Source organism: Molothrus ater, chromosome 3 (genome assembly GCF_012460135.2).
Source record: "Molothrus ater isolate BHLD 08-10-18 breed brown headed cowbird chromosome 3, BPBGC_Mater_1.1, whole genome shotgun sequence".
Lineage (NCBI taxonomy): Eukaryota > Metazoa > Chordata > Aves > Passeriformes > Icteridae > Molothrus > Molothrus ater.
In genome coordinates, this window is record NC_050480.2 from 63,346,474 (window position 1) to 63,490,652 (window position 144,179).

The following is a 144,179-nucleotide window of genomic DNA, read 5'->3' on the forward strand; positions in this document are numbered from 1 at the left end:
GGGGAGAGATCGCTTGTGGCAGCAACAAATCTGCTCAGCCCGGCGCTCACAACTTCGCCGCAGTTCCTCCTTCGGCCGAACAAGGTTACAAGTTGTAAAAGTGTAGCACTTCTAGAAATGTATAGAAATGTGACAAAAGAAAGCAAAGCATTCCTCCAAGCTGGAACTGAGCGCTTAAAGAGAATCTATGCTGTTTAGAGATGTGTGTTTTTAAACAAGTTCAACCCTCAACGCAATAACACAGAGTTCTTAGTGTGCAGGGGAAAAAAAGAAGAAAAAAGAAAAGAAGTGTTTTCAGAAAAAAAAAAAAAGGATACACAAAATGATGAAAAAGTGAAAGAGGAAAACTTTCAACTTACCCTTGCTGATCAGCAGTGAAAATGGATCAGAGCACTTCTTTGGAGGGTTAAACTAAAATGGAAGAGCACGTTCAGGCACTCAGACCTGTCTATTTAAACTTTAAAAGTCTACTGCTGTTTTGTATTTTTCATCCTTCCTTCCCCACTAATGAAAGAAAAGTGCTGATACCTCGTAAAAGTTTTTTCTAACTTGGAACACTGGGAGAGCTTTTAACAAGTTTTCAAGCCTCTGACTGTGCGAGAGGAGGGGAGAGGGAGGGGAGGCAGCCCAGGAGGAGGGGCGCTCTGCGGGCGGAGAGCTCGGAGCTGGGGGAGGAGGAGGGAGAGGATTGAAGGCACAGCAAAAAAACAGCCCGCGGAAAGCCTGAGAGCATGGCAGTCCACTCTTGCTGATGTAACAAAACAAATACACGGGCAGTCAGCAGCCGCCCCACAGCCCCCGGTCACTGGGGCACCTGGTTGGCGCGGTGACCGCATCTGGGCTCGCCGGACACAGATGCCACAAGCTGGCTCTCTGGTGTGTGCCAGGAGTTTCACTGCAGGGAAAGGCAGAAATGCAGGGAAAGGCATTCATAGTAACCAGCGTGGACATTCTGGATGTGGGGGCTGCATACCCTAGCCACCACTCAGGAGAGGAAGCCCTCCTAAGCCCTCTCTGCTTTTTTGTTGCGAACACAGCCTTGTTTACCGAGGTCAATTTCCTTTACGTGCACACATGAAAGTACACACCAAGAGCAGCGTGTTTGTTTCCACGGAAGATACACATCGCATATTTTTTTACGATTATTTGTATGTGCATGTGTGCGTGTGTCTGTCCCACGGGAGAAATGAAGAAATGATCTCACATTCCAGGATACTCTTTCCAGGAAACTTCAGAATCAGGCTTCAATAGTGAGAAATGTTCTTGATAATTTTTGAACACATTTTACAGAATAAGAGCATGCTTCAAGACTGATCTACACAATTGGAGCAAAACTAATTTGGCTTTGCTCCTGCCTAGACCCTGGTTAAATGCTCTTTGAAAAATGCCTTGTCTGTAGAACAGAGATTAATTTGTTTCTTTATTTTAAGCTGCTCACACGTGGAGTTCAAAAGTCATTAGGAATTGGTCTTGTACTTGTTCATGTCCTGGAGCTGCTCCATGGGACTTAAGAGCTTCTCTAGAAGTGTCCTGGTCAGATAGTTCTCTGTGAAGTTTCACAGAGAAACCAGAAATCGTGATCTGAAACCAGATCATGATTGTACCAGGCTCACTTGGGTTTCAACTCATGTTATTCTCAAGAGCTATTTCTGGGCTCAGTAGCATGGATAAACATTTTTTGCTCTTTGAAGGGGAGAAGTTAAGTAATGGGTATGGAGCTATTCCTAGATAAATGTCCTCTTTACAGTTTCTTTTTGAAATAATGAGTTACATTCTGCAACACAACCTAGATATTACTTCTTATTTTTCACAGCTCTTCCCTACTGTTTTTCACCCAGATCTCTCCAGAGAAGGGAAGATCTTTGTAGAAATAGACTCATCAGGGAGCTTCGAAGCGAGGAGCTAAACACACCCATCATGGTTCTTGCTCTGGAGCAGTTAATAGCAGCCTACAGTGCCTCCTGTTTGACAAAAAGAGATAGTACACTACAGTGCATACCTTCCATTCCCCTTCTCCCAGCTGCAGACAAAGACAGGTTTGCTCAGTTTCCTCTCTTTCCTTTGATAGTGGCTGCTAGTTTGTTAGTTTTGACTTCTTTTTTTCCCCCTCCTCTTGTTTTACAGTTGTCCAAGCCATATGGCAGAAAGAAACTTCATGTTTTCTGAGGGTAATTTTCAGGTTGCCTTTTCTCATCACATAAAGAATTGGAGCTTTGTGCCTCACAGACTGTGGGCCCTTCTTCTTGAGAATAGATAAACTGAAATATATAAACCACAGCGTTTCACTGTCTTCATGACTGTGGTATAGACAGTGAGCAGAGTACATGTAGGGATCCTGCTACTGTCTGTAAAACACTGGTTATTCTGGAGCAAAGTATAAAACTCTGTCAGTGTGACTATGTGTGTCAATGTTGAGATATTGAGGACATTTTAGATGTTGTGTATGTTGATCCTGAAAAAAATTGCCCCTTAGGAAAGCAGAATTATGCCAGGAATAAACCCTTGAATTATAACATGCAAAAATACAAACCTATCATTCCCTGTTGAAGCTGGCAAGATCACAAGATCACAGGGTCTAGCTTGCCTGAGCTTGCATTTTCCCATTATCTTCCAGGACAGGCTTTGCAATTTCTCAAACATTGTGGTTTTGAAGGAAGGAAGAAGAACTATTCCTCCACTTAAATTAAAACTCCCAGCATTTGTGAGAAGCGCAGCAATCTTAAAACCCAGTTTGGAAAACTAAAATGTGTACATTAGTAACAAGGGAAGAATGGTTTTGTGGCCATATTAAGCATAGGACTTGGCTTTGCTCTGGCATTATCTACATACAAAAGGGAAAGTTTACAAGTCTCCACTGTTGTACTGTTTAGAATTAGGAAGGACTATTATCTGTCCTGATAAGTATTACTTGGAAATGTCTCTTAGAGTTTGGAAATATGTCTTCATGATCACATTTTAAAGCCTATTACTAGAACATATCCAGCTTCAGGTGATGCCATGATCTACCATTTCACGAGGTTTCAAGAAATTCTCACATTCATTTGCTTGCAAGGAGAACAATTGTTTCAGATGGAACAAATGTCCTCACACACAACCTTTCTTCAGCTGAGACTGTGTTCAGCTGGAAAGCAGAGGCATGTCAGATCTGAGATATTTTCAAATCTCTCCATAATTATGGATTAACAGAGGGGTAAGAAGATCACAGTTAGGTTTGAAGCCTTGCATTGTAGAAGACAGATTCTTTTCACATTAAAAAAAGAAACATTTTGGGGCATTGAACTGTCTGGGAACTCTCTTGCCATCCATTGATGCTTTGCCTTTTGGAGCAAAGAGCACTGTCTTGGCAGTGCAAGGACCCCAGAACCTGTTTGCCTTTGTTTTGGCAGGCTGCTGCACAATCTGTAAGGGCACAGTTGCACCTCAACCCAGGTGCAGTGCTGGAGAGCAGGCTCTGCCAAGTGCACCTCTGAGGCTGAACCTCAGGACGACTTCCACAATGCTTCTGTCCACTCTCTGCTGAATCATCAGCTAAATCAGTGAAATAGTTCAGAGCCCATACTGCCCACTGCTGCTGCTTTTCTATGCAGACTTACCAAAGGGAACCAAAATTTGGATTATTTAGTATTTCCAGCTTTTGGCACATATTCATGGTTAATACAGAACTCACTCCACTGTTTTCTTTGTAATTATTACCTTAACACAAGTGAAACATTTCATTAAAAAAAACTTTTTTCCTCGTATTTCTTCCAAATAATCCCTCAATAATTTTTGAGCAACCTGATTCACTAGAAAAGCCTGACTGAATGTTTCATTTGGAAGGCTCTATCCAGTCCTCTGACCATCACCAAACCCCCCAGGGATACCAGTGGGGTTCATGGTCTACTTCCAATTAAGCATGTCTGTACTTTGTGGAACTCTTAAAATGAATTACATGGCTTCACTGGTTTTCAATTTGCTTGCAAAATTCACTTCCCAGTACTTCCATGCATGGCACTGTCCTCATCCTGTGCATTTTGGGAGAGGAATCCACAGACCAAGTAACATGAGCTGAATATACAGTAAATTAAGAGATTAATATACACAGGCAGTTCAGATTTTCTTGCTTTCAAGGTAGCTATGTGGTCCCCCACATCCCCAGATGGAGCAAAAGCTTTGGCAGGTTTTCACTGATATCCTCTCTCACACATTTGGCTTTGAAGACAAACTTGTGAATAATGCGTGGCCCTGTTTCATGCCCTATGGAGGTAAAGCTTTTCAGAACATCCAAGGAACAATAATGTGGTATTTCGTGATTACCTAAGCACATAAATGTGCAGACTAATGCTTTTTTTTTTTTTTTTTTTTGCACCCAGTGGGGTTTTTTTGCTTGTTTAAGGAATTTACATCACGTAGAAATACAACTCAGCTTTGAAGTAGCTGGCCACAGTGCTTGCACGTTCTTTCAGCTGGGGTGACTGGGTTGGAGCCCACTGATGCACTCAGCATGTCCTTGAGTCTGCAAAGCACAGCCATATCCACTCCCTCTCCCACGTTTCAAAGGGTCAATGCTTGTTCAAAACAGATAGTTAAAGGCAATTGTCATCCTTCAGGGCAGTATCTGGTCCCACTTGGGTGGCACAGCATATAGCCTATAACAATATTTTCTTATAATAATTTTAAGGATAGTAATAGTAAAAGCAGGATAATCACAAGACTGCCTGTTAGTGAATTCGCCTTCCATTCCTTGTTGAAACTGGTCTCTCAGATTAATTTAATTCAAAGCTAGATATTCCCCAAGGGAAAAGGAGTCTTAGTCAGCATAAGAGAGATTCTGCTCTTACTGCCTGCAAAAGAAAATAATTGCTATTGGAAAAGAGACCCTTCTGGAAAAAACAGCAGACTGAAGCAACTAAAATGGAAGTGGGAAGCTCTCTATGACAGATGCCATTGCATCAGAGCCCACCCTAGAGAACCATCACCATTCTCTGGAAATACATTGCACTGTTGTACAGTCATCTGTCTACAATCTCTGAGTGTTTTATAAATATTGTCAAAGAATAAGTTACGTTACAGTAGCTTCTTTTATGGACTTGGAAAGTTTGTCATGGAGAATATCAGCAACTCTTCTGAGTCACAGACAGCTCAGTCACAACCAGAATGAGAAGCAAAATTTCTTAAGGTCAGGGTCCATCCTTTAAGACCCAAACTATTCTGATTTGTTCTCTAGTTGTATTTTGGAATATCAGCTAGCAGGACAAACTACTAAGTGCGAGTTTCTTTTTAAAATTTATGAGGACCACAGAGAAGGAGAAGAAAGTGCTCAAAACTTGGGGTAATTGTTTCCTTTCTGTTCTTTGTGCTTGCCACTTCCTGCCACTAAGTCTCACCACAACTTCATGAAAATACTCAGCTTGCTCACTTTTGCATGCTACATTTAGAAATATGAATTCACTTCTGTGTCACTGACAAAAAAGGGGAGAAGGACAATACACGAAGGTTCAGATGCTCTTCAGTTGTGCCAAGAAACTTCTAAATCTTATAAAAGACAGCTTAAACACCAGAAAATTTGGTCTGAAAAGGATTTATCCCAAGATTGTTACTGATTCCAATCAATACATTCTCTGAACGAGGTGCCCCTCCAGAAAGACATTAGAAAAGTATTCAAACAAAGATTGAAGTATGAGTTCACAGATCCTTATGAATTTGGCTCCACCTTCTGTACACAGTGAAAATAAACATGAATTATATTGGATCTTGAATGCCAGGTAATATCTTTCTGTTCATTTTATTTTTCATTTCACATTAAAAAATCCAGCAGTGAGATGGTTTTTCAGTATTTTGTGAGCTTTTGTTTCTCTCTGTTGATGGTGGTGAGGATTCCAATGCCTTTGGTCCCAAAGGATGGGAGATTTTAAAAACAAATATGGCCATTTCACGTGTTCAAACCATAGAGTAACAGTATGAAAGTAACATTGTCTTTCACAAAACTGTCTTTAAATTCTTCAGGAGGTCTGGAAATGATGGAATTTATTAACAATTAAATAAAAGAAAATTTCAGGATATGTTTTGACATTGTCTGCTACTTAGTCTAATGGGTAATCTCACAGAAGACAATAAATTTGCACACATAAAGTAATATCCAGCAATATAAATAAAGGTTGTACAACCAAATTACAAAATAACAATCTTCACAAATGAAAGAAAACCAGAGTAGGTAAGTTCCCAAAATTACTACCCAGCTGAAAATATTTCTGTAACTTTATTGATGAAAAAATTCATTATTATTAAAAAAAAAATATGTGCAATAATCATTGGGCTTTGGATGTTTAGAATAAGTGAGCTTATTAAGTTATTGGATGTTTAGAATAAGTGAGCTTATAAGCTTGTTAAACTTATAAGTTTTGACATAATTCTAAAACTTTTTATCCAGGATTTACAAACACCAACTGCTTTCCTGTGGAAGTCTTAGAAATCTTGGAGAGATTGATGAGTTTTCCACATGTGGCTGAACTGAGGGACAAAATGTTTGGCTACTTTCAGAGGAGCAAAGAGGAAATGGGTGAGCTCCCTTCCCCTCAAGAAATCATGCCTTTTAAATCTTGTTCTCAGAACATCCTTGAGTTTTATTTAATTTTGATTTTTGGTCCTATTTAAATAATTCTAGATTCACTCACCATTTGAGTGAATTTATTAGTGTGAGGCACTGTGTTTTAGTAAGAGAACAATATTGTTACATTTATCTAGGCAATATCATTGGTTACAGCGAATTAAACTGAGCTGCTTCAATATTTAAATGAGCATTGAAATCTAACTAAATGGACTTTTTATCTAGAATATCAAAATAAACATTTTTTATTGCTAGTTTACACATTGATATTTAGGAAAAAAAAAGTCCCCTTTTAATCAATTCCTACATAGAAAGAAACTAGAATCAAAATTTTATAGGCTCTCCTATTATGTCATGCATTACAATAAAGTATGTTAATTATAATTGTAATGTAGATTATAATTTTAACTGTTTGGCGTTTTTTTAATTCTTCACAAGATTCAAGAATGCTTTTGGGAAGCCTTTTCCTGTAGAAACAATTATGTTTAGATTGACATGTGGCTTCCTTCACATTTCACTGAGTGACTCTGCCCATTCACCTGCAGACTGACCATGCTGGTCATTTATTTTAAAGTTTTCTCCCCACATGACTGCCAAGGAAATAAAGAGGTTTATATTTCCCCTCATTTTAAGAGAGTTTTTGCTTGCAGAAAAGAGAAATTTAATATCATCTGGGAGAATGGGCCTGAAGAACACTATTTCAAAAAATTCTGAAAATCAGAGGCAGAGGGAGTGAGATGTTCCTGGCTGAAAGGGAAAAGTGCACTCACTGGGCTTATTGATAGCACCACAGGGGTGTTTGAGGACATGAACATTTCAAGGTTTCCCACTCATTTCCCCTACACCACTCTGTTGCCATTTGCTGTTCAGCTGCTTATATGTTGGACAGAATCACTTGAGGAGCATAATTGCCTCTTTCTTTTGGCAGCCTGCAGGATTAATGCTGTTGGGGACATGAAAGGGTCTGCAAAGAACTAAATGTCAAGAAATTCTACATAAAAGCAAAGTAAAAATTATGAATAGGGTTTACTGCTGGTAAAAAAAATAAATTGATTTAAAATATACTACTAATTAAGAGGTTCCCATAAGAACAGCTTTGGGAAAACAACTGGAAAATTAATCTACTGGAATTAGCAGTTTCTGTTATAGATTTTCCCAGAAGGAGATGTTCCAGTATAATCCATGAGTCATTTTTTAATGGCAGTAAAGAACATCAGGCCCAGAAATCTGATTTGAATTTAAATGTGTGTACATTCATTAATTTAATTTCTCAGAGATTTTTAGATTTACTGAACTGAAAAAGAAATGTAGTCAAGTTACACAGTATATCAGTAATTTAATGACATACACAAATGATGCGTAAAGAACATAAAACATCCTGACTTCCCAGTTTAGGCTGGGAATTGCTCATTAGTTATTGCCAGCACTGTTCAGCAGACATGAACATAGGTGCAAAAGGGAAAGCATCACATAAAAGATAACAATAGCTTTCAGCTGTTAAACTTTAAGAAAGTACATTGTATCAAAAGAATGCTAAAAGCATGTTCAATAATGGGAGAAAAATTAGTTGTAATGTACTGAGCATTAAACTAAAGGTTTCCTTTTACATGTCAAATTAGAATAGTAAAACCCAGCAGCTTTACAACTTTCTGAGGCTGTATTCGAAATAAATACCTGCCTTAAAAGCTGACACCGGTGTATTATCCAAAAATATAGTTCTTGCACACTTGATCACAATAAAATTCTAAATGGGTACTAATAGTCTCAGACTTTTCCATATGTACAGAATATTTTCAGAGGATGAAAGGTACGAATTAAATCTGTATTCTCACAACCAAGGTTATATCTGGCAAATTCTGTCTAAAATCTAAGTAAAAAATGGTAGACAATAGCTGTAAGATGTTATCTTGTATGGAAAAAAAAGTCTTTATATAATAGTGCATTAATGGTGACCTAGTGCTGTCAGCAGTGAGGATGAGAATGAATACAGAATTTAGGTCCTAGCACAGACATGGAGAGCTGAGGCACACAAGTCTTAATTTCTGGTTCTGCTGCCTTTCTGCAGTAATTACAAAGCTCTGGAAAAGCACAGATACCTGCAAAGCTCAGGAAGCATGCGTGGTGCTCAACAGGCCCAGAACCACCCCACATTGTGCTGCCCAGAGCCCCCTCCCATCCTTGTTCTGACCAGAAACCCCAAAACACCAAAGGTGCTCCCACCTCCCTGCCCAGAAAGGGCCTGTTTTACCTCGTTTTATCTGAAACAGCCCAGGATGAGCTGCCATGTGGGGCTCCTGACACCATCCTGTTCTTCCTGGATGAGGCTGCTTGGGATTCTGCTTCTGCCGCAGCTGAGATTTTTGCTAATCATTGAGTGATCAGAACACTTGCTCCCAAAGTGGTAAACCTACTTGCAAGCCCTGCTGAGACTGTAAAGTTCAAAACAGTATCTTTAGCTTTCAAAGCCACTGCTCTAATTATAAAAACTGAGGACAACTGAAGGAAAACTAATGCATCCTTTATTGCTGTTGAGAAAGCTGCACTATTTTGCAAAAATATGGCACTAGGGCTGTGGTTTAGCTTGCCTGTGCTGGATTTATGGCTGAACTCCAAAAAGGTGTGTTCCAACCTTAATAATTCTATGAAGTTGGAACTAGATGATTTTTATGGTCCCTTCCAACCCAAACCATTCTATGATTATATGAAAAATAATTGAAAAGTGTAATAATATGAGAAATAATTGAGAAAAAAATATGGTTTTTTTTTTCTTAGCATCTTTTTCAAAAATAGTCCCAAAAATGGGATAAGATTTCATCAAGTGTTAAAGAAAATAAATTTATTTCTGTCAATTTCAGATGATCACAGCACAAGTGGATACAATCTACATGAGCTTGAGAGCCCCTTGGGCCACCCACTGCACACAATTTGGTGGAAATTGTGAGTGACTACTACTTTTTGGATTAACTTCTTTATTTGGAAAGAAACTTCTACATTTTGGATGAACTGCTTTACTCACTTGTTTATATTCCTCTGAGTAAATTCTTTCTCTTGAAACTGGAAAGCAGTCATGGGTATGAAGCCAGTTAAGCTGATATCTGTAGAAGATACTGCTGAAAATGTTTACTGATAAAGGAAGATCCTGCTGATTATCCAAGTGAGCCAGAAAATAAGGGCTACTCTTGGGTACGGGACAGGGAAACACACTATAAACTACAAGTTAAATGCTAAACCAGAAGTAAAATCTCTTTGGATTACTTCATGAATGACTATATAAAACACAGATCCTTTTATGAATTCTTGTAGAGTCAAGTGATACTGATGCACTTGCACAAATTTTTTGCTTTTCCATGGCACATAAATAGCTCTTTGTTACTTATTCAGCCTTTGTTCCCTGCTCTCAATACCATTTGATTTCAAGAAGGAATTCTACATCAAGAACAAACAGGGTCTCTACCAGCCTTTGAAATGGAAATGTAGAAGTCTCAGTGTGAAATTGTAAAAGTCCTTGATATGCAATCTGCTTGACCCACAGACTGCATCTGAGAAGTGCCTGTGCTGGGAACCCTGGTGCCATATACACTGCCATAAAACAGCTCACTTCTACCACTGGTCTCTGCTGTAACAACTCACCATGTAAAAACTCACCATGAGTTTTATAATAAGTGTTTTGCTCTGATGGCAAAGGTATGTGTAGATTTATTGTAAGACAGCCATCTGGAAATTAAGTATTTATTGCATGTAATTATTCTGAATATTCATGAAATCTAGGTAAACACATTAAGGCAATAATATGCGCTTAAAAATTTGTGAAACTTGTGTAAAAATTTTTTGGCCCCTCTATGAACTTCCAAGAGCAGGAATGATAGGAAAAGCATATTACTTCTTTTGTCCTATAAATTGTCCTAAAGAAGGTTTATTCTCATATAACTGTGGGTGCTTGCCAGTGTTTTCAACTTAGGGATGAAAAATTTTTTTTTTTCATCCCTAAGTTGAAAACAAAAGTATGAAAAAAAAGTATGAAACAAAAGTATGAAAAAAATTATAACATCATTGCCTTATTTTTTCCTTGAAGATACTAAGGATATTCAGGAAAGAAGTATAGTGAGGATCTTTGCAGATCAAATCCATAAAAGGGATCCTTACACCACAGGACTGGTCAGCATGGCCACGTTGGTGACCACCACAAACACAACTTATTCAGAGTCCTGGTTTAGCTTAGAAAGGTGCTTTCCTTCCACAGACTGAGGCACCCAGCAACTTCATGCTCTCCAGGACCAGCATGCCCCTCAGCAGTCACAGCAGGAAGCAATTAATGACTTCTCAGTAAATGAGGTGCCTCCAGAGATGGCAGTTGCTGCCCTCCAGGCTATTACAGCTGGAGAGAAAGGCCTAAAACATAATTCAGCACTAGAAACGGTGTGTGTCTTTAAACCAGAAATCTTTTGACTCAATTCCAAATGTTACACTGAGACGTAATCTTTCTTTCTGTCCCTGTTAATTACCGCTTTTACGATAAGCTCACATTTCCAAGCAGCTCTGCAGACCAAGGTTGCAGACACACAATTAGACACATTAGACACAATTTTCACATTGTGCCAAGAAGAATAACTGCTGCTGGGCAAAAAGCCCGAAGGACTCTTGACAACCCAATTCTAACCAGGGTTTGAAGTTTCAGTGGCTAGAAAGAAGTATAATCTGCCAATATAGCAAATTAGCCCCGAAGACATTGGAGGAAGTAACATATGAATTTTTACATAGTCCTTATTCATATTTGCCCTATATTAAATATAAAAGAAGGGAAAAATATATATATACTTAGGAAAAAATATGCATAAAACAATGAAACGATCAAATAAAGATTTTTTTTCCTAATTTTTTTAAAATTTCTATATTATGATACGAAATAGTTTAAAGATGGAAATTTTGATTTATGCAAGACTAAGGTTTTGAGCGAGAAGGAGGCAGGGGTTTGGCCGGGGGCACCCGGGGCCAGGCAGGACGTCCGCGATTCCAGCAGGTCCCGCCAGGGGGCGGTGCGAGACAGGGGAGCCCTCCGGGCCCGCGGCGCGGCGGGAACGCGGCTGGCAGAGGATGGCCGGGAACGGGGCAGGTTAGGGGCCAAAGGAAGGCTGTGCACCAATGGGTTGTCGTGGTTTTCGGTGGGTTTTTTTGGGGATTGGTTTGGTTGATTTTTGTTTGGTTTTGTTTTTGTTTTTTGCTTTTTTTTGTTTTTTTTTTTTGGTTCAGTTCAGGACGGCCAGAATAGACTAAATGTTAAAGAAAGCTTCACTCAGACATCAGGAGCCTCGGTTCATTGTAACCATTCTCTTCTTCACTCAGGGGTGAATGTCTGAGAATGAGAAACTAGTGAGTTCTGAAGGGTTCCCACCTGAAAGTAATGATTGAAATACATTTTAAAGTCTTTTATATAATGGTCTATATGATAAACTTGTCGTAACATTTTCAGACTTTGACAGACTGATCAACAATATTTTGTTTGGTTGTGTTTTTCCCATAAAAGCCAAGATAAGTTGACAGAATGCTTGATTGGCTATCTATCAGCTTGGGTTATCTGCAAAATCAATCCTCTTTCAACAGAGAGAGTACATCTCAGAAAGGTAGTCCTTTTTTTAACTCCTGTATCAGGATTAATGCATGTCACAGAATCACAGAATTATTCAGCCAAGTTGGAAGGGACCCTCAAGGATCATCAAGTCCAACTCCTGGCCCTGCACAGGACACCCCAACAGTCACACCACGTGCCCGAGAGCATTGCTCAAATCACACCAAGCACTCTGTCAGGCTTGGTGCTGTGACCACTTCCCCGGGGAGCCTGTTCCAGTGCCCAACCATCTTCTAGGTAAAGAATCATTTTCTAATATTCAACCTATACCTTCCCTGACACAACTTGAATCCATTCTCTTCTGTCCTGTCACCACAGACAAGAGACCAGTGCCTGCCCTTCCTCTTTCCCTCATGAGGAAGTTGTAGCTGCAGTGAGGTCTCCCTTCAGCCTCCTCCAGGCTGATCAGACCAAGTGACCTCGGCTGCTCCTCATACAACTTCCCCTCAAGGATGCTATCTAATGGTTTCATCTTTTTTTTTATATTATGGCACCCAAAACTGCCCCCAGCACTCAAGGTGAGGCTGCCCCAATGCAGAGCAAAGTGTGACAATCCCCTGCCTTGCCTGGCTGGTGATGCTGTGCCTGATGCCCCCAGGACACATTTATCATTTACATGGTGTAGTGATTTGGCTAGTACCCCAGGGTTTTTAAGGTCTATTTGTGCAACTAATTAATTGTCATTAATTGTTTTCTTGGTTCTTTTCTGTCATTCATATTACTCTATTTAAATTTTCTGGTTCTTCTGGGAACAGCATGTTGCATACTTTTGTCAATAAACCTACAACACAGACATTTTTCATTAAAAGTGTCAGTCAGTTGCACAGAAAGTGAGTGATTACTTGTAATTGATTTGGTCAATTCCTTCTGGGAAATATGACAGAGCAATGGTTTTAACAATTTCAATTTTAGAGACTGTATATCAAGCCTTAGTGTTTTCCTCTGGAGACTACATTTACCTGCAGAAAAAAAGAGTACTTAGATCACTTGAGATCTAATTATCTCTAGAAGCATTGAAATTTCTTTACAGTAAGTTAATAGAGAAAAAAGTCAACTGGTAATGATACTTGAGGATATGTTCCCATCTGATGTCACTTCTAGAAAGGGCACTGAATGCATTTGGGAGAAAAAAAACCCAAACAAGTTACTCATAGGTAATACATGGAGTCACTGGTGGATGCAAGCAGCAGGAGTTTAAACGTCTTCTTATTGCTCTTTAAAGGATAATCAAAGCACAGGAGGTCCTCTACTTGTACTGTAGATACAGTACAAGTTAATGTTGCAGTAAATAAATTAACAAAAAGTCAAGAATTGCATAAAAAAGTTAAGACTTCCATCAGTCTTAAGTTGTAGCAACAGTAAGTTATAACAGTAGTAAACAGAATATCTAATTAATTTAGAAAATTCATTTAGATATTTACATGATATTTCCAGGCATGATTTGATAATTACAAAAGTATCCAGTGCTCAACACTATCTATTTAAATATTTACATTAATGTATTTTAGGAATGTCTTGGGAATGCTCCTGTAACACATAATTCTAACTCTTTATTTCCAGCATGGCTTATTTGTAAACTACAGTTTGTGGCTGCTATATCAATTGAACTTCTTAAACCTATAAAAGACCTTCCAGAATGTGTACTCCCCTCGTTCACCCCTACAAAAAAGGCATGTACACACCCAAAATAATTTGTTTCTAATATGTGATTTTCAGAAAATAATTTTCACTGATATTAAGACTTATCCTGAATGACTGTCTTGAAGGAAATGTAGAATACAGCATAAGATAGTAGACAAAACAGTGCAATCTAAACTCCAAGCTAGTAATACAAACAGAAATGAAGGATAGTGGTAAAGTTTGGGCTTTTCTTGTTTGCCTGATTATTTGGTTTTGTGCAGGAAAGGTGAGAAAATACAGTAATTGAAACTAAAAGGTAGAAATATGCTCTTCAATGAAGGAAAATATTTTCCAGCTGCCAGGGAATAGAAACTTCCTTTTGTTCTCAGTCCTTGTATGGCCTGAGTTGTTTATACCTAACTTGGACACGAACACTCAAAAGAAAGCAATTTTGAAACAGCAAAACCATAGGTGAGAGGACAAAATGAAAGCTATTTCCAGCTCTAAATCTTCTGATTTTGCATTTCAACAATTGGGGTCTTCTCCTTTATTGAGCTGGGGAGGCCCAATATATAGTCATAGGAAAATAAACGATGTCCTCTTCTTGTGTCCTCTTTGAAGGCTTTGAAGATCAGTCTCAATGAAGTGAACAGTATAAAGAGATATCAACAAAAGCGTAGGTGATTTCTAAACATCAAATCATAGAAGATGAAACTATCTGAAAAAGAAACATAGCACAGAGATGAAAACTCCTTATTGAAAGTCATGCAGTGCATGATGGATATGCACAAACTTATCCAACATTGCTATAGACATTTCTAGCAAACTGCTATCTCTTTAGAAAACATATTTTAGAATTTCCAGTAGCTCGAAGGAACCCTCAACATGGAGTTGCTCTTAACAGTGGTGCATCCTTCAGAAGTGTAAGGGTTTTTTATGCAAGAAAAATGCACATAGGTCTGTACAAATTATTAATGGTACAAAAGAGATAGCGATGTGATTAATGCTTTAACATGGGCTATACTTCCATAAATGTAATCTGATTTGTTCTTGAAACAACTATATTGAGGCATTTGTTTTAATGTGATCATTACACTGACATAGATTTTCAGTTCATCTTTTCAGTTTGGATATTTGTTTGCTTGTCTTTTTACCTTGTTTTCTATTTGCTCTCATATTAAGGAGTGTGCCCTGCTCAGTATTAAAAAAATTTCTGTATCAACGAAGTTAATTAAGTCTAAAGTAGATTTAGTACTGAAATGACCTTGACTTTAAATCATGGCTCAAGGTGGAGCAAGTAATGGATAAATGTAGGAAACGGGAATTATCTCAGTTATAAGGGCTTCATTTGGAAGATAATCTCTAGAAGCATCTCATTTATATGAGATTTAATGTTTGGATAGACTCAATAAGAAGTGTATGTCCGTTATGAATTTTGTGCAAAGTTTAGGAGTGTACAAATGCCATGCTGCATCATTAGTGGTTTTGCTAGATTATTTGTTTGCCTTTTTCACCAGTTTTTCAAAACGATTCTCTTTTTATCAAGCAGTGTTACATTTGACACATACCACCTCTGGCAATCTATTGAAGGAAGACATGGCTACAAAAGAGGCTGTATTAAAAGACACATTCAGCTTTTCTCAATGTAAAACTTCGGTGGTAGCCATTGTATTTACTGTGTCTGGGACGGATAGCCAGCCTTAAAACTCACAATTAGCAAAATCAAAATAATTGACATCTTGTAAACAGGTGTAAACTTTTATTTGGAGGTGAAAGGCAAATAAGATAACCATTTGGGGACTGTGAATACTAAATAGGGAATGATATTCCAGTCTGTAAGTCTCATTGCCTCCTCCCAAAGCTGAAGGTCCACAAGTCCTCCAGTTACCCCTGATCTAATTTCTTCTGTAGGCTAGCGCTTCCCGTGCTCCAGATTGTGAACCAGTAATTGCTTCCAAGGCTGAGCTTTTGTACAGGTGAGTGCACTAGTGTGATTTGCCAAACGATCAACAGGTTCATATCTTATTCTCTTATCTTAGTAGCAACAGTTCAAAAAATTTTTTTCCACTTTCTGAGATCAAAACTCCCAATTTTGTGGAGACAGGGTTTTTCCTAGCAGTGATTCTCTATGTGGTTCTAGGATCTGGTTTCCTTACCCTCAACTTTTCCTCCAGGCATATGAATTCCTGTCACATGGTTTTCAAAGTTGCTTGGCTATTGAAGGATTAGCATTCAATATCTGTTACAGAGTGTTCTTCCATCTGAAGCAAAATTTGGCAAAAGACTTGAATTTTCTTTCTGTCTTGGATTGGCTGGTTTATGTATGTTTTTAATTTTGAAGTTTAATTACTAAAATTCTCAAGATTTGAATTTGCTGAATTATTAAATAATACTGCAGGGCAAGGTAGTTTTTTCATGGTCTGTCCATTTAAAGACATGATGGCAGTTTAATCAATGTTTTAAATAATTTTTCATACTGAGACCCAAATAGCTAGCTATTAATGTGAACAATTCTGTCATACAGAAGCAAGGATATTGATGGCTGTGTATTTGTTGGAATGCAGAACAAAATTTTATGGAACCATTTTTATACAAGGCACTTTCCCCTTCAGCAGGATTTTAGCTGGAGTTTTGTTCTATTATTTATTTGCATAATGTAATAATCTGTTGCAGTGCAATTAAAAAGACAGATTGGACTGAACCTATGTTTGGAAGAATAGGATATATCACTTTCTGCTACTGTAAAAATTCTATTTAATTAGCACTGAAATTGGCAGCACTTATCTTTCTACCTAAATTACTGTAGCCAACTAAAATGCAATATTTCCATACCTGTAAAACGTTCCATATAATCAGGAAGAGCAAGCTGTGCTTTAAGGTTTTCAGACTCTCCTACAGATGTGGCTGAATGCACTCACAAATAAAATCTTTACCAGCATCAAAGTAGCAGATTACAGAACTGGAAACAGTTTCAGATTTGTTAAAAGACAACACAGCTATTCAATAATTAAGAGTTAAATCCATTACTTTCTTGTTCTGAAAACAAACCTGTTATTTTAATGTTTGATGTGCTCAGCAGAGGCAGGCTGTGGTCTGCGTGTGTTTACATAAGAGAAAGCAAGAGGAAGACTCACTAAGCACAGAAACATTAAAGACCACATGTTCTCAACAGCTGCACAAGCTGGAAAATTGTCAGAAGCTGGGCAATATCAGTCTAGCAATGTCACCTGCCTAAGAGCCCAGGGTGCATGGTTTTAATGTCACAGTCAAATTGCTGCATATGCTGCTGTCTCAATGATTGTTGTGGAGATACAGCCTGTTCCACAAGCACCCTTCATCTTTGAAATTATTTTAATGAAATGAATAAGAACTCTCTGCTCAGGAACTCCCTACAGAGTTTCAGTGGGATGACTTCCAAGATAAGAGACTGCTTTGTTGAGAAAGGCTGGCAATCGTTGTGATAGAGAATGAATTAGGTGCAAAAAGGTGGGTAAAGCTGAGGGATAGGATAATATTTCTTTACAAAAAATAGTTTCTTTACTTTTTGATAATTTGCTGTCATCAAGAGTATAAACTTCTATCTGGACACGATAGATAGGAATATTTGTAAGAGAGAGCTGCACTGAAGGGGTTTGCCACCAAAGCACGATGATTTTGTATTGCAGATATCCATCTGCTTGTCTGATCCTTCCAGTCACCACTAACCCTTCCTGCTGATCCTATCTCTCCCAGAAGCTGCAGGGTATGGATTTATTCCTATGGAATACCTCTTGTGGACCACCCCTGACACAGCTCAGGGACCTCAATGGAAGCAGTGTGGTGCATAACTATCAAGCACGAGTAGCTCATTGGTCCATAGTAACAATTAAATTTACCTCAGTAGAACACGGAATGAAATCTGTTTCTACCTTGTCTCTACAGTACTATAATATAGTTTCTATTGACACATTATAAAGCTCTGTCTTCATTTGTCTTTAAAGGCTCGGAATTAAGTTCTGTGTTCCTGCTATGAAACTCATACCTTTTGATGGGCTCTGAACTGGAGGACTGCCTGGGGCTGGCTAGAGAATTCTTCAAGATGACTTGAACTGTGCAGCTTTGAAAAATGTTTTTATAGCTGGAACCTGACAAGTATCACATTTCTACCTTGTGCATTTTTATTTTAAAATATAACTACAGTCAGATGCTAATATGCCAAACATCCATGCCTCTTTCCCTTGTCACCTATGAAGAAGTATTTTCCTGATAAAGAAAACTAGATTTTTTTTCTTTATTCCTGGAAAACAAAACTATGGATTCTAACTTGAGCTTACCTGGGAAAATTAAATTTTTTTTATAAGAATAGCAGATTCTAACAGAGATGTTACTTGGAGGAAAAAAACTTGTATGACAACAGGGGTCTTTTTCTTTATTAAAAACCTTGTTAAAATAAGACACTGCCAGGGCTAAATTGATCTTCCCATCAGAAATCATAAGCTATAATCTGTATTTTATTTATAAAATAAAGAGAAGGAATTAATTGTATTAATTTTCATTTGTTTAATTTGTGTTTTTCACCACTTTGATTCCACATGCATCAAGTGCCTCAGAGTTAAGGGGGATGAGTGTACTAGTGAAAAGCAAATAGACTGAACTAACATGGTAAATTTCAGCGACAGGTATGCTTTCATACACAGGATGTAGGAGCCTAAACAGAAATTAAGTAGATATTAAGGATAAAATCTAGTTGCATGAATTGCACATGGTGAGACTGACTATATTTACAGGTGACTAGGGCCATTTGGTGCATTTAGGATATTCATGGGACTGTGAGAAAGAATAGAAATATAGGAGATGCTCAGCTCCTTGACAAGATTTCCCTTAAGTTCAACTAAAGTTTGTTCCTATGTTAGTTGGCTTAAATCCACCTGGAAGTGAGCTTAAACTGAAGGATTGATTCAGCAGTCTCAAACAGACACCTACAGCCATTTGGGATGCCTTAGGGCATTTCAGACATGTGCATGTGTCTGGCAGATGTGACACAGGACAAACAGGATGTCGACACTGTTCTGGAGCATCTGGATACCACACACACTGGCCCAAGAATATCCCAAACTAAAAGCCATTTACAGATATCTGAATTTGATGCTTATTGTCCCACAAAAGCTTTCAAAACAATTACCCACAGTATTGTAATATAGAAAAAGAAGGCCACACTTAACCCAGGAATTTTCATGTGAATTGCTCTACAATAAAACTGGATTTTGTTAACAGATGGATCATTTTCCCATTGTTATTTTTACATTGTTCCAAATCATGTTCCCTTCAATTGCAGGGTACTTTTCAGTTCTCATTGCCAATGAAAACTCACAAATATCAAGTAAGATGGTTTTGCACTGCCCAGTTCTGCACAGCAGGGTGCTTCACATAGCCAACAGATCAACACTTGCCCACATGCCACTAATATTCTGCCAGATAGGGACAGAAACAACTTTATGAGGTTCCTTTGAGTTCACTAAACACAATGTTTTAATCAACTGACATTTGTACTTTCATTCTCAGCACTGATGATGTGGAAATTAATGACCCGTATGCAGACAGAGCTGAAGCAAAGGCTGGTGGTTGCTGCAAGAGCCCCTGAACCCTGGAGCACTTCTGTCACTTGCAGTCTGTGAGGGAAAAGGGGTGAACAGTTACATTCCAAAGAAGGCCTGGCAGAAAAGAAGTTTAGCATGAAGTCTATGACTCCATGTCTTAACATGGACTTCACCTTGGCTAATTCAGTTTGTGTTTCCTTTGGGCTCCTGTTTACATGATTGGTACTTACAGAGATTTTGAATGTAATTTTAGCCAGATTCTCTCATCACTTAGAATATTATAAATGGAGCAGGACTTCCAATGGACTAACTTGGTGGTGTAAAATAAGCAGAAACACGGAGAGAAATCAAATAATTCTAGATTGCCTGCATGCGTCTTATCCATTTACTACTATGCCATTAAATGCCTTCTGATTTTGTTTTGTTTATTCTTCTAGTTAGCATCCTCTCAGTTAAAGAATTCATTTTTGCCTTGTTTGTTATTCTTAGGCTCTTGGAATAATCTAAAATAACTGACTTTGGTATTGTATAAACTAACTGGTTTATAATCCAGTTCCACTGAATAATTTTCATTAATGTAAATACTTTAAAAAAATTAAGTGTTCTTCCCTTATAAGATTTGAGATTTACAGTGCTAAATTACTTCAGATTTACACAGCAGGATACTTAATAATAATACAATACAAGAAGAATGCAAATCAGTGAGTTTTCAGAGTTAAAATAGGTAAATTAAAGAACTTTGAAGGTTGAGAAAGTCATGGGAAAATATTAAATTGAAAAAAATCAATACGAACAGTGTGACACTTTTGAAGAGAGGTGCTAAGTGTACGCAACCATTTACAGGGCAAAATATCTACTATGAAGAAAGCTTTATAACAGCGCCAAGCTGAAAAGCACAGGACAAAGTTTGTGAGTGTATGGAGGCAAAGAAGTCCTTACTGAAGGAATCCAGTTATGCTGAAAGAAAAAAAAATAGAAAATATTAGAATCTCATTTTTTTTGGAAACACAGCAAAACCTGAAACAGAAAAGATTCCATGTTTCATCTAAGAATCACAATGTTTTGTACTAAGAAATATTAGGGTTGCCACCCCCAACCTATATTACAGGAATCTGAAGAAAACAGTAAACCAAATCAAAAGAATCTCAGAAGTTAAAAATCACACAGACTCAAAAAGAAAGATGCCAAAGAAAATAAAATGCCAGGGACTCTGTATTCCTTCAGGAATGTCTTTGCTGTTTTTTTTTTTAATCTGAAAGATAACCATACGCTGTGATAATGGAGTATAAAACTATATTGAGAATTATTTTCAAAATAGTAGCAGTGAGACTGGCTAAACAAAATGCAAATCCGATTACCTGAACTCTCACAAAGGTTGCCGTTTCTGCCACATCAAAAAGAAAACAAAACAAGGCAAGCATGCACTAGAAAACTCTCCTGGAATATCTTGTAGGGGAAAATTCCTTGACAGACTTTAGGACAGAGGGTATGACCTTAAGAGCCAACTTTCAAAGGGCTTTCAGCCTTGGCTGTAAATTGAGTATGTTGCCTGCAGGCACAAACAGGATCTATGCTTGCAGATAAGATTTTGCAATGTTCTCAAATCACGGGCTGGATCAGTCACTTGCATGCAATAGATCTGCAAGAGACCATTAAGGACTCTTTTAAAGCTGCTATGACAAGTCATTTCCTTCTCTAATTCAAGCATTTCTGCAACAGACAATGCTAATCTATGAACAGCTTATAGCATTAACATGTTCAGAAATGTTCTACCCTCTACATCCAGCAAGACACCGTTTCCCTCAGCAAGAGCAGATGGCATTAAGCACTGAGTTTATTCCATCAGCAGGCTCACAGTTTTGCACTACTGGGAAAGTAATGTCATTATATATTTCTAATGCCAACTTTAATTTCATTGTGACTTTGACTTCAGCCTACCTCTTTCATTGTAGTTTCCCCAACCCTTTTTCTCTTTTTCTCCTGGTCTTTCATGCTGGTCCTTCTCTCTCTTTCTGCAAAACTCCTAGCTCCTACTCCAGCCAAAAGTATCTGCTCTGGGTCTGCAAGAGGCTGCAGGTTTTACTGTGCTTTCTGGCATCCTTATACTGAGGGCTTATTTTCAAAAGTAGTTGAACTGGAAGAATGCAAACTCTTTATTCAGCTTTCTTATATAGAATTTTCAAATTTAAATTTCCTGCTGTTATAGACAAGCACTACAAGATAAACTGATACACTTACCATTAGCTGGAGAGGAAGGGTGCATGAACAGAAGTTGGAATACTTCACAGAGGATATTCTTTCTTGTGATGCTAAAGTGGCTCCTTTATTTAGTTTTGGGAGGCCTCTCCCATCACCTAGAACTGATGCAAGAAGGCAGCCTGAGATTTTCAGCAGTGGCTGGCAGCAATGTGTGCAAAGGAGACCCAAAGAAGCTGTGCAGAGCATGAACGCACAGCGCTTCCTAAAAAGCATGCTCCACCAAAGTTTCCTGAAATATACTTAAACACCCCAAAAATCAACTATCTTTTGTGAAAACCGTCATCACCACCTTTTAACATCCTCATAGTGTGTAACTCTGAATAAGCACTCAAAGGGAGCGCTGAATGGCCATCCCCTTTCTCCTCCAAGTGGAACCTTCTTCCATAGCCACTGAAGTTAGTCAAGTCACTAGCACAGTGATCAAAATTAACACAAGAACCCCAGTGTGTTTTGTTGCATTAAAGGGGCTGCCACTATCACTTTAAATAATCAAATTCAGGTGGTGTTTTGTTTCAAGCCTCCAGCAGCCACTGCAAAATCCATGTGGTAGAAATAACCTCTCAATTCAAGCACACATCTAGCCTCTCTGCCTTTCCTTTATGCTTGATGCAACCACTTCTTTCCTGCAACTTAACACACAGATTCTGCTTTCTTTGTATTCAGACTTGTATTAAAATGCATTGAGAATTTGCTGTGTAGCTATAATTAATTTTTTTGTTCTCTCACCCTCAAAAGACATGCTCAGAGTGCAGTGAGGGCTGAGTGCTCCTCAAGTGTTATAATTGTACTAAACAATGCCAAAACCTCAGAATTAAGAGGAAATCTTAGCTAGAAGCACAATGCAAAAATGAGGGAAGTGTAGAAAAGATCAAGTATCTGTGTTGGAGCAGACCAAACCATAACTACAGTATCTGTACATTTTTTTTAATTAGCAAAGAAAAAGAATTTTTTCACGTGTCATTTTATTAAACATAACATATCTAAATATGCTAGTATATTTAAAAGCAAACACACACATCAATTTTTTCTCTGATCTGTCAGAGGTTCATATGGCTCACTGGAGCCTGCACAGCTGCTTGCTTGCTTTTTTCAGAGGACTGTGGGTTTCTGTTAGTACTAGTCAGACACAGGCTGAATGGTCAATGGCAGTGAAGGTTATATTGTTTTTCCTTAGTGATGTAAGCATTATTTCTGACACGTATAATGGAAAATTAAAATATAATATAAGCTTCCCTGCCATATGAACATCTGGCAGATCAGAGAGACTCAACGTTTCATGTGGCCATAAAGTTCCCACCTTTTCCACCTAGGAGGACACTGTTTGGCCAGTGCTGCATACTTGTTAAACACTGGCTGTACACCTTGCTATGTGTTCTGTGTCTGTGTAATTTAGTAAAAGTCACAGCAGCCTCCTTTTCTCCTCTGTCTACTGATGATACATTTCTGTCCCATATTACAACTTACATTGTAATGATACAAAAAAAAAACAAAGAAAAAAGAGAAATATGAAAACTTGATGGGACTGTGTGTTTGCTTTAAAAAACACTAGAATATTTGGATATGTTATGTTTAATAAAATTACATGTGAAAAAATTCTTTTTCTTTGCTAATTAAAAAAAATGTACAGATACTGTTGTTATGATTTGGTTTGCTCCAACATAGATAGTTGATGATCTTTTCTATACTTCCCTCATTTTTGAGGTTGTACACTTGTATAGTGTACTAGTGTGACTAGGAATATGAGGCACTATGGTGTTGTGCTCAAGCAAAAGCCTAAAGCAATGGAAACACCTATTTCTTATTAGTATTTCTGCCATCATCATGTCATTATATTATTAGATAGACCCACTGTTGCTCCTGCTGGTAATGTCCTACTCAGTACATGCTTAATCAGTGCTGGTCTAATGACTTCTATCTGTAGCTAGATCAGTGGCCACAGGCACTGGCATACAGACTGATGATATTCCTGTACTGTGCACTTTGTTAGGCAGAGCTTGATACCAAAGGAGAAAAGCTCCAGCCCTGCTAGGTGGGCAGGGATCCTGTTCTGGCTTCCTGGGACCAGCTTCCTATTGCAGACACCTTGCATCTAGAGAGCACACAGGATTTAGATTGTGAATGGCTTAATTTATCCTTTGAGTAAGTAATAAAGTTCCACAGTATAAAACTCACATTGCTGACTCTTGGTTTTTCCCCATTGAAAAAAATAGCAAGGAAAGGAATTCACTATGCTCAGACCCGACTGGACTCAAAAGCAGCTCAGCTAACACTGGAGCACCATCTCCTCAGAGCCATTAGACTTGTTAAGTGCCATCTGAAGGTCTACTCAGGAGCACTGAGAACAGAAGTCTTTACAACTATCTGTTCCCACTGAAAATAACTGAAAAAGATTTTGCAGCCTAGCAGAAAAAAATAAAAGTAGGGATATGAATGAAATTAACTCTGACTTGCCTAGTAGTAATTCAGTAATTCTAAAGAATAAGAATTTCTCTCAAAAATTATTTTCCACTATCCCCCCCCCCCCCCCAAATCTGACTCAAACATTTATTAGCTAAATAACTGCTTCAGATTTAGTGTTTTGTCCTGAAGATCTAGGAAACTTTAGACTTTGTGGTTTTTTTGGCCCCTCCAACTTTGTACAGACTAATTCAGTTGATTAATTTTCAAAATACTTTGAGTAACTCTAATTGACCACATAGTAAGCTATATTTTCATGTAAAATTAGTTTCATTTTCCTGACTGTTAATAAAACCATTTAAAGCAGCCTTCAGTAATGAAGAGAAAGCAGGTCTATTGACTGACTCCCTGTAACACAAGTTATCAACTGTGGAGAGGGAATAACAGTACAGTAAAGAAAAATAAATGATCAGGAGGAATACATCTAAGCAAATCTATCCACAATTCTTCAACTAACTGTAAAGAATTAATAAACTTTTTTTAAATGCAGTTTCAGCCTTTCAATAAGTAATTAGTCAGTGAGGCACCTCTCCACTGTGCTGCAACACTCTTGCTGCTTGTTGCCTGCAGACACATTTTTCTGTCCAATTTCATGCTTTTCTCTTCTCTCCCACTTCAGCAGACCACTAGACCACAATCACAGGCACAATGGGGAAATGTTCCTATGATGTGGTTTCTGAAATTTGTCTCAGTTTTTTTTTTCTTGGAAAAGGTTTATTCATTTCCATGCTCAGCACCAATCTTGTTCCCAGTAAATGATAGCTGTGTGAATACATGTGAGTGCAGAATTTGGCTTTCTGTGTTCAGCTGGTTTCACAATGACTTTTTCTGACACGATGCTCATTCTGGCAAATAAATGCAAATTCTAGGAAGTAGGGCTGCCACTTAGCAAAATCTTTTTTAGTAGTAAATGGATTTTTTCCTGCTACTTTGATTTTGTTTTCTTTTTCTCTGGCATTTAAAATCAAATCCTCATTTTTGAGAACCCTTTAGATTCTACACTAGATTAAAATTTCAGGTGTAAGTAACACATTGTTCAACCTCAACAGAGATCCAGAGATCAGTAAGGCCTACTGTAAGCATTTTAAAGAGTTACTTACAAGATAAGAACAGTCTTTCAAAAGATAAAAAAAAAAAAAAAATTTCAAAACATATCCTTTACAGAATGCAGACACTGACAGTTGTTCAAAGGCTAAATGATAAAAATGCTTGGGAGGTCCTTGCTGCAGCCCTACTACAGAAGACTCAGTGCTGGCGTGGGACTGGGGTGCTCCTGTGATGTCAAGCTGAACAGGTCCCAGGGCAGATGCACTGGTGGCACCCCACTGCCACCAGCCCCCAGATAAACACAATCCTCTAACTACTCTCTGTCCTTTGAGCCCAACCATCCAACTGCTTTTTTTTACCAACTATCTGTCCACCCATTTGCAGTGTAATGTCTCAACTTAGTTCCATGAAGTTTGAAGGAGACTCTGATGGAAGCTTTGCTAAAGTCAAGATAAATGGCACCCACTGCTGTCAGCTTGGTAAGGTATGATTGATCACTCCCTGGAAAATCCATGTCATCTGTTGCCAATCACTTCCTTCTTCACCTGCCCCAAAATGTTCTTTAAGAGGACTTGCTCCATGGAATTCCTTGGGATCAGCATTCTGGAGACTACCCTAACTGGTAGAAATAGTTCCAACTCCCATGTAAGGTAATTTGTATTGCATATCCTTCTTTACTGTTAGACAGATTTGAAATCTTCAAAGTGGATACAACATTTAATTAATCACTGAACTTCATTTTAAGTTGGTGTCTTCAAGAGCCCCATTCATTAAATTCTCCTTCTTTCATAGGATCTTTTGTCCATTGCTTCACAGCAGAATTTAAGGCTTAGTTTATAAAATCCCATCAAAGCTGCTGAAATCTATGAACATAGGTGAAGGAAGATTTTTTCCTCCAGGAGATGAGTGATGACCATAACTAATTCATTTGAATTCAGTATAAAATGATGCCTTTATTTAAATTTATTATTAGTATGATACATTTATTCTCACACTCTTAACTGTCTGTTGTTAAAGAAACCTGAGTTATAGTTTAAAAAGTAAACACAAAAAAAGTTAGAAAATACATTGCTTTGTGTATTAAACCTGTGTTTGGGGTACATGCCCAATCCTAGGATATGAGTACCCACTAAGATGTCCAAAAGCTGGTTTTGCAAGAAAAGTTCACTTGACTTCCAAATTCTGACTCAGAAAATACGTATTCTTTTAGCATATTGCTTCTTGCTTTCTCCTATTATTTTTATTCTGTGATTGTAAACTGACAGGTGCACTGTTCTTTCTGTGTTTAGACAGCACCTAGGGACTGCAGCCCTGGTGAGTGACTGAGGCTCCTGGCAATAGTGAAAGGGAAGGATCTGTAACAGACATCTAGTTGCTATATCCTGAGACACTTCTAGGCTGTGAGTCACTGCCAAAAACAGCTTTACCATAACCTTATTTCTTTCCTTCCCATCTCCATACACATGTAGTTTAATATGATGAAATGGGGATTCCAAGCACCTGGTTTGTCTGGGAGACAATTAACAAGAACCCATCTTTTCTTCTCCCTGTTCCTGCTCTGCATATCATACTTCAGGAAAACACACAAAATTTGGAGGTTCTGCAGCAGATCTTGAGATAGAGCTAATTCCAGTCTTAACTGTCTATTTTGGCATTGCATATTGATTCCATTAGAAAGAACAACTGTTTTTTACCTTGGCTTCTGAATCAGCCCAGCCACAGAGTTTCCCAGTCCTTGAATATTTCAGCTTGCTATTTTCTTGTCTTTCACAGTCTTTCTTGTGGTCCATGAGCTAAAGAAGGCCAATAGCTGTATGAGGCACTTACACCTCAGCAGAAGCTTACCAGAATTTAATAGGACAAAGATGAAATATTTCATCAACTATAAGTACTCCTCCTCTCAAAATCCTCCAGCAAATTATCTATATATATATAAAGAGTCTAGTAGAAAAAATTGCAAGAATGCTATTAATGTAAAGTGTATAAAAGTCAAGATTTAACTGAGTTTCAAGATAGTGAAGGAATGTAATGCTTCATTAAATCTCTGAAGGCTATCTGCAGAGGTATTAGCCAACAAAAATGAGGATGTGCTTTAAGAACTCGTCCAGTTTTCAACTCCGCAACTCAAAAAAAGATATGCACAGACTAGAGAGGATCCAAATGAGGGCCACAAAGATGATTCAGTTGCTGGAGAACCTCACTCACAAGGAAAACTGAAGGAATTAGGCCTTTTCTCTCATGAGAAGACTCATGTGGCCTCATCAAAATTTTCTAGTACTTAAAAGGCAGTTAAAAAGCAGAGAGAAGGTCACTTCACAAGGACACACAGAGAGGACAAGGGACAATGGGCTTAAGATCCATAAGGACAGGTTTCATCTTGATATAAGAAATAATTTGTTCCAACGGCTGATTGTTCTCACTGTGAAATAATCTTCCAGTTATGTGATAGTTTCCATCATTGTAGGTTTTTAAGGTACCACTGGACAAGGCTAGATGTCATCAGGGCTCCCTTTCCCATGAAAGTTTGAATCAAACAAACATTTTATCTTTTCCAACTTAGGCTCTTCTATTATTCTATGACCCATCTACTACTTTTTTTTAGCATTTGGACATGCATTATTAATCAGTTTACTTTTGCTTTTTTCTTTCTTTTTTTTTTTTTGTTTGGTTGCTTTTTGTTTTGGTGGGGGGGGGGGAGGGAGTGTTTTGTTATGATTTTTTTGTTGTGGTTTTCTTTTTTTTTTTTTTTAATTCAGGAATTCCATCCAAGCTTGAAATTTAGAAGCAGATGGGACAATTTACCATTTGCTTGCCTGAACAAGATAACATCAAAGATCTCTCCAAAATGTTTTATTATCTCGTTTGTCTCATCCTCCTTACAATTCTCCTGGATTCTAAATCAGGTTTGATAAATTATTTGAGGATTTGGTTTTGACATGAACAATTGTCTTCTGCCATGGCTCCAATTCACAGTCACCATTGAACAAATGGCATATCTGCCTCACACTGCAATTTTTTGGCTGTCTAAAATAGCAAAATTATCAGTGTTGCAGTGACCTCTTTTTTCCATGATGAAGGATCATGCTGATATTTTTTAATAAACTAAATTACTTTGAACATCTAAGTTGTCAGGGATAAGAAATTGGAAAACAATTCTACAGTTGAGAAATCACAGTAAAATGAGAGGAAAGGATTATAAATATCAACCAACAAAATGTAATTTGTGGATCAGCTTGCATAGATTTTGTACTATCTTCATTTGACGTAACTTTTAAGCACAATTCCAGCACGTAAACCCTAAGGATTTAAAAACACAGGAAATTCTAGTTATCAAAAAAAAAGACAAGACTCCAGAGGATATTCTGATTCTTTCCTAAGGGGCTGGAAAAGTTGCACCCTGAGGTCAGAAGTAACTGTCAAAAAAAAAAAAATTACAGAGAAAAGATCTTGTGTAACTTAAGCCAAGAACTCGTGAATACTTGGGTATGCATAGTTAGGATATATGTGCCAAGAAGAAAATTAGGAGTTCCAAGATATGTGAAATAATTTCTTCAAGAGCTCATTAAAAATATTAATACATCATGCCCACCTTGTTATACAAATTTACCAGTCAAATATTGAAATTTGAATAGGGCAATTTGGCTACTAGGTTGAGAATTTTTAAACTACTTCAAGAAGTAGAAAAACATTACTAAATTATGAACTTCAGTGAAGAGTAACAGAAATTGTCAGAACACTGGGACTAATTATAGGGAGCAATTAAAAGTCTTGAATACCTCAAACTTAGCAAGGGGTTGACTGAAGGGTAACGTGACCAGTCACAGACATTTCTTTAAAAATGTTAACCTCAATATGATATGGTTAAAGTAAAACTGGGGAAAAACTGGGTAATTATCAGTAAAAAATAATAGGCATCTTCTGGTTTTCTTTATGAAAAATTAGGGAAATTGCATACCATAGGAATATTTGGTATGTGAAGCATCATTGTAAAAGTGCAGATGTACTGTATGATTCAGTTGGCCACTTTCTTACTTAAAAAAGGGTTTTTTCTTGTGGAAAGGTAGCAAAAATTCATAATATTGTGATCACTGAAAAAGTAATATTTCCAACAGCTCAAGAAACAAGTCAAGAAAGAGTTTTTCACTGTAGTAACCACTTACTATAACAGTGAACAAGTGTTTTGGAGAATGAGGGTGAGCCATGGCATTCCCCTGGATTCCTGGATAAGGTTGCTAGGGAAAGAAATTCTGACCAACACAGCCACGGTCTCACGGCCAGTACAAAAACAACTTCCCTGAAATTATTAGAGTCTTTCCATGGCCTTAAATAGACTCTGACATTCTGTGAATGAAGTAAAATGAACTTATGGATAGCACTCAAAGTTCAAGAAAGCCCAGAGGACAAGATCCTGGCCCTTCTATGCCTAACAAGGGGAAAGGAAAATAAAAAAAAGAACAGTAAGGGAGGAGGGCAGGTAGGAGAATGTTGGAGGCATAAAGGAGAATAGCAACTCTCTGGGCTATGTACCTCTTGGAGAAACTGATAGGGAAGGGGACAGACATGATCAAAGGAAGGTAGGTCAAGGAAGAGGGAGGAAGATGAACCTGGCACAGCAGAGGGAAATGAATAACACAGTTGGAAGCCCCTTCATGGAGCTCTGATTAAAGCTGCAAGGGTTCAACGTCCTCCAAGTACCTCTCCCACTTTGTTATTCTTATTGCAAATTCCAACAAAACTGAAAGCAAAAAAGCAAAGAAGACAAAGAGGAAAGCTTTTGCATTGGTGGCAAGAAGAAGCAAGTATGCTAGTCATGAGAAAAAGAGAGAATGCAAATAACAGACCAATAAAATACAGTTTCTTGCATTCATAAGTTAACACTGAAGAGAAGGTTTTAGCTCAGAAAAACACTTTGTGGTTCATTCAAGTGAAAGACACATAACCCAAAAAGATCATTATCTACAGGCCTGGTAAAAATGGTCCTCTTTTACTCATGAGCATGCATGAAGCAGAATGGTTGGCCTTAGAAAGGAATTACGAGACAAGATGGGGAAAAAAATGAACACCCACATCAGAAAACTGATGAAATCCATAATAACAATAAGCCTACACTAAAAATATTTTAACCTAAAACTGCACTAAGAGAGCCATGAAATTTTTTATCCTAGGAGATGGTGAGTAGACCAGCTTTGACTATTGATGAAGACACAGTTCCTCACCCAGGCATGGGTCATGGTGCAGATGACAGGTGCTTCTCAGATCTTTCACCAGCAGTGACTTGAGTGAAAGGGTTTTGCCTCTCTTCTCCTGCCAGCAAGTCCAATCACTAATATTTATTCAAATGGGATAAACAGTAGAAACGATTTTTGGAAGAAAAAGAAATTCAGTTCATTAGGACTATGGAAACTCAATGCCAGATATTTAGAAGTATAATCAAGCCACTTAAGTCCAGCCATAACATTTAGATTCTATTTAATCCTAATGCGTTTTTGTAGCTGATTTTTGATAAATCAGCCTTTTAAATTTTTTTACGTAAACTGTTCTTTAGATTTATATGCAAATACTATCCTTTGTAAACTGAAATGTTGGCACATATTCCTACCACAATTTACAAGTAGCTTAACTATTTACCCTTCAGATTGTTCCTAGATTTTTTGATGGTAAATAGCATCCAAAGAAACAAAATTGTTACCTTTTGGTATACCATTACAATAAACTCTTAGAGATCACAAAAATTCCCTATGTTAACATTTTTGCAAGAAGGCTAATCTGAACCTGATGGGTTAGATCAATTTTGTTCTGATTGTTTGCTTAACATATGCAGTAAGAATAGTTTGGGAAATTATCTACATTATATACGAGCTACTTCAAAGACTGCTGGAGTTTGTCAAAAGTCACGTCATCTTGCGATGTTGACCAAAATGGTATTCTTACCTCCAGCTGAAGTGAGACACCTGAATAGCACAAAATTCAAAACAGGCCACAAAGCAATCTCTTAAGGAGCTGCTGATCCCTGTACCAGGTCTCTTCTAGAAAAAGGGAAAGAACCTTTCATTTTCTTATGTGCCCTGCCTGTTACAGCAATGTATGCTTCCCATAGGAGCTTCCACACTTAGATGTTTGCCCTTGTGCTACAGATATTTTCATCCCTGTCCAGTAAAGTGAGTGGTCAGAAAAGTCAGGCTATGGAAGACAAAAGTCACGGTCCTGAGTTAACAGGATAAGCAGTGAGACAATGATTTAGCATAGCTAGGTTTAAATATAGTGAAGGGCCCAAAAATGGCCTGCTAGAGCAAAAAAATCTCTAAGCTCACCATTTAAGAGGAGCAGAGATCCAAACTTTATCTTACCTCAGATTTCCAAGAGATCTTCCCACACTCTACATTGAGGGTGACAGTGAAAGCTGTAATTTCAGTGAAATGTTGATAATGTTCATTCTGAATTTTGGTGCAGTCTATAACTACAAGCTCCTATAGAAGCTTTCAGGTCTACTTAACTTCATTTATGTATTTCTCATAGTAAAGAATCACAAAACACTCCCTCTGAGTAAAACATCCTGCTTAACATACAAAAATACATAAAACCCCTCCAACACATTGCTATATTAGGCAGCAGACTACAGGTCTAACATCATGTCACACCATTTTTGGCTAGTGCATTCTATATGAACACCCTCAAATATCACATTTAAAATGCAAACATAGAGGATAAGGCATAATGAAATATATACTATGCATCTATCTAACATAATATAACATAAAGACAAAGCAATACTTAATTTTGCTCATCAGCCAATTAAATCTTGCTCAAACAGGCACTATATATAGTTAGGATTTAGGGAGTGAGACATTTTGAAGAGTTAAGACAAAGCTGCATACAATACTAAAATTTAGATAACAAATATAACAAGGTTTACCTGGGGACACTTTTAGCTCCTTCCCACATATGTTCTTTAAATGTATTTGGTCCCTTGATGGTGCAGAAGCAAATTAACAACATGGGAAATCTACTAAGGAAAACAGAAGGTGTACATTAATTTCACACCTAATTATTAACTAATTTGCTCAGGGTCTGCCAGAGTAATCAGCACTTGAACAGCTTCACTTGTTCCCAATGAGCCTCTGCAATGCCTGTGTTTAAAATTCCAGGGGGGCACAGTTGTAGCAGGATGAATAGTAATAATTATAGGCAGACTGAGGCTGGCTTGGGCACTCTTTCCATGGGGCCAGCACCGCATTCCTTTATAGTACCGAGAAGTATTTGGACGCTAGTGCTGGGGCAGACAGATGTAATTTCTTTCTGATAGATGTGCTACACTAGCATAAAATTGAAGGGGAGGATGATGCAGGTGAAGTAGCTCTATTGGTTTTGTATTGCTTTAAAATTGTAACAGTATTAAGACAAAGCCTGTGTTATTCACACTGGAAAAATTTTTCAGGACAAATGAATCTGCATGATGTACTAGGAACTAAGGCCTTGGTGCTCTGATACAAACAACATGTAGTGTTGGGAGATGACAGGTTCAACTAACATTAAATATAACACAAATCATCTTTGACAGACAGATGATGTGAAAGGCTGACAGGAATTTTTCTACATGCTGCCTCTTTTGCAGATAAAACTTCTAAACACACAGCACAGTTCCTTATATGTCTGATCCAGATTGTCTTTCACTTCCTTCTGTACCGCATGCAGGTTTTAATTTGATGTAACACCTGTCTGGTAAAGTCTTACATGTATATAAAATAAGTGAAAATTTGAAGAAAAACATTATGCTTATATAAAGATACAAACATCTTCTACATCCTATCCTTATTATGTTATCCTAGGTAACAAAAATTGATATATAACCTGTCATTGACCTAGAAAAAGAGGCACATGTGAAAAATGGAAGACATTTAGGACCAGATTCAGAACGTTTGAAACTGAAAATTAGGGTGCAGGGTACAGCTTCCCACTTGCCTCTGAAGACCCCAAATGCCTACAACACCTCTTTACACTTCAGACTCACAGTGTCCACTGACAGTATCTAAATCAGCTTTAGAAACAGGGAATTCAAAACAAACCTGCTTCCAGGAGAATTTTTTAGTGGCTGAGAAGCAGGCTAGGCTGAGCAGGGCTTTCCTCTTCTGCTGAAGTTTTGTGAAGGTGGTAGCGATTTGCCAAAGAGTGAGGGAAATCCAACAAGTGGAAAATTGACTCTGGAGAGACACTTGGGTAGGAGTGAGTTGTGGGACTGTCTCTATTGTCAGGACTGATCATCCATTTTATATTAAACAGTGACTGGACTTAATAAAAAAGAAAAGTACATACACTCCCATATCAGTACTTAACCACAATGCTGCAGTCAAGCTTCACTGCTGTGTAAGATTTCAAGGAATTTGTAATTCCTTTGGGAAAGTAATGCTTTCCTTCCCTCCCTTTCCCTTCTCAGTGGAGCTCAAAATATGGAAAGCTGAGAGGAAGGTTTGCCTAAAAAAATGCAAATTCAATGGTTCCTTTTGACTCTTAGGTCCCATTCTGGAATTAAATCAACAAAATGAGAACTGCACAGCGTATTTTTGCAGAGGTCAGCTCATCTCATTAAGCTTAGGATCATATCATAGAACCAGAGAAAATTTATTTAGTGTCTAAATTTACTCTCTTAGCTAGGTATCAAGTCTTTAATGGATAGGAATTGGGGCATTGTGGTTAACATGCAAGAAAAATCGGCATGGGGTAAATAACAGAAAGAATAAAAGGTTCTGGTCTGCCAAGTGAGATTCTTGGCATTCGTTGCCTTCAGAAACAATTGAGAATGTGCAGTAACACTCAGGAGTGATCTTCAAGTAACCTTTGAGACGAAGCATTACAAGCATAAACTAATTTTAAAAGACAAGTGTAAAAACCATAAAATCCTAGCAGAGCTTATTTACTCTTTTATACCAAGATCTATGCTTCCATAAAACTTTGTGGAATTGCACCTAATTTACCACGGGTTATATCTTGAATAAAAACTAGGAAGAAAGGGTATAATAATTTCTCTATAATTTTATATTATTTTCATCACAGTAGATAACCTACCTATAATAAAAATCCACCAACTCTCTTTTGTAATACTATGTTTATTGTATTGAGTTATATGCAATATAATACACATCAATACCATAGGGTGCATAAGTAGTAAAATAAATAGTATGAAACACAATGGCATTGCAATTATTTAGTGTCATAAAAACTATAAAGCATTAGTGTAGCTAGCAAAATTATTCTAAAAACAAAGCAGGTATTTTAAAGTGTTCTAAGAGCTTTGCCAAGAACTACTCATCTGTGAGTATGTCCTCCTTCCTCCTTAAAACTGGGGTTGAATCTTCTACTGGTGTATTCTGATAGATCCATCAGTATAAATCAAGTTAATCAATCTACAACAGCCTAGAGTCTACATCCACATGAATTCTTCCCTCCAGCTACTGCATTATTCTTCAATGCAAGCTCAGGAACCTCAGTTTAGCAAAAAAGAGTGCATCAAAAGGAAATCAGACTGTAAAATAGTAAATATCACATTCTTAGCATACTTTTCTTATTATAGGAGTGCTCCAAGGATTCCCAGAGAATAATCAGTTTGCAATCAAATCACAACAAGTTCACAAAACCCATCTGACCTAACAAAGGGATGAAGATTACACTCAGCCTTATCAAAACAGAATATGCTCCCATTTGCTCTGACTGCACAGCCAGTTATGAAGTTCCAACCCGCATCAAGAGTTACTATTACTCCAGAATCACAGCTCTCTCCCTCTCAGTAGCACTGACTTGCACACTGCAGGTCTGGTATGATAAACAAGACCATTCACAAACCTGGGAAAAAGATACCTTCTGAATCAAGAGACCTGAGTGTCATCTTGTGAATTCAAATAAACTTCTAACCCAGGAGAACAGGGACTCTGTGTGTGTTTTTCTGGGAATTGCCCCAGACAGTTGCAGAAAAAAATTGCCTGGCTGAGAAGGTGGTTCTCTGAAAAAAAAAGAATTGAAAAGATGAATTTTCTGAAGAGAAGAGGGATCTGGACAGGCTGGATTGATGGACCAAGGCCAGTTGTCTGAGGTTCAACAAGACCAAGTGCCAAGTTGTGCCCTTGGGTCACAACAACCCAGCACTAGAGGCTGTATGATAAAGCATGCATTACAAAATTTGTGAGCAGGTGTATCAAGATACAGAAGTATTTGTCTTATTCCTCAGTTAAAGGAATTCGACTGACAAAATCGTGTCTCTATTGGAATTTCACTCACATCATGAGTGCACTAAAAAATACCAGTGAAAATATTAAATATTCTTCTTGTTACTTGGAGATTATCTTTCATGTCAGAGAAATGTATTTGCAGATTTACTGAATCAAATTCATCCTTAATATTAAAATTCACGGGAATTACATTGAAATGATGGTGGCATATTAACTTCAATAATGCAAAACTATAACACTTTTTAAAAAAAGAAATTAGATTCTTTATCTTAAGGAATGTGTGTTACTAATAAGATTCCATTGCACAATAGATTCTGTTCCACAACAATCTTAAAATAAATTTTTATTAAAAGACCATATTTTGTGTATAAAGATATTCAGGACTGGTGTTTTTCTTCATCCATTTTTCTTTATTTCAGACACTGTATTTGTTCACAGAATCTCCAAAGAATTTTCTCAGATGTAAAATTCTGTTAGGATCACAGACATTATCTAAGTGAAATAATAGAAAAAAGTAAAAACAAGTGTTTTCTGGAATTTAAATAAACAGTGTTGTTACCAAGCAATGCTTTGACTATCTCTTTAAAACATAACTTTGAGGAGGAGGTCACAGTTTGCTAGGACACAAAACATTTGAAAAACAAAGCACACAGTTCATGTTACTGAAAGTACACAATGGAATAAAGCATGGCAAAGGATGGGCCAAATTCTGTCTTCCTGAGCCTGTCTTAGAAGAGTACAGCTTCAAGCGAGCAGCAAAGAGCACGATTTGCTTACTTTTCAAGCATTTTACAACATTCCAAAAATGAACAGAACAAAGTTATCTGTGCGTCACATCTGGTCAGATTAATCTGTACTTGTAGAAGAGACTCTTACAAGAAGACTATAACTTATATTAACAAGAGAATATAAAACAACAGCTTACACAGCAAATGTCTCCAGTATTTGACTCCCTGCAAATATTAAGATTACAGACAGCACTTGGTTGATGATCCAGGAAGGAAGCTGTATTGTGTTTGATGCTGGGATTCAGAACTATAGCAGGACAAGCCATTGGGTAAGGAGAGCAGTAGTTTATCTGGACTGGTAAAATTTCCAGAAGACAAATGGGAAACAGCAAAGAGAAGGCAGGGTCCTTCAACACAAACCACAAGTAATAAAATCACGTATGCAGGCTTTGTAGTAATAATGGTGTAATAAAGGAAGTGATACCAGTGACACATATTAGAGAAATCTAAGAGGGAGCAGAAATACAAAGAGGAATAGCAGTCAGTGTCTGCAATAGGATCTCACAGTCTCACAGGAGCTGATGACTGAATTCTGAAATGCTACGTGACAAGCTCAGGAATTAATGCTGATCTTGAGAGGAAATCTTAAGGAAGTTACTTTAGCAATACTTTACTAAGGATGAACATAAATTGAGCAATTATAAAAATATTCAACTTCAGGACATCAAAGTACTGTTTTGGGAGGTAGCATAAACAGTCATTGGTAGGGACAAGAAGAAAGATGGACAATTCTAAGGCACAGAAATATTCATATACAACTACTAAAAAGGCCACCAGTTTTGCTGAGCAAACTCCTTAAGAAGCACAGTGTAATGAAGTCTGTCAGTATAATTTAAAATTGTAGCATTTGTGTTCCACGCATATTTAGGAGTGGAGATTACTTTAAAGAAAAAAAAATATTTCTTTTCTCTCAGGATGAAACATTCAGATCTAAAGGTATGCAAAGATTAGGGAGTCCGTTTGGACCAGCAAAAATTCACAAGAAATCCCCTTCTTATGTTTTGCATTTTGTTTAGAAGCATTGCCATTGGCAGCTATGCAACTGAAAGAATCACAGAATAGGTAAGGATAGAAGGAACCACTAGAAGTCATCTAGCCTAACCTCCCTGCTCAAGTCAGGTCATCCTAGAGCACATGGTACAGGATTGTGTCCAGATGGCTCTTGAGCATCACCAGTGGGGGAGACTCCACAACCTCTCTGGACAGCCTGCATGGCCACCTGCACAGTAAAGACGTTCTTCCTCATATTCAGGTGGAACTTCCTGTGCATCAGTTTCTGCCCGCTGCCTCTTGTCCTATTGCTTGGCACAACTGAGTAGAGCCCGGCTCTATCGTCTTGACACTCCCCTTCAGATACTGACAGACATTGATGAGGTCCCCTCTGTCTCTTCTTGAGGCTGAACAGGCCCAGCTCTCTCAGCCTTTCCTCTTAAAAGAGATGCCCCAGTCCCCTCATCATCTTCATAGCCCTCTGCTGGACCTGCTGCAAGAGCTCCATGACTCTCTTGTACTGAGGAACCCTGCATCAAAGTGGCATTTCTGGGACAGCAGTACTGGTCCTTGGGCCCTTGTCCTGGATGCATTGTGAGAGCAGCCCTGGAGCTGACAGAAGACTTGCAGGCAAAAGAATCACCTGGAATAATGCAGTTCTGTTAGAGAAAGACAAAGGGGAGGAAAGCCCTGCTGCAGAGATGTCGTTGTGGGCTTCCATGATCCTCCATTAAAACTGCAGTGGAATCTGCAACTCCCTGACCAGGCAACTGCTAGCAAAATGAAAGGTGACAAAAGTTCCCTAAGTTATTTTGTACTTCTAATGTTGATGGAACTGCCTTGCTTCAGTAGCAGAAGCATTTCACAAAAATGCATTGTACCACATCTGCAGTAAAAGGAGAAATGTTAAAGTTTCTTTTTTTTAATTGAAACCCTGCAATGCTCTGAGATAGTTGGCCTGACCGGCTCTAGCAGTGATTTTAAATGATTAAGATCAAATGGAGGAATGGAACTGAAAGAAACCCTACAATCTTCCTTTAGTGATCACACATGACATTTGTAGTGTTTTGAACTGCTGATGTAGGCCCCACAAAAAAGCTTACAGTTCACTTCAGAAAAAGCATACAATACAGGCTTCAATGAAGACAATGAAATGGATAATTTTAACTACAAGCAATGGTAAATTGCTAATTAGAAATATTTAATACTTTAGGAATGCTCCTTTTGTTTACAATTTTTTATCATACAAAAGAATAAGCAATTCTAACACTCCAGGTCAACATAGTTTCTTCATATTTTCTAATGATATTGTACATACAATGTCTACAATACTGACATCTTCAAATTTTGATTTAAACATATTATTAGTATCCATAAATACAAATACATATACATTGAAAGAAATGCTGAATTACAGGTCAGTAGGTTCAAAAGTCAGACATTCACACAAGTCCTGAATATTGCTGCCACCTTCAGGAAACATATGATAAAAAAGGACCAAAATATTAATTAGAAAAGAAATGGAAAATAAAGTCGAGATCTATGAGGCCACTTGGTTATTATGTCGTGAGATTAATTTTCATAATGGCATATAAAGATAATTTTATTATTCTCAATTTCCAATAAAGACCTAAGTGTGATGCTAAGAGATCTGCCTAAGGCCAGTCAGAGCTAGTAATACATGTCCTTGGCTCCTTGAAGTTCACAAAAAGAAAGTTGTGGATCAGAAAATTGTTTTATTGGCATTTGGATATTTACATTGTCATTGAAGTTTATTTTGTCTTTGATTCTTTGAGGTAGTTACTTAGCATTGCAATATAAATTTTATCACCTCAGTTCCAGTAGTTACTTTTCCAACTGCAAGCAGAGCATCTACTGAAAGTGAATCATAAAATACAGATGGAAAAATCAGTACCTATATATTCACTAAGCTATATTTTTAATCAATAACATTCCTGATTGTTATTGGACAGGCTAGTTCAGAGCTGATGCTTTACAATGTTATGCAAGAGTCCTATCGATTTCCTGACAGTTTCTCACTTTTCAGAAAAAAAGCGATCAGGAACAGCAAAGCAAGATCTTCAGTCTTTTTGAAATGTCAGCATAACTGAAGTTAAATCACCAAAGCAAACTGACCCAATTTAATTTTTTGATTCCTGTAATAGTTTACATGCATCTCATACCAGCTTAGCTCTGAACAGGTACGTACAAAGTCATCTGATGTAACTTTAGACCTGTCAGGACACTTTACATTTTCCCCATTATGGAAGTGATATAAGTTCTCTTTGCATGTGTTTTAACACAAGATTTCTAAGAGCAGCTGATCGCATAAGTGTTGCAGCCTGCAACCCTCGTGACCATTTACCCACCAGTTCCTGAGTGTTTGTTTCAATGGAAACATCTATCCAGGGGTTAGTATTTCCCCAGAGTGCACAGGGAGGAAAGGACAGATAGTCACCAAAACAGAAAATTTCCTTTGGAGATTATTTTAAAAGATTTTCCCATCAGCTGTAATATTTTAAGCAGTTTCCTTTTTTTGATATATATTATTAGATTATGATCTAATGATATCTTAAAACATATTCATTGTTCCTCCAAATTTGGGAAACTGCCATAAGTGTGATGTGAGAGGGCAACAAATGCCACAGCATTCATACAAGGCTGGCGAAGTGTCCTCATCTTTTATTTGGAGTCTCAAGCACTGCTTAAGGGATGTCAGTGTGCAGAAAGGTGGTGAAGACTTCTTGTGCTACCTCCAGAACCAGAATTCACACTTATTTCTGCTTTCCTAACTTATTTCTTCCTTTTCATATCTTAGTCTCAGTTTGGGAAACTCTAAAGTGAGGACACTTTGGCTCCTTCTGATCTTGATTTAGCTCTGAAAAGGGAGTATAGAAAGTTGGTTTTGTTTTGGTTTGGTAGGGTTTGTCTTAGTCAAGTGGAGTTTGCCTTCCCTTTTAGTTCTTTGGTATATAGTCCTTTGAACACTGTATCAGCCAAGGAAAGGCTGATAAACTGAAATTTCAATGGATACTGGCTATGCTAAATTTTTAAATCAGATTCTAAACCCCAGTTTCTTTAGTAGGTGAATAGAGTTGGTGAAAGTCTTAGCTAAAGACTCTTGGAGAAACTAACAGCTCTGCATCAACTATATAAAATCAAAATTTCTCCAAATCTTTGTGTGTCATCCAGAAAAAGAGTGGTCTTGTGGGAAGTTACAGTGAAGGAAAAGAGAAAAGTCAGAAAGAGCAGAAAGAGGGGAGAGAAATTGTGTCCTCGTTGTAATGACATGAGCACCAACACAAGCTGTTTCCACTACTACCACCAGCTGTAAAGAAAATTCTTCTGTTTTTCACAGTTTTCTTTTTTTCTGGTCTGCCACATTGAAGACACTGCAGAAACATTTTAAATTTACAGAAATTTGGCATAAACTGATAATTCAAATTCTGGGACATGTTCAAGATATGTACAGAAAATCATATCAAATTAAACTTCTCTATGATACTTAAATTACATTTCTATACTGTTTCATAGTTTGAAACTCTGCTTACCTTATATGCTACACACTCTAAGAATTTGTGTATTGTTTCCCTCAAGTTTCTAAAATTATAGAAGTCAGCACTGTGACTTTCTAACAATGCTGAGATCTTATGAAGACCGTGCCTTCCTGAACCAGGGTTAGGAGCCAGGCTTTCCTGTTTGTTCAACTGAGGGAGAACATCTGGAATATTTTTATCAAGGAGAAAGAATTCCTAGAGTAAGAGAGAGTGGAATTTCACCAGTGTGAAATCCACACGAACAATTTCACAGTGATTGCAGCCTCTCTCACGTGACAGAGATTCATCCATGTAAACACACTGTACTTCAGAATGGTGTTGCTTACTCTGGAGTATCACCCCCGGAGGGTGTCTGCCTGGATGCATCCCAATAATCATGGCCAACAGCATCTGAGGTCTGCCAGCGTTGCTCACAAGAAAGGGCACCAGGCTCCAGTGGCTGCAAAATGTGGCTAAAGAAGCTGGATGCAATACAGAAGGTGGGAGAGGGTAGAAAGGAATGGAAGGATTTCAGGAACATGGCAGGCATCATGAGGACATCTTTCTGTGATGCCACTACAAGCCCAACTTTTCTTATAAGGTTTTTTTAAGATAGGGAAGGCTTGTTAAAGTGGAGGCTCTTTCAGTAAGGACTATGAATGCTGAACACTGTGTACATTGATTTTTTTTTTCTATTCCTTATCAGCTATGAAACTGAGATGCTGTCACTTGAATCAGTGCTTGTGAAGTGATAAAGGAATTAGAAGTGTTGCACCACTGCACCTTTCAGTGGGTATGAGGACAGAAGAGAAGCAAACTATTCTGTTGCATGTGAAGAAAGAGCCTGGCATGGATGTGGAATAAGCTACTGTAACATGTAGCCCATTCCAAACAATGCACTTAGAAGATGGGGAAGAGTGCATGGCCAAGCTACCAGGACTCTGGTCAGTTTACTGGAGCTCTTTGGCAAGCAGAAGTAAGCAGACAATTTTCCAATTTTATTTTGTGGGTACACTGGCCACATCCAAGCGCTGAAGAGCTCACTGCTAAAGGTATCACAGAAACTTTGTTGCAACTGATCAAAATCCGGTTTCTGAGAACCAGCAGTAAGGGAAGTTTGTGTTGCTCCTGAATAGTCCCTTTGCATTAGAAATATGGGAGTTTACAAGCTTAATTCTACTGTGCAAGTGGATCCCCACAACTAAGTAGAGCTCTGTTAACTGAAGGGGCTACAGGCTCAGTTAAAGGAACAAGTGCTCAGGGAAGATTAGCATTACATGGAAGATTAATATTTAAAGGACACAACATCATGGAAGATTAGCATCACCCAACATCAGAATCATTAGAAAAATGTAGGAGGAAAGGATAATAATGCACTATGTAACACCTCACATGCAAGCACTGAAAAACATCATTACGAGTGCTTATGGTAACTAAATTCTGGTTTATTATAGCTGACCTAATTGAAATTATTTAATATTAAACAGTTTTTGTGTTATGAATTTATTTGAATTTATTTGTTGGAGAGAAAAAAATACTATTTGATATCTTTGTAATAGTTCCTTCACCACAGGAACGGAGAGTCAAAGAGGACTAAAAAATTCCATGCCTTTCATAACTTTATTTACTGAGACAACCTTCTCCCCTGCTGATGTAAATTGGGAATAATGGCATGACTGCATTGCTTTGATTTCAGTGCGAAACCTGAGGGTCACCACCCCGGGCTGAACCGAGAGGAGCCTGAAGCCAGGAAGCGCGGAGTGCTCCTGAGCTGTGCTGGGATTGCCCGTACCGGCAAACACATCCCGGCTGGCAGCGGAGCGGCTCTCGGCGGAGCAGCTGCCCCCGCACCCCTCACGGCGGCCAGCACCGCCATCCCGCGCGGGCGGGGCGCGGGCGCCCCACGCGCCCTCTCGCGATGTTTCCAGGGCCCGGCGAGACTCGGCGGCGGCGGCGCCGCGGTTGCCAAGGGCCGCGGCCGCCCAAGGTGAATCCCGGCGGGCTGCGGGCAAGGACTGGGAATGCGGGGATCCCGGGGCGGGGGGAGCGTGGCGGAGAGGAGTGTGCCCGGGCAGAGCTTGCCCGTGCTGTCAGCGCTGGCTGAGGGAAGCACTTGGACCGACCGGCTGCTCTCCTCTGTGGGTTGTCCCGGGAATCCTCGTTGCTGCCCCGCCCTGGTGCGCAGCCGAAGGACGGGCGGTAAAGCGCCAGAAGGGGCAGGGATTCCCGCACTGCTCGCGTTCTGGGAGCTGCTCTCCTCGGCTCGTTGGTAAAATTGTCTCCCTCCAATTGGTAGAATTGTCTCCCTGCCCAGGCGAATGTTGGTGTAAGGATAAATGCTGGCAACAACAGGCCGCTTCTGAATCGTTGCCCGAGTTGTGGGGCAGGATTTAATTCGCGATAGTGCCGGGACCTTGAAAAGACTGCCCAAACTGGGCTTAGGGTAAAGTTGTAATTTAGAGAGAAAATTACTATTTAAATGTAGCCTGGAAACTGAATGGGGGCTCTGCCTGCTGGGAAATAACCCCCAAAGCAACAACCACCAAAAACCCAAGCGCAACAAACAGCAAACCTTTACAATGAAATATAAGATATGTATTTTTGTTAGTGATTACATGAGTCAGGTAAGGCTTTTCGAGGCAAACTGGAGGTGAAGCTGCAATATTCTCATGATTTCTCTCTATGAATAACCTGGGCACGACTTTGCGCTGACTGCCAATGGGTATCTGGATACCTTGCACTTCTAAAAATGCCTAGTTATACCCAAATACTTGGCAATTTATTTTTTCCCCAGGGGATTAGTATATTGTCTGATGTTTATACAGACCTAAAAGTGTATTGACTTCAACTAAGTATTTTGAGATTCTATAAGAAAAAGAAGGCTGCAAATCAGTGAGTTAAGATTATTGCAAGGGATTTGGGGTATTGTGTTTGTTTGCTATGAGTTTAGTTTAATGAAATTTCTGGTAAGATGATTGAGTTAATATTGAATAATGATAGGTCTAAGTAAAATGTTCAGCAACTGTGCTACTTACCACAGAAGAGCGTTACCTTGATGAACTATTACCTTTCATAAAAGATAACTCTTCCAGCTGGTGCTATATGGCTTTTTTTTTCCCCTGTCGTTGATACTATTTGATACTTAAACAATAATTTGCTATATTGTCTCTTCCAAGTGTGTGTGTGTATTGTTTATTCACAGGTGCTTAGAGAGTCTTTAATTTTTAATTGAGAAAGTCAAATATCTCCAAGTAATTTTTCCTTATATAGGCTAGAAATAGATAAGCTAAAACTGCCATTGAGGTTTGAAAGTCTTCCTTGGCATATAAAGATTTTTAAGCCATTGATTATTAAAGGTCAAAAATGAGCTTGTATTTTTTTTTCTTTTTTTTTTTTTTTGCAGTTCTTGAAAATTTAACTGATTGTCTGTCTTCTGGACTTGGCAGATGTTTCCAGTTTTTCACTGCTTCTTCTCCTCACAGTTTTTCCCAGCAGTTTCCATTTAATTTGACAGGACTCTGTCAGGTCACTGAATTGTGACAAGGGCACAGGGCAGTTAAACTGTTCTGATAATTCCACCTGGCCCTTGCAAAAGCTGACAGCACTCTCAGTCATGGGCACAGCAATAGCTCTGAGTAGAGGGATTCCAAAGTCAGAACTGGGTAGTAATAGTGGATGAGAAGCAGGTGAAAGATTATTTATAAAGTTTTCTTATCAAGAGACAGTCATTACATCTGTTAAACCTTCCCTTCTTTTTATTTTTTTAGCTTACCATGTAGTCTTGTGCCTTTATCATAGGCAAGTACAAATAGGAATATTTAGGCTTTCCTTAATGTAATATGTCCTTTAAGAATATTATGCTAAAAAACCAGGAGTTTTAGTGAAACTGATTTGATTGTTTTGTTTTCAGTTGGTCTTAAGATAAGCTCTGTCAGCTATTTCCTGTCTGTGTTTATGTCTTTTGATGACAATCCTGTTGATAAAGTAAAAAAGTGGCAATTTAAGCGATATGTGCTTTTCTTAGCATCTTGAGGAAAAATAAAACTATGAGAGTTTCTTATTCTTCTGTCTGTTTTCTACAGATGTCTCATTTTACAAGCGAAGATGAAGCAGTATTACAGTCAATGCTTAGACAGTTGCTGCAGAGTGTGAAGGAAAAAATCACTGGAGCTCCATCAGCAGAATGTGCAGAAGAAATTCTCTTGCATTTGGAGGAAACAGATGAGAATTTTCACAAGTAAAATTATCTTTTGCTATTTTTAGTCTTTTGAAGAAGTTGATATGTCTTAAACTGTACTATTCCTGGGAAATGTATACACTTTATATTGCTTTGTAAATATGTGTGTATTTATACATATGTAGATATTCCTGTCGCTAATCAACTCTCAGATTATGCTAATTTAAAGAATAAAATTCCTGTTGCTATTTTCTTGGTTTGCTTTTTTCCCCATGCACTCTTGCTAATATATTTTTGCTGTAGTAGTAATTCATGAGCTGTTAGTGAGAGACGAATTTAGAAAGCTCTGATGCATGTGCACACATAATGTACTAAATGCACATGTGGAGCTAGAAGAAGTAGTCACTGGAGACTCTCAGTATATTTGACACCTGCTAGACACCAAAGTCGTGTTTTTCAAAATAGAGTACTTTTTCAGAGGGCCATTTGGCTTCCATATTTGATTGTTCTCTCTGGCCCATATTACTGAACGTGTCTATCTTATCTATCTGTTCCAATCATTGTTTTCATTTATGCTTTAAGTAAAACAGAAATGTATCCCCATCACACTTCTGATAAATCAGATTTGACAGTGTGACCTCACATGCAATATAAATTTCTAGATCATATGCTGCTCTTTCCTTTCCATGATGTTATAACTTGATTATTTTTTTGCTGCATGGGAGATTTTTAGTACACAGTTTATCACAAGCCAAGACAATATCAGGCTGAAATAACCTGAGGGCATTTTAATAAGAAACAGCTCTGTGACCTGACTTCTGAGAAAGCTGGTTCCCTATCAGTTTTTTCAGAAGTGGCACTATTTACATTCTCTTAAATTTACCTGGGTATTAGCGTTCCTTTGTCAGTGGTAGGAGTTAGGTAAAAGCAAATAAGTGAAGTCAGACTAGGGTTTATCTAAAATTTCACTGTAATTTTAAAATCTTGATGATTTCATGTGTTCTGAAGATTCTTTAAAAGGTATTTTAGTTCAGTTTTAGTTTTTGTTACCAATGTATTGAATTACACTGTTGCTTTTACTCTTGTGAATTTTGAATGATAAGTTGCTGGGTAAGCAAGAGAGTAAAATAATTTGGTTGTAAACATGTCAAAGTTGAAAGACATGTATTTCTGAAAGAAAAAAAAATATTTAGAGAAGATATATACAATAAAGATCAAACAAAAAAAATTATTTCTGTCATTTTTTCTAAGAACCTAATAGAATACCCAGGGTGAGGGAGTAAGGTCTGTAAGTGGTTGAAGCAATGCCTATATAGCTTTTCCTTTTACAGCAGTGAAACCTTGGCATCCATTACTCTTTCTTTTATGTTAGAAAATTGGTGATCCTAAAAATACTTATTTTCATGAGAACACTTTAAATTTACATTTAATGGAAAATCAAGTGATCTTTAAATTCAGAACATGAGGATTACTATCTGATACTGCAATATTTCTGGAGGTATTCTTGTCTTGTTTGTGACCCATGGCAGTATAGACTGGTTTTCATGGAAAGTCAGAGAGGGCATATGGTCATTTATAAGTGAGGCCATTAAGAAACTTTTTCCTTAACCTATCCATCCAGATTGCAAGCTCTGTTATTAGTTGTGGTGGTGTTCACAGGGGTCCCAGGATGAGGGAAGAGATGATAGTCTTGACTCTCATCTCATGTTTCAGAAGGCTGATTTATTATTTATGATATATATTATATAAAAAAAGGTGCACTAAAACTATACTAAAAGAATAGAAGAAAAAGGATTTCATCAGAAGGCTAGCAAAGGAAGGAATGGAATGATAAAATCTTGTGACTGCTCACAGCCTCAACACAGGTGTCTGTCATTGGTCATCAAGTAGAAACAATTTCACATGCTGGGTAAACAATTCTCCAAATCACATTCCAAAGCAGCAAAACATGGGGAAGCTGAAGCTTCTCAGGAGAAAAGATCCTAACAAAAGGATTTTTCATAAAATATGTCTGTGACAATTAGTAGTGTGTGCTTTTGGACTGTCCACTGCTGCTCTCAGCATTTTGAGCTCTACCATTTCTGCCTCATGCCTATTTTGACACAGTAATTTTACCAGATTTTGAGGCCTTCCCCTTTGTTCCCACTTTGGAAAGACAGAAATGCAAGATCCTCAGAAAGCTAACAAAAAGGAAAATTGAATCAAGTACAAAATTTCTGTGCAGTAGTAGACAAAAGGATTTTAAATCACATAAGTAGCATGTTTTCTGTTACATTTAGAGGTATTTTTAACTGCCAAGTGTGATTACTTTGTAAGTCTTACCAGATCAGTCTGAATTGATTCTGCTTGTGAAGAAGTAGTATTGTCATTGCTGAAATGCATAATTGTTACAAAACATGTCTAAGTAGAAGAATAATGCAGAAGATGAAGACTAGAACCTCAGACATAAAAGTAGTGGTGTGAATAGTGATGTGGTTACTGCATATATCAGAGTGAAGGAGTCACTGCAAAAACTGATACCCTGGAAGTGTTGCCCTTATAAAACAAAGGGGAGTCAGTTTCATGAAAGCTTTCATGCAGTGGAGAGTTGTGTGCAATTTCACAAATGAAGACAAAAATAAACATATGTTGCATCTTTCTTGAGATTATATTTCTATTACTTTCACTGAGAACAAGAATGGAAAGGTAGGGAAAAAGAAAAATACTGACATACCTGATGGAACCTGAGGTAGGCAATCCAGTGAGGAAGTATCTATCATGATACAATTTTGTGTGCTTTGTTGTTTGTGTTTTGGGTTTTTTAATCCAAGTTAACATGAAGTAGTCATGCATCTACTTTTGATAAAATGAAAATAAAATTATGCATCTATTTTAACTATGTGATTACTTTTTGTGTGTTTCTGTTTGCCTTGCCGTTTATACAAATCACAGAACTAGCCAAAAAGAAAATTTGATTTATTCGAGCAGTACTTTTTAGCAATTTCTATAGCTAATATGAAGCTGGAGGACCCAGGGAGAGTCTTTAGTTTGAGATCTCCCTCTAAATATTCTATTCTGTTAGCAAGTGTCTGTGGGTGTCTGATCATAAGACTGCAAAGTGGTGAATCCTTGAATTTGATATGTTTGTGTAATCACAGAGATCTGTTTTGTCAGTTTGATTGAGATCTGTGTATTGCCATGACACATAGAATTTCACAGGCCATAGGTGTTCTCATGTGCTCTAATTTATAAACTGTGTTTTCTGTGTATTTTCTAATTTTGTATGTATAATGCATAAAGAATATTACCAGACAGTTTATACTCTAAAAGATGTTTAGAGTGCTACAAGGAATGTTTCTTTTGGAATTTGAAACTTCTTGATATCCATTGTTTTTGGTCTACAAAATCTTTACCTTTTTGTCTGAGTGGATTTTTACTTTTAGAAGGAGCACAAAATGAAAATGTGCATTTTGGTAAACTAACTCTTGGTTTTGTTTCTTCTATTTGGTGTTATTTCTTCCTACAATATGCTGATACTGACTACATTGAAGCAAATCAAACTGTAATGTGTTATTTTACACTCCTGAAGTTTATTTCTTACCTCAGAGTAACAAATCTACTGGGAGAGAAGATAGTGGTTGTTGATATAATTTTGAAAATGTTTCATGGTGAAGTCAAAGAGATATAGCATTTTAATTTTGCATATTTCTTGCAGCTATGAGTTTGTGAAATACCTTAGACAATACATAAAAAATACTGTGGGACCTGTGATTGAAGAAGAAACAGAAAAATGTACCTCTGCCCAAAGTCAGGGTGAAATATCTGGCTATGACACACTTGTTCAACATCTTACTAAGAAGGCCCGTGAATCAAAAGAGTGAGTATATACCTGTAATTCACATCTCTATTTCTTCTTTGTCTTAGTCTTCCTTTTGCTTTTCCATAATGTGTTTTGAAAAAATAAGATCTGAACCAATAACAATTCTGAATCTTTAACCAAAATCATTGCTAAGAAATTCACATATTGCCACTATACATTGCAATTTGTCATGCTTTGTCTCATCCTGGGCTTAAGGTTGAGAATAATTGCATAAAAAAGATAGGTAGAAAATCTGTGAAATTTTTGAGGTATTTAGGATTTGTAGCATCAGTGCTCATTTTTATGTGTTGCAAAATAAGAAAATAGGAAAATAGATGTTAGGGTGACCATTTTTTAGATTATGCTGTTTGTATAATTTTGTTTCAAGGATCAGGACCTTAGGGTTTTGTGTGTATTAAAATTGGTAGGAGAAACTCCAATTAACTAAAAATGTGTCTTATATTTTTAATTTGACATGTAGGAAGATATTAAAGCACAATATGCTAATCTGTCTATTTGATGACTGTAAAATAAATAATTTTAGCATTAAAGTAAAAAATAATTTGAAATAAAGCATCAGCGTTTTACAATGGATGCTTTTCTGAAGCATTTTTTTATTTTGAATTGCTTCCCTGTGGATATTATTTTTCAGTTTATGGAAATTAGAAAAACCTGGGTTTTGTTGAACGAAAAATATTTTGTGTGCATGACCTGTACTCAAGATCTTGAATCAGGGTGATATGTTCACTTCCACTGGTTCTGCTCAAGATTTATAGCAAAAGAAAAATTGGGTGTTGAACTAAAAGAAACAAACAATAACAAGGATGAGAACTGGCCTGTTTTCTCAGGGACAGATCCTCCTTTTTGGTGGACTCGTGTTGTTCTTTCTAAAGAATATCGCAAAATAGAATTATGATAGTGGTATTTAATTGAATGGTTCCGGACGGGAAAAAAAGGAGTTTTGTTGTGATTTTAGAATATCATTAACTGAAACATGTAAGGTGCATATATGTTTCCTTGCTCATTTTAGATCTGGATTTGGTATTCATTAATTTCTGTAAATTCAGTGAGTTCAAGTCCAATTATTTCATATTCAGTTATTCATGATGTAGCGATTTCTTTTTCTTTTTTTTACATAGTTATTTTTTTATGTTCTCATATATTAAAATCATCTTTACTTTGAAGATACAGAGAAATGATACATGCTTTGAAGAATGTCATGATGGTTGTGGTAGAATCTTTGATTAACAAGTTTGAAGAAGATCGGATGCATGATAAGGAGCTGGCCAGTAAAGCAAAGAAAGAACGTCAGAGTGGCTATTACACAGACAACTGTTCTGACAGTGACTCCTCCTTCAACCAAGTACAATGGGTTTTCTCTCTATCTTGTGAAATAAGCATGATACTGCAAAATTGTTAAGTTTCTGTCAATGGAATGGCCCTAGAGAAAGATTAATTTTTCCGATTTTTGTTATATCTTAAACCCAAATTATTTGCTTTTCTTTCAGTTTTAAATACTAAGCTTATACTAGCTAGTTTAGGCATCATGTGCGAGATGAGATCAATATGATGCCCATATGCTCCAAAGTACCTATCCAAGTATGGTATAGAAAGATAAAGATATAATCAGTACATCATCTAACTTTTGTGATTTTACTTTAGAGGCCAAATAACATGCAGTTCATTTCCAGACTACTGTACTAGGCTGCATTTCTTGCTGAATAAATTATTATAAGGGATTTTTTGAACATACAAAAAACTTTGAAGTAAAGCAAACAAAATATGTTATAGTGATTTCATTATTCTAAGTTTAACTTTGGGCAAACAACAGAAAACATTTGGAATGTTGACTTTATGGTAAAATTAGTATAAATGTTGAAGTCCTAATTATTAAAAGTAAATTAGGTATCAGAAAGACTGATGATTTTAATCTTCTGCTGTTCAGTTTAATAAAATATACTAATGATAATTTTATAATGTGCATTGCAGAGTTATGCATTCATGAGTCAAGAACAATTGCAGCTGCTCACAGAAAAGCTTGACCCTAGTCAGCCCAAGGAAGTAAGTTTAAAAACAGAAATGAAATGTTGATACAAATGAATGTTTATTGCATATTGTTGAGTAGGCTGTATGTGCATACAAATTCCTATGTACCTGAGTGGAAACTTGTTTTTGCTGGTTCATTTATTTTACCTTCAGTGCAGAAGCTACTCTGCAATGCAATATTTCATTGTTTGTAACCATCTGGTTCAAAAACTAGTGTTGCTGCAAGTATCTATATTTTTTTAGAGATCTATGTTCTATAGATTGGCATTTTTAGTTAAAAAAAAAAGTTGTTCCATGATAAAGTTACTGAACATTATTTGTCCTCTATCCATGTCCCTTGCCCTTCTTGGTAACTTCTGTGTTGCCCTTTGAGTTACCCCTGTCCAAAGAGAGAGGTGCCTGCTGATTTGCCAACAACCTGCTGCCAAATGGAAAATATAAATCCAAGTTAGGTTTGCTGTTGTGTCAGTGGCAGTACTAATTTGTGTCTCTGACCACTCTGACCAACAACCAGCACCAGCTGCTGGTATTTTTGAAGCTTGGAAAAATACCAGTTTGAGTGTGCTGCCTTGATAAGAATTGTTGGAGCTTGTCTGGCAGCTGAAACAAGCATGGTAGGTAGGAGGTGGTACAAACAATTTTTTTAATTAGAAAACCAGGTAAAAAGTCTGATGCTATTAAATGTTATTAAAATATCTTACAGTTTGTTTCAGTAAGATGAAATAAATTGCTAGAGATAACAGTTTTCTATTAATTGAAAAAAAAGTTAGTTGAAATTACTTAGAATGCTGATGAAAATTCAGCAGTATAAGACAATGTCTAATAACTGTGTCTGCTTCTTCTAGCTGAGAGCTTTAGAGAGCTATATTCCCCAGTTTCAAAATATTTGATTACAGCCAGAAAATAGAACATAAATCTTGCATCCAGTATTGAAAACCCATTTAAAATGGTTTTATTACTTCTTAGAATACACACATTTTCCCCACTCAGTGATGTAGTGTTTTGTCTAAATAGCCATAAAAATATAGCAGAAGATAAGTATTTGTTATTCCTTATCTATTCTACAGCCAGGTTCTGTTCCTTCCTGTCCTCCCTCTCTCCTTCCCTCTGACTTGTAAACTAGGTATTTCAGAGGCTGTTGTGAATGGATTTTTGGTGTTTATCTTTTTGACTGCTCCAGGTTCGCCAAGAAGCTTTGCAGACGCTGTGCTTGGCCCCTGCCTCTGATATCCTGAACTCTGAGAGTTGGCCAAGTCTGAGTAAGCATCTGACAATCTCTCTGGCAGATCCTGATGCAACATTCAGTGTAAGGGAATGTTTTGTATCTAATTACCACATTTGTATCCAAAGAAAGGAACTACCAAAGTGGTGTAAGAAGTTACACCTCTTACATATAAGCAGTCCAGCAGGATTCAAGACATTTTATTATTTGTGTGTGAATCACAAAAACTATTTTTTTAAGTAGCAGAAATACAGGATTCCAGTACATTTTGGTTTAAAGGACTGCAACAGGCTTTCAATAGGATTTTGAGACACCAAAGTAGTCATTTGCGTTTCTTTTAATGGCGGTGGAGACATTTTAATTTCTTTTAGCAGAAACTCATGTAAAAAGAATGGACAAAATTGCTCGGTAAAATAGGTCATGTTAATATTTCCTCTTCAAGTCAGGTTTATGCTTCATGATAGTGAGAAAATGATACATAGTAATAGGACACAGGCAGTGATGAGGAAAAAAAAAGACAGCTGCTTAAATGGCTTTTAGATTATTTATTATGTCAATTAAACTTCTTTGCTTCTTCAAATTTTAAACTGATTACCAAATAAATAGGAAAGTTGGCCCATATGCTGTCATATATTTCTCTTTCACCTGAGTTCTACAATTTCTTTTAAAACAGTGATAATAACAAGTTACTGATTCTGAATGGAAAAGTAATGTTCCTTAGTCTACTTTATAACTCAGTGAGGCTTTACATTGGTGCTGTAGGTCAAGTATTTGAATAAAATTTCCTTTGAACTGGAGATTTCTGTGAGCAGAAACTATATTTTTATGAAACATGCTTAACATCTGCACAGATGTCTGGATGAATAATATATAGTATTAAGAATAAATTATATATTGATTATTTTGCAATTATGATACACAGTTAATGACTATTTAATACATTGCTTGATTTTTTCACCCTTAGGAGAAAATTCTTAGGTTCTATGCAAAAACATTTTCTTCTTCTCCATTTAATATGACAAAAGAAGTCTATACAAGTTTAGGTATGTGCATTTAATTACATTTCAAACTTCATGGGTTATGTACTTTTTGAAAAGTTAAATTTTATAATGAAGATTATATAAGATAGTCTGTTTTGTCACTGTTGTCATGGAGCTGAAGTGATTTTTTGTTGTTTGTTTTCTCTTTATTTTTTTAGCACGACACTTGGAGTTGTACTTTCTTTCTGAAGAATATTCTCTTCATATTTCAGCTGGTCTGGATGTATCTAACTCAGATGTAAATCGTTTACTTAAAAAGGTATAAATGAACTTTCCATACCTTTTCTATCAGTACTGAAACATTATGCATTAATTATTTTCTAATTTTAATAATTATGTTTTCAGGTTCGCCTTTTAAATGAGTACCAAAAAGAAGCACCTTCTTCCTGGATCCGACATCCAGAAAAGTATGTCACCTTCAAAACCCTGTAACTGTTTCTTAATTTAATAGTTATTGACATAAAATAGGATACATGTAACTTTAGCAAAGGCTTGATTATAGGATGCACAGTGGCTGGTCAGTGACAACAGGGGAAATAAAAGTAGAGGATGGGAAAAGTAAAATGGGGAAGTTGCATAGGAGTAGTCATATTTAGCTGCTTACTTAGCTTTTGAGTGGTCTAAGTACTTCTGAACAAAAATAATTTGGATGTAAGTGTAGTAAGGGTAATGCACTTAGAAGTTGTAATAACTTAGGAGAATATAGATGCATATTAGTTTTATTCATGGTATTACAAAGAATTAATGCCCATACAAGAGCAAGTTAAAGATAATGCTGTTGGTATTTATCATTTATCTGAACAAGGTTTTATGAGAAGATTGTTCTTGACTATTACTGGTGGAAGGACTTCAGTGATTTTTTTGTTTCCTGTCCATTTTTTCCTATTTGTGTCATAAGGTATATGGAAGAAGTAGTGGAGAGTACCTTGTCACTTCTGTCATTAAAACACAAGCCTAATCATCCTGCCTCTCCAGATTTCTTGAGTCCAATGCACTTCTTGGCTTTGCTAGATATCAAAGCAGTGTGGTTTAAGAAGTGGACGGTAAGCAAATAACCTGCAACCCAACAACACATAACTTGTTCATGTCAGACATTTATTTTGAAAAGTTATGGTTCTGACATCACTGACCTATTATGTCCTATAACAGCCTATACTGAGAACTGTAATTAAGGAAGTGCAGGTTTTTTTTAGACTTCCATGTCCACTGCTTTTCAGTATTACTCTCCACCTCAATTTCTGTTCAGTTACTTGTTCTCATGAAATTTAGGAGTATTTTCTGTGTTTTGTGTCCTCACTCTCTTTGGAGGAATTGACTGACAGCCACCAAAAGATGCAAGTATTTGTTTGGAAGAAGTGATGAGCATGAAAGACCACATTTATATTACACACTACACACAACTTGCTAATTTCAGTGGACATTAGAACTTTTTCCAGCCTACCATATATAAACTTACAATTTAGGATTTACTTGGCAATTTCAAAATGCATAGTTTAGCATTTGTGTACTTATTGGTTTTCTCTTTTAACTATGCGTTCTGCTACACTTTTTTCTAATGATGTAGGGGGTTTTTGCCATAAATGTACTGCAAACAAATGTCTCTAGTTGAGTATAATACTGGCTTACACGAGCTGGAGTTCATTGAACATGTACTGTATATGGGATCTCTACTAGAACAGAATCAGAGATAATTTCTACTTTTTAGTTAAAAACCAGAACATTTCTTTGTAGTTCACATTACATCTTCTTTGTCATTCAAGCATGCATATTACAGCAGAAGAGTGGTATTTAGGCTTCTGGAAAGGAAATATAAATCCTTGGTAAGTACTTCTATTAATACACTTTATTGATTATATATGCAATAATAGTCTGTAAATAAAATTTATTGATAGAACACAGGGTAATGGCTTGAACCTGAAAGAGGGAAGATTTAGATTAGATATTAGGAGGAACTTCTTTTTCTGTCAGGGTGGTGATACATTGGAAAAGATTGCCCAGAGAAATACAAATAAGCATATATGGCCAGCTCTGTGTAAGGGGAATTCGGATATTTTATTGCAGGTGTTTACTTAGGATTATAATGTATTAATTTGTTATGTTTCATTCATATTTAGAATTATTTCCAAAAAAGCATAAAAATGACAAATGATGTGTGATAAATACTGTAAATACACCGTGCTAAATTTGATTTTTGTTGAAAAGAGGCTAAATAAACTGCCATTGTATTCTCTGAATCATAAAGGATTCAAAGTCAGCAAGATAAATCAAACTGGGAAAATATATTTAGTAATATAGTTGTTAATCCTATCATATATTTTGTATGGGCAGATCTCTTTACTAGGGTAGAATTTTCATTGTTTTTAATAAGACTGCTGTAGATGTGAGATCCATTCATTTAAACCAGGACTTGGCTATGTTTTATAAAATCTTGTCATACAAATGAAATCAAATGTAAAATATATGGGACCAATAAAACCTTAAGATGGAGAAAGGACACAGATGAGAGACCTTTTTCTTTTTTATCTGTGTGCATAGAACAGGACAGAATAAAGCATGATCCATGCAACAGGGTTTATAATAGAAAGTCCATAAGCAGGGTAGTCTAATCTAATTTATAAGGAAGGGTAAGCATCCGATTAAGGTTGGAGGTTTTTTTATTGTGTATGCCTGCATATTTACACTTGTGAATAAATCTTGGCATCTCCAAGCTGTAATAAATCTAATTATTCTTCTCAGATCATAAGAAAATAGAAGAAATAAATTCTACCCCACCTGAAACCAGGACAATGTGCTTTGTGTTTCCTTGCTACAACAAGGCTTATAACTTTTAAACTTTTATATACCTTGATTAGATTATATTGCTATGACAGTGATACACCACCAAGAACAGTAATAGCACTGCAGCATCTGGCAACCAAACCTACAGTTTAGTAAGTGTATTCAAGACAAAGGTTTTCACTTGTGCAAATTTAAAATCTTCCACAGTAATGACAATAGGGCATTCACAGATTGCTGTTGACTTCTCAAAACTCTTCCATGTTCTCTGTACTCTTTTTCATAGACTGTCCTTATGTGTATAGAACTGGTTGTGTGATAATTTATTAATAATGGTGATATATTTTAATAGCCCTGTAAAAGTTTGCCTTCTCTTGGTTAATGCATCCAAAGCACTGAAAAATGAAGTCATTGAAGTGAAGTGGATATTTAAGTTCTTGTGTTAAGGGACAGTACTTGGATGCAAGAGAGAATGAGTTTATTGTGAAATATCAGGTACTTTATTATTTTGTGTTTTTTTCCACAGATTAATGTAGCAGTCCAGCAATGTCTTGATTATTTTGAATTTTGCAAGGCAGCAGTTAATAAAAATTCCAAAGTTGGTGACTTTTCTCAACAGCACTGTAGTGAGTATCTTAGCATGTCTCATATTATATGTGCATACATCCCCATTCTTTAGGCTTTTGAGCATGCTACTTCAAGAGAAAGATGTTCTATCTCTTCCATTCCTCAGATGTTGAATGACTGTCCTTTAAGAGAAAACTAATAGCAGTGGTTAATTTCTTAAGCTGTCTTTATATCCAAAATGACCTGCTTATGTTGCAGGAAGCAGCTAGGTACTGTGAAGTAAACTACAAGAGTAAAGTTCTAATTTTTTTGCTTTATTGTTATAGGTGATACGCAGGATTTTTCTTACACTGGACCAGAATTGCAGTACATCTGTTTTGTTCATTCACTGTGCCTGCTAGGAAGATTGTTGATCTATAAGGAAGGCCAGAATCTCTTTCCAGTACAGCTGAAAAATAAAAAAGGTAGGAGGAGAGTTGAAGAAAATGGAATCTATTCAGAAAAACTGTATCCATTCTTGATATATATTTATATTTTTTCACTGCAATATTGTGGATATTGAAGAACAATACTTTGTTCACCAATTCTGAGCCTGGAAACTTTCATAAAGGTGGTGTATGTGTGTTTATATCTATATATGAGAATTTATACACAGTTTTTTATTCCTTGATGGATGTGGTTAAATGGATTGTTTGTGTGTTTTACTTCTAATACATTAATTTTGTGTTGAAGGACAGTTGGATCAGTGCGTAAGTGATTCATTTTTTCTAGGTGTGAGTAATAGCTTCTGTCAAACCATTTGATGTAATTGGTTGGATGAGAGATATGTCCAGGGGCCAAAACTGGTTTTCAGGTGTGAGAGAAAAATCAGTATTTCAAGCTAATTGCAAATTGAAAACAAGTGCTCTGAGTTTAATCTGTTAATTAAGATAAAAAAAAGTAGAAGAAAAGTTTCATACCTGTGGAACAGAGATGTTAATAGGAACACAAGAAGTGAGATGGAAAAGCTCTTCAACAGACAGAGAAGTCTACATGGGGCAGGGCTGGCAAACAGAAATGTGTGAGGGCAATTGTAGCATTCCATTGCTTTAGTGTCTCTATTAATTCAACATATAATTCCAAACATTACTGGACACTCATTCTGTGACTTGCCTTTTGTCCCTCTGGTTAGAGGACCAAGACTTGATAGATCCAGTGTAGAACAGTAAGAAATATCTACTAATAAAGTGCTTTCGTCATTTATGCATTACCAGTGTAACACCCATCCAGCAGAGATCCAGGGATGGTGGTTGCTTATTTCTTTCCTATAAAATGTAACAATCTTGCCATTTCTCTTCTTAATAGTGTCCTTTTCAGCTTCATAGATGGCAACTCTTTCCTCACAAAGTGGCTGATTTATTAACATAATTAAATATAAACTTGGAGCAATTTTTCCTATCTTGCATTTAGATTCATTTGTTGTTTTTGTTCCAGACCTGAGAAAGAGTTGTGTGACACCTTCTCTCTTTACCAGTTTTTTCACTTAATTTAATAGAAAGGTAATGCTTTTTTTTCTACAGCCAGTATTTCCAAATGTTGGCTGTCATTTGTAACAGTGAAAGACATTGCAAAATTTCAACTGGCTAAATTGAGAGCAAGATCAAGTCTTATAAGGTGATCATGAAATACCTTAGTAGAGTCCCAAGGACACATATGTCCTTTGCTTTATAACTTGTACGTAATTAATTTCCTCTCTACAGCAAAGCATTCTTTACATATATTTACAAAATCCATTTTTTATTTGGAAAATTTAACTTAGTCTTTAATTTACAAAGTACTTTCTTTCTTTCTTTTTTTTTTTTAATAGCTACTATATCCATAACTGATGTGTTGGTATTATTTGTTCAGCTTATTTATTCCTCTCCAAGTCACCCAAAGACAGCTTTGGCAGCACATACAGGTAAATGCTTTTTTTTTCCTTATACGTAAATATATTTACTTATAATGAGGCATATGATAACTTCTTTTGCAATTTTTGTCTCTGTTATTAAAGCAGTTTTTCTCTTCCCTTCCACCCTTACCATTCTTCCTCCCGCTATGTTGAATCAGGACTTAACAAAATTAATAATAATTCAGAAGCAACTACATAATCATACAGAGATATTTGTGTAAGTTAAAATATAAATAAATATTTCTTGTGTTCACCAGAAAATTATTCTCCAGAAAGTCTTGTTATGGAGATTCTGCAGGTTTTTTGTGATCAAACAGGATGTGCTGCTGAATGTTTGTATACAGACACAGTGATAGATGCCCTGCTTCATCCTGTCCAAAGTTTGCTGAATGGCACAGAGGTTTGTAATAATCTTCCAAATGATTTTTACATGTATAGAATATTATACTTTATTCATATTTTCTATGTAGAAGGTTTATTTACTCACGTAATATGGTAACTTCTGTGGTATTTTATACCTTGACTATCATAGTGTGCATTGAATAGTTTAGTCTGTTACTATGATTGGTATGACATGGAAGTCTTGTGAATAGTAGCAAAAATTATGCTGTAGTGAGACTGTTTCCTTGGGAAAAAACACACTGTTTAATTTTTTTCATTGGTTTGGCTTTCTTCTGTTGCCACTTGGATATTTAATGGATGAACATTTTCTCTACCTTCTATTTTTATTTTTTAATTCAGTTGGTAAATTGTAGGTTAGGTGTTCTCAATAACAATTCTCCATGGAAAGCTACTATTTTCTAGATTGATAAAAAAACTTTTTTTCTCTTTTTTTTTTTTTCCTTGTAAACATTTTTATAGGGATTATGAAAATATTGGGAATTAGTGTCCTTTGTGATGAAGATTTCTGTGTAATGACATTTGAACATAAGCTGTTAACTGTGTTTAAGACATTAGGAAAACATCAGAAAGGTGACCTTCAGGTTCTGCATACCTAAGACAGACTTGAAAAAATAGCTTTCACAAAACCATTGAATTTGAAGCTTCTTTTTTTTTCCCTTCTTCCAAATAGGTGTATATCAACTGCCTTGAAACTACTTTACTTGATGTAGCTGATATTTTGGCAAGGATTGCTGCTTCAGAAGATGGTCTTTCTCTTCTTCTTTATGGAGAAAATGAAAAAAATGCCAAAGACAGGTAAGAGTGGCATTAGTGAGCACTTCAGTGAATTACATTGCTCTTATGAGACTCGTTTTGTCATCTTTCATTTATCTATAACGTGGTACGTTTTGTTTGAGTAAAATATCTGATTATAAATTAAAGTAGTAAATGTTTTATAGAATGTATGAGGGAGATATTTATGTGTTGAACCAGATGAAATAACAATGTAAAGAAATACTAGTAATAAGGGAGATTTTAATGTTTTTTCTTCATGTGAGAGCTTTCCTTTCTCTGAATATAGTTCCATTATACTTGTAATGTTACTTTTCAGACCAAAGGCCTCTCTTCTTCAATTTTCTTTGTTTGATTTTAGAATAAGTATTTAAACTAACTAAATTTATTGAAAGAATACATTTAATGTAGCATTCACATTTCAGTACATCTAGTAGGGACAGATCTTGTATAGGAAGCTGCCATGTGTAACACGGTACCTAACTTAAGATCAGTGTATTCATATGTGTGGAATATACTTAGCTGATGCTAAAACTTCTAACAGCAGTAAAACTGAGATGAGCCTTTGAAAATAGCAAAGCTGCAGGTCATGAAAAGTTTGGCATGTACATCTTATAAGTGGAGAAATCTCCAAGTTGTCTTCCCAAGTGGACTCCTATAAAACCTAGAGTCTGTGTAGTTCATGGTCCTGTGGGTTGTGTGGAAGGCAATGGATGTATTTTTGCATTGCATAGAACTATTTGCCAAGGTGACATCACTTTCTGTAAGTTTCTTTTCTTCTAACTGGTGTTACAAATTCTAACATAGTTTGTCCCTCTGTAGTGGGTCATAGTCTCTTTCCGTAGCTTCTTTTCCCCAAAAAATTTTAAATAAGTTTAGTCAGAGGATCTGTTTCAAGGCTTACTACAAAACAAAATTTTAAATGCATTATTTTATTTTTAGTCCTACAGCTGCTCATGTACTTGTTCAGTTCACAAAGAAACTTCTTCATGATGACATTTCTCTTTTATCTGGATCTGAGTTTATGCCAGTTGTTAAAGGAGCTTTCATTTTTGTATGCCGTCAAATGTACAGAACTTGTGAAGGCCTGCAGATGCTAATTCCTTATGGCTTGCATGAATCTATTGCAGAAGCCTGGAGAAAGGTAAATTTTGCTTTTGGATTGGGAAAAAATCTTACTGTGAGAGGTTCAGCTTGTTAATAGTTGTTCTTATAGGTTAATTATTTTTAAGCAGTTAAATAGTACTTGAAAATGTTGTAAACATTAAGTTCTACTTGCAAATTTTCCTTCTGAATGTGAACCTAGCAGAAATTTAATTTGAGACCTTCTATACCTAAGATTAAAACAGGAACTTCTGGTGTATTGGTAGGCCTGTCATTCATTGTCCTTAATGGCAGAAATCACTCGATGTCATGATAACCACTGACCACCACAGATCTTGCCTTCATTCTTGGTTTGGGATATTTTGAAGAAAATACTCCTGAGATGTGCTCTTATCAATTTTTAGTTAAGCTGGTTTGTGTCAGGTGAGAGAAAAAAAAAGCAGATCGCACTTATTTGTTAAGTAGTGAGGTGACATTGAAATATTCTCTAGAGACCATAGTGAAAAGTGCCAGGCAGGAGTTTTTGTCTTACCTGAGTACATGAATTTGTTATGAAGCTTAGATTCTGTACTTTAACTTCAATTTGATTGCTAGTCCAGTGTTTTTTCTACATGAAAGAGCTTGGATCCAACAGTTCTGTGTATTTTGCTTTCTGTTATCACAGAATCACAGAATGGGTAAGATGGGAAGGGACAACAGTGGGTCTACTGGTCCAACCTCCCTGCTCAAGCAGGGTAATCCTATAGCACATGGCACAGGATTATGTCCAGAGGGTTCTTGAGTATCTCCAGTGGGGGAGACTCCACAACCTCTCTGGGGAATCTGGTCTAGTGCTCATTCACCCGCACAGTAAAGAAGTTCTTTCTCATGTTCAGGTAGAACTTTTTGTGCATCAGTTTCTTCCCATTGCCTCTTGTCCTGTTGCTTGGCACCACTGAGAAGAGCCTGAATCCCTCCTCTTGATACCCTCCTTTCAGATAGTGACAGATATTGATGAGATCCCCTCTCAGTCATCTCTTCTCAAGGCTGAACAGGCCCATCTCTCTCAGCCTTGCTTCATGAATGATGCTCCAGTCCCTCATCATCATCAGTTCTATTTTCATTGTTCTAAAAGTGACATGCAGTGTGAAAATCCTTGTGTATTGTAAAAAATTACTTAAGATGGAGAAATGATGGCAGATCCTGCAAATGCAGTTTTCAAAAGTTCACAGGGAAGCAAATCCCAACATTTGAATCATTAAAATAACATTGGCACAATTTAGGTAAAGGTGGCAAACAAATCTTCAACTTTGGCTTCCAGCTTAACTGAAAGCATATTTAAACTGTAGGTATTAGGACTCATAGTGGACAACCAAAGTCTAGCAGTGTTATTCACTTTACCCTGAAAAATAGGACTATCTTTTTATATCTTTGGGATCAGATCAAGCTGGAACAAAGAATGGACTAAAAGACTAAATTTGTTTTTTTTCTGGAGGCAAGGAAGTGGGAGGGAAAATGAATGCAAGGGAAAAAGAATGGAAGAGCTTTTCTTCCTTCTTGTATGCTTCTACTGTATGCTTTTATTATGATGAGATATTTTAAAAATACAGTCACAATGTAAACTAAGGCAGAAAATACCAGAAGGGAGAACATGAATAGAAGGTACTTAAATCACCAGTTTGAGGGTATTTCTCACTGTTTCATATATTAATGTTGCCACGAAGCCATACATACATTGTCTTGAAAATAAAATGTATTATTACTAAAAATCATAATTATATCACTATAAATTCTGCTTCTCATCAAAGAATGTTGGTTTTGAAACTTATGTTATTCCTTGCATTGAAAACCTGAGGATTTTTATTGAATTAAGGAGCTTAGTTCACTTAGTTCCATGCTGTAATTTACGTAACTCAGCAATCTTTTTTTGATGCTTTCCTATTGTGTAACTTGTCAGTCTTACTCCAACTAGCCTCTTACTCTATTTAATGTTTATCACAGGCCAGAGTGTTAAAAGCTTTGATGGGCATTTCCAGTTATTTCCTCTAAAAAACACAGCATTTACACTTTGTACAAAAGACTTCTTTCCATGTTAAAATCCCTTATTAAGGTATAGAACATAATTTAGACAAATTGTCTTGACATGTAGAAGATAAGTAGACTGAATGTGTTAAGTGAAAACAAAGTTTACCCTACAAAATGCTATTTCTTCACTTCACTTTGGTAGTCAGATATAAACTGAAGTAGAATCAATATATTCTTTACTTCAAGACTCAACAAGCTATTACAGGAAAGTCAACTCCATCCTCTTACTACTTTTAAAAGTATTTTCTTTCATTTTTCAATTTTAAAACACCTGAAGTTTATAAAATATCATGCCATTTAAGTTTATAGAATATCATGCCATTTATAGAAGTTTATAAAATATCATGCCATTATAGTGTAGCAAAACCAGTGGACTATGATGGATTCTTTCCAATCTGAAGTGTCAGTTTTTTAATGGCGGGACTGGTAATTTGTATCCTTTTCTTTTACATGGCTCCTGGAGTTTTAAGACTGATGGACAAAGAAATTGTTTTTTTCTCAGCAGATACTGATTAAATTCTGAGAGAGAATTTATAAAGATGATAATAAAAGAGGAACAACAGATCTAGTATGATTGACTAGTTAATAGAATAGGCTTTTGTTGATTTTTGCATCACATTTATAAGGTAGTAAATTAATACCTTCTCACTTTTATTTCAATGGTTTAATTTGCTTTTTATCCCATAAACATAAAACAACTGAAATAAATTTGAATATGCATTTTCATGCCAGTTATTTTAAAATATAATTTAAATGTTTGAATATAAAAATATGTATATATTTATGTCTGTAACTCCAATGACACCCATATCAATATAGATAAATTTATATAATTTATAAATAAATAAAATAAAAAGTGGCAGAATTAATAAGTTTGGCATGGTGACTTCAGAGGCTGTTATTTCCATTATCTGTGACAGAAACAGAGTAAAGAGCTGTGTTACAATTTTTTCTTTCGTTCCTTCTTTACTTTTAAATACCAGTTTTTGATTTGGGAGTCTCCACTTGGAAAATAAAGAGGTTTATTTAAGAATTCTAATAAAAAAATTTAAAATGTACTAGCTTTACAATTGTCTATACCAAGGAAGAAGTAAAAAAATAAGCTTTTCTGGAATAAAAACAATATAAAGGAATAGTGTATTCTGTACCAAAGACTGGACTATTACCGGAGCACTGTGGTTTTTTGTCTTTTGTATATAACAAGAGAATGAATTAGATCTGGAGTTTAAAAATGCTGTAATTAAACATTAAGGTGTGGCCGCAGCTCTCTTCACAGAGAGCATCAGGCACAACCTTGCCAGGATTTCTCCTAGGGAAGGCAGTGAGAAAGCTAAGAGAAAGAAGAGAAAACAATCTTATCTCTATTTGCTGCTCCTGTTGTTTGGCACATGTGGAATGTGTTATGGAGATAGTTTGCCTAAAGTGATTTCTTAATTGGACACTGGTGTTGGTTGTTTTGACTGATTGACCAATTAGGTCAAAGCTGCATCATGACTGTCTGAAAAAGGGTCATGGTTTTTTTTTCTTGAATATAGTTAAGTATAGTAGTATAGTATAGTATAGCTTAATAAAGCAATTGTTCAGCCTTCTGAATGTTGGAGTCACTGCATGGCAGTCCCTAGCAGGGGTACGTCCTGCATCAATATTAAGGAGGTGTTTATTTGGTTTTGTTTTACAGACAAGTTTGCTTTCAGAAAGAGTACCTACTCCTGTAACTGATGCAGACTCCACTTCATCAATAAGTCAAGAATCAAAAACCAGGTAACTTGGTACTTAATTTACACACATGTATGAGTGTGAACACAAACTGCTGCTTTAATTACAATTGAAACATCTTGCAACCCCATGTCTTTGTTGTAGTTTGATGCCAGCTGGCAACTAAATACTGCACAGCCATTTGCATCCCAATAGCATGGAGAGGGGAATTGGAAAAAAAAAAAGGGTTGAGATACAAACAGTCTAATAATTTAAACAAAGTCAAATATAGTAATACTAATAATAGCAATGCTCCTAATAGTAATGATAACATTAATAGTAATGAAAAGTAGAGAGAGAAGTAGCACACAAGAGAAACAAATGACACACAACTCAATTGCTCCATAGCCTCTGACTGATGCCCAGTTCATCTCTTAACAGTGATTTTGGCCAACTTCCTGGCCAGCTCCCTGCAGTTTATGTACTAAGCATGACTTCCCATGCTATGGAATATCCCCTTGGCCAGTTTGGCTCAGCTCTCCTGGTTGTGCTCTCTCATGGTTACTTGTGTACCTGCTCACTTGCAGAGAATGGGAAACTGGAAAGTTCTTCACTCTGAGAAGTGCTACTTGGCAACAACTAAAATATCAGTGTGTTACCAACCTTATTCTTGTCCTAAATCCAAAAAACAGCACTTTACGAGCTACTTAGAAGAAAACACATTCTATCCTAGCCAAACCCAGGACAGTCTTTTTTGCCAAAGGGATAGTGGTAGGTAGAGAAACTATCCTAGCATAGGTCTCAGTAGAGCTACAAAATTCTTCCTGGCCTTTGAGAACTTCCTTGGCTTAGAGAGTGGTGTCTAATATATGTAAAATTGACTTATAGTTGATTCTCTCTGACTAAAGTATTTGGTTAGAGCAAAATGTGAGTTAGAAAGCACAGAACAAAATAGCTGTCTATCTTACGCTTTTTATGTGGTGCTAATTTAAAATGTTGTTCTGCTGAATCATATTTATACCTTCAAAAATATTATGTAGCAAGATTGGCAGCATTTTGGCTGATACCAAGTGAATGATGTCCTTCCTTTTATACTGAAACTTAATGTCCTTTTATAGAAGTTTATACTCATTAAGATGAGAAATACATGAGTATTTGGGAGTCTGAAAATTCAGGACAATGTTGATTTTCCATTTACTGCTCTTATTATGTGAAGCTATTGTGTAAATATAGCACCTTTCTTCATAATTCCGTACCAAGTTCTTGTAGGAACCTTTAGCTCCTCAAATGTGAGTCCCTCATATGTTTTTACATTGTTGAGAAACTCTGTGCTTGTTTTGCCAACATGTAACTGCCATGTTAATATCTTAAGACTGTATAAGTCAGACTGTAAGTCATAGATATGTTTAGGGATATCACAGGGATATCTTTTGGGTTCCCCTTTACTTTATCTCTCTCTTCTGTGCTCCTACATAACTTTAGGTTTGCCACACTGAGTTTGAATGTTCACATAAAATGCAGTCTGCTATATTATCTTTTTCCCCAAATGCTTTTTTAAATCTAACATAAGCTTATAAATTAAGCATAGAGTACAGTGAGTAAAGTACTGTTGTTTTTCAAAGCTAGGAATTGTACTTTTTTCTTTTTTCCCATGCTATTTACATATAGTTTTTAATTACTATTTTGTTACTCTTGCAGCTTGTTATGGGAAGAGACTTTGTTAGATGCCTTGCTAAATTTTTCTACCACACCCAAAGGACTATTTCTGCTTCATAGTACAGATGCCATGAATGACTGTGTGAACTTTATGTTTAACAGTTTATCAAAAAAAATCCAGGTAAGCATTGCAGTCCTTGTAGTTTACTTTTTACTGTAAAGTTTGAAATGCTAGAAACTTTTTTTTCTTCTAAGTGCAAATTTTCTTATACAATGTTGGTAGGTCATGTTGAAATCTAGATATGCTAGACAAAGCTTGAAATACAAACAAAAAATCAGATAATGTGCTGTTTTAGTCAGATAATGTGCAAAAAAGTAATGCCAAAGTCATCCTACGCTATGTGTACAAAAACATTGTAATACTAATGGTTTTATTTGCTCATATTGCATGTCTCACCCACAGTATTTTGTGTTTAAATTTTTATAAATACTTGAGAAAGATGTTTGGTTAGGAATCTGACCCTGGTAAGTCTGTAGAGGAAAATATCTATGAATTGTTCAAGTCTAAACATAAATTTGATTAAATTCTGTAAACAAGTGTAAGAAAGATCAATATTTAAGAGATCATTTGAGAGTTTCATGTCTTCTGAATAACTAACACTGCACGTTTATACTTCTTATCAACAGACAAATGAATATGAAGATTTTGGTAATAGAATCATTGTTACACAAATGGCAACAGCACCAATGGCTGCAGTGTCTCTGCAGAATTCAGGTAAACTGCAGGATGATGTTATTATGAATAATTGCATGCTGTAGTCCTTCATTTTGAAAAAAGACAGTGGGAAAGATGTTAAAAAAAGATCAACTGTGTAAAATTATTACAAAATATTAACAAAAACTCCTAAATATTTGTTACTTATTTCTTGATGGAAATTAATTCTCTCAAGCTTTTAAGTCATTCATTAATCTTGATGCAGAATTTTAGGGTTTGTTTTATTTTTCCTTCTGATATTATCAAAATCTTTACTTCACTAGTTTGGATTTACAGAAATTTCCTGTATGTGTGTGAAGACATCTGTACTGTTTAAAAATAAATTTAAATAAGAAGCAGGTGCTTCTTATTGATCTGCAGATCAGAATTAATAACTGTTGATGTCTGTAATTTTTATGTACATTTCCATGGTTACTGACTGCTTAAAGGGTGAGGAACTGCAAGGGCCTGAATGTCATAGGTGAAGCTACACATTAATGAGATGTAAAAGAGATTGTGATGTGAGAAGAATTGTCAATTCGGACAAAGTCCCTTCAGAGTCAATCTCAGATAACCCAACTGTTACCATATCATCAACAGTCCAGGTAGCCATTATATTAAAATTAGAATCTCATCAATATAATGAAGGTAATGTCTTAAGCTGCTAAGGAAGTCCATGAGGTACAAAAGTTGCAAATCGTCTCTCTGAGTATCTAGAAGGGGCTGGTGTTGACTGAAAGACTGCCAGAAAGGCAGGCAAATTCTGCCAGTCAAGGAAACTGATTGGTTTCTCAGTTAGTTGCTATTTATGCCTCTGGGATTTTTCACAAAGCAGGGAGCAGATCCACTGAGGACTTACCCATCTGTCCTGTTGTAAGGTTTTCAGCCAAATTGCTTCTTAAGTCCCTTTTATGCCCTTTGGCATCAGAGACAAATGATATACCAAAAATAATCAGCATTGATTTTCAACCCTTACATTTGAAGATTTCAGAGTTAGAGGGCTCTTTCCTATTCTATTTAAATATTTAACATTTTAAATTTTAACAATTTAAATTCAGCTAGTAGTGCTTCTCTAAAAGTTGGGGTTTTTCTAGTCCTTTTCATTGTGGTCTGTTATAATTTATTTATGAGTAATAGTGAATCTGTATTTTTAGAACCACAGAGACAATACTAGCTAAGCCTTAATCCATTGCAATTAACTTTTTAAAGAAGGTCAGAAGCTCATTTACATAGAAGATATATGAATATAGTTCTACTCTAGTGTAATAGCCTTTGGAAGCCATTGGTGCAGACTGTAGATTGAACATAAGCAAACTGCTCTAGAAAGGTAGTTTGGACTAAAGGATTGAGAATAGCAGGGATAGTAACCCTAAGGCAATCTGTGTGGTGAAATTTCAGTCTTCAGTATAGAGAATTTTACAAATCTTGGTTAGAATTGTGGTGTAAAATATTTCTAACATGAAACTCATTATTAGAACAAACATTTGTTTTAGGCTTTATAAAGGCACTTGTAACTGAATTATGGGCTCTTTTGGAATGTGGAAAAGATGATTTGAGAATAATCCAACCCAAATCTACTCCAGTTGACCCTATTGACCAAAGTTGTCAGAAGGTGAGAAATGATTTAAACTTATGTTTTTGTATGGAAAGAAACAGTGCTGTGGTTCAGATAGGAAGACACATACCTTTCTGTAAATTTTTATTATACCTGCTTCTTGGCACATGTGTCAAAATTGGTATAATACACTAGTTAAATCATGACTGATACAGGATTCTTATGTTGCATGGCTGTTCACAATGCCAAGGATTTACTATGAAATAATGAATAAAAATCATGGCAAAATGAAGTCTTAAGTGCTGGCCATCAGTTTATGTCCAGATTACTGTAATAAAATCAGGAATTTTAGATTTTAGATTATTCTTTATCTCAAGATTTTAGAATTAAGTGGTAATGAAATACTGTAATTTTCAAAATTTTATGTACCATATGATAGGTAATAGATATTTCATACACTACTGCCCTTTTAGATTATACAGATGCCTACCAGGTATGCAGTCTTATTTTCAACAGGTCTATTTATGTTAAGGTCAGCCTGTAAAGGATGAGAACAAAGTTAATGTAGATTGCAAATAATTGCTAACACTTACTCGGTTGTGCTTAACAGATTAATATTCCCTGTTGTCCCTCCTTTTTTTCTTTCTCTAGTCATTTTTGTTTCTGGTAAACTTGCTCACTTACCCAGCAGTTTTTGAGCTCCTGAGTAAACGAGATATACCAAATAAACCCACGTACTCATTCCGTGAAGTACCCACAGATATAATTGTAAGTATTTTGAAGGAAAAATAATTCTGTGAAGACATTCTTACCTGAGAAAATGTTTTTGTTATAAAAGAGTAAGTTTTTTTTTCCTATTGAAAGATTTTGAATTTTTCTGCATTTTGTATTATAAACAGCATGAGGGCAGTATATGCACATATCACTTCATATGAACCTAAATTTTCATTTTGAAATCTTAAAGGTAATATAAATTTTGATGCCTAATTTAAAGATCATCTTTCTTGACTTGTGTTTTTTCACAGAAAAAAAGTAACATAAATAATCATGTTTATATGTGCATACAGTTGCATATGGGAAAATGTTGGAAAATATGTATACCTGTACTTTATACAGCATTGCTCTATCACACCAGCTGTGGATTTAAAAAGACTAAAAGAAAAAAACCAAAACAAAATGAAAACACAAAAGCCTCATACCTCAGGCTATTTTTAATAGGACACATAATTCACACAAAGGAAAAAATCAGTAATTGGAAAGCTACTGATTAAGACATACTTCAGAGAAATAGCTTCACCATTTCTGTATTTAGTATTATTTTGTATTCAATCATTCTACTGCAGTCAATTATGGCTTTCTTCTCATCTACAAAGCACAGACAATTTGTGACCTTGTGTGGCACTTAAAATCAGATTTTTTCCCTAATGAGTTAGTACTTTAAATTGCTGTTATGTTGAAGTGTTTGTCTAGCATAGGCTCTGGATTGGTGATATTTTAAGTTGTTTAGACAAAGTTTATCATAATAGTGTATATTAGGTTTGGAAGGTATTTTGGGGCTCTTTTTTGCAATACTGTTATGATGATTTCAAGAGGAAATTGCATGACAAATTTCATTTTTCCAATCCACTCAATGCTGGCGCATTCAGCAATGGATAGCTTTGTTCAGTTACCAAGTTTTTTAAGGAACTCAGAGTGAGGAAGATAGATGTATGCTGAAAATCATAAGTATTTGAGAGCATTCAAATTGTGGTAGATCTCAAGAAGGATTTTTGCAGCTTTTGAAAGCTGGTGTTATTTTAGCTTTAGAGGCAGTTGAGTATTTTTATGAAATTTTCTAGGTTTCTTGAAATGCCAATACTGATACAATTCTTCAAAGTTCCCTGAGGAGATAAAGATATTTTGGATGAGGTTTGTCTCAGTTAACTACTGTGCAGCAGTGGGTTTTGTGGGCCTAGCCATCCAAGCTACACCTTGATATGTAAGATAGGCATCCAAGATTATGTAGTTAGCAGAAAGGAAATTGTGAGATCCTCTAATGTTAGTTTAACATATAATGGCTGAGTCTAAGTACTCAGAAAACTTCTGAAGTTAAGAAGAGATACAGATTTGTAACGACTATGTTTTGGGGCAGTGATTCCAGAAAGCAAAAGGTAAAAGATTTTGACTGGATATAACTACAAGAAGCAAAGTAAAAGCAACTTCTGTTCCATTGGAAGGTTTGCTTGGAAGACCTAACCAGCTTTGTGTGCCTTATTTTTTCTCTCCTTTTGAATTGTGTCGTGTTGCCACGGAATGTGACTTGTTTATGGCTAAACTATGTTTGCTAACGCACAGAACTTAATCATTTTGGTATATCCTTTATTTCTTGAATACCCAGGATTTAAACATTTTTACCTCCTTTATATTTTTATCTGACTAGCTGTATCATTGATTGAACAGATTATCAGTTGATAACAAGTGAAAATAGTGATAGTTGGTAACAACTTTTACAACTTTTAACTGTAGACTAATGAGGTTTTCATTTGTGCCCTTAGGGAAATTATTCTTAATACATGTAAGATTTCTCTTTGCTGTGTTTGGCATGTAAAATTATTTTAGAGAATGGAACACATAAATGAGGATTTTCTGCCTGTCTCCAGTCTTTGAGGGTTTCTGCAGCGTATATATTCAGGGGAATCTAGTTTGGAAGGTACCCTCTAGACCTGTAGCTTTGAAAGGCATTAGAGAAGGTGATTTTCTTCAGTGATTCTAGAGAATCTTAGATGGTTTGTCTTAGATATTCAAAGTAGATGACATCTGACCTGTAATGTTTGAGCTATGCTCTGTAGCTGAGCAGTGAAAATCTGTCCCCACATTTTTTGCATGTAATCCTGTGTTAGACCTTGTTCATTATCTTCCTTCCTAAAATCCCAAATAGAGCTTAGTCTCCTTTCTCAGTAGTCCTCTCACTGTGCCTGCTCTTTGTACTCTTTTGTAGCTCCAAGCTTTGATTTATAAATGAGAGCAGGAACATAATGCCCGAGAAATATCCCTTAGCATTTAACTCTTTGTATGCACGGATATCTGAAAAAATCTTAATTCCCAAACAAATCAATTGCTTGCATTGTCAATTTTATGAACAGCCTTGAGATCCAAGTTGAGTTTTTTAATTGAGAATTTTATTGTAAATATACTATGTGGAAAAAGCTGTCTCTCCCAATGCACCAGAAATCTAATAGGAAAAGTATGCTTTTACTGTATTTTAAAGGGTACATTCTATGAAGACAGTTTAATTTGAAAAGTTCTAGACTTTGGTTTTTTTTTCTATTGTGAGTTTTACTCATGATTTTTACTTTTCTCTGTTGAAAACCAGAGCTTTTGTTAATTTCATTAAAGTATGGGTCTTACTTTACCTTCATATCTTATTGAATGACTCATTGATCTAATTAGGTGAATAATAACTCCCTCTGCTGTCTGTGAAACTGTACTTCTAAAATGTGGAGAAAATAAAACTTCGTATTTAATCAAGATTAAATAAAGCTCATAAGGATTTTGTAATCTGTTTCTTGTGACCATAGCACAGCAATCTCTCTCTGACATGATAACAACACTGAACATGAACAATGTTTTTGTTCATTGCTTAGTTTTTTTAATCAAATAATTTTTTCAGAAGCAGTTTGCGTGTGCAGTGAGCCAGAGGGGAAGATAATTGGGTTGGCTTTGTGGAAGAAGTGGGAAACAGCCACAAGTCATTGTCTGCTACATGAGATGCTCCAAGATGAAAGGTGTAAGCCTCAACATCTGAGGCAAGCCTTGTTAAACCAAGACTAAATGGCTGTCTTGAAGCATGTAGTACTAACCAGTGTGCAAAAGGGTTATTATACTGAAGGAGGTGCCGTTCTCTTTATTAAAATAGACATGTACACACTTCAAACATGAAAAAAAATTTTAACTCTTTTTTTGTGGTTTAATGCTAAAGAAGAACTAGGATAGTTGACATGCAAGGATCTTTTTGTATGTTTATATTTTTAATAGATTTTTTTTTCTAACCTGCTACATGGTTAGGAAAGTTTTGCCATTTTTGCCTTCAATTTTGCTGTTGACTTTTGTGTGGAAAACACCTCCTGTTACAGAAATAATTTCAGTGTGTGTTTTAATAATAGCTTTCATTCAATAGTAAATATCCCTATGAAACTATGATGTGCATAAATTATAAATGCCTACATGGTTTTTCACATTTCTCTTCCTTTGACAGGATATTATTGACAGGCTTATAATTTTGAACTCAGAAGCTAAAATTCATTCCTTATTCAATTATGAACAATCCCATATATTTGGTCTGAGGTAAGGTGCATGTTTTTTATTCTCTGGTCACATTAATTAAATAAGATATAATATGCATGGATGTGTTACTTCTGACAAGATAACATTGTTTGGGTTTTATTATGTATGATGGTGAAATTCCCCCTTTTTTTACCATAAGAAGATTAAATGAAAAATGGCCTACAAAATGAGAACAGTGATGGATCTAATCTTATTATCTGTAAATGGATATATTGTAATATGAGAAGCAGTGATAGAAATTGCATGTTATTTTGCCTACTTGACTGTAAAAAAACAAGTTTTATATCCGCTGTACACCAAAATACCAAAATTCCTTTTACTATGTTTGTGTAATTTTGGTTTATGTAATTTCTCCGTACTTATAATTGTTTTTTAACTATTTGTTTAATTATCACCTATTTCACAAAAACCTAGTTTAAGGAGTGTAGCATTTGGTTCCAAATATTTCTAGAACCTAAAGGTACACTTAAAAGATGCTCACACTGTTATTCTCATGTATTGTAATATTCAGTGCTTTATAATTTTAACATAGAAATTAGTTTCTGCATTTTTATTCTGTTTTCCAAGGATGACTATATAAATACTTGAATTCAGGTTTTGTTGGGAAATAATTATTATTGACAGTTGAAATAAAAACCTCTTGGATTGTACTTCATAATATGGAAAACTTTGATTACCTTGCTTGAGCAAGATATAGCCCAACTGATTAAGTTCTGAAACCTTAGCTTTTTGCAGCTATGTTTTTACTTTAATATCACAATTAAATTATTTCATACTATATATGAATGACCATAAGATACAGTACAATTTGTTGATAAGGATGAGCATAGCGGAGATGAACAATGGCAGAGATTGGAGTTGGGAGATATATATGATTTTGACATAGAAATCAGAAGTTATAAATGCTGCTTTGGAGGAAATCACTAGTTTATATAAGAATAAGAAGTCTTAAGATTAAATTTGAAAAAAAAAATTGTTCTTCATTTAGGATTAGACTGACTCCATAGAAAACTTGACAGAACTTCCATTGATTTAATTAGGATGTTTTGAGATGTTTTACAGTTTAAAATAAAGGGTGGTTGGGCACTGGAACAAGGCTTCCCAGGTAAGTGATAAAAGAACCAAGCCTGACAGAGTTCAAAAAAGCATTTGGAGAGCACTCTCAGGCATGTGCTGTGATTCTTGGGGTGTCCTAGGGGTGCAGGCCAGGAGTTGGACTAGATCCTGATGGGTCCCTTCTAACTCAAGATTTACAGTATTAAGACTTATTTAGAGTATTAAGACTTGCAAATAACCGTGGCCTGTATTACCTGAACATGAGAGGTGTACAGTTCATTTTAAAGTTCTGTGATCTTTCCTGTGAATGCTGCTGACTGCAGACATCCATGTTCTGTAAAACGAACCTCGCCTTGTGTGGTTGATTTTCTCCTTGACCAAATTCCATCAAGAGTTCTAAGTTCAGCAGGAGTTATACCAAATAATATTAAATGCTTAACAGATCTGAAAATGTGGAAATTATAGCAAAAGATCTAATTTCTCTTTGCTGTTACATAGAAATTAAATATTTAGGTGATAATTGCAGCATTGAAAAACAGTATGATTTTGTGAAGCAATTCTCTGGAAACATTTCTGCTAGACTTAATACCAATAATACAGCCACATTCTTTTAATTGTTCACAGATCTACACAGCCATACACTATATATGTGGCTCAACTCAACCCATGGTTATGTGCTGAACTTCAGATCTCTTTAACTTACAGTGTTATATGGTGAGGTCCTGCTTTTCTTGTTCAAAACAGTTACACGTGTACTTGACTGTTACACAACTTCTGCAATTTAGAACTACATTTTCCTTTGTGTGTATACTGAGCTTCAGTGTCTTAAATTATTTTGGTTATTAGGTGTGCAATTGCATATAAAGCATAAAATACATAGGTATTTCCACAGTCTGTTTAATCCAAAAAGGCACAGGTATTTGGGATATTTATGTTTGTAATGTTATTACTTCATTTTCTGGTGGATAGTTTTTTTTCATTTTGAATAAGCGTGAATTCTGAATTACAATTTTGAAGGACAGTCTGGTAGAGGCTTTGCTGTCAACTTCACTTTTCAAGCTTAACCACTGTAAAGTGGTGTGCATGCAGTAGAAAGCAAAGGGAAAACATAGGGAAGCAAAATAGGGTGTGCATAGCCAATATCTCTTAGTCTTTAAAGAATACTCCCTATGGTGCATTCATATAGATTAGGGTTTGTGTGGTCAAGGGTGAAATACTCAGTTCTGCCACAAGCTGTAGCTAATTTCAAATCTGTGGTTCCTTTGGTTTTCTTCTTGTTGTTACTCTTTGGTTTTGTTAGGGTTTTTTTGTTTGTTTGTTTGGGTTTTTGTTTTGTTTTGGTTTTTTGTTTGGTTTTTTTATTTGTTTGTTTTTAGATTCTTTGAAGTATCTTTGCCTAGGATGATTCTTCAGTAGTTTCAGACAGTGATCTGATATTCCATTAATTGAATCTATTATGTGTTTCTGTGATGAGATTTGTTCACTTGAAGGTCCTTTTAAGCTAACTGGAGAAAAAAAAAAGGTGTTATTATCATTACTATTATTTATTTATTAAAGGGAAACCTTAGGCAAGAAGTTGGAGATAGGAATAGAAATGTCTAAGTATATAGACAGTTCCTAATTTGTCTATAGAAAGATTTTCAAGCTGTCAGTTCAGCTTTTAGCTTCAAAGCAGATTTACACTTTTTTAGAATTGAGAAGTCTCCCAGTTGGCCAATATCAGTTGATAAAAGAATACTGAAGGCTGTCTCAGACACTCTTTTGTACAGGCTGAAAATCTGGATGCACAGGAGCTAATGCAGAAATTCTCAGTGGTCTTTCTGTTGTTGAAGGTTCTGAACTTGCCATCAGAGCACAAATCCTATTAAAAGGAAATTAAGAGCAGTAATTAAAGCAATATTTTTTGACATACTAAACAGAGAGTATTTTCTTAGTTTAATGATCAGCTTTATTTCTCTGATACAAGTATACCCATAAATTTGATTTTAAAAGATATTGCATATGAGAAATAACAATTTTCTTAAAATGTGACACTAGAAGTCTTTACCACCTCCCTGTTGAGGCCAAGCTCTTTGAAGAACTCTCTAACTGTCTCTAACGTATATTAAAAAGGAATCTTTCAGATTAATGATATTATATATTATCAACACGTTTTGTCTAGTATTTCAGTACAGTAAATGCATTCATGAGTTTTTACAGCCTGCCAAGAAAGCATATGCATAATATATATATGTTCAAAGTCTTTGCCTGAAGGATTATTCAGCTATTTACATATTGCTGTTCTCTCTATTCAGAAAATAGGTTTTCTGTGAATGATAGTGACATTATTTTATTAGCTGGATTTAAGTGTGGCAGAGTAAGAATTTCTAGCTTTGATAATCAGGTTCCTGTCTCTAAACAGTATCAATACCCCAAAATAAATTAGAAGATACTCAATTAGTGTTGGCTTGAGTAAAAAACAGGAGAAACAACATTACTGGAATATGCCTAGACTGTGGGGTAGTGGGAGGAGATAAGAGTTGGTTTACAGGCAGATCTGCAAAAATTCCCTTTTACTTAATAGAGTACTTTTGTAACACACTGTTCTTGGAATCTCTTTTTTGTGGATATATGATAAAATGGCAGTAAGCGGCATTTGAGTACTTTAAAGAGGAAAATTAGACGTTTTTCCCTTTGGCTATCTTTTTTTTTTTTCCCCAGTGGCTTATTTTAAGCATAAATCAATAAAACTCCTAAATATTGTGAAGTCAAAAGGTCTTTTGTACATACATTCTGAGTCAGAAGGACCTTTGTTAGCTCCACACTTGTTCACTGTGGTGCCTCCTGCTAGTGAGCATCAAGGAACTCTGTTAAAGTGTTTGGCCTTCTGCAGGGAAATACCTGGAAAATTCTGCGGGTAAACCCTTTTCCTTCAGATATGCAGATTTTGACTGTTTAATTTTAAAGATTCAATGAGTTTGCCTGTCATTAGAGATATCTGAAGATAACCCGTTTTGTAGAAGTGTAAATGTTCCATTCCAGTTGGAACTGGAATGGAAAATAGATTTATTTTAGGCTTCTCTAAGGCAAGGCTGAAAACCCAGCATTTATTACAATGCTCTGTGTGAATAAATGCATTTCTTTTTCTGTGGAATTAAAGAAAATTGTAAATATTAGTCTAAGTCATATGCTCATCTGTATCAGCCTCAGGATTGTAAATCTACTGTCTGCTGCAAATAGAAAAATAATATTGGCTTGTTATTTTCAGGCTTGTGTAATAAAAATTTTGACATTGTTAGGTGACATTTTCTTTGTCATATAAAATATTATGGTGAATATGTTTTTGTTTATGTTTTCTTGCTTACCAAGTGAGTGGAGAGAATTATAAAAATGCATTGTATCTCTTTCTGTTGCCCTAAAAAACTAGCAGAGAAAGATTTAGGAAAGAAAATTTAAATGGCTTATACTTTACTGACATCAAAATCAATCAGCATCTTGAAATTTGCCTTAAAGCAGTACATATCTGTCAAAATTTAATCTAGAGCATTCCAGTGAAATCCAGGTGAATGAATTAAATGAAAAAAAAAAAATGTGATAGGCAAAAGATAACTTTGTGAGTTTAGGAAATACAAATAATAAATGTTCCTGCATTCTTCTCCATTACTTTGTCAACTGCATAGTAAACACCTCCCTTATATAATAGCATTTTAATAGTGAGGTAGCCTCAGCATATGAAATAGGTCATTCCTTAATTGTACTTGCATTATGTGTATTATTATTAATTAAGAGAATGTGTGATTTTAATGATTGCAACACAATGCTTTTTATATTTAGTCTCTCTTTTCCTTTCTCTTTATGAAAAAGCATCATGAGTAGCAGAATGCAAAGGTAAAAGGGGACAGGGTCTGGATTAGCAGTGACTACTAATGATGGGGATTTGCAACAGGATTATGCGAGAATGCTTCCACATTATCTGTGATCATGGAGTTACGCAGTTAATTCAATTTTTTGCTAACTTATAATTTATAGAAGTTTATTAGGTTTATTCACTTAAAACAAATAATTGCTAATAAAATAGGAACAGTAGATTCTGTGATCAGATTTTACTTGTTTGTTGACTTTTTTTCCTTTACTTAACTTAAAATTTTTCACTTCTGATCCTCTAGGCTGGCAAGTGATGCTCAGGAAATGCATTTTTATTTAGCTGGGGAAACTTTTATCATTAGCAATCACGTTATATGCCATTTGTAGGTACATTGGGTAGCTGAAATGGTGTAAGTGCTCTTTTGCAAATCTTTTTATGTGGAAAACATTGTAAGGAATATGTTAGTCCCTGAGTTTTCTTTCTGGGAGAAACATGACTGCCCTGAGGTAGGAGCTTCCACTAAAACTCTTTTTTTTTTTTTTTTTTTTTTTTCAAAACCATGCATCATCCTCAGTGGAACAATTAGAGGCCTAAATCCTTTAGCTAGACCAAGTGCAGAGGCATCCTCTATCTGCTCATTTCTAATGCCTTTTGTTCAGTTTGCAAAGGCAGTGTGCAAAGCTTTGCTTGGCTGAAGCTTCCAAATGCCCTTTGTGTTCCAACACTGACTGAGTGGCTTTGGACTTCTGTAGGGTTTTTTTTATCCATAGCCTCTGTCTACTGGTCTGGCACTTGATAATAATTGCCATTCACTGTTTGGATCCATGTTCTCATTGAAGCTTAGGCTCTTACTCAAAGTGTAGTAGAGTAAATCAAATTATTAATGTAAGCTCTGATGTTAAATGGGCTGTCCTCCATTATGATGACACTGGAATTGTTTAATGCAGATTTGGCTTTGGGTTTCACTTTTGTTGTACATAGCCATTTAGTGAAAAGGAGGTCCTGCTACTGCAAAGAAGTTCCAGTCCTTGCTTTATTGCTCTTCAGTTTTTAATATTTATTCCTGAGAGATGAAAAAAAAAGCACCTTACCTTGTCCCACAGCTGAGCTCTCTACAAATATCATGCTATATATTTTGCACTGGCCTGATTCAGCCATGCTATATCTGTAGAAGGCGTGTAACTACAAGCCAAAAGAAAACCTTTTACTAAAGACCAATTTAGTCCTCTATTTCAGCATCATGTCACTGTCTATAGCAGAAATGTAAGCATTTTGTGTTTAGTTGGCCATTTTATGCTGCATGCACACATCTATTACTGAGATTGTAGTATAGTTGACTTCGGATGAGCTGCTTGCTTTCTTCTATGTGGTGGAAATTTTGGGCTGCTTATAGCATAAAATTTTATCTTGTTTCTCCAGAGTCCATACAGACTGGGGTCAGATTTTTTAATAGCACCCCATATGGGTGCTGTGTTTTGAATTTGGGACTAAAAGAGTATTGATAACACAGCATGTTTCCACTGATGCTGTGCAAGCAGCAGCTCAGCAACAGGGCTTTCTTTTTTATAAACATTAGCCATACTTAGGAATGTGTGAGAGATTGGGAATGAAAACAGCTGGGACAGCTGATCTGAGCTGACCAGAGGAATGTTTTGTACCACATAGCATCCCACACTGAGGGGCTTGGAGGTTGATCTTGCAGGTCTCATTAGTCAGAGACTGGCCAGGCACGAGCGGTGAGGGAGTGAGAAGCAGGGTGGGTGCTTAGTTGCTGACTGATGTTAACCCACCACAGACTGTTACAGCTGCTGTTTTCAAAAGTAATATCTTGCATCTTTCACTGCCAGCTGAGCATTAGCAGATATGCCTGAAGTGAGGACAGAACATCAGAATGCCTTTGGAAAGAACTTATGAAAGTAAGGAAGAATAGTGTATGGTGGTGTCGTGGGAACTGCAGAAAAATAGAAAAACATAATAAAGGTCCTGTTTGAGAGAAATGTGGTTTGATATTGGGAAAAAGAACAAAGAACATACTCTTCTGTGTTCTTAAGAGGAACTCCTAGAAAAAATACTGAGGTGGTCATAAGCTATCTTCATAATATGCGTTTATAGCAGCTCAGAGTAAATCATGGACAGTTTATTATATTATTTTCAGGCAAAAAATGTAGAGAGACAGCATAAAAATTAGCAAGGTTTATTTACTAGCTGATTTATACCCCACAAAGGAGCTTTTGTTGTGTCATAATTAAAGAAATCAATATGATTCCACATAGCAAAACTAAGGAGATAGCCCATGGAACAAAATAGTAGTTAGAATGCTTTCTTTTAGATTAGGGATTTCTGCAGTGAAGTATTAATTGTGAAATTGTAGTTGAAGGGGTAGAATCCAGGGAGTACGTTTCAAGAAAAATGGATAGGGGAGGAAATGCAGAATTCAGAACAAAATTACTTATTCCTAGCATATTTTCACAACTATGACATGTATTTTGATATTTCTGAATTTCCTTGAAACTGCTCTTCTATAAAGGACTGCCTTCAGATAAACTTTTATTTTATATGCATTGCAGTTTGTTCCTGGGTGTGTGGTATATCTTACTAGTAGCGATCACAGAATTACATAATCAGAATTGAAAGGGGGATGGAAGATTGCGTAGTACAACTGCTCTGCTCAAAGTAGGTTCAACTATAGAGCATTACTCAGGGCTGTGTCCAGTCTTGTTTATAGTATTGTCAAGGCTGGTGATCCTGCAGCATCTTTGGGCAATTTGTTCCACTGTTTTACCACCGTCATAGTATATTAAAATGGAATTTCCTGTCTTTCAATTCATGTCCTTTGCATCTAGTCTTTTCACTGGGTATCACTGAGAAGAGTCTGACTCAATTTTCAAACCTTCCTGTTAGATATTTATACACATTGACAGGATCTCCCCTGAGGATCCTCCGGGCTGAGCAGTCATAGCTCTCCCAGCTTTTCCCTATGTCAGATGGCCCAAGCCTTAATTGTCCTCTTGACCTTTTGTTGGACCTGCTCCAGTGCATCCATGTCATGCTGTTACTGGTGAGCTCAGAACTAGACCCAGCACTCCAGGTATGACTTCACCAGAACCAGTAGAGGGGCAGGGTCACCTCCCTCCAGCGACTTTTGGCAGCACTCTTCATTACACAGCCCAGGATGGTGATTGCCCTCAAGGGCATGTTTCTGGCTCATGTTCAAACTATTGACCATCAGGAGCCCCAGGTCCTTGACTGCAAAGCTGCTTTATGACTGATTGTCCCCTGCCTATACTGTTGCATTGGGCTCTTCCCAGGTATAAGAACTTCATCAAAGTGTATCTTCCAATTTTCAGCAGTATTTAGGTTGGGAATCTTTCTAAAGAAAATTTAAAAACATATCTCAAAAATATATGCTTTAATCATATTGTGTTATATCTCTAAAGGTTTTATACATTCTCATAAGCATGTACTTCTTATAGATGAGATATCGAGATGGGGAGTCTGATCCAATTCTTATGTTCCAAAAACAAACAAAAAGACAAAAAGCTCCATAGCTGTATTCAAGCATGTGTACAAATATACTTACTATAAAATGTGGGTTATTTTCTTTTTAATTGGAAACTTTACTCTATACATTTATGACTTTGGATGATAATTAATGGAATAGCACAATTAACCAAAGAACCTCTACTTCAATAGTTGCATTTTTAAATGTCTTTTTCTGTGTAGGTGAAAATTTCATTTAGATGCCCAAGCAACAGCTGCATACACTAGATCTTGTATATTTCATCATTTATTCTACCACTATTCCATCTACCTAATTTTATTTGCTCATGGTTGGTTGCTCTTGTTGTTTTATTTTTTGCTCTGTCTTGCCTACCAGAGGAGATGATGTTATAAAGCATTCTCAGCTACTAGTATTCTCCCAAGTGGTTTTTAACTGCTGGTCTTTGCCACTTACTGTACTTCACAGAAAAAATTATCCATCTTCATAATGGTTTCAGAGCTCTTTTCTGGGTTTTTTCTTCTAAATAATAATAAAAATTATAGTCGAACTGTCATTTCTTCTTCTGTGATTTAGAAAAGTACTGAGAACAAATTGATGTCACAAAATAGTTAATGTAAAAGAAATAAAGCTGAAGAGTACTGAAAATGAACACAACAATTTGTTTAAAAAACAACAGAAAAAAACCTGTGACATATTCTCATCTTGGCTGTTTAATCCTTGGCCACAACTGTATAAATTTGCAGGTGTTAAATTATTGAGACAATGGCTTATGAATTTTTGCTATTGTCAGTAGAAACATATGAGGAATTACATGGAAGAAAATAAGCTTTGACTAGCAGACTATGAATTTAAAACAGTATATTTTCTAGTTCATATAAAATCTTGTGTGAACACAAAATATAATGCTGATCAGCCTTAATTTATGACTGTGTTAAAACAGGAAATAAAACCAGTAACAAGAATGTTTAGTTACATTGTTTTCCTTGAACTGGAAGCCCACAATGAAATTATTCTGTTGTGGTCTTAGAGTGATTAGATTAGTTAAAACAAAAAGTAAGTGATTTGGACTGTTTTATTTCAGATTTATATGAAAATATATTGGAGTACTCACCCTGTTAATTTGCCCCAAAGTTATGAAAGAAAATTGTATATAATGTACTGTCTTGTGCACTTGTTATTATTCATTTCATTTACCATTTGTGTTTCTCTGAAAAAACCTAACCCAGCAGATTTGTTGGTTATGTCACATGCTAAATCTTTTATTGCTTTTGAACTGCGTTAAATGTGATTATACAGAAGGTCTTAAAAGCCTCTTTTCTAAATGAAAGATATTTTTTTTACCTCCCTTCCTTCTTCCCCCTTCAGACAACCTAATTTTGAGTTGCTTTACCAGCCTATTATTGTATAATTTCCTTATATTTCACATGGAATGTCTTACTAAGCCTGTATCATTTTTGTTACACTGTGATGTAAACTCAAAAGCAACTGAGCTGACCAGTGGGTATTTTCTCTGGTTGTTCAGTGCACACAATAAAAACAACTGTTGGGAGCCATTCCCTGTTTGCTTAAGGTTGTGCCACTTGAGTGGTTAAAAAGGATATAAAAGTGTTCCTGACCTAGTTGTATGTGAGGTTTTTTCAGGCACTTCAAATGGGTTTTTTTGTTGTTTTTTCCTCCTCTCCCTTTCCATTTCAAGATCTCATAAACATGTTTACCCTTGTCTTTCTGTGCATTACTGGAGTCCTGACTGATGTGATACCATTTCAATGTCTCCTTCTGCAGGCTGTTAAATGTGCTGTGCTGTGAGCTCAATACCCTTTTACTCTTGGAGACTCAGTATAAAGTGTCACAAGTTTTACTAACTGCTCAGGAGGAAAATGTCACAGAAACTTCAGAAGGACCAGGGTAAGAATTGATTGATGTAAATGTTATTTTAACTATCAAACTCTTCTCCTGAAAACAAATACATGAATGCCTTAGCTTTAAACATACAAATGCTTTCACTTAAACTGGCTTCTAATGTCTATAAGTTTCCTTACATGCAGGTTTGTCAGCAGTTTTAAATTATGAAAAGAATAATAGCCTTCTCTTTCTCCCATGTTCACCCCAAAAATATAAAAAATAAAAAAAATTTTTTTTTTACTTTTTAGTTGTATTACTCTTAAGTTGTTTCTAAAACAAAAAGTGTTTGAAACTTGTGAATGTAAGTATGCCTTTAATTTTATATGTTTTTTAATGTTATGTATTTAATATAAAATCAGAGTATTGTTTTAATGTTAATGAATTACAGGCACCATCAGTACTTCAGGGTTTTTAGGGGGGAGTACTTTTGTTCTTGTTGTTATTGTTTGGTTTGTAGCTTTGTCAACTCTCCAACAGCTTATTAGTGGCTTGGTCAACTCCCCAGCTTCTATGACTTTCCACTGCTGTCTTCTAAATAAAATTACACAGTGCATCCTTTCAAAAGGAAAAAAGTATTTTTGGGACAGAAGCAGACAGTCATTTAGTTACTGACATTTTTTTCTTTCTCATGGCATGCTGAGTTTTAAGTATTTTCCTCTTACTGTTTGTTATATGAGACCATTAGAGAATGTAAGTCAAACAGTATGGGTGAAGATCATATTTATTTACTATTTGAACATGAAAGCTGCTATTTCCCTTCTAAGGAAAAACTTTTATTAAGAAACTTGGTGAATAAAACCTGGATGTTACTGCTTTCAAAAATTTTGTACTTTGGGCTGCACAGTGACTTCAGACAGCAAGTTGTCTCTATTTCAAGTAGTGAATAACTCTGCTTATTTGTGACAGCAGAAATATACTGGTAGGCAAAATAAGGAGCAAATTTTTATGGTCCATTAACTGTCAGTGCCCTAATTATATAATTTTTTATGTGACATAAGAAAATCTGTGAGATTTTCTAGTCTTTTGGGTCCAGTAATTGCTCAAATTTTTCTAATCAGTAGTAGGTAGGGAAGCTCACAGAACAATGCTTGGAGACATCTCAAAATACCTAATGTTTCTGTTTATTTATGCCTATTTGTATTCCAGACTGTGTTTTAACTCTGGTATGTTTCTCAAAATATTCTTGCTTCTTTAAGTTTTCTATGTTAAATAGTCAATAAATCAAAGCTTGTAATTTTTGAAGGTATGTTGTGTTTTGCTTGGGGTTTTTTCCACAGAGTTTTTATAATTGATGGTCTGTCAGTGGAGAGAAACCATGTTCTTGTAAGGATAAATCTGATTGGAGGACCACAGGAAAGGATTCTGCCTTTGAGAGAATTAGATAAGGTTAGAATTTTAAGTTTACCAGTTTCTTTCTGTAACTTCTGCCTTCATTAACTGAACATTTTTGCTGGTAATTAAGCATGTGAAAAATTATTTAACACCAGACCACCTTTAGCTTTATGAAGTGTTAATATTTTAAAGAAGTGATACACTGAGCAAATACATTGCTCCCACTATCTGGGGATTGCCATGTACCTAGGAGATACTATGTTCAGATGACATGTTTATTTTGCTCCATTTTAATGTTACTTTTTAAGTGAATGCAATTTGTTTGGTTTTTTTCCTTTTATATTTCTGTGGTTTCTTTACTAGCTTTCCATTTATCTTCGTATTATTTGATATTTTTTCCATTCTTGGGTTCTCATATGCAATATCTAATACCTAGAGCTTTCATCAATGTTCTAACAAAGGAGTGTTTGTTAGGCAACTTCTTTAAATGTTCTACTTCTCACTGGCTGTCAGTCTCATAAAGATGAAATGCAGATTACTGTCAGCACAACAAAGACACCTAAATCAATATATAAAGTTGGAAATACAATTTAGTAGGTTGTTGGGGTTTCTTTTTAATATTTTTATAAAACTTGCAATTTCCTTTGTGGTTGAAAAAAGGAACTGTAAAATCAAAACTGTCAGTGATATATACGCCATAAAAAATTATATTCTCAAAGCTTTTTGGATTTTCTATCCTTTTTTTTGTGATAGCACATCTCATTGGAAATTGTAGTAACAAACTACTAAATAGGCTGTAATTCTGGGAACTGTACCTTTGTTAATCGAGAAAAAGCTATTAATGTTTCTGTTAAATTAATTTATTTCTGGTCCTGTTTCTAGGATAGCGGTCTATATCCTTGGCCAATGTTTTCATCGCTCCCTGTGCCAAAGTGCTATCTTGCAGAAATTCCTAGGAAAGCTGAATTCAGACAAGGTATGTAGAAAGCATGCAGGCAGTGTAGATTTCATGCAAGTATCTCAGTCAATTTAAAAAATTTCTTTTTCCTTCCTCCCTGCACCCTGCTCCCCACCCTCGCATCCCACTGATCATAATCTCATGAAATACTTAAGGTGCTAATTTCAGTGCTGGCCGCAATTGTAACTGAATAAGTTGGTTTAGTTTTGCTTGTCTGGCTTTGTGCAACTGTCAATCTGAAAAGCTGTTTGGTAATCTAATTCTTATGCACACTTCAAGATTAACCTCCTGACTCGTCTCTGGTGGGTGACTCATAAGGTACATTTATATAATCTCTCTAGTAACTGAAGCAAGACAGTTTGCTTAAACTGCAGAGTTCTTTGTACACTGTTTTCGTGATTCACATCCCTGTGTTTACTGAGCTTGGTGGTGTGTGAAATAGACAGCGTTTAGGATAGTTGGTTTCCACATTGAACATCAATTTGGAATGTGAGCAGACTGAAGAATCCTTTGAAGAACTACCTAGGCACAGCAGTTTAATTCACACAGAGAAACTCTTTTAAGGTTTTAGTTTGCATAGACAATGCAAAAGAATCAGGTGAATTGTTTGGTAAATAAATAATTCATTGTATTTATCCATGTTTACTATATCCCTGAGATGAACTTATTAGAAATCATGAATTTCCTTAGCAGAGACAGATTTACAGAAGTGATAGAAATTTTACATTAACTGTGGACTATAAAATAGTCTGTTTGTGTATATGTGGGGGGAAAGAAATTAAAAGGTGATTTCCTGCTCTGACCAGAGGAAAGGCCATATAGTTATAAAAGAAGGGAGTTTTCTGTATCTTAGCTTTTGTAATACTGTTCCAGGCTTCCCAAGGCAAGTTTCATTAGACAGCAATCAGATAATGGTGTCTTTGAGGAGGCAGCAGTGTTGTTCTTGGGTTGGAAAAGCATATTATACTGTTATTGTTATTCTCAGAATGTGTTCAAAGGATCCCTCAGTTCTCTTGTTCAGAATAATTCTGTTGCTCATCATTACCCAGTGGGCTAATGAAATAGATGTTACAGTTATCACATTTGTGGATGACAGCCAACTAAGAAAACTTGCATAAAACTTCGATTAAAAGTAAATTTGCTGAAATGAAGTGTCAAAGGTTTTCAAATGAGTTTGAAAAATTGAAATCAAAGAAATGTTTTAATTTGGAATGGCATTTTTGATGTTAAGGGTAACTGAAGTAAAATATTATATAACTGCAAAATGAACAGAATGTTTGGTAGTGGCATCAAAATATTTTGTGTTTGTTGTTTGAAAATAAAAGGGAAATAAACCCTTGAAAGTGTTCTATTTCAGTACTAGGTTAAAAAAACAACAAGCCACTCAATTGTGAACATAGGATTTGCCAGACCAAAGGTTTCAGGATGTGCAAATTATTTTGAAAGAAAGCATTAGAATAAATAGATCAAAAATTAAAATAATGAAGTTCATAAATTGCTATTGTAACGCTTGCAAAAAAAGAAATCAAGAGCATAAATAGAAAATGGAGAATATCTAAACTGTATTTTTAAGCACTATGATATGGCAGCAATAGAAATTTTCTTTCACAAGAGAGTTTAAAAATGCAATTACAAGATGGATTCATGAGTTACATTCATACAAAATCTTACAACTTCTTTGTTGTGAATATTCAGAATTCATGTTGTGTACTACTCAGATTGCTTGGAGTTTAGAAAAATATTTGTTGAATTTTGATTCTGCTTTAGTGCAAGGAGATGGACAGGTTTCACACAGACTTCTGACTGGCAAGAGTTCTGCTGCCATTGTGTGAGTGGGAATGCATGACTACTTCATTGTATCTGTTGACAAGGATTGAGGGCCAGCACAATGTCTCTGTTTCCTGAACCTGTCTGTGTTCAGATTTCACGCTGTAGTGTTTCATTATGTAACCTGTGAGGTACCATTCTGGTCCCCTTATTTTGGTGTTTCTATGGCATGAATAATTAAGACTGGTAGATTCTTAGTACTGTTAAAGAATGTATAGTTTCTTTTGCTGAAAAAGCTGTAACTGTAACTGTCATCCTGTCTGTCCTGACCTCTTATTTCTGTCCTCTTTTATTGCTCAAGAGGATTTTACCTTTTCTTTGTACTTTGAAAATGTATCCTCTATACATCACATAATTGTGATGGCAGATGTAAAAGCATAACCTGAGTTGATTTTTTAATATATTTATATAATAGATGGAGATGGCTTGTGAGCATTAAAAAAAAAAAACAAAACGATTTACAGATGTGCCTTGAATATGGTACTGCTAATAGTCCTGTTTATGACCCTCCTTTCAGATGGAGTTGAATGACAGATGCTATAACAGAATATTTTCGAACTAGTGTGGCCAAACTGAGGTCAGGGAAAAGGAAGCTTCATTTCTAGATCTCAGGACTTCATTTATCCTGTATCTGGTATAATGGAAACCATGGATAAAACTGAAAATAGCTTATGAGTGGTGGCTAATTAAAAGGACTTGTTCACACTGAGATTTCCAGCATGAAAACCCAAGAAGTGGGTAGGGGCTTTATTCTATAAATTCTTTTGAAGAACAGTGCTAAATGTGCACCGCTGACACCTTACGGTTCAGCTGTAATAAAAAGCAGAGCAGTGGTAAATCTGGCATTGTATGGAACCTGTTTTCCAGCACAAAGGCCTGAAGATTGTATGTAACAGAGCTCTTCTTTTAATACTCTTGCTTTTATTCTATTCTGTGCTATTATAGTGATCACAGACCCTGGCAAGAGCATATTTTGACTCACTGAATAAAAAAGGTCTCTATTGTAATTTAGTAACTACACTGATGTAGTAGAGTATCTCTTTGAGGACACTTTGAGTAAGCAGACTCACCCAAAAATATGTTTGTATTTGAGGAAAACTTGCAGTGCGTCAATGTTTACAAATATCTGTCCTGGTTCTACAGATGCTGGGTATTTGTTTGTGAGGTATATGAGTCTGCAGGAAAGGATTTATGGAAAAATAAATTTGGTTGGTTGTATGTTAATATGCTCTAATAATTTCAGCCAGTATTTAAGAGTTTGAAAACTACTTGATAGCCATATGCTAATGATTCACTTCTGTCAAAGATAACTTATAGTGAAACTTGAAATGATTTATGTGGATCATTATTTATATGTGAAAATTAATTATGCCATTTCTACTTGTTTACACTCCAGCAAGAAACCCTGTTGCTTTTCTCGGTTATTTGTTCAATTATTATTTTATTAAGGTAATTTGAGGAAGAACTATTAAGTAATTTTCAAAGAGTGATATTTATATTCAGGAAACAACTGTGTAAAGATTTTTTTAAACTTGTAATATTACTATAGTGTCGATTATTAAAAGTTAAACTCTTTACAAGGCTATTAAACTGTAATATTCACTCTTCTATTTGCACAGAATATGTTTTTCTTTTCTACTTCTAGCTCTGAAGTTATGACAGTTGGTAATGACTGTAATGACTGTGGCTGAAGAGTATTGTCCATAAATTTCCTGCAGTGATGCATTCACTGCTTAACATTTCCCTAAACTTGTGTACTCCACCATTCATTAATATTATTTTCTTCTGAAATCATACATTTCAGAATTGGTACCAAAAATCTGGTTATTTGTTATGAAAAGTATTTTGACAATTTACCTCAGCCACTGTTATCTGAGTTCTTTGCTTTAAACTTCTAACTTTAATGGGAACATGCTGCCATCTTTACGGTTTGATTTCATTGAGGGTTTCTTGTTTGTTTGTTTGCTTGTTTGTTTTGTTTGGTTTTGGTTTTTTAATCTGATTTAATTCTGTTTTTTAATACCTGGTATTAGCAGTGTTTAAGTTTTTTTTAAATTTTCTCTGTCAAAGAATCAGCTGTATTATCTTTTTATTATTCCTTATAATGTCACATAAATGCCTTTATCACCTACACTTCTTTGACTTGTACTCCTTTTTATATTTGCTGTGACATTCATGTAAAAGTCTGTTGCCTTTTGCTTTTAAGTCCACTCAAGTAAAAAAAGGTGAAAGAGTAGTAAGGTCTATGAGAAATGCACATGAGGTTTCCTTAATTATATATCTCTATATGGATTTGTTTCTATGTACTAGCCAAATAAATTGTAGTCAGGTTATTAATCTCTCAGTTTAGATTTTGAATAAGATATGCATGGATTTACAGATCTTAGTTATTAATCACAGAAAAACACTTCTGCCACAAAGCACAGTCAGATGAGAAGAGGCTTGTTGCATTTCTTATGTTTTATAAAACACTGATGAATTTTTCTGGGTCTTACTTGCTTTAGAAGATCTAAACAAGATAGCTGAAGAGTTATTTGAAGACATATAAAGCACCATCTTTTAGAAAAGGGAGATCAATTTAAACTTGCTGTTATGATGCAGTGGTTCAGATTTCATACATGCATGGAAGTGTAACTTATTTATAGTGCAATTTCATAGCTTCATATATTAGTAAATGTGGGAGTTTTGGGTTTTTTTTCATGGGATTACACAGAACAACCAATGCTAGCATTGGTTGTTCTGTGTAATCCCATGAAAAAAAACCAAAAAAAAAAAAACCCATGTGCAGTACAAGTAATGGATGGGATGGCAAAATATTATCACATACAAAGAAGAGAGCAGAAGTGCAGCAGATTAATTAAATTGACATTAGCTTCTTTTCAATCATGTCCATATTTAAAAGCTTGCTAGCTTTTAAATGACTAAGACCTTTTCTTCCTCATATTTTCTCTTCTTTCTATTTTTTTTCTCCTTCCCCTATTCCCTCGCCTTGTATCCTTCACGCCATTCAGAAGGTCTAGTATTTTTTCAGGAAAAAAATCAAATTCAAGTCATTAATTTAGGATAACTTGTGAACTCATTTAGTGACAAACCAGAAAAGAGAAGAAATAAAAGCAGGACTTCTGTTTCTCGGTGTTGGTGTGTTTGGAACACCTCTAGTGGTTGTGGTAGTGTGACAGCCTGCCCTCAGTAACACATAATATACATAGCCCAGAACTATGTTGTTGCTTAAGTTTCAGCTACAGGGTAATACTGTTGGGCAAGTTGTAGTTTCCTACTAAATTGTGAAAGCCAGCTGGCATTTTTGAGATATCATGAGTGTTTGGAAGCAATTGTCATTCCAAAAACCCCCCCAGGGTTCTGTCTTTTTTTTTTTTTTTGTACTGTGATGATGACCTGCTGGCAGAAGTGATAGTCCACATTTAATGACAAGTTAAGGGAAGCAATGGTTTACTTGGAAGAAAATAAGCTGCAGTGAGTTTCCACAGTATGATACCAGTTTCAGTTTGTACTGGATATATTAAATACATGACTGCACCACAGTATCTTGGTTGCATGGATCTCTGGTACATTGACTGATTAAGTCTCAGCTTGTAGTCTCTGATCCTTGTCTGCCAAACTGAATTACTGCAATCCTTGAGGAAGTAAAATAACTATTTAACTTGTATCAAGGAGTGTTTCTTTGCAGTTCCAGGATTTTCTTCAATACTCAACTGTTTCAGAAATAACAAAAAAGGGCAGAGAAAGAACTAGAAATCATACTGATAGTACTGTAAGAGTTAAATCCTTTTTCACATTAAATTTTCATAAGTAAGCTGTCCTAAGCATCACTGCGTGTTATTTGGGAAGATACTGAGGACTTATTTATTTGAGGATAACAAAGAAATTTCAGGTTAATTAATTTGGAGGCATTATTAATGATAATAATTAAGTTATTATAATAAGATTGTTTGGAAATGTTATGTATTGTATAATAAATTCCAACGACAGGGATACAATCTACTAATTAGAAATCATTAAGTTCTTTAGATGAGCTTAAAATAAATTACATGCAAAATCATAATTCTGTTGAAAATATTCTAATAATCTAAAAAGAATAAGATCCTTTGAAAAGAATGTTTTGAAATAGAAATGGTATTAAGAAGTAAAAGTACCAGCAGATATTCTTCGTATCCATAGACTGGCTCAAACAATTGACACATGTCCTGGTTTAGGGCAAATTTAGGGAGGAAATCTCTGGAGAGGTTCCTCTAAAAAGCAGATTCAAGTGGCCCCTCCTCCCACCAGTTTGGGAGAAAAAATTTCCTTCAAGAAAAATGGAAAAAACTTTATTTAACAAGCAAAGTATTTGCAAACATGAAAAATGAATAATATTTATGGTCCAACAGCAGAGGGATTGTACACAGCTGGAGTGAATGCATGTGCATTTGCTTTGTGTCAGGTACCATCTTTATTTTTCTCCTCCAGATGGCCAGAAAGTATTTCATAGCAGCATCAAGGACTCTGGGAGCCAAGTTACCTGGTTGTTGCCAGGTGCCCTGGCAGCCAAGAGAGCAAACTGTGTCCTGGGGGGCATCAGGCACAGCATTGTCAGCTGGGCAAGGAGGGGATTGTCCTGTGCTGGGGGCAGTTTTGGGCACCACAACATAAAAAAGACATTAAGCCATAAGAGAGTGTCCATAAGAGGGCAGCAAGGATGGTGAATGTCTGAAGGGGGAGCCTTATGCGGAGTGGTTGAGGCCATTTGGTCTGTTTAGGCTGGAGGAGACCTCACTGTGGTCTTCAAAATCCTTACAAGTGGAATTGGAGGTGCAGGCACTGATGTTTTCAGACTTGTGATCAATGACAGGATTTGAGGAAATGGTATGCTGCTGAGTCAGGGGAGGTTTAGATTAGACATCAGGAAAACGCTATTCATCCAGAGGGTGGTTGGGTACTGGTACAGGCTTCTCGAGGCAATGGTCACAGCAACAAGCCTTTATGAGTTCAAGAAGCGTTCGGACAACACTCTCAGGCACACGGTGCGACTTTTGGGGTGCCCTGAATAGGGCCAGGAGTTGAACTCGATGATCCTGATGGGTCCCTTCCAACTTGGCTTATTCTGTGCTTGTATAATGGAAAAGGAAAAACCATGCACACAGACAAAGCAAAATTAATTCACTGCATCCAGGTGGCAGGCAGGTGTTCAGCCATCTGCAGAAAAGCAGGACCCCATCACCTGTAATGATTACTTAGGGAGACAAATGCAATCACAGAAATAATTAGGTTTGAAAAGACCTCAGATATCGAGTCCAGCCTTTGAATACCACCATGTCAACTGTCATCATGTCAACATCACTCAGAATGTTCCTCCCCTTCCTTTTTCTTCCCCCAACTTTATATACTGACCATGTCATATGGTATAAAATACCTCTTTGGTCAGTTTGGGTCACAGCTTTGTCTCCTCCCGATTTCCCATGCACCCCCAGCCTCCTTGCTGGGGTAGCAGTAGGAAAGCAGAAAAGGCTGGATCTGTGTAAGCTCTGCTCTGCTGACACAGATCTCTAGAACATCTCTAGATTATCAGCTCTAGATTATCTGCAGCACAAATCCAAAGCATAGCCCCATACCAGCCATGTGAAGAAATATTCCACCCCAGCCAAAATAAGGACAAAATCCCATCAGTAAATAGAATGTTTTGTGTAAAGCAGAATATAATCAGTTTTAGGACTGCTTCTCCAGTTTAATTGTCTTAGGAAAAGGCATATTTATGTAGTCTTTTCTTATGACGTCTGCCAGAAATACATGTGGCAATGGAGTTGGGGCTACATGATCTTTGAGATCCCTTTCAACTCAAACTGTTCTGTCAGTGTATGATCATTATAGAATAACACTAATTTTTCATTTCTTCTAGATAAAGATCTTGACAAGCTCTTAAGAGTTTTAAGAAGTCCAGACAAGCCAGCTGGGTGGGCAGAAATTTGTAGAAAACAGTTCTGCAAAGTCATGAAAACCAGACCAGATAGCATCAGTGGACCAAGTGAGTATGACTTAAGAAGTTTAACAAAGAAAACAGACAAAAGACTACTATTAAGCAACTCTAATTATTTTCATTGAGGAGTACATTATCTATACAAGTAGTCCATAATTTTGTGTTGATTATGAAAACTATTTCAATGGTATTTTCCAAAGAAAGCAAGGTTTATGCATTTTATGTCCTATTTTTCACTTTACGACTATTATCCCTGTATGTTGTCAGTGAAACTTGACAGAGAAAGAGGGCTCAAATACAAGTCTTTGTTCCAGATCTTTAAAGGGTCCATTATTGAGATACTGAGAAAATGAAAATGAAAGCCTGAAAGAAAACAGACTTTTCTCAGAGATTAGTGAATGAGTTAACATGGGTTGGGAAATTATATTAATGGGCAGTTTCTGTAAAAAAATATCAGAATTAAGCCATACTAAACATCAAAGAATTTGTTCTTTCAGGTTTTTCTTAATTTTCACATGCATTTCTAATGAACGGTAAGATCATGCTGGAGCTGTGCTATAGCTCAGTTAAAAAACCAAAGTAGCCAAAGCAAAAACACAGATAATCCATATGACATAAATCTCCTGAAGTAAGACATGATAATTCCCTTGTGATATATAAGCTTGTGTAGCCATAAAGAAGTGAAGTGTTCTCAGAAATTTCAGGCTTCTGTTCCTATAGGAATTCTGATTATGGTCAGTATGTAGTCTAACTTGTTTACAGGTGCCCAAGGTTTCCCTTTATGTTATTTAGATAAGCAGTTACTACAACTGGCTGTTGCAAATCTCTTCAGATGTTCTGTATCTGCTTGGAGATATTTCAGAAGCAGCAAAATATCTGCAGCTCTGTGGTTTCAGACAAAATCATGTTTGCTGAATCCACTTTACGAGAGACAGCTGTGCATCTTTTGCAGCTTGCAAAGCTCTCCCAAATTTCAGAGGAGTGAGAGACCAGATGCCCAGAAATCAAAATTTTCTCTGTAGTTACAGATGGAGCAATCTCCATGGTTTACAGAACAAAGATGTACACTTGTGCCTTCTTTACTGGGCCCATTCTGAGGGGGACTGACATTAACAGGAGTTAAACCAGAATATAATGGGAGAAGATAACATTAGACTCAAGGACTGTATGGAGTAATGTGTATTGATTTGTTAAAAATATTCTGTGATCTGGTGTAAGGATTACCAGATGCTGAATCTATAGAACCTGCTTGAACTCCATCAAAAAATTCTTGAGCAAACTGTACAGTATCAATATCTGCAATTCACCCTTCCCATGTTGATTACTCTCCCATCAACTTGGTCAATACTTTTGTGCTAAATGGTTTGGTAATGCATTGCTTTTGAGATGTCCTTAGACTGGTGTTTTCTCTGCTAAAGCATCACCTCTGACTGTAGCTTTTAAGTAATTTCTGTTCTCAAACATCAAAATCTGTTTTTTGAAAGGCTTTATTGAACTGCTAAAAGGAGATACCTTCCGAGGCTTGCATGTCTTTTAATATGTCAGGACCTGAAAGTCTGGGAATTTTCTTGGTCTCCTAAAACAAAACAAAACAGCTCCTACAGTCAGGTGTTCTAAGCACAATAAGCGATGACAAAGACATTCTTCCAGTCATTCCTTCCATAAAGGTGCCACAGATCTGTGGGTGTTAGGGTGTATAGCTCCTTGTTTTCTTTGGGTCTCTTATCAGCAAGAGAACCATGGGGAGAGCCTTTGGCCAGGTTATGTCTTGGCTTCTTTTGGACTACTCATTACAGTATTTGTGGCCTCCCTCAAGTGTCTTTAGTAAATCTAGAAAAGAACTTTCTGTGTATTTGTATCTAAGCTTTGGCAGAAAAAGAAGCAAAGGCAAATCAACTCCTCTGAATAAGAGCTTAGGTTTATGTAGAAAGTTATTATTCTATATGAATCTAGGCTTAGCATAGTGCATGTTCAAATAGTTCACATGTCTGAGAGGTGACTTGTGGATTTTTTTGTTTGTTTTTTTTTTTCTCTTGAACCAGAATCTCATCTTGACTATTTTAGCCATGCCTTTTTCAATTATTTCCTCCTTTTTGTCCTTCAGATATGGCAGAATGTTGTTTTCCATTCCAGCAACTTTTTTTTCATCTGTTCCCAGTTAACATTGTATCAGCATCTGACTTCTGGGCAGATTCAACATCCTTATTCCACTCGCCTTTTAGCAGACTTTAAACCCAAAGCAAAATAAATTAAGGGTGTTGCAGAGATTATATCAATTATATGCTAGCATTTTTCCCTTCATAATGAGATATTCTGTCCCCAAATCTTATTCTTCTCAAGCTTTATATTCATATATGATGTAGGTAGGGATAGTAAACTCGGCTAAAATTACTTGCTCCATAGAGTCTTTCAGATTTTCCATCACCTATCTCCCTGAGGATCTGGATTTAGATCTCCAGTATTCTTTAGGGCCTATTAATTTACCTCCAAATCGTTTTTTCTTAATAAAAACCAACCAACCAAGAAAAGAAAATACAGCAGCTCTTGAACTTGCGTGTGAGAACTTACTGTAAAACATAGGAATTTGCTCCAGCTTTTATAAATGAAATGTTTGATGGAAGAAGAGTGGTTACAGTAAACACAGTGTTCTGGAATCCTTCAATATTTTGTGAGCTCTGCATCATCTGAGATAGCTCTATCAAAACAGGTTGACAAAAAATACAGTGAGCCTTTGAGGCTGTGTCATTGTTTGTGATGTATGTGTGCTGCAGTCTTTAGCAATTGCAACAAAAAGTTGAAACTAACTGCAGGACTTTCCCCATAGGATAAAGAACCCATGACTGTTGTATGCTGTAGTAGTGGTTTTAGTTCAGGAAAACGAAATGCTGATACTGTATTTTCAAAAGAAGTTTTTAGAATAATACAAATTAGATGTTTGCGTTTTTATTTTTATGTCCTTGATTTTCCAAGGAAGCTTGTTAGAATTTGAGTGAAACAATGGGTCTTTATGTTATGCAGAAAAAACAATTGCAGATCACAAATTCTTTCTTCTGACTCCCAAATCAGTTTGGAGCCACTGTAAGCAGTGGCACGTGAGCACACATGAATGTCTGTGCAGGTGTGTAAAGATTTGCTTTGGTTTGAAGGGCTGTTTTTTTCCATTAATAAAGAAAATACTTGTATATTTATATAACATATGCAATGTTCATCTCTAATGGAAGCACTGTCAGAATTTTTATTATCTTGTTTTCTTCTTTTCAGAGAAAATGCAGGTTGTTCATTTGTCATTTTAATGTACAATAATTGAAAGTCCTCCTTGTTCTTGCCATCAGTAATGGAATTGCTAACTCTGTTTTTCATATACTTATTAAACTGAAGTATGGTTGATGGAGTTGAAAATTCTGACACTACTCTTGCAAAAAAGTAATCTGGCCAAGATGTTCACTCTTGGATTTCTAGCCTCTAACAGAAGTCACAAAACCACAGAATCCCTTCCACTCAACAGAATTGGAAGAGACAGTCAAGGATCATTGAATCCAACCCCTGGCCCTGCACAGGATCATCCCCAAGAGTCACACCTTGTGCCTGAGAGCAGAACTGCTGTTAAAAAAATCCTTTGTATTTTCTTTTAAACTCCTTTGAAATGTCTGGATCATAGAACATGATCCAGTTGCAGTAGTTAGAGGATTTTTAAAAGTGTGATGATTTTTACTTTTTGACCTTTTTGACTTAAAACTTTCAGAGTAGGAATTAGGTTAGTGCTCATGGTTGTTACCTATTAAAACAGTTTTAACCACATGCTTTTTTTAAAGCAGTGTTCTTTTGCAGTTTTGAAGGTGTTTCAGTTACCTTCCATTTGTACACTACTTCTTCAAGGAAAAATAAAATCCTGGAGGAAAGTAGGCATTTTATAAGCATACTACAGTAATTTAAGAAATTTAAAAGCATTTCTCTTTATTTTGTATATGATGACACACAGCTAAATTAAAATTATGTTTATTTTTTGTGTAAGAATTAAATTTCCATGAGATTATTTCTAGAATCTTAAAAACTTCAATACTAACACAACCAAGCTACCATAATTTAAGAAAATCAACATTTTCACTGTGTTGGTAGGCCACATAAAATTTACCTGAAAATTTTGACTTTTACAGCAATACTGACTGTACTGTACAATGAACCTGCCTAAATGTCTTTTTTCTAGTTTTCCAGTTAAATGAAGAATCACTGAACCAGTTTCTACAGTGGTGTCCAAATGGCAGCTAAATGATGTAGTATTAAAAGAAAAAAATAAAATAGCTACTTGTCATTTCACATGGACATTCCTTTGGAAAAGGCAGTGTCCTGTGAAAACCATTTATTTAAGTATTAACCACTTGTGTTTTGAGACACATTCTTCTGTGTCTTCGTCTCTCAAACTTGGTGAAGATATTTTCAAAGATGGTGATAGGCACTTAAATACTTTCAAATGGTGGGAATTAATTTGGTGCTTGAATTTCAAAATATTACTTAGCCATTGAATTCTCACTTCTATTAACTCAAGCACTGAATTGAAGTATTCACCTTCTAGGTCAAGCATGTGGTTACCTTATGACAAAAAGAGAAGAAACGTACAATGTGCCAACTTGGTTTTAAATTTTCTGAATTATGGGATATTTTAGTCTTAACGTAGTTCTCATTTATTATTATAGTGTGGCATATTTCAGTAATCACTGTACTAATAGTCATACAGTAAATATATAGCTAATTACAAACTTAAAGTCTAATTTCTGCTTTTTGCTGTCTGCAGTTGCAGGAATAGACATGTTTGCTCATTTTACACAAATATTTATTGTTTGTGAGCCAAATTCCACTAAGCATATTAGTGAGGATTAGTGAGTTTGTATATTCTTCAAAAAAGAATCAATTGTTACTCTTCTGTAAAGTAAATTGCTTTTTTTAGCCCCATGTGTTTTATTAACCATGATTAAAAGTAGCTATGTTATATTTAATTAGCAGTTTCATTTCACTGCAAAAGTGTATAAGAATCTAAATTACACATGTAGGTTTTTAGTTTTAATGTAGTAGTCCCTTGCAATGCAAAATTAATTTTGTTACCATTGGAGTTGGAACTCTAACTGTAAATTCATGTTTTGCTGTTGTAGTGAAACTTCTTTAGCATTACCTAAACACAGCCTTTTAAAAACTCTTTTTTGGACTCATTCAGTGTAATTTCTGTAAATATTTTAGGCAATTAATCAAGACAAAAAAGATTGTGATTTAATGTCAGTATGTTAGCTTAAAGTAATTGGAAGAAGAATTAATTACCTTTATTATATCTTTTTTTGAATTGTTTTTCTGGCATAACAAGCATCAGAGTGTGGGTGGAAATTCTGTCTTTCTCCTCCTCCTCCTCATTCCCAAAAGAGCATTCACTGCTCTTTAACTGCTTGTGTCAGTTTTCCTGTCATCATGGCTAGCTCAGGAGGTTTCTAGCTTACTCCATTGCCACCTCAGGCATGTGTTGCTGCTCTGCCTCACTTGTGCTGCTGCAGCTGCTCCTACCACCGTCTGCTTAAACAGTGTACTGGTACTAGTGGTACTGGGTGTTCCTTATGGTCCCTTCCAACCCCTGCCATTCTATGATTCTTTGAACTATTCAATTTAAAACCAGCAAACCCACCTGGGCAGTGGGTGCCTGGAGTTATGTGCAAGAATGGGGGAGCAGGAGCTGAAGCTTCATTGCTATTAGCTGGAAGTGCTGCCAGGGAAATGGTAGCATGGTCTTTAAACAGGAAATCCCACAGGTGGCAGCAGTTGTTACTCTCTAAATATGCTCCCTTGCTTTGCATTCTTTTAAGAAGTATCAGTATGCATATCTGTATGCTTTATATCCTATTTATGGAGCCAACAGCAGGTGTTTTAGGATAGCATTTACTTATAAAAGAAGTTCATGCTGCTATCCTAAATTCCTAATATGGCTTGCCTCGTGCGGGCCTCCTCTGTGCAGTTTGTGTAAAGGCTTCCTTGTAAACTTAGTTTAAACTTTTATGTCATGTGTCATGTCATGTGTGCAGTTGCCATAGCCTCAGACTTGGGGAATTGAGGCATCAGGGACAGTTTGGATAATGATCTGTTAATGAGAGGTCTTGCTAACTTCCTGGCTAACATCCTATCAAGGTGGGAGATAAGATTGCTGACACCTGTTCGCTATGGAGGCATCGGGCTTAGCTGTGCAGTGCCTGCAGACACAAAGTTCCATAGCAAGAACTGAAGAACATTATGGTCATCATTAAATACAGAGTTTTCAAAATTAAATACTCCTATTGCATAAATTTAGGTAAATAATTTCTATCTTGTGATGGCATAGGTAGTTTTATATTGAGGTTTGTTGGAAACAGCCCTTAAACTTCATGTGCTTTTGTTAGCATAATTTTGGGATGGTGTCAGCTTTTTGTTCTGTGTGGGTTGTTGAGTTTATTTGGGGTATTTGGTTGGTTTTTTGGTTTGTTCGTTTTATTGTTTTCCTTTCCTGTCTCTATACACAGACAAATGTGGTAAGATATTATAGTTTAATTATGGTTAATTTTCATTTCATATTGAAACCATGTAACAAATTCTGAAGTAATCCTTGGAGGATATGAAGATAATATGAGATTCTCTTTCTGTTTACACTGAATATATTCTCAGTAAAGCTATTAAAATTTAATTTAAGTTAGGAATGGTGTTAGGAATATAAAAGTGCAATGCATGTTTTGAGTTGTTTCCCCATAAAAATATGAATAAATATGCAGGAATTTAAATAGCTTTACTTTCCCATACATTGTCATTTAGTTAGGTGACGTAGTTCCATATTTTGTTTGTTGCCTCTAATTTTTAATGGATTTTTAATTCTTGCAGTTTTGGCAGAATTAATTGAAAAGTTCGTGTCACATCTTTCTGAAAGCAAAACAGATTGTTATTTCAGCACAGGAAGCTATAAAGGTCAGTCTCCTGATAATTTATTGCCATGCAGCTTCTTCATATTTAAATTGCCTTTCTTCTAAATGTATCTGTATCATTTTGGGGGTTGTTTAAAATGTTCTTTAACAGCTCAGAAATTCATTACTTCACTGTTGGGAAATACCTCACTTTGGAGAAGAAAATTATGTGCTTCAGTGAACAGAACAGGTAATTATTAGTGATGGGCTTTCACATTTCTGTGTGTAAAATGGAAAGAGGAAGATGCAGAGCAGGTGAGGATGAGATTCAGAGTATTTGTTGACAACTATTATAGATGATTTGCAAAGCTGGTGGCATAAATATTTAAGATGGTATAAGCAATCTGGCTCACCTTTGAAAGCCCCACAAAGGTATACACTTTATATTGTATTAAGGGATATGTATTAAAGAACTGTTATTGTTGCCAGAGTAACCTGAGTGTTAGTTTTGTACAGATGTTGCACTTACAGCAAGAATAATGGATGAATGATAATGCTGATTTATTCTGAGTGTAAAGTAATGTGTTTTAATACTTTGAAGCACTGGTAAAATTAGAAGATTTATAACCAATGTTAATATCTGCTGGAAGATGCACTTTCATTCTTCACTGTTTGTCCATGACTCTTCTCTCAGATTGTAGTTCAGCCATTTAGAGTACTTATTCTGTTACTAACTGTGGAGAATCAAGCCTGCTTTGGGGAGAGTCTGTTGTTTGTACTGATATTTTACTCTCCTATCCATAGTATGCAGATATAGTATCCTTGGAGACTTGGGGCCTGCTTTGAAGTTTGAAAGCATAAAACCCCTTTAGAAATTTTAGTGGCTGTCTTTCTTTATATTTAGTGGCCTTTACCTTCCAAATGCTTGCTAACAGGATACCCTTAATTTCATTTGAGAATCTGTCTCTTTGCTTTATGATGAAAGTTGTTGATGAGACAGTTATTTCAATCAAAATTTTATTTTTTTCTCAAAAGATACTGATACCTTTGTCAAGGACAAGATATTTGTCTTGTCCTGTATTACTTTTCAACTTCTCATGATGCATAATGAGCAATAATGCAATTCCATGGACTCAAAAGTCTTGCTAATTACATATTTCTGTGACTTCCTAATTCAAATAATAATTTTGGTTGTTCCTTTAAAAGCTAAACATGCAAAAACTAACTAGAGGAAGAAGAAACATCTGACGCTGAATGGATGCCTTGCCCAGCAAAAACAGCAAGCCTGCTCTTCCTTAATTATGATAGCTAAGTGCTTCCATCTAATGTGAAAGAGAAGCAGTAGGCCTTACTCCATTCCCTTACTCATCAATACCTTACTTTTAAGCCACTCCTCTCAATCTTCTGGTCAAAGTTGGGATTTAAAATACATTCAGGAAAGTTGAACCTAGATCTTCTATTTAATTGATTTCACCACGAACCACTGATTAAACAGAGGTGGCATCAACACTGCATTATTTATCTAAAATTTAATGTCAACTTCAAAGAAAACAAAGTTTGAAAATCCCTAGATAATTGCAGGTTCAATTAATTATCTAGAATGAAAAATCCAAAAGAGTAGATACAAAACCAAAGATAACATAGTGAAAACCTCAGTTCTTGGTTTCTTGAGCCTTAAAGATTTTCTTTTAATGATAAACTAACTCTGTCTAATATTTATTTTTGTGTTTTCTGTATGAGGGGGTTTTTGGGTCTTATACAGGCACTACTAGGCATTAATTCTGGATAAGTTTGCCTGTTCGGTTATCAAATAAAGACTCCAACATTTAATGGGTTGTCTAAGAAAGAGTTTTCATGTGCAAATGCTTTTGATATTCCATGTGCTTTAATGAATAAAAGCTTGGAAATGTGACAACAAGAAGTCTTCTCAAGAGTAGTCAGTAATCTGGTGGTAAGAGGTAGGCAGAGGCCTGGTTGGTACCCTATCGAGTTCTTTCCCTGTCAGCAACAGCATTATCACAGACTTCTTTTGTGAAGAGTTCTCTAGCCCAGAAAAGAGTGTTGCTCAGGTAAACACCATGTATCATCAAAGGTTTATTTTAACTTTTATAGGAAAACAGTTATTAAGTCTTCATAGCACCTTTTCCAGACAGGTGTAGCCATAAGGATTAACCAGGGAAGTTAGTTTAGGCCAATAAATTCATGCTGATTGACATGAAACAAAAGTCTGGCTCTAAAACTGAATCTGTGATCATATTCTAATTCTACTCTGAAACAGTGAAAGGACATGATTTTAAGAATGGGTCATATAACTAAAATGACATTCATTTTGGGTTCTTTTTTACATCATAAAATAAACAGTATGGCCTTCCTATGAAGGGAGGGTGATGTGTGTTGAGAACCCAGGATGCATTATGCTTCCTATGTTTGTACCAAAGGGACAACAAAACACACTCAAATCATTATCAGACCTTATTTGTTTAAAATTAGCTTTCTCACTGATTGAATAATGATTGGCCAGCTTTCTGTACATTTCCCAAGGTTTTCTGGTAGTTTTTATGAAGCATTGCAATTGCTTCAAGGACAATTATTGAATGCCATGTTATTTCACCGTATGTTTTTCATATCCTCCTGAAAGAGCCATCTAACCTAAATCCTAAAACTAGTTACAGTAGAGACTTTTTTTGTATGAGGTAAAGCTAATGAGTTGTTAGAAGATAACAAAATAAATTTGGGTCTGAGGAACTGAAAACCAGTTTCTAATAGTTGTTTCATTTCAATGAAGAAAAGTCACATTTTTCATGAAAGTGGATTCAGTACAGCACATAGATATTCAGCGTTTATCATGTTTCTTGAAATTAGAATTTGATTATCTTAAAAAAATGACGGCCTTGTAAACCTGTAGCTAGTTGTAATTAGAATAACACAGTCATCCATCTGTCGTGGAACCCCTTAGGATTTCAGTCTCTTATAAAATTTGCAAATATGGAAAAATTAAATTATATTGGGTTGTTACCATTTTCAAGAAAAGAGAGAAGGAAAAAATATCTGATAAAAAACTACGCAGTTGCAATATTCAATTATAAACAGTAACACAAATCTTACATGAAGTTTACTTTCTGCTAGCAGCAGCAATATACTGCTGTGATGCTTACTCAGATGACTGTGTGTGCATATGTTGATGATCTCTGTCTGTCCCCTTTCCTAGAATTAATAATTTCTAGTTTGCTTTTATTTTTTCTTTCTCCTTTATAAACCCTAAAACATTGAAAACTAAACCCGTGGTGTCTAGCTGTAATAGGTAATAAAATGGCAAGAAACTGAAATTTGCTGTAGTAGTAAATACCATGCATTATATATTAGGTATACGAAGTTCCTAAAATAGCCTCTTTCCTTTCTGTTAGCAAATTCCAGTTCACTGTAACAGAAACACTTCGTGAAAATGTCATAGTTTTCTCAAGGTTTAAACAACCCATTTATCAGAGAAATGTGAAGTCATCTAATGTATTGGTGTCTTGTGCTCCTTAATTGATCTCCATGATGTGTTGCAGACCACGATGTGTTGCAGACCATGATGTGTTGCAGACACTTGGGACTGCTGCAATATTTTGTGATCAGCAGGTTTTTTTGGGACCTCTGTTTTTGCAGATGACCTTGCAGTCGAATCCTCTGTTTCCACTGGACTTTGTCTCTGAAACAGCTCTGCCATTTACTGGCAAAGAGACAGAACCTCCGGGATTTCAGGTCTTGGCCATAAAACTCAAATGTCATGGTGTGTTCCTTCTCCTAGATAAGCCCAAGTTCTCTGAACAAAATCTCTAGGAGCTTTCTACCATTTAATGAGCTCTTAATCTTCAAAGGGTCAGGTGTGTCAGGTAACAAACTGAGAAATTTTAAAAACACCAGGGGGAATGTATCAATATAGAGCTGTTCAGAAGGAGCAGCAAATGAGAAACACTGATTACAACCTGAAATTGTGCTGAAAGGGAAGGAGAAGGAAGGGAATTTTTCCATTCTTTCTGCATCATTTGATAAATTGACTTCTTCAAACTGTCCACCATTTTGAAGATGCTGTTATCAGAAAGCATTTACCAATTGCCAATTTAGGTAACTGGATGGAAAATGTGGTTCATTCTTAATGAAGCTGTTGCCAGAAACAGCTTGAGTGTTTGAGATGATCATTACATAAGTTGAAGTTCTAGATATCAATGTTTTGGTCTTGTTATGACAAGAGTACTGATGGCATAACAAATACTTCAGATAGTCAAAAACTAGAATTATGCATAAGGTTACCTCTGAGAAGTCATCACCATTCTCCTGCAGTCACTCTTGGATCTTGTTTACATTGTCTCCAATCCCAGTTCAAATCCAACAAAAGTAATACTTTTCTTTGAAAAATGATTATTTTATAGACATTTCTAACAATGAATGTGAAGTCAGACTGTCAGAAATGTTCTAGATGAGTAGCCTGGTTGAAGGAGGTGACGTCATGAAAAAACAGCAGCACAATGGCAGAACAGATTATGGAGAAAAACTCCTAAATTTTGCTCTGCCACAAGTCTAAATAATTTTAAAATAGAAAACTTTCTTAAGAAAGGATAGTTACTGGCATAGCATAAAGATTAATATTACCTCCCTCGGTATCTGCCAATGGACAGGGTTAGTGTTTAGGTACCTGTAGAAGAGTAAGTGAAAACCTGCTGGTTTGTTAACAAAAATAATAAATCAAAGGAAAAAAAATATGAGTTCCATAATTTCAGTTTATATGGACAAAGCCATAGACTAGAAATCTGATAGCAAATATACTTATATACTTCTAAGTATTTTAAAGCATTTGTGAGAATCGTGCAGGTGGCTCTGGCTATCATGGTATTTTCAGCTGTTTGCAGAACCTTTACTTAAATATTTTCTTTGAATCAAAAGTCTTTTTCATCCATAGCAAGAAACCTAATCTTTCTTATGGTCACTGAAGTTAAAATTTAGCATCCATTAGTATATTCCAAAGATTATTTATATAGACATAAAACCATTTGGCCTGGGCACCAGGAACTGAAAGATCTAAGCCAATAATGTGAGTGACAGCTTTAGTAATATTTTTTTACTTAAGACAAAAAGGGAAACCGGTTGTGTCTTTGGTGTAACAGCACTTTAAACAGGGAAATAAATTAAATATTATCCAAAGACCATTACAGACAAGTTACATGACATATGCTGTAAAGCTGTTTCAGTTTAGCATCCTGTCATTTCAGTATGAATGCTATGTAGCCCATTTTCTGAATTAACCACAGAAAAGCTTTGTCATGGTAAGAGGAAAAATTAATAAGAAAGCAATCCTTAATATAAATGGTAAACTTAATTGGAGTGTAGGCTGATCAGAAAGAATGCCACAGGGCTACGCATGGCAGTTTAATTTATGCTGGAGTGCTTATACTATAGACTGAGTTTAATAATTTAAAAAATCATGCCTCATGGGAGTCTCTTTTTGTGTTCCTGAATGCTACAAAACATTTTGAAAAGTGCTGCCCATTGAGGTGCTTTCTAAGAATTTTCTTAAACTGTAAATCAGCTCCTAGAGAATTTTGATACCCTTCAAGTCACCAGTTTAATTTTGGCTTCTGTTTTAAAGTGTTTTTCATTTAAAAAAAAAAAGTGTGAAATATCTGTTCAACATAGATTTTTTTGCTTTAAGATAAATAAAAAGGAAGCTGCCAAAATATGTTATTCATTCAATTTAATAATAGCCAGAGTGCTGTATCATATTATTAATTCACAGTTCAGAGAGGTGGTCTGGCCTTTGACGATGAATGGCATTCTTATTTAGAGAACTGATTTTTCTCCATGCCTTTTTGTTATGAAACCTTTTGTGTTTCAAGACAGTTGTATCAGGTATATTGAAAAATATTTGTTAAAACATTTTTGTATAAAATTAACTCCGTGCATTAAATCAGATATGTGGGCATCATCACAATAGTACAGTCACAACAAGCAAGTTTTTTGTCCATGGATTGCAATATTCCACTTGTTTTTCATAGCATTTTCTAAGTTTAATGGAGCATTTAAGGTTTCTAGGTCCAGTTTTTAATTAGTGGAAAGTAGTCCTTTGTGTATTTTAAATGACTTTACAGTGTTCTTAGGCCTAGTCTTCCCAGTTTTTTAAGTAATAAACAAAAGGGAAAGTAACAACTTTTGACCCAGGACAAAGAACCACAATTTTTGGATTAGGAGGATACAGAGCTGTGATTATGTGGAATACAGTGGTGTCTGAAAGCAAGAGGTTTTGCCTTGATAAGGTACTGTGTGATAGAGAATTATTATTCAGTCCAGACTTCAAGTTAATTTTATCTTCCTTCACAATACAGAGAAAAATATAAAAAGGAAGTGTGGTGGAAAAAAAAAGCCATTTCCAGCCACTAAGAAATTGTTACAATAGAGAAGAAAAGTCAATGAAAATCAGTGAAGTCAGTTGTGTTCTTTTAATGTTAATGGACAATGAGCATTCAGTACTTGCTGTAAACTGTTACAGAGCGGACACTGGGGTCACACAGTGGGCTGTGATACAGCTTTTCTTTGTTACACCCTTGCTGGACTGGGAAACCTGCACTGCCACCCACAAGAGGATCAACCTCAAAATGGAAGCAGGACTGCAATGGAGCTTAGAGGTCATTGCTGTCCTTGCCCTCTGCTGCCATTAAAAATGGTGTTGTTAGGACTGAATTAGTCATTAGCCACAGCCAACTCATTTAAATTCCCCCTATTTCCTAGGATGCATGTATGCCTCTTGCCTTCCCACTTGCACACACAAACTGAAAATATATTGACTTCGTATGGCAATTGCAGCCTGAGTAAACAGGTAACTTGGAACAGGAGCTGTAAAAAGTTATAAATGTTTCACTAATCTCCATGGGGTTTTAACTGAAATACCCTGTGAAGTTATATGTATTCTTCCAAAGATTGCGCTGCTGGTATGCTATGCAAAAGATATCTGAACTTCTGTTCTTTGGATTGCAGAAAACCTCTCTGATGTGTGTTTATTGTTTCAGTCCCATCAGATTATTGAGTAAGATAATTTTATTCAAGGAGCAGTTGATATTTGTTATGTATAAGTATATTGTCAAAGGTACAAGGTTAACTTCTCACAACCCTAACACAAATTATTGTTCTCTGTGAAAAATATAAAACAGAGTGGGGTTTTATTCTTGCCATACTTATTCTGCTGAATTTTATTGCTTCATTGTCGAGTGTATTTTGCTGTATTATTTTCTTCATAAAAATTTTGCCCTACCTCATCTGATATGAGAAGATTGAATCTTATTTTTTTGGGTTTTGGTGGGGTTTTTTTGTTTTGTTTGTTTGTTTTCCCTTTGAGTCCTTTCCTCACTGAACTTGTAACTATTTCATGTTTAATACCTTAGTCCCTGTTTATGTGGCAGGAACATAGAGTCTTTAGCTACATGAATAGTCAGGGAATCCTTCACTTTGATTTCTCTGTCTGAGGATATAGGAAAAATACATAAGAAGTTACTGTGTGATTTGATTAATTAGATTTTTACATTTATCGTTTACATGAAAATACTTTAACTTCTGCTGCCATATCTCTTATTTACATTTTAAACAAATATTGTAAGTTAATAAGGGTTTTAATTTGTTTCCTTTCTTTCTGGTTTTAAGCAGCACTTTCAAAGAAGTATAGTAAAGGTTTATTCCCTCAGCTTTGTAACTCATAATATTATAAGACTGCAATTTTTATCTGTGGTATAGTTATCTTAGATGATAACCTGTACCTGATAGGGAAAATGCCCATTTAAAATTCAATTTAGAATTTAAAATTTTGAGAAATGCTACAGCAGTGGTTGCTTTAAATCCTTATTTATTAATTTTTTCTAGCTTGGATGTTTAATTTAAACAACTGCAGAAAATGGGGTATATTTTACTGCAGGAAAAAATGCATGTAAATATAGGATTTAATTAATTTATTAAATCTATCAGTTTTAAAGTTTTCTGTGATTCATATCAGAATAGAATTTTTGTTAATAAAGTTGGAATTACAGCTAGGAAATTTTAAGGCCTTTGGAATGGTAGAAAGTGGATCAGAATAGGCTGCCTTGCCTGATTTCGAGGCCAGAAAGGATAAAGTTCTACTCAGATATGGGGCTGAAAAAGATGTTGCTTGCTGTAAATGTAATGATAACCATACCAACCATGAAGATTTCCTTAAAACGAGGGTGATTTTCATTTTAAAAAAAGTCTTGTGAAGAATGGAGATTTTTTTATGACTCCTTTCCAAACAGTACCAAAATAATTTTGAATAGGAGACAGTTCTCCGGAGTTGGTATTCATACGCAGATAGAGCTTTACATTAGCATTCAGTTCAAATCATATGTCTTGTAACAGTTTATTTAATTTATTTTGTTTTAGCCATGGATGCAGATGTGAAGAAAGAAAACCTTTCATCTGTGCAGCAGCTTGGTGTTGAAATGACAGTCAGGTACATGGTATTAAACTATTTCCCTAGAGTATTTCTAGGATTTGTTTGATTTTCATGGAATGACTTTAATAATACTTAATCCATCAACTCATTGCTTTATAGCATTTAATCTAAGATAAACTTTAAGAAAATGAATTCTAACTAGAATTGAAAAAGGTATTAGAACAGAATTAAATTATCTTTACAGTTTATGTATGTTATTATCCTCTATTTTTGTAAAGACTAATTGTAATGTGCTAGTAAGATTTACCATAAAATTGCATTATCCTGAATTATGTGTCTTTTTTTCCCTTGCATTACTTCTCTAAATGGTTCTGTTTAGCTAAGCTTAGTTATATGTCATTTAAACATTTTATTTGGCTGGTAATTTGCAGAGCTGTGATGAAGGAAAAGCTTAGATGTCTGTACTTCCACGGATTGCTATCTTTAGCATTAATGTTTGAATTCTGATTATAATAATTACACACACAATAATTATATCGAATTCTAAATATTGTACATGAAGAAACTGAGTTGTGTGTGATGGAGTACTTGCTCGTCCCCACCACTGTCTCTAAAACTGAACTAAAGGGCATTTGGGTGAGGATTTGTAACAATGAGCAGCAGATGTTTGCTGTGAATCCTTTCTAGGTAGAGCACAAGTTTTATTTAATGATCTATGTGTATATCCACAGCATAGTTTTAGTAATGAACAACTTTATGACAGCTTAACTTTTACAGGTTTATTAAATATGAGTTCTTCCTTTTTAGGAATTCAAAAATATTAAAGAGGGTTTTTTTTAAACTTTTTGAAATAGATATGGAAAATACTTAAACTTGCTAAAAGAAGATGCCGAAAATGGGCTGTGTTTCGTGTTAAAGAATTGTGAGGAGTTTCTGAAACAACAGCAAAGAACTGTGGTATCTTCACTTTGTATCCTTTCCTGATGGTATAAGTTATATTGTCTAAAAATTTCAGTGGAATTTGAACTCCTGGTTTGTACTTTTAATAGAGGTGTAGGTGTGTTATATTTATGGAAAGAAAAAGAAAATTAAAAGAGCATTTTTACTTTGAAATTTTATTAGGTTAAATGCATTCCCAATGCACTTAGGAAAATGTTCACCCTTTTGTTCCCATACTTTGTTAGAAGTGCAAATCGCATTCACTTTTCTCATCAGCTGTTTTGGAGTGGGATCACATCTTTGAATGTGATAAAGAGCCTGCATCAATGAACCTTTGAACATTGAGTATTTGTGGTACTCCCACAATACCAACACTGTTAATGATACTGCCCATGTAGTGATAAGTGTGGTAAGTGTAGTCAGATCAACAGGAGCGGTTAGACTTTTGGTTCTTTTGGATCTACCGTGGAACTTCCTGTAAAAAAAATTAAAACAGATAATAGCTTTTCAAGCAGCTTTGCTATATTATTCTCTGTTAAATTTGCATACCACTAGTAAATTATACTTCAGGTGTATTAGTCAGAACGTGCCAAATCTCATTTTTAAGGCTTTTTACTTTTTTTTTCCCCAATAATTTTAAGTCCTGTTTTATTCCTCCACTCTTCTCCTTTCTTACACTTTATAAGGACACTCATTTTGGTGCAGATTTTTTTTGCATTTCCTTGCTTTTTTGTTTACTTTTACTGATTTAGCTTGACTACGTATGGACTAAAAAATTTTAGTATATGGGGAAAACAGCTTAAATTGTTTCTCTTAATTCAGTTTGAGAGACAACTGTGCCTTGATGCTGCCTTCTGTGCAGCTCTGTTCCCCTTGGCCGTGTCGAACAACCCAGCTCCTGGCTCTGTGTGCAAGGACCTCAGAAGGAGGAGAGCTGTGGTTGCTGCAGGAGAGTGAGGAGGAGATCTCTGCCCAAGTTCCTTAACCTTCCTGTCCAGGCTGCTTGCAGGAGCACTATGCTGGTTATGACTGGTTTGCATCTTCCATCTTCCTCATAATGTCAGGAGACAGGGAGAGGACACTGATGTTTCTTCAGCAATTTTCACGTCTTCTTGCTTCAGCATTTCTCTGGCTACCAAGACTGCATTTATCCGTAAGAATTTATAACCTGTTTCTTTCTGAAATGCTCCTTTGAAAGTTTAAAAATGAGAGTTTATTAATCTCCTTAGTTTTTTTTTTTTCTTGGCATTTTTTTTGTTTGTTTGTTTACTTTTCTAATGCATTATATTATCCTTAAGCCCCACTAGCCAAATACATGACCCTGAAAAATTCATGGAAAAATGTAGATCTGATATTTGCTCAAACTTTTGTTTAAAAGGAGAGAAGTAGCAGGTGGACAGAAAACAATGTTAATGAATTTTAAAGCTGGCAGTAAAACAAACTTTGTTAGTGGCACTAAATTCTGTGTGAAGTCAGTGATACTGCTGAATGACCTTTTTTTTTTTTAATTATCAGATTCCAGTAAGAGAGCAAGTCTGTCAATCTGATTTTTGGGTTTTTTTTTAGTGACAGTTTTGAAATTTACTTAATACATTTGAGTATATTTAGTAAATTTTAAAAAATATTACTGCATAAATACTGACTGTATGATTGACAATTTTAAATTGTCAGTATCTGGATTGAGGTTGTAATATAGGAATCATCATTTCTATCTTTCATTATGGGAGTTCCCAGCTATTTAAAATAAAACCCTTTGTACATTGTCACGTTTTGAACATGAACTCTAAACTGTAGTAGAGACTTCCAGAGAACTCTGAGATACAAAAAGCACAGATTAGATTCTGTGTTTCTTCTGCATGGTGGCTTCTGTAGCAATACCAAGTGATCTGTCTTGTTCACTAGAGGGGTGATGATATCGGTCTATTCAGCACTGAATCTGGCCTGAGGTTATTCCAACATAATGAAATTTGTGCTGAAATTTACTTCACTTTGCTAGTGCTGAAAAACCACTGCTGCCAAGGATTCATTAGCTGGAACTGGGCATTGATATCCAGAGCCTTCAGTAGTGATAAAACCTCTGCTCCTTTTGTTGTACATAATAGAATTTCGCTCACAGCCTCCACACATACTGCAAAGATATGTGCACACAAAAAACAAGTTGAAATACCATGAAGTTTTACTCCACCACAAAATGAAGGAAAAATATTCAGCAGAAATCAATCTTTTTTTTTATTTCTATTCTCCTGTTTAAAATATAACAACAGTTTCTCCATGTCTGCTTTGACAATTAAAGCCTGTATACAATAAGGAACTAGAGTACTAATGCACAGTAACAATCAGGATATATTTATTAACACTTTAGTTACCACATGTTTTTCTTGATGGAAGTACAACCTATTTTGTTTATCCTGTTTCCTGTCTCTAAAATAATCAGAATTACTTATCTTACATATATAAAGGTTATATTTTTATATATTGTTCTCAGCAAGGCATTAAAAAACAACACATTTCTGTAGTCTGTAATCCTGTTCCTCAATTTCATTGTTGATGATGATGATGATGTTGTTGTTGTTGTTAACCAGATGCACCTGCCTGTTAGAACAGCGGAATACGGCATCCATCCAGTCTATTTTTGCAGTGCTCACCACGTTGAAATGTTGCTGAAAGCTGAGTTGCCCCTTGTCTGTTCAGCTTTCCACATGTCTGGTTTCACTCCATCCCAGGTAACCAATCAAAGTCTATTAAATGATCATCAACCTATTGACTTAAATCTGCAAAATCAAGAACACTGAGGAACTACTGGCCATTTTTTTCTAAATGGCACTTGTGTGGTGGTTATAAAACTGAGGATAAGAGATAAGAACACATAGCGACTTATATGAGTATCTGAAAATAGAAAGTGACTGACTCATAGAATAATACCAGTGTACAGGAGCTGATGACCTTTTATTACATGTTCATGAAGAAAAATTGATAAAAATAATATATACTAAATCCTCAGATTTAGCATTTAAACAAAATACCTTATTCCCTGGAATAATCTTCCATAGGACAGAAGTGGGTAATTTGCAGTAATTATATACTAGGAAGCAGCTCCTGTGATATTAGAGAAAAAAATAATTTTATATGAGCTACTATAACTATTGCAATCGGGTAACACACTGTTCTTTCATATTAAAGAAGTGTTACAACAGCAGAATAATTATCTATAACACCAGCTTTCATTTTGCCTACTTACAACAATTGTTTGGTAGTATTGAAAGCTATGGATGAAGCATTGTTTGTAAAGATTGCAATCATATGAAGGGTAAAGAGCTCCATGCAGTGAGTTAGATTGTCAATGCAAAGGACATCTTGCCAGAGTGAGAAAGTGTATTGCTGTGCCAAGGCAAGAAAAATATTTTTCATCCTGTACCTTCAAAATTCCTTTTTGCTGCAAGATTTGCAGCTGAAGAAACTCTTTAATGGGGCAGATGCCAGTGTGGTACAAACATTGCTTAAAGTAGTCATCTTGGGGTTTGGTTTTTGAGGAGAAAATAGTAGCAGATGAAGGAATTTATCTCAGCATAGGAATAAGGTGCTTGTAATAAGGTTCCTGTTTTAGGATGAAGAAAATACATGGGGACAGTCACTCCTTCAGCTATTCTTGTGCAAGTTATACTATTTCCTTTTTTTAATTGTGTGCATTCAGTGGTACACTAGATACTGTTCTGAACTGCTAATAATGATTTTTTTCATTTATTTAATGAGCTACTGAAATGCCAGTCGTGGGTACCACTGTATCTTCTCTGTGATTTTGCAGTTTTACTGCAGCATTAAAAACAAACTCTGAACTGTAAAAACAATTCTGATGTATTTAATTGATTGTGTGCCTCAATAAATACATCAAAACAGATTTACTGCCATACTATGGTTGTCATCTAATTGGAATTGTGGTAATTCTGCTGCATATTTTTAAACACTTTAAGGAATGACTAGCAGAAGATTTGTGGTCTAGAACCAAATGAAATGTTCATTATACCTCTTAATACATTGTAATTTAGTTCAGGGCAAAGGAGTCACTCTGTTCACACTCACTTCATTAAATGAAAATGTGTTTTAGGGAAGGACCTAACATTCATTTATAATGCAGATAACTACTTTAATTGAAAGGAAAACGCATGTTGAACATGTCTTCATCACTGTCATTACCCTTTAGTACACATTTAAAGCAAAATCTTGAAAAAAATCACTTTTTCTTTCATTGGGCTTTGAGTCTCAACCTCAGGAGGCGCTGGAATACATTCGTACAAGTGAGCTGCATGGATACAGGCTGTAATGTTTTGTCTAACTCACTAGGAGTCTATTCAGAGGCTGTTAAAAATGGTGAATCTTGGCTTCTTTTGTACTTTATCCCTTTTATTCATAGCTGGGGTGATGTTACAGGGAAACGGTTCTGTAGTATAGAAAAGAGATAAAGCTGATTAATTATGACTGAATGTATAGAATGATTTAATTATATATAATTTCATTCTCATCTAGATCTGTCTGCAATGGATAACTCAGTGTTTCTGGAATTACATGGACTGGAGTGAGATCTGTCACTACATTGCCATATGTATTTTCCTTGGTCCTGATTATCAAATATATATATGTATTTCTCTGTTCAGACACCTACAGCAAGACATCCTGAAGCACACAGAAGCCCGAGATCTTCAGGTTTTTCTCAAAGTAAGGGTTTCCTAATTTTTCAACTGCTGAGGAGAAGCAAAGCTCTTAATACTGAGGATATATACTTAATATTATATATTTATATATATTATATATATTAATATATATTTAATCTGAAGCTCTTACTGAATTTCACTCAGTCATTTTAAACAAGTGAAATAATACTTTAATTTTATTTGTTCCCTAGCAGGAAATTTTCTATTTTCCAGAAAATAGCTTTCCTGCATTTTTTACTGAGCAATTTCATTCATGAGCAAAGAAAATAGGCTCATTAAATTAGGAGAGCATTTGATTCTGTTGTCTGTATTTGGGCTCAATCTCACTGAACGAGGTGCTCTCCAGAAAGGTGGGTTTGCAGAGTTGTCTCTTGCTGAAGCTTGTAGAGATGTAGCATGAAGCTGATTGAGCTGGTAGTTTGAAGAAATACCAATTACTCTACAACCAGCCTTGCAATTTCATATTCTTTCCCAATTATAAATTATGTTTGGGTTTCAGGTTTTTTGCAGGGTAGTGCATAGCTGTAGCTGCAGTCATTAATTGATACAGTATCTTACTCTTCTTCACAGGGATATTTTTGTCTTTTTTGCTAGTTTTTTTTCACCTGGCAAAATTTTTTTGCGAACTAGGTATCTGCATCTTAGTCTGTCCCAAGAATAATAGTTTTCTGACTAGTTTGCATCCAACTAATGTATGCTTAAATATGGAAAAGTATCTCAGCCCAATCAGCTTCCTTGAAAATATTTGCTACACCGTCTAATGAATGTATTGTTTTTTTTCCCTGGTTTTGGACAAAGTGTCTTAAAAGCTGTATCTTGATGGCATTGTTGGATAGAATATGTAAAATACAGAAGAAAGAAATGGTACATTGCCACATGCAGTATAAACACACTAAACATTTGGCATGGTACTGTTAAATTAATGAGAAAATAATGTAAATTAATGCGGTACTGGAACATCTGCAATTCATTGAGTGACCAGTGCAGAAAAAAAGGAGCATACTTAACTTGAACTCCTGCTATTGATAAGTCTTAATTACTTGAAACCAAAAAAAAAAAATGAACTGTAGAATGGTTTGGGTTGGAAGGAACCTTAAACATCATCTAGTTCCAATCCATCTTCCACTACACCATTGAGCCTGGCCTTGAATACTACCAATGTGTTCCACAACTTCTTTTCAGTGCCTCACCATCCTCACAGTAAAGCTCTTCCTCATACCAAATCTAAACCTACCCTCTTTGAGTCTGAAGCCGTTCCCCCTTGTTCTGTCACTACATGCTATTTAATTCCAGATATATGTGTGCGTATATATATATATATAATTTTATATTCCACCGTAGTCAGCTTTCTCACAGTGCATGAGGAGCAACTTGGAAGGTAAAATCTTACCTTTGCTTCTGTGTAGAGGAGAAGAAATATAAAGACTATTTTGAATTCCTGTTCAGATGCCAAAGTGCAGTTTTCCAAGCCTGAGTAGATGTTCTCAGGAGAATTCTACTTAGCAGAGATTCACAGTTAATACACCAGAGGTACAGCTTATGTCCACAGAGACTGGCTCCAGAGAGTTTTTTGCAGCACATGCTGCCAACAGTGGTAATAATGATTGGTAGATGAGTACACAACAGTAACAAATTAACCCTTTTTACACTTAACCGTTCTTCAGGATTCTGTGTTCTGTGGGGCATCCTCCTTATCCCTCCAATATAGTAGCCATGAGAAGGAACATTATGTATTTGTTTTCTGAGGGCACTTCCTTTTACTCTGTGTTTTGGAATCAGTAAGAATTACTCACTTTTAGTAGTGCAGAATGGTTTATTCTGGTTTTATTTAAGCACTTCATGAAAATCTTCTTTTATCATTGATTAAAAAAAATCCTCATCTCCTGTTTTTCTTTACAATCTAGCTGGATATAAAAGCCACACTTATAAACTTATGCCATGTGCTGGTGTAGGAATCTTCTTTCAAAAGAATATTTTAGTACGTGGCTTTCCCTTCTTAAAGCTTACTTTCATTTCCTTAAAAATCTTCAATGAAATATTCTCCAGAAATTAGATAAACAACATCCCAGTGAAATGAAATTCTCTGATGCCAAGTGTGTGATTAAAAAAAAAACAGAAAACTGACTGGAAGCAGATATTGCCAAATCTGTATTTCTAAATAAAACATAATAAAATCTATTTTAAACAGCCAGGCTCTGACAATCAGAAAAAAATGAGCTATCTTTAGAAGCTTGGAATTCATTAAATTTGAGTTGTACATTTTTTTTCCTAACTAATACATGCTTTCTCTGTGTATCTGTGCAGGAGGAAGCACTGCATGGATTTCGAGTGAGTGATTATTTAGACTACATGGAAAGCTTGGAGGAGCTCTACAGACCAATGCTGCTGAAAGACATGAGGAACATAACACAGAACACATAGATGAAGCAAACAAGCACTTTATATTACAGTTTTGATTACATCCTTTAAAAGGATGCTGATTGATTGATACCTCAGTCTCACCTAAAATCAGCCAGGCTATTGAAATGTACATACTGTAAAATAAATAAGAAGTGTTTTCAGAATATAGTTTTTCAATAAGACATAGCCTACTTTTGATAACCCAATTTTACCAGACAGGTTATGTGCACAGCCTCATTTTCAGTTAGCAGAAGGCAGCTTCAGAAGCCACCTGAAGGATGCTGAAGTTTCTTCCTTATAAAGCCTTGTACCTGTTCTCAACTCATTCTCTTTTTGTCATCTCCTTATAGCACTGTCCTAAAGCCTTCCTATTTTGCTTGGATCTGACAAAGGGATTTTTTTCTTTAGAAACAACTGCTGTTGTGTATTCATGTGCAAGCAAAGTCAACAAATGGAAACCAAACTCTCTGTTCCAACTTTATGGATAATATTGAGAAAATGGAATGTTTGAATACATGCAATGAAAAAAGACTTGATACTCCTGTCTTTAAAAAAACCCAAATAAATAGTTTTATGTAATAAAGCATTATTAACCTTTGTTGTGAATGAAATTAGAGTCTTTATTATTTGGCTTAAGAAGAGGGGAAAATACTATGTTTTGTCACCACATGCAATAGCATTTTTTTTACAGAATATCCATAATCTCAAAATATTTTTATTATAAATTAACGATACAGTGTTTTGGAAGTCCAATGGAAACCAAAAATGTTGAATTTAGATTTTGTTAACACATTCCTGGGAGAGAATCTAAAGATTACTGCAAAGTTCCTGAAAAACTTTGCTTGATAAAATGGTTATATATACACTAATTGAGCCCATACTCAAATTCAAATTATAAAACACATTAGAACCTGCTGTGAAATTTCTGAAATTATATGCAACCTAGGAGTGAACATTGACAAAGGTTTTGCCACTAATTTCTACTTTCCTGACTGTGCATTTCATAAGTTCACAAATTTAGCTTTTTTTCCTGTCTAGCCAAGATATGTTTTAAATACTTTTGCACTTTTATGAACTGTGTTAGCTCACCTACATTAATAAAAGAGGCTGGCAAGTATGAGGAAGGAATTATGACAAGAACTGATCGAACCAAGTGCTTGCCTGACACTGAGGCCAGTGAATGCTATGACTTACATGGTATATATTCTTTTAACCTTAATAGCAGTTTCTCTTTTCTTAAATAACCTTATTTAGGCATATATCTCAAACCAAGAAACAACAAATAACAAACATCCAGGTGGTGAATAACACTTGAACACTAATATATACATATTTTTAGACAGACCATGGGTGATTAAATATCCATTATGAAGTAAGTCATCAGTTCCTTTAGCTGTAGCAGAAATTTTTCAGGAAAATAGGCCTTTGTGATAGGTATACAAGTAACCTAGGAACTCTTGCCATATCAATAGCTGTCATTTTGTATTCCTTGTCCCCCAACAAAGAAGAGAGAGGTACTGCAGAGCTGACCCTTAATAGTAATAACTTTCATCACTACTGCATCAAATTAATCCAAAGAGGTCCAGTACACAATAACCAGAAAGAAAAGGCAGATACAAATAGTAGAAAGCAATCAGCCTGACTACCAAGCAGTGCTATTGATAAAAGCAGTTTTTGCATTTCCAGCAATTCAATCGACTTCAGTTTTCCCATCTGCAAAACAGCTACATTTTCATACACTCTGTATATGCTGAGATGATTAATTAGAGCACATCCATAAAATAGTTAGTGCATGAAAACCTTATGTAAATGCTATATCTTAATACCTGGTAATAATTTAAAATTGCCCTATGACAGAAACAGGACATTGACACCTATTACAAGTAGACTGAAATAAAGCTTGAAGTGATGGGGAAACCAATGGCATCTTCTTTAAATCCATAACAGTGTGAAAACAAATGACCATTATAGCAACAGATACCTGAAGACATGCTCACATGCTATATTACCTCCAGTCTGAAGACTCCCTTATACAGCTTTGCTGGTATATATATATAAATTTCTCCATTCAGCTCCCTATTTTCTTTCAGGGAGCTATTCTACTGCGATGTAGACAGTTTCTATCTCAAAATCTATTTGTATTTTTCTGGTTTCCTCTTCCAGCTGCTTCTTCCTTTCTTTCCATCATGATTGTATTTACCTCTGTCTGGCTTTCTCTCTCTGTTATTTTCAGCTATCTTGTTGTTCCCAATCCCCAGTGACAGCCCAAGCACTAAAGGATAAGAAGTATTTCCTTCCTTGTACCTAAAATGTATAACTAAACTTGATTTAAAATAAACATAATGGTGCAAAACCCCCAAAACAAGACACTAAATAAATCCCCAACTTGGAAATCTGAGAAGCCGGTAGTAGGAAGACATGACCCTCCCAAATATGCTGTCAGCAGTCCTGACCCAGGCTCCTACTGGAGGAAACTGAGCTCTGCTGCATCTGCCTCTCTGTCATATGCCCCTGACCATCAGCTGGGATGCCATGCTGGATAGAAATATCTGTGTTGTTTCTAAAAGATGTGTCATGTACAAATTACCTCCTTTAGTCTCTGCAGCATGAGCCAGCCTTTTGGGATAAAAACCAGTACTATCCAAAAATACTTTTCAGCTCTTCATCTCTGCCAATTTTTTTTTTTTTTTTAATGACAGTTCTGCAGGTAGAAAGTTTCTCCATTACAATATATAATGTTCACAACAACAAGAGAAATACTGACAGTGAAAGCAACTAGAAACTTTGAAATAAAATATTTTAGATGTGATAGGAAAAAAAATATATCAGTGGTAAATAGTTGGACTCAAAATTCTGGGTTTGACTGTTTTAATAGGTCCAGCTCAATCACTAGGACAACAGTTAAAAAGTCTCAGCTTTTCTAAACCATTTTGTATTGTCTTAAAATGCTTTTTAGCTAATCCATAGCAATTGTCCATAGATTCAAGAATAGGTGGTAATTTCAGCATACATTTTCCCTCTCAAATTATCATATCTACCTATATATCACATTGGACTAGAACAGAAGATAAAATTTTACCTAATTTGCGCAGATAAAAATGAAAAACTTGTTTGAAATGTAACAGTGTATTTGTGCCAGGAGAAGTAACTATCATTTATTTCCCATGAGGAAGTAATTTCGAGAGCTGCAGTGTTTGTACTGTTTCTGCAAATCTGCGGGCTATATTTATGACACATCTTCTGGTATTTTGTTTATTAACTGATCATACATAAGCAGACAGAGATATGACTCTTCCAAGCTAGATTACTCAAGGTAGTTTCCAGTAATTTAAAATGACATTTCCATTTAGACAGATCCTGTCTTTTTAGAGTTCATTTTTATTCAACATCTAAGCTAAAGGAGAACAATTCTTTACATTTCAGATCATGACTAAGTTACCAGTTTTACTACTTCACCTAGCAAGAACTGATTCAAAAAGTTTTGTGTACTCATCAGTGTATAGGGAAAAAACATCTTCCCTGTTCCTTTGATACCAAAACACCAGTAAATTAAAAAATCCCCACAGCTCCAGAGCATAACGTTGTTTGATTCTGTTTCATCACAAAAAACAAAATGCCTTAAAGCATAATATACAGAGCAGTGGTGCATAGGGAGGTTTCAACATGGTTTGAAAAATGAGGTTAGATGGTGTTAAATCAGGAACTGATACCTGACTAATATTTCATATGGTCAGTTTCCTGATCAGAAATAGAACAAGACAAGGAGAATACATGAAATTCACTTAAAATGATGAATGAAGAAAGCAAGCTTTTTTGGAGCAGATTTTTAAGGAAACAAACACCACAGGAATAAAAACTCCAAGGGAAATTAACCATTTAAATTAGTGTTTACTCTCTCAAAAGATTTCATCTCCTCTTGGTATTTTCTCTGCTCTAACTAAAAGCCTGTCATGGAATGAGATTCATCCATGTTGTGGGAATTAACTCCTTTAAAATTTGACTCAGCTTTTAAAATGCTGCTTTAGTTTTAACACAGACATTCACAAGCACAACAATCCAATTTAGCTTCCCTCTCCTCAAAATTTTTGATGTCTTAGATATGATAATTTTTTTTTTTTAGTTATCCAGGCTATTGCCAGACAATTTTCACTTAGAAGGCATATTTACAAGTAGTTTTTTCAGATAAAACTTTTCTTGATTTGTAAAACTACTGTTGTGAACAATGCCATAATGTGGATACTGTCACAATTTCTGTAATGGATTTTCTAGGCAAAGATTTCTTCTCCAAAAGAGCTTATTTCCCATGCTGATCCAGGATGGTGTTTGGTTACACTGCCATTTTCCTCTAGCTCTAAATCAGCAGAGAAAAGCTTCCTGCTAGAAAATAGGAAACCAAAGTTTGGAACAAATACAATTTTGGCAAGGAATTCCTTCTGAGGGAAACTATAGACCCATGAAGCCAGTTAGACCATCTGTCTAAATCATTTTGGAGTCATTCAGATATTTGTAGGAAATTAATTTTGTACAGAATCTGGAAGTGAGAGGAAACCATGGTCTCTAGATATCCCAGCCCTTTCAGACTCCCATGAAAATTAAATTTGATGAATTTTCAGCCAAGTCACTTGGAGCCATGCAACTTAGAGAAACTAATTTTATATCCTGAATAATTGCCTTGACCTTCAACATGCAGTAGACTTGAAGCTTCCAAAACATCCTGAACTGAAGAAGTGGGAGAATTATCAGTGTAGTGTTTAACAACCATTGTTCTGTTTTTAGTCTGCAACACGGCTGCAGCTACCACTCTGCTATTCTTGGTGCCAGCTGTTTCACACAGCTATGGACAACATCATGCAACTAACTAACATAATATGCTGAGGAAAACAGGGATATCTTCCACCCTGAGTCAGGTAGCTCATCCTCTCTGGTGAATAATAATGGGACACTTTGCCTCAAAAGAATTTTGACAACAGATTTCATCAAATATTTTCCAAAAGCTCAGTGATTATTCTCAGAGTGGCAAATCCTTTTAAATGTCTTTCATAAAAAAAAAATAGTCCACTTCACCATCAGCACTGCCCCCCAAAATTGCAGGGAACTATTTAAAACATAATACTCATTACAGAAAAATGGTAATACAGAACCCCTGGAGCATGCTGTTTCAAGCAGCTAAAAAAATCTTAATAAGCTGCTACCTTCTGTAATCCCTGCCTGAGCGATTAATAGTCACACTGCTTGTACCACTGATTCCTATCAGATCCTTCCACTAGCTGCTTTATATAATTAAAACAGCAGAAGGACATAATCTTATTTTGTGAGGGTTGTTTTCTAGATGCTCAGGTAGGGTGTGGAAGCCCCATCAGGGTTGCAAGGTGAACCTGTAACATGACTAATAGTGTGCACATGGAAAAATGTCCTCCACTTGTGTCACAAGCACTTAAACTGTCATTTGTTACAGTAGAGAAGATGAAAGCATCAAAATCCCAAAGTAAGAATAGTTTGTTTCCCCCAACATGAACTTATTTCTACTGTAAATTTCAGCACTGAAGAAGTTTGAAAGATTTAAAGAAATACATTAACATTCTTTATGGTACATCATAGTCTGGATTGTGAGCAGCCAGTTTGACTTTGAAGAGCAGAGGAGGTAAGTGTCAGAACTGGTCTTCCAAATGACCCTTTCAGAAGATAAAAATGGGCCAGAAACTTGGAAAAAACCCAAATATTATTTCTGATTCTAACTAAGTGTCCTGGTTTAGGGCAAATTTAGGGAGGAAATCTCTGAAGGGGTCCCTCTAGAAAGCAAATTCAAGCGGCTCCTCCCCCTACCCAGTTTGGGAGATAAAAATCTCCTTAGAGAAAACTGGAAAAATCCCTGTTTATTTAACAAGCAAAGTACTCACAAAACAAGGAAAAATGAGTAATATTAGACAATGAAACTTCTCTGGGTGTTCTCTGGTGTTTTGCATCCAGAAGTGGTTTGAACAGTTACAAGAAAAAGAAAAACCACAGTCTGCGGAAATTCTCTGCCTCAGCTAGCTAACAAAAACTAACTAAAAAGCAAAGGAGAGCTTTCTCCCACTGTCTGTCCATGCTGCAGACAGCAGAGTCTGTGAGAAGGAGAGCTGAAGGTCTCTATCTCTGTGTTTTTGAATACAACCACCTCAGACATTCCACTGCTTCTCCTTCTTCCCCTCTTTGCTCTCAGATCTAGTTTTAAAGGTGCAAAAAACTAATTTCTGGGCTAAACAGATGACTAGGGATACCAATTCAGCATTATAAAGTCATGCCAGGACAAATATAATAAAACAAACGTCTTCCTTCAGGAAAAACCCTGGTAAGACTCACAGCAGATTTCCTTTGGCACATAGCTTCTATTTCAGCTTGCTAATTGAACTGTCCTTTTCTTCCACTATATACCACAGCTGCCAAGTATATCACCTACAGCTTTTTAAAAAACAACAGTGAAGTTACACAACAATTGCAACAGTAGAAGACAACAAACTCATCTTAGGGGTACTTCAGGGTACAAACTGCAAAGGGGTACTTGAACAATTACTTGCAAATTCCAGATTGATGGCAATACAGTCAACTCAGGTTGATTTTGGACTCTCACAATGTGGTTTTGGATCAGCCAAGGTTTTTTTCAGCCTCTTTCAGCCTTTTCTCCAGCCTCTCTGACATTAACCGCAGCCTCTTCACACAAGGGTTTGTTCAACTTGCTACTCTTTAAAAGTTGTCACAGAGCCTAACAGAACCCTGTCTGGAAGCTTGTCATAAATTGAATACTCTGAGCGTTACTTAAAAGTATGAGCAATATGGAGAACTCTACATACATGCCTTCAAATGTCTTTTTCCAGGAAAGGGTTGTGCTTAGCTCCTCATTACACATCCCTCCTCGTGGGCAATGGCATGCAAATCAAGTTCTCTGCAAATCCAGAGCTGTAGAACACGGAGAAGAATGTTTGGTCCCCTTCCACCTAAACTAACGCAAGATCTTCAGGAAAGAGCCTTTTCCTTTGTATTTGTACCAGCAGTTCCTATTGGAATTTCAAAAAAATTCAGGTCATGGGACAGAATGTATGAAGGATTCCTTGAAATACAGTAGCAATTTCATGGTTTGTGTTTATGAGAAAAACATTCACAAAAAGAATGTGCTGCTCACAAAGACCAAGGGACGAAACTGCACATTATCACTGTAACAAAACATTCAACTTTACTTCATTGGCCATGTAGTAAAGGCCAATGTTGACACATTTTTATTTAATCCTGATGAAAAATTCACTATGATTATATTATTTGCAAATTCTACTTCAAAAGTTTCATCTGTGAATAGAGAAAGCAATGCTAACACAAAATCTTTTCCACAAAAAAAGTAAATTAAGGAATTTAGGCTAGATATGATGGGTATGTTAATATGTAGCTTCAAACATATTTAACCTGTCTGAAGAAATTAAAGTTTTGTGTGTTCTGCTTGCAAGTATAATTTTAGCATCGTAAGCTCAGTGCACAGGGCAAAGCACTCAGTTTATAACTATAGCTTGGAAAAGTACATGCTTTTCTCTCTTGGCCTCAAACTAAAACTATTTTAAGATACATCATTACCTATACAAAGAACAGTATTGGGAATTTTTTTAGGAATATCTTACTTTTATTAACTCCAGAGCAACTGACCTAGTAAGATCCCAGTTTTTGTTTTGATAGAGCTGAATGTTAGGTAAAGTTTCCAGCTGGGGATTGATATGTAGAGTGAGAGCTCATCAATTTCAGCAGAACTTTGAGCAAAAATACTTTGATCATTTGTGAGGTGACTGTGCAGTTTCATAGATTGCAATTATTATCAGTTAAAAGTTCAATTCTTTCCACAAAGTAATCAGCCAACAAAGATTAGCTCATTATGCAAATACAGGCAGTGAACACTGTGTGCACAGTGGTGTAGCAAAGATGCACTGGCAGCAAGCTACTTAAGGTACAGAGAGAAACCAGAGCTTAAAACAGTAAATGTAATAATAAAAAACAATTAGAAGGAGCATAAAGATTAGGTCTGAGACTAAGAAATTAGAAAAGAAATAACTATCAAATTAGTATGCCAGCATGAGGCTGGAAAGCAAGGCCCTTCATAAAATAGTCAGAGCACAACAGAGACCATCTGAATTTAAAATTGTACTTTCAATGGATATGAAAGCATCGTCTGCCTGGAACAACAATCAGCCCCTAGGGGTACACGAGCTCTTACCTTACTATAGAATGGTGTTTTCTGTGCAATGCCTTGCTATGTGTGCACAACCATAAATTTCTTGACAGAATCCATTTTTTTAGAAGTACCAGTGTATTCACCTGAGGCAGTTCTTTTGAAATATCTTACAGTGAAAGTTCTCTATAAACACATGGCCAATATTTAGAAAACCCTCCTTGGCTTACACAAGATCAAGCTCTTTGTACCCTCCCAGTCTGGCTGTTCTGAAGGTGGTGGCAACTATACCAAGAGCAAATTTTCAGGCAAGAGTGATCAACTTTGAACTAGCATGTCTTTTCCCATATCCATGTTAGCCTACCAAGTTCAAATCTCACAAAAAAACCTTCAAACTCTGAATACCTTCTTACAAAATGGAGAGCTCAAATAACTCCAGGTTTTTCAATGAGAAAAAATAAATCTACCGGAAGTTCCAACTCCATACATTTGCTTAGATATTGTCATTCCAATAGCACTACAACAGATAGCAATTCTTGGAAACCAGCTCACAGAAACATATTTGTGTCAAAGTTTGGGGCATCACTCAACACCTGGCATCCAATTCTTTGTGTAGGCATTCAAATTGACATATATACTCAGATCCTTCTGAAGGGGTATTGTTCATATCTTCAGAAGGATCAAAGCCTTTAAAAATGGTGTTTGGATGTTACCATGGGTGTGTGCTGTAAGAATTTATTCAGTTTTGTTTTACAGTATTTTGGTCACTCAGTTCAAATATACTGATCACTGATACATTACCATTCAATATGAAGCTGCAAATTGTTCACTGCTTTACAATGTGATCTTCTTCAGGCTTTATGCACAAACCACCAATAATCCATATCTCAACTGATTTTTGGAAAGCAGGAAGCAATAATGGATTTTAATTAGCCACATGCAGTAGGAAAGCATTAATTCAAAAGACTGCTTTGTTTCTCACTCTCTTCAAACTGAGACTAGCTCCATATCATTCTGCAAAGAGCTATTCATTTCTTTGTGAAGAGAGAAAGCTCTTAAAGGAAATCTGTTCAGGAATGAAGCAATGCAGCACTTCACCTGGTCTAGAGATGAAAGGTACAAAAGCTCTTAAGGAGCAAAGGCTGTTCATCAAAAAGAAGGAGTTCAGGCTAGAAAAAAACTAATGCCTTTCACTAACAAAAATGCAGGGATTAAGCACATGCACAGTTTGATTGAAAACACATTCCTTGCGGTATGTTAGACTGAAAGTGAAACAAAAGTATTAGAACCTGATACAGATGAGAAGTTTGCAAAAGAGGAATTACAGAGGAATTAATGACAAAATATTTTTGTTTCTCAAATTTCCAAGTAAACACTGAAAGGTAATTGCAGAAGGAAGAAGTGAAAGAAAAAACCCAAAAAATCCTCAAACAACTACAAATAAATAAAAATGGGGCTAGATGGTGATCTTTTGCTTAGATTACCTTCTTAGAAGACCTGAAGTTTCAGTTCCACACAGCTGTCAAATACCAATAGGAGAAATGTATTTACAATTTATGTTCTTGATAAAATTATGATACAGGCCATTTCCCATAACACCAAAAAAATTAAGGCCCAGCTACCTAGGAGTAGTTTGGCTAATCTGCCTTTGATATGTTAAAATTCACTGCTGTTCTCTGATCTAACTCTGTAAACATTTCAGCCTGTGAAGCTTCAGGCAGGGAGATCGCCAAAGAAAAGTCAAACTCTAAAATTTACACCTGGCTCTCCTCTAATTCCTAGATCTATACCAAATAATACCTAAATCTTGGGTACAATCTCAGCCTGCCTGCCTGTGCACCAAAGAGGTCAGTAAAAGAAATTTATACCAACTACTAGTGCTACATGTATAACATTTCAAAAGAAACTGTAAGGATCTGTTATTTCACAACCTAAGGCCTCTGTGTTTTACTAGGAACATTTCTTCAACTTCACTTCTCTTTCTGTACTGTTTGTGCACATGACAGTGATCCTTATTTTTACTGCTTCAGTGTACCTCGAGTCCAGTTTGCCCATGACACCAGAGCTGCAGCAGGCTCAGAAACAGCTGTGGATTAAAGCAGTAGAGATTAATGAATTACAGGGCAGAGTTCTTCGACGTAAGCATTGTAGCTCATGACCCACCCCAAATTATATCAGCACTTAGACAAACACTTATTTGTGTAGCATTTCTCCTCGTTCTCCTTCTGCTTTATTTCTAGGAGCCAGGCAGGAGCACGCAGGGCCACAGCTCTGTGAGGCTCAGTTTGTCCATGGCTCCATGATGATGTGTGCCACTTCCAACATGGAAGCTCAGAACTGATGAGCTCCCAGCAGTTCCTCTGAAACACAGAAGTCTTTAGGTTTTTTGATATAATGTCTTTCTGAACCCCTGCTAAAAAATGAGTTTGTATTTTGCATTAAAAATTGAAAGAGCAGCAAGACAGGTGCTCCAGCAGCCTAGTGTGGGAACCACACCACGAACAAAGCACTAAGAATATTTCGGCCATTCTTTCCAGGTCTGGATAAATTATTACTACAATTTCTTTCTTTTTCTCCTCTCTTCTACAGCATATGCTAAAAATTCTTATTTTCTTCCTTTTTTCCCCCTCTTTTGTTCCTCCCAACACCTGTTTTGTGACAGAGTGAAACAGTGGCAACTTGATAGTCTGGCAGCTGGCCAATGTCAACCTCACACAATCTGGTTTCTTCTGATATGGCTAATCGTGTCTTTTCTGCACTTTAAGAGGAAATCAAATACATTGTCTCCAATTCTTAAAGCATCTTTACTATTTTTCACACAGAAAATGAACAACTATTTTTGGTATTTTCTACATTTTTGTAACACTGGTAAATAATGTAAATGGTAAATAATATAAGAGTAAATAATGTAACTCTTTGGGTTTTGCTGCCTTTTTTTTTTCTTAATACATAACATTTACCTAATTCCCATCCTTTCAGATGTTACTTTCCCAGTGTACTGATGAATGGTGCTGTGCAACTTTCACCATTTCCACAGCATCATCAATAGCCAAGTTCAGCTTAAGGCAACTTAGAAATTCAGCTATGGAAAAATCTCATTTATTCTAACCCACTTGAAAGGATAAACCAAATCATAATGCGTGATCAACTGAATAGATAGCAGGATTTGCTGCAGTGGCTGTATTAAGAGGGCATTATTTCAAAATGCAGAGAGAAAAATATATCTATGACTGTGAGTACAGACTGAAATTTTGAAGCCCTTCCCAAAGTACTGTTGCATTTATGTTTAATATCCAGTTTTCAAAGGCATATAACTAAAGAAATTGATCAAAACATAATCAACCAAACCTTAACCAAAAACATGGGTAGAATTTTTTTACTGATGATACTTGTGTGTACGTCAGTACAGCACAGGATATCACAGTGATCAATTCTGCATGCTCTTTTCTGAAGTATAGAAACAGTTAACTCAGCAATTTGATTTGCAGACTTGCAAAAACAATCCAAAGATGCCTGTATAATGAGTTATAGTCAATTTCCACAGGTTGATGCACAATTCTATTTATGATTAAGCTACCTGAACCCTGCATACAGTACTTGGCAAAAGAATTAACAGACATTTGCTGATTTTCCTTACCATTTTTCAGAATATCCAGATTCTTCTAGCAGGAGATTCCTGCTTTCAACACTGTTCAGGATATACACCTCAGTTCTGCTACTGCCACTTCAGTCAGCACAGCCAAACAGTATTTCTTATTATACCCTAAAACAAGTTTCTCTCCAGTCTGTTGCATACAGACTGATCATTTGTGCTTATGGTCTTAGGGCCCTTCATGTTCCTGTGTCTGTACTTTCAAGACTTTTTGTTACCATCCCAAGATTGCTATTTAAGCTCCTTAGTGGTTCTAAATTATCTTTGTTCTGAGGTGCAAACCCAGCAGACCTTATTTCTGACTAGTACACATGTTTATTACAGGGCAGCTGAAAATTTGTTCTTTATAGCTGTGTTTCACTAAGAGAATCTATCAGCACAAAGCATGTATTTATTATCCTTTATTTTGTCATGGAAAAATATATATTCCCAAAGATAAAAAGTTTCCCTGCTCATTAACAGTTACTGACTTTCAACGGCATTTGATGTTCCTGACCAAAAAAGTACTTGGAGAGGAGATGAGCCATTGGTATTTTTCTTTCACAAAACACCCAGCAAAACACCCTGTCCTTTTCTTGGCCTAAAAGGTTTTCACTACATTTCCTCTCCCCTGTCCAGCTGAGGAGAGGAGTCAAAAAGAAGTTTTGGTGGGCACTTGATATCCAGCTGGGGTGAACCCAACCATACCAGTCTGGAAAGAAGAAAAGTATCTTACAAATGTTGTCTCACTGGACACCAATTATTCTGTTTTAAAGGTATTTTACTGGTGCAAACCCTTTTGTCTTAAGCAAAGCAATATTGGCTACACCACAGCAGACCTGAATGCTGTCTACAATAGCCCCAGGGAAGCCATTACACCTATCCATTGCCATAGGCCAGTGATTGCAGTTCAGGATTCCTTCCCTGTTGATGCATCATGCCAGGTATTGAAATAAGACTGAGTAGAAGCAAATAAAGCTATATGCCAGTGTGGGGGGGAATTTTAATGAGAACAGAAGCTCATTTGGCATCAGCAATATTCCCAGCAAATTTTCTCTTTTTCCATGGATATCAGAGCAGTAGCTGAACTTCCCCAGTTTTATTCTTTAACAGAAACAAATAGGCTCTTTTAGATCTCATAAGGAGTCTACCACCATCCATTAAGTACTGCATTTCTTCTTCCCCCTTAGAAAATGAAAATTCAGAAGGTTTTGATCCCTTCCTTTTTAATTCTGCTTTCCCTTTCCCACTGTCCTCACACAAATAGCAAATGAGTGGGATGTACATCCTCAGGAACAGTCCCTACCCTAGCGCATTACCCCTCCATCACCATCACCTGAGCCATGACTGTGAGTTAGAGGCAAGTGAATGGATGTCGGTGAGAGCCTGAGGTGTGTCAGCTAGCCAGCCATTCTTTCTGCACCTATTGCCAGAACTGAACTTTCAGTCACTTAAGAGTTTACTTTAAGTTCACATTGGCCTCTGATAAACTCAGGGTAATTTTCCCATCTACTTAAACCTCACTGATACCACACTTGTTGTTCTTTTATTTGTTTGTGAAAGGGAAGATTTGGTGGCATATCTTTCACATGCTCGGCAGTACTTGCTATGGGGAAAGCACTGAAAAAATAACAAAAAGAAACAATCATCTTACTGTTATCACCTTGCTATTATAACAGCATGCTAAGAGCTACACATGTAAAAACATTACAGAGTGTATTGCAAAGCTCTAACATTTAATCTTGCTTCAAAATATCCAAGCAACATTTACTAATTGCATTGATGGTTAAAAAAATGATATCCCTAAATTAGCGATGGTTTATTACCAAAATTTTTTCTCCTTTCCAAGAAAAGCAAAGTAGTTGCTCCAAAAGATTTAATTAAAGATGCATTAAGCCAGAAATATCAGAAAAAAATACTTACACTATTAACATTCTAGTTCCACTTTAATGGTACTGGCTTTAACAGCAGGTCAGTAACAAACTCAATTTTTTCATTACAAGGTAATAATAAAGAAACCTAGCCAATTATTTATTCCTTTCTTACTTAGCACAATTTTCTTTTACTCTACCTATATATCACTGTTTGTTCTCTCTAGCCTGCTACACTGTCTGCAGTGATTAGCTCTAATTCAGTCCTAAGCTCTGAACCAGACATTAACATGCCACACCTGCACCTACCTGGGGCAAGGTCAGCTCTGCCAGCAGTTGGATTTCTGAAGGTCCCACATGATTAGCTAATTCCAGGCTTTTTAATGTCATCCTATCTAAGTTTTCTAGCACACCATGATGTGGCATAAAATGGTGCATTTTTTCTGTGAGGATGCCTGTTAATCTAATAGCAGCTGTGAGAAAGAAGGGAGACTTTGCAAGCAGGTATCAATTTTGTGTGTGCAGTGCATCAGGGAAAACTTATATTTTGTTCTTGTTGATCAAGAATTGATTGGCCTTCAACTCATAGAGAGTGACTTGGTATCTGAGCCTCTTTGAGGTACTTAGGATCATCCTCTGGGCTCTCAAATATCATATCAGAAACAGAATCCCTTCTAAGAAAATAACAGCCACCATCAGTAGTTCATAATTTGAGAAAGGAAATATATCCATTTTTCCTGGCACTGCCATCTTGAGCAACAGCTTTCCCTGATAGGCAGCGAGACACTTCTTACAGAGTGCCATTGCTGAAGAATTGATGCAAAGGTAACACAGACAGCTAAAGAGGCACACAAGGAAAACAAGGAAGTGTTCATATTGCTTTCCCTGTCATGTATGAACTGATGCCATGCTGCCAGGACCATTCAATTACGAGTTGTCCCTTATTTGCCGTCAACATAACCGACACTTATTTGATCAACCTTCCTTATCCTCACACAGAATCAAATTGTTCTATACCAAATATGCAGGCAGTTTACATTTCTGTAAATAGAAGTAACAATTTGTGATCAGTGCATGCAGAAATCACTACAATATGTGGATAAAGGTATCAAAAATTTAAAACTTTTTACCCTCCTCAATTTCAACAGAAGTTGCAAGGCAAAATTTCTACACATTTTTTTACATTTTAGGAAGAATAAGAAATCATAACTTTTCCCATTATTGTTAAGTTCTGATTTATTTTTTAATAACATTGAAACTTATTTATGGCTTCATGTTTATCTCATTACAAGAGCTGTTTCTATGCAAACCTATAAAGGACTCCCAGACACTTAAAAAATTTTGTCAATCACCATTTAAGGATCCAACTTGCATAGCTGAGACATTTCCTGAATTTTCAGCAATGCTCACATCACTTATGCAAAAGTGATATTCCACAGTAACTCAGCATTAAAAGGGGACTGTGGATTTCAAATGTTAGATTGTTGTACTCTTAAAAACTAATCAGAGATATAAATGGACCTAATGAAAAAGTCCCCACAGCCAGTGCTTCTTCCAAGAAGAAGATTTCTTGGAAGAATCTTGGAAGATTTCTGCATACCTCATGTGGTTCTGTAGCTTTTGTGATCTCTAACTAAAGTAAATAAGACTGCTTCTCTTCAACATTTTGTTATTTATTTCTACATGCATCCCAACTGACCGTGTCGATCCCCTCACTATTCATTCAGCAAAGACTGGAGAGTAAGACATATATTATATATATATATATATAAAAAAGATCCTGTCAAAGACCTACACTGGGAAAATATTTCCTTTAGATTTTTTTCTTTCCTTACCTTCAGTAAAATCAAGAGAAGCCCTCAAAAAAGAGCCTACTGGGTATCCTGGAGTCCGTTTAAAAGCCTTGCCTGAGGCTGTTTAGGTTGTTGCTTCCTGCTGGAAGCATTAGAGTATGAGGCCTCCTTCAAGAGCTCCTTAGCAAATATTACTGTACTAAAACTTCTCCTACTTCCTCAGATAAGTATGAAAAAATAAAAAAGAAAAAAAAGAGAAACTTTTGGTTCACTGATCTCCAAGTATCACAACTTTTCATAAAGCTCAAAGTTCTATTTCAACAGAGCCCTTTGGGACAATGTAATTTCTATTCTACAGCAGCACACAAGGAATGATGTGTCTATGCTGTCTCCTGGCAGCACTGATTATACTACATCTTTTAAACCTGTTATCAGCTCAGGCTGAATACTGATGCCTTTCTCTACAGGTTGGCAAAATTTGATGAGAAAATCACATTTTCCTGACTTAAATTCAACCCACTGGCATTTTCTAGTGCATTGAGCTCTCACTGTCTTCCCAGGGGCACATTTGGGGGCAGAATATTCGTGGCAGACAGGTCTAAGTGCTATTCCACCTCACAGTTTCCCCACTCACTGCAGTACCTGCAGGCTGGACAGGTACAAACTCCTGCAGATGCCACCTTTGCGTGAGAAGGATCTTTCCTGAAAGAGGCAATATATGGTACTGCACTGCAAAAAATTCCCTTTTTCTGCCTGTTATGGCCAAATATCTTACCTCTTATACCTTTATACCATTGTCTCCCCATCTCATCCTCCCTCCAAAATCAATCCTACAATGATTTACAGTTGCAGAGGATATTGTCTCTTTCCTATAACTCCATTTTTCCTTCAAGAAGAGATGAGAAAACTCCCAGCAGGATGAATGGAATATTTAGCCTGAGCAGAGACTGCTCTCCTGACAAAGTGGTCAGTGCTTCATCAAATTATCTGGCAGCTACAGAAATTAACCCATACGAGGCTCTGCTACTAGGACTGCAAAATGAGGATTAAATTTGAAGAGTGGCTTTAGCAATAAGAAATGTGAATTTACACAAATAAGTAAAAGCCATGTTACTCTAACAAAAAAAAGTGAAGACTTAGGAAAAAAAAATCAAAACAAACAGCAACAAAAAACCCCAAAGCAGATATTTCATCTGCCTTCCCCTGAAACACAGATATATGGAGTTTCTGGCTATAACAATGCAGGAGTGAAGTAAAAGCAGGAGTGCTAGATAAAAGCTGAAATAGGCTTCAACTTGAAAAAGATCCAGAATAGGTATTTTTAAAGCCCACTAAGAAGAATAGACTATCCAAAATATCCTGAAGTGCTGTTCTGCACCTTTGTAGAAGTTCAGACACATTTCAGTCCCAGAAATGAGTAGCAAAAAGAGCAAAGTGGTTATCTTTTCTGTTCTTAGCCTCATGGCAAGCTTTATTAGTAAAAGCTTAATCTCCATTCTAGAATCACAAATTGAATTCAGCTGAAAAGATGTAATGCATTTGGCCTCTGGTTCCTTTTCTTTCAATATGGACACTTCAACTGCTATGAAAATTGTTTCAGGCCACATCTAGAAAGCACAGCCCACACCACAAATGACATTTCATTACAAAAGCAAGTGATTTTCTGCAATTTTTAGGGGCAACAATGTTATGACTTCAGACTTCTGTGGCATTTCTGATTTAGCTAACAAGGGCACTAGAAACCCATATATTGCTAGCATTGCAAGGAAGTGAAGCTGACTTATTCATTGCTTCTGGTTTCCTTCAGAACTGATAGTCCACCTTGGGATGTATAATGATCAGATCTGCAAAAAATTAATCTTACTAGGGTAAGTAAAGATGGAATAAACAGTCCATGGACTGTTTAATTCTTACCACTTCAAAAATCAGTCTTCCCTGCTGGGTTTTCAGTCAGAAAAAGAGTGAGAAACTTTCTTCCATTTTTAGTGCAGTTAAAAGATTTTCAAATTGGAATGAAAATTAGCCAAATCTCTTCATTTGGAAAATATATTAAATGATGATAGAGACCATGCTAGATGAAATTAAATTATGATAGAGACTTTTGACTGTCACTAAATCTGTGGCCCACAATGACTCCATAGATGGCCAGACACATACTTTGTACAAAAATGTGGCAATGTTCTTGCTAAGATGAAACACTCAATACCGGGTATAAAACAAACCCACCTGGACAGAATGCTTTGTCTGCAATCACATTTTTTGTTGTTGCAGTTGAGTAATAAATAATTCAATCAAAGAATACGGTTTTGCCCTCTTTAGTCACTGACAAACCGACTATATTATCTATAGGGACAAAACATGGCATATGAGGACAAATGTGTGTTAGCATTGCTTGCCAGTCCATATGCTCTGCACAGTGATTACATATGGATTGCCATCCACAATGCTCCCATTCTGTGCCGTGTTGATAGCACAGAGGTGGACTGTGATGCACGTGACCAACAAGCATGTGTAGTAAGAAGAGATCTTCATACTGCTACCCAAGATCCACACAGCAGATATGGCACCAAACAGCCTGGCAGCAAACATTTGCTCAGGGAGAATGCACTACCCCTGGACATCCAGGTAACCCTTTACTTGTCTCCTTACTGCTCTGTGAGGGCCCTTCCTTGTTTCTGCCCCAAAACCCAAACCACCACGTAGTCAAAAAGCCATGCAACTTGATCCCAAGTCCATCCCAACTCCAGCTAGCAATGCACAAAATACAGTCTTACTTCAAAACTGCAGAGGAGTCAGATGGATGATTTTGAGGGAATTGAAATGTAAGTGTTAAGGCATTTCTAAAAAGCATGAATTCTCTGAGCAACCTAGTTGTAGGTAAATTGAGGATTAAGAGACCTTTGGCAGTATGGATCAAAGCAACATTTACAAAAGATCTTTTACAGTAAAGACACAAATCTTCAGGCTAAACAAGTACTTTGTGATCAAGTACTTGACCATAACACAGGCCACACACCTTACCCAACTATCCAACCTTGCTCTATTTGATCTATCAATCTTAACATAAGGCTCAAGCATTAAAGACTTGCCATGCTTCTTGATGGCCATATTTGATTGCCTGCCTTAAGAAAACTGAAAAGCAGCAGTGTATTCCTTGTTATGGAAACAAATCTGCTTGTATTCTGCCTTTCTTTAGTAGTCTACATTCTTCTGCTACTTTAATAAGCTACTCAGTTCCAGGAATCCCAATTACTAGGTATTTCCGTATTGCAATCAATTTACCTTTTAATTTGCTTCATATTAAAATAAACACCAAATGGACTGGAACTCTGGAATTCTTAAATCTCTCACTAAAGTGGAAAAAATTTTAGGTTTTTTATTCATATTGTTGTTTTTACTTCCCCCCGCACCCCCCTCCCCTTCTTTCTCTAAGAGTTGAAATGTTCTTATTTCTTTATTGAACCAAGTTTTCAATGTGCTCAATTGTGGCCATTTAACTTCATTGATAGATCCCTGATTTTGCACCCACAGAGTCTGTTCTAGCACAGGAGGGAATCAATAGTTCACAATGCACTGATAACCTACCATGACACATTCTCATCTCCAGATGCATTTTGCAGAAGTAACCTGTTTTTTTGTAGGTTTTGTCAAATTCATTTATAAATACCTGAACTTACAAGAGGAGAACTTCAACATGCAATTGTTAAATGTAATAGCATAAAATGAAAAGCATTGTCCAAACTAAAATCCTTTTATAAACTCTAACAAGAACAGAATTCTCCTCAAGAAAAGCATTAATTTTACACTTTTTTTTTTCTTATTCCTACTCATGCATCAAAGGTTGGCCTATGCTCCTAGGTTTGTTCTTTTTATTTACATTTTTCTTTTATCAAAATGGTCTTTCTTCCATGAAAAGAAAACTTTTACATGAATGGTCACTGGTTTGAATTAGTCATAGAATTCCTGCTATGGTAAACATCTTGTTTGGCTGTTCTAAAAGAAAAAAATATCATCTTCTTCCTTTCAACCTTGACAGTGAAGCAAAATGCCCCAATGTATACACATTTTTTCATAATTTCATGTAGCACTTATGAGATGACAAACTTTCCCACCTAACATGTCAGGTGACATTATGTTTTAGGGGTGGGTTTTTTTGTGTTTTTTTGTTGTTTGTTTTGTTTCTTGTTTTTTTTTTTTTTTTGTTTTGTTTTGTTTTTTGTTAAAAAAAGAAATCCCAGTTGATAATTAGAAAGAGGCATTTTATGTAGTGGAGTCAGGGTTTTCTTTTGACAAAACCTTCTGCAGTAAACATTCGTCCCTAAGATTTTGGTCTGTTAAAATACATATTGAAATTGTCCCTAGAACATTTCTTGCACCAAAGAGGAGTGACAGCTAATATTTTATTTCTCTAAGTAAAAAAGAGTTGAGACTCTCCCCCACATTTGTAAGAGGTGGAAAACAGATAAATAGGTAGTAGGATTGAAGAAATAAAACATGAGCAGATGAGTATTTTCTAATACTTACTTGCTACAGGATTGGTCTTTCTGTACAGTTGTTCAAAGTTGAATTCCACTGTAAGAAGTAAGCCCAAGGGTTTAGCACAAAACATACTACCTGCATTCAAATGAAATGTAAATGACTGTTCTGATTCATTCTGCATTCTTGTACAGTTATTGGGAAAGGCCTGAAAGAGAAGATAAAAGGAAAGTCACAACCTTTCTTTTGTATTCAAATGATATCCCACATAGATTACAGGTTCCCTTTTTAGCGTTGATGACTTTCCAACCTACAGTACTGAATTAGATCCAAGATTCTTTGAAGGCACATCAAGGTTTCTGCAGGACCCAATCAGACTATTTCCCATCATTATTATATGAACTCACTCTGTCATGTTTTCTGTGTAGTATTTTAATTAGTTCCCACTTCTTTCTAAGATCCCTAATAAAAAGTTCTTACTAATACTCAATACTCCTGAACTTCAGGACATAGGAATCATTTATACAGCGCCTGCCTTTTTTAAAAGGCTCTCTCCTGTCATTTAGATGAACATTTGTGTACTAAATGAGTTTTTGCATTTCCAAACCAATAAGACCCACATGCATGTCCAGCCAGTTTCTGTGAGTGCAAGAAGAGTTTTAAAGTTCTACATCATTTTCACTTGTTTAATAAAATATGTAGCAGGGAGGAAAGAAAACATCTTCAGGAAAAACCCAAACAAACAAATAACAAAAAACCACAAAAGAGGTCAACAATATTTCACCTATAATACTAATACCTTCTGAAAAGCAAGTACATCATCTGTACCTATACTTAAAAACTTGAGAGATTTAAAAAGGTAGATTTTTTTCCCTGTGAGATTTATTCTCAGTTGCTGCAGTGGGAAGCTCTGGTGTGGTGCACATGGGTGTGTTAGGGGAATGTCAGGGGAGCAGACATACCTGCCAGGAGCTCACAGCTTGTGCCACAGTGGCAAATGAGACCAGGGTGAGGACAGAAGCCAAGGCAACCAAGCACCCCAACCCTATAAAAGTCCTTGGGAGTGCCCATAGCCAGGGTGTGGTGTATCAGCAAGGACATGGATTGACACCTTGAGCAGGAAGGGGCACAGGAAGATCACTGAAACCCAGACAGCCCAACTAAGGAGCACTGTTACCCACAGAGTAAAAAGTCACCAAGCACTGCACCCACCACAACTGATCCAGCTGCCCAAACAGTGCTCCAGTGGGAACACACTTTCATCCAGGTTTATACTGGATATTATGAAAAATTTATTTATCAAGCTGCACAGGGAAGTAGTGGAGTCACCATCCCTTGATATATTTAAAGAATGCATAGATGCGGCACTTAGGGACATCATTTAGAGATATACTTGGGGATGTTAGGTTAACAGTTGGACTCAGTGATTTTAAAGGTCTTTTCCAACCCAAATGACTATTCTTTGTAACCTATTGAAATGCAGCATTTCTCAGCAGCAAATTAATTATCTTTCATATCATTCTCTGCCCTCAGATTTTGCTGGTTGGGGTGTAAATCTTCAGGGATGAGGACAGAGAAGTTCCATGTATAAGTTCAAATCTGCATAGCCCATACTGAAATGACATATCTTCCCTGGACCTGTAAAAAAATAAGTTCCAAGAATTCCAACCGTCCAAGAATTTTTCACAGTTCCTGAATTTTTAGACCATTGCCTGCATAAACACTGTCCTATCTTTCGCTCACTTTCCAGAGGAATGGCTACAGAATGTTTTATTTTAGTGGGACCCAGATTTGGATTTTCTTTAGTGAGTCGTGCTGAACTTTAAGCCCTGCTCATGACTAGTTCAGAATATTCCAAATTGGGCCAGAGCCAGTGAGCTCTCTCTTCCTCCCCTCTCTCCTGTAGAAACCTCTGTTTTACCCGAGCCACTTTTGGGACAAGGTTTCCACCTTGAAATGTGGGGTATCAAGGAATGGCTTTGAGAACACAGTCTAGACAGTGCTGAATCGCCAGCTTTGTCTTGACATTCTATGGGAAGCCAATAATCACATAAAAAAGCTGGTCTGATGTGCACTTGGAGGGCTAACTCCTTTACAAACATAAATGCTATTACCTCAGCTGAGTAATCCATTCCTCTGGATGGGAAGAGTGGGGGAGAGAGTCTGCTGCGAGACACTCATGACAGAAAACATTAAATGCTATTTTACAACATCTGCAAAGCCACAAATGTGTCTGCTACCAGATTCAATTATAGTAATCATCCTGAAACACCCCTACTGGAAAAACTAAACACACCATCGCTCCTGTTTGAATGAGACGGGGAAGAGAGATATGCTGCTGTCACGGTGCCTGTTGTCTATCCAGCCTTTCACAAAAAATTTACCAAGGGCATTTTATGTGTTCTAGGATAAGGGCCAAGCACTATGAATGTCAGTGTCTACTGACAAGGCAGATAATGCAATACCTTTTATTGGGCCAACAAATAAAATGTTATGCTTTAGCTTTCAGGTCAAAAAAGCTCTGTCTTTTGGATGTTGTCAGTATTTCCAGAGTATAGCATTTAAATGAGGCAACTGATTTAGGGCATTTCAACATTCCAACATCAATCACATCTTAGGGCTACATCAAAAAGAAAAGCCTGCTAGGAGAAAAAGGCAGGCAAGATGTCTGCAGGCCCTATTTCCTGTTTTAGAGAACCTGTCCTGATATCTCTAACCTAAAATTATTCTACACTTTTATTCAAAAGTGTTACACAGGCCTGTATAAAAATTGTCAAAATAAGGATCAGGTGTGGAGATGCACAAGGAGAAATTACACCTAATTTCTATTAATTCTAATGCCTAATAGATAAAATTCTATTATTTCTAATGCCAAATTAATTTGAAAGAGGCTCAGGAAACCTGAAAAAAAGGCAGAAGATTCTTAGAACATCTTCCAATGAAACTGATAAACATTGAGAGAAACCAAATAGAGACAGAAAGAAGCATTATAGCCCCACTTGATTTAATCTAAACTAAGCTAGCTAGAAGGAAACTAAAAAATTTCATCAGGAAAAACAAACAAACAAACAAACGACAAAAATTTCTGTGGGCCAGCTGCCCAAATCTAAGCAATTAGTTATCTGAGTAACATGATCAATTTCTTATGCATAACTAGCATTTTTGGTGAAGGTGCATTAAAGATCAGATCACATTGTCAGTAAAGATTCAAGGATGGGAAATGCAAGAGTAAAATTTTAAAATTTTCAAAATGGTGCTAAAAGTATCTTGCTTGCTTCCTTTGATTGAAACTTTGAAAATTGTAATTATCACAAGTGTAGATGAAGTTTTTACCTGTCTTATTCAGAAAAGTAATATAAAGTGTTAAATTATCTTCTTAAACAGTGTATAAGAACTGCAGAACCTGAAAATAGAAACCCTCTGTTAAGGGGCTGAGCTGGGCAAAGAAGTCTAGACAAAATGCTGACAAGGGCCCCTCTGAAACCTCTCAGCAAAGCTGTAGCTGGCCAGGGAAACTAGAGCAAGGGCTTACATTCCTCCTTTGTCTGAAATCCCTCAGCCTGTGAATAAACAGTTTTCCTTAGGAAAGGATTGCTCTTAGACCTTCAGTTAGTAAGATGTCTCCAGCTGTTTTTCCAGATAATTTCTTTCACTGATGCATCTTTGGGGAGATAAGAAACCATTTCATTATTAAAAACTCTTGATGCTACATCTGAAAAAACCAGATTATTCTCATCCTAGTTCATAGTGACCAGTAAGTCTCATATATAACTTCCACTGCTTTATGACCCATTTCATGCTTTTACATCTCTTCCAGTATTGTCCCCAAATTCCTTTCTCTTCTCACAAGACTTAATTTAACAGCTAACCCCAAGATGATGACAAATCACTGTTCTTTTTTAATCCTTTTTTCAATGGCAAATTAGTACTCTCTATGCTAGAAGATGGCAGTAAGAAGTCTTTAAACAAGTTTCTTTAGTTCCCAGTGTAATGGAAGAATTACAGCTGGCAATATGCAGTAGCATTAAAACAATCATGTAAGGACACTGGCTCACCAGTACCTTGGATTAAAAGATTTATGGAACCCTCAAAAATCAGCAAACTGCTTAACCTATGCTATCCAAAGAACAATTTTATACCTCAAATACACAAGAAAATTCTATTTCTTTACAATGAAAGCAGGAGATGCAGTTGTCTAATATCTTAGACTCAAAAGCCTATCACTAAATTAGAGCAAATTAAGAAATGTAATGCACCTAAGCAGTAGTTGGTTTATGTAACTTGTAAATTAAACTTTCCCATTATTTGAAATAAGTTACAAAGTACTTTCATACTAGCAGACTATCAGACATGTTTTTCTTATTTTCTTATAATAGTTCCTCTGGTATTACCTGAACATTTTTAAATTTATTATTCATGTTGTTATAGTGTTGATAACAATTAGCAAAGCAGCATTATAAACAGTATTATTTGCTCTGGTGGTTTTTTTGATAGATATCCCCCCCAGATATTCTGAATCTCTTAAAAGATGTAAGTAAAAATCATAATCTGATAAAATGATAGTATCAAAAGAAGAAAAAGAAACCATATCTTCAGGTTAGACAGCCAGATTTTCAAATAGAACAGCTAAGTCTTTGGGGGATCACATGGTCCCAAGGATTTTGGTAAGGTTGCCCTTGATCAATCGAGAATCTGCCCCACTTTCTTAGCACTGAGTAAAACACCAGGACATGCAACATCCTGTTATAACTAGAGGTAAAAGATTTCTTAATCCACATGAAAAAGGTGTATCAACACTAAAAGAAAAATAATTTCCAATGTAGTCTCTTCTAAAGATGGCATAAAACATTTCCTAACTTCTTCATAAAACAACATTATTATGTTCCTGCACAGGGGTTCAGTGCCAGAATTTAGGATCAAGTTTAGATGCTCTGCAAAGACATTGCACACTCCTGCAGACCCAGCTCTCAAAATTTCTCATCCTCATCCAAATATCCAACTTGCTTTTTCTGGGAGATGCCTTTTAGGAAGATCATCCTTAACTTCCTCAGCACTTTGAGCATTCAGTGTTGATATGGTCTTGAGGAACATGTCAAAGTATTTCAATTTAAAATTTAGCATTTTTTAAATCAGACATGGATAGGACTTGAAACAAGCTAAACAAATAAGTGGCAAATGCTGATTTCTTAGCATTTTCACATCAATATCTTATGCCTTCTTGATCAGACATGTCTATCAAATACTGATTACAGAGTTTAGTGAATTTCTGTCAGTCAGTGACCTGTGAAATACGAATGAACAGATGGGATCCTGTCATCTGATGTTACACACCATGAATCTCATTATCAATTATGTTTCTAGTCCTAACTTTAGATGTCTACAAAAGTGGATTTAAAGCTAAACTTCAGGATCCGTGTTTGAACCTTTTTTCTATATAAATGAAAATATCAACTGTATTCAGTTGCCCTTCCTAAAAGTCTGACATTTCTTTCATTGGTAGCAGTGAAGCACTTGAGTTTTGAAAATAGCAGAGACAAAGCCAGTGTCAAAGTCCTCAAGGAACAATAGAGTTTTGCACTAAATGCTGTACTTGCTTAAATTCAAGCCCATCATACATTGGAAAACAAAGGTTTTCCCTATTAAGTAGTTTAGTTTAAGATTATACCAGTCTGTAAAATTCAATAAATGTTACTATTTTCTGGTAAGTTATTTTAAAAACAGTTTCAATCAACTCCAGCTACTAAGATAAAATGGCAAAAGTTTGCATTTCTTAAAATAAATTGTACAAATACTCAACTTCACTGAAACCTTTATCTGTCATAAAAGGAACAGAGTTTTCTACAAGATATTTGACAGTTTATTAAAATTACTGAAACTCCCCTTGAAGACATAGATATTTTTACTTTTATATGACTGTTCAGTCCTTGCTAGTAAAATACTTGAGAAAGGAAAACAAAGTAATAGATGTTCCAGTCTGCTGAAGGGTTCAGATTTGGCTGATGACCTGATCTGAAACTTACTAGCACTGTCTTCTTCTGAACAGTTCACAATAAATTTGTATACTTCCACACACAGATTCAAAAGGTCTTCCAAAATTACTTTTGCTTGTACAGTATTAGATATCCTCTGTCTGTCCCATGTGTCTGCCACTCAGACTTCTGAACTTAGCACCTGGTAGACATAAAAATCTGTTTGATGAAATTAGAGACACAGCTCTTCACCTTCATGAATGTGTGACAGCAGCTTTCAAGATAATGCAACACAGTTCATTTGACAGACTTCATAGTTCTAGTACTCACATTAAAAAGTGATTTAGTTTCCACGTTTTCAGAAAGCAAACATATGCTTCTAGTCTGAACAAAATTAAGTTTGCTTTCAGAGAAATATTTAACAAGACTGAAGATTCCAGCGTTTATCCAATTCCTCTTGGATGAGGATAGGGATGCTGAAATACAGGACAGGGATGCTGAAAAGAGGAAGGAGAGAGGAAAATACTCTGCTCTGTAGTATCAGCGCTGCCACTTGGGTCTTCCTGAGACAATAAAGTATTTTCAATGTTTTAGAGATATAATTGTAAATTAAGCTCTCTCTTATATGCAACTAAGTATCCAACCCTAGAGAGTCTGGAGATCACTCATACATCCAAGGTTCATAGAAAAAACTGGGGGTGCAATGTGTTTCAGGATTCCATTTGTCAATACTGAGAATAAGAAAATCCAAAATAGCTGTGGAAAATATTTATCTGCTTAGCTAATAAGCTGTATCTCCAAAGAGAAGATTTCTGGTTGTCTAAACAAATAGAGTACTGTTTTTATTCTGTAGAGACTCTAAGTAATGGAACATGCATACCAAGTCCACTTCACAGTTTTAAGGTAAAAGTGAGACTGTGCACACATTTCACAAATGTTCTTCAAAAGAGTGCTGTAGTCGTAAATCTCAGATCACACTGTCTTCTTAAAGTAGCATTCTTCTACAACATGCTAAAATTAATTAACAAATAGAATATGCAAATGCAATATTTACTAATATTTTCTATTTATACATCCAAATATACTATGTTATGTCTTATCTGTTAGGTACACTTCTGTATTCTCTCTCTCATAAATTTTGTTGAGTTCACATTCTCAATATTAAGTAGTACTCAATGCAGGAAGTAGAACAATACAAAGGCTTTAAATGAATGAAGAGGCAATACAAAGAGAAGGAGCATGCCAGGAATTTCTCTGCCTGCTTCAGACACAGTTGTTTAAAGCTAAATGTGCTCAGCAGCAGTGTGGGTGTTTTTGAGCTGTGGCATAAAAGCAAAATCTTGATCACTTTGTTCTACTGGTAACAAATGCAACATGCAATAATTATTACATTTCACTGAAATTTTCTACTGCTTGACTATCCAGAGAGCAGGTCAACAAGTTAAATATGTTTGGAAAAATCTGCAATTATATTAAATACCCAGAAATACATATTTTAACTGTTGGGTGCCTATGCAAACAAATGCACTGATGGATAATTTTTCCATTCTGTAATTTAAATGGTTTCTGGTATGGCCTTTTTTTTTTTAACCTTCATATTTAAGAACTTTTGGAACAGAGAAAAGGTGGCTGAAGGTATTAAATTGCTTCAAAGATGCACCTATTAATCAATCAGTTTGAACACAGGCCAAGAATATACAGAAGCTTGTAAATTATTATGCAGAGGCTCAAAAGAATTAAGCATTTGGTGATGATACTCAGTAGTACTACACAGAAATAAAAAAAACCTACATATATGTTTCATATGCAAAATTGTTATTTTAAAAATATGATATGGAAAATCAAACTTTCCTTGTATCTACCATGTTAGAT

At 36.0% G+C, this 144,179-nt stretch overlaps 2 protein-coding genes across 4 annotated transcripts in view; one reads left to right on the forward strand and one right to left on the reverse strand.

Annotated features, from left to right (window-relative positions):
- Positions 1–595, reverse strand: part of GJA1 (gap junction protein alpha 1) — a 9,328-nt gene extending 8,733 nt beyond the window's left edge. For both annotated transcript variants that reach the window (XM_054514335.1, XM_036380048.2), the window contains exon 1: positions 360–595. The gene's annotated coding sequence lies outside the window, so the exon portion shown is untranslated. The remainder of the gene's footprint in view (positions 1–359) is intronic.
- A 42,026-nt stretch (positions 596–42,621) lies between these two features.
- On the forward strand, positions 42,622–116,993 carry TBC1D32 (TBC1 domain family member 32). Of its 2 annotated transcripts, none has more exons than XM_036381098.2 (34): positions 42,622–42,686; positions 44,782–44,936; positions 48,571–48,732; positions 49,900–50,077; positions 50,704–50,775; positions 51,941–52,066; positions 52,947–53,025; positions 53,181–53,281; positions 53,368–53,429; positions 53,921–54,065; positions 54,783–54,842; positions 56,324–56,423; positions 56,691–56,828; positions 58,211–58,303; positions 58,552–58,694; positions 59,367–59,491; positions 60,410–60,611; positions 64,314–64,396; positions 66,029–66,167; positions 66,674–66,761; positions 68,234–68,352; positions 68,947–69,063; positions 72,530–72,618; positions 82,803–82,925; positions 84,200–84,308; positions 85,137–85,230; positions 92,933–93,058; positions 99,890–99,973; positions 108,325–108,394; positions 109,192–109,307; positions 110,275–110,429; positions 111,859–111,999; positions 113,798–113,986; positions 116,287–116,993. In XM_036381098.2, the coding sequence occupies exons 2-34, from the start codon at positions 44,782–44,784 to the stop codon at positions 116,401–116,403; spliced, it is 3,900 nt and encodes a 1,299-aa protein (XP_036236991.1). In that variant the 5' UTR covers positions 42,622–42,686; the 3' UTR covers positions 116,404–116,993. The 2 variants fall into 2 exon arrangements, with proteins under 2 accessions (XP_036236991.1, XP_054370385.1); XM_054514410.1 differs by lacking the exon at positions 42,622–42,686 and adding an exon at positions 42,879–42,968.
- Positions 116,994–144,179: the final 27,186 nt, after the last annotated feature.

Bases quoted from the DNA above. Each gene is read 5' to 3' on its own strand.
- TBC1D32 (XM_036381098.2), top strand. From the start codon at position 44,782: ATGTCTCATTTTACAAGCGAAGATGAAGCAGTATTACAGTCAATGCTT. The intron at 53,026-53,180 runs GTATGTGCATTT...TTATTTTTTTAG, and splicing joins AGAAGTCTATACAAGTTTAG to CACGACACTTGGAGTTGTAC. The intron at 59,492-60,409 runs GTAAGAGTGGCA...TTTTATTTTTAG, and splicing joins GAAAAAAATGCCAAAGACAG to TCCTACAGCTGCTCATGTAC.